Genomic DNA, 141,858 nt, shown 5'->3' on the forward strand with positions numbered 1-141,858 from the left:
GTCGGAGGAAAAGGGGAGGCGGGAGGCGCTGGCGGGACACGCGCGTTCAGACGTTCTCCCCGCACGCGTGTCGGGCGGGAGGCGGCCCCGCCCGCTCCTCGCGTGTCTCCCGCCCTGGCCGAGAGAAAGAGAGAGAGAGGCTGCGGCGGCACCTCCGCCCGACACGCGTGTCCCCGCGAGCGTGTGAAGGGAGGCCGAGCGGGCGCCCACCTTGTGCGCCGCCTGCTCCTGCAGGAAGCGGACGATCTCCTTCTTGGGCAGGGCGTCTCCGCGGAGCTCCTCGGGGCTCCAGGGCCGCGCGGGGGCCGCCATGGCCTCGCCTCCTCACACGAGTCAGCGCTCCCTCACGACGCCGGGACTACATTTCCCAGCGCGCCCGCGGGAGCCTTACACCGCCCCTTCGCCCGCTCGGCATGCTGGGAAATGTAGTCCGCGGGGGGGGGGGTAGCGGAGACTGGCCGGCCAATGGCGGAGCTTCTTAAGGGGGCCCCCGATGCATGCTGGGTAGGGCTCACGGCTGCAGCTGCTGCTGTTAGTGCCGCTCTGCTCTCTCCGCAGAGGTCCGTAGATATATAATAGATAGAGGGGGCTGCGAGGGAGAGGGACGGGATGCGACAAAAGGAAAATAAATAAGCTTTCTATCCATGTAACGTTTTCTTTGAGTAGCTGTGCATTGTTGTGATATTTCCTTTAAGTTGTCCGTTGTTCCTTCAGTTTTTTGTAAACCGCTTAAGTGATATTTTTAATAGGATATATATATCTATTTATATATATATATATATAAATAAATAATTGACCGGTGTGGACAATTAATAATGCACAATCAGTAACTGATATTTGTTTTTTCAAATTTCAACTGTTTTTATTTTATGGTTTTGCTTTCATTGGTGTAAGCCACTCTGCTGTATTTTTTATGAGACAGCGGTATGCAAATATATATATAAATATATTATAGTGTAAACCATCCTGTGATCCTCGGCTAAATGACGGTATATAAATTTAAATTATAAAAATAGCAGGATGTGGGTAGGTAAATAGATACTTCAAGGGGACTTTGTATCCCTCTTTCATTTAGTTTTGCTTTGACAGGTGATAACAGAAACTCCTCTGAAATTTATTGAAATGGGTAACAGTAACAGCACTCCCACCAGAGCAGTAAAAAACATTCTAGTGCTGACCCTTCGCTGTACAGTTATTTCAGATATGCATCACATCTCTCGCAAATGCAACAAGGCTGCTGGTTTTCTCTTTTGCTGGAGAAGCTGAAGGGAGAGAAAAAGAATCCTCTTGGGTTATGTTGTGGGACCTCTGATCTTGCAAAGTTTCCGGCCAAACCAAAACAATGACAGCACCACCAGTCTGTCCCTTTTATTATTCAAGATATTTTACTTGGCTCCCCCTTTAGGCTTGATAATCTGGTCTTTTCCCTGGCACTTCCCACTTCCTTCCCCTCCTCTTACATTCCTCCTGGAGACTCTGATGAAGAGACAAAGCTGCTCTTATACAAAGAACAAAGAAGAACTATATAAAAAATAAATAAAATTGTCCAGTAGCACCTTAGAGACCAGCTAAGTTTGTTCTGGGTATAAGCTTCCGTGTGCATGAACACTTCTTCAGATACTTCAGAATAATTTGTTCTTGCTCTCTCCACCAGAATAAGCATGCATACCAAAGGAGAGAGTATGACAGCCTGTCTGTCTGCCCTTGAAGAAAGGAGTTGTGGCAGCTGTGGACTGAGGAGGAATTCCCACGTCTGCTTTCCTGACTGGAGGACTAATTGTCCTTTTGTTCTGTTGGATAGATATGAAAGATCTCCCCTGACCAAGAGAGAGGGTCATAACTTTTAAATAACTAACTTTCCAGGTTGCTGGTGTAATAAACATAAATCTGCCCCTATTCCCTTATGGGGGACACAGGAGCCCTTATAGAGTCCTTTGTAGGTTCTCCATCGGTTGGAGAAAATAACAGAGGCCAGCCAGAGAATACTGAGAAGCAAAGCAGCTAGGAAGCCTGATTTTTATTGAACTGTTTCAACAGGGTGCTCCCCTCACACGCAGGAGAGGAGGACCCAGAACAAAGGTGTGTCCATCCTTATATAGACATTTTTAATTGCCCGCCCTGGAGTCCAAGACCACCCCCAGAAACATCATACATACATCACGGAAAGGGCGGTCTACAACAGAAATCCGAGTGCGTTGTTTACCTCCTGTCTGGCAGGTTACCTGTTAATGCTTACTTGATTGGATACCCTGGGGAGCCTGGCCAGTCTTTTGTAATGATAAATACTTAGTTCCTGAGCCAGGTCACAGGCTCACCCTATTCACACGCAGACATACCCTTAAGACAGGATTTGTGAATGAAAAGACAACGGGGAGGCTTTTCCATTTTCCTTGACCTTGCAGAAAAATCATTTGGTCAGTTTGGGAGTCAAAATGGTTCCAGGGCTGTTTTCCTGTGCTGTTTCAGACATGTTGTTTATATATTTATGTACTGTATGTGTTTGCTTGGTACATTTATTAAATACTGTATATAAGACCTTAGATTTTTTATTTCACTGGTTAGCTGCACCTTTCGGTACCCACGTGGGAAACAAAATTCTGTGATGATTTGTAAAAACTCGATAGTTCAGTCTGGCAGGTAGCACCTACACTCTGGAACTCCCTGCCTATTAATGTCAAGCAGGTGCATCCACTGTCCTCTTTTCGGTGTCTGCCAGGTACATAGAATCAAAGAATTGGTGGAGATGGAAGGGACCCCAGGGCCATCTAGTCCAGCCCCATGCACTTCTGGGATTTCCCCCCTTGGTCACCCATCCAATTCGAAACCATGCTGGCCCCTGCTTATCTGGCAAGGCAAAAACAAAAACAGGATAAAACATAAATTACTGATAGATAGTAAGGAAAGAGGGGGATTTTCCTTGCCAGACTTGGTTTATTCGGAAATTTGTTTTTTTGTGTGTGTTTTAATTGCAATGTGTAATTTTTGTCGTGTTGGAAAATCAATAAAAAGCCATTAAAAAAACAACAACTATTGCAGATTTTTTTTAAAGAAGTGAGTGAAAGTTCATATGATTTTGACTTTGTTTCAGCCTACTCTCTTGCCGCTTCAAACTCCCGTGCGTTTCAACTTACGGCTGTCCATTACCTTCCTGATACCGCTCTCTCTTTCTTGCAAACGAGGCTGTGGACGGGGCGAACTTCATTGAAATCAAACTTGGGTCGGGAAACAGGCGGCGTCACCATGCGCTCGGCGCATGCGCTGCCGGGCTCCCCTTCACCACGTGAGCCTCTGGGGAAACCCCGCCCAGGCGGCCGTCCGGCCAATCACGGCGCGCAGCCGACCGGGGCGGGGATGGCGCGGCTTTTTGAGGGCGGCCGAGCGGCCGTTTCAAGATGGCGGCTGCTCCGCCCGGCGCCGCTGCCTGAGGGGAGCTGCTCGTGAGGGGAAGGGGGCGGCGGCGGCATGAGGGGCCGCGGCCGGGGCGACCGGCAAGCGACGCTCTTCCAGGTGTGGGGGACGCCGCCTGCCGCGGCCGAGGCCCCCGAAGAAGCAGCCGAGGAGGAGGAGCCGGGCCCTCCCTCCCCGGTGGGCTTCGCGGGCGGCGCGGCGGGCGGCGTGTGGCTGTTCCCGGCGGGCGCGGGCGCGGAGGAGCGCGGCTACCAGGCGCGGGCGGCGCGGGCGGCGCTCTTCCAGAACACGCTGCTGTGCCTGCCCACCGGGCTGGGCAAGACCCTGGTGGCGGCCGTGGTGCTGGGCAACTTCTACCGCTGGTTCCCCGGAGGGAAGGCGCTCTTCCTGGCGCCCACCAAGCCCCTCGTCGCCCAGCAGAGGGACGCCTGCGCCGCCCTCATGGCCATCCCCGCCCGGCACATGGCCGCCCTCACCGGTGAGGGGGCGCTCCTCCTTATTACTGTTATTATCTATTATAAAGAGGCGGGGGGGGAGCCCAAGGATGGCCCTCCTCACGGGTCACAGGAATTACTATTATTATTATTATTATTACTCTTGTTACTGTTATTATTGATTTAGTAAAGCTCTGACCAATTTAATTACGCAATAACGTGGCAGTGGCCCAGAGAGCCACAATAAATGTGACAATGTGTAGCCCTGGAAATCCCTGAGTGTGCTTCTAATGGAGAAGTTATGGCAACCCGTTGCTTTATGAAACCGATGATTTTGTAAGTTGCCTCCCCCCAAAATTGGGGCAGAAATATAACTAATATGTGAATCACAAAGATACAGCTGTAAGCTAGAACATAAATTGCTACATGGTGCAAATGGCTGCACGTAACACAGGTTTCCAACATGCACACTAACACATTGTAACAGCACATGGTGGGAATCAGAACTTAATCAGCAGAAATTGTGTGTGTGTGTGTGTTAAACATGAAATGAGGTAATGATGTGTATGATTGGTGAAAAATGAAATACTTCATTTGAAATTTTATAAATACCACTGCCTGGACCACTGGGCAGGGTTGCAGTTTTGCGGAACAATCTGACTGTAACCTATTGCTTTGCAGTAAACAACATTGGACCCTTAACTCCTCGTGTTTCTGAGTTTTATTGGAATAAACTCAGGAGATAAGCTATTTTCTGGCTTACAACAATAATAGTAATAATGAACAGTGGGGGTTAGGAGCCTAATAATAAAACTAAATAAATAAATAAAATTTATTCCCCTTACAGGGGCTCAAGGCAGTTTACGGATAAAATTAAGAACAGCTAAAAACTTAGGGAGACAGTGGAGGAATAAAAACAAGTGGTTGGAGAGTTGCAGCACCTGTCATGGCTTCAGAGGTTGATGAGTTAGAGACACGCTTGGGGCAGAGGAAGGCGTACAGTTGCGCTCCTGCAGGTGCACCAGGGCGTTTCTTCTCCGCACTCCTCCCAGCATCACTCCTCCTCTGGTCACTGCTGCGGATGCAGGACCTGATGGTTTTCAGGCACTGCAGAGGTAGGCAAGGGAATCTCAGCTAAAAAATAATAATCAAAGAATTATAGAGCTAGAAGGAATTTCCCTTGGCCAGATTTAGTTCTAGGGCAGTTCACAATAAGCATCTGGACCAAAGTCTTCTTTTCACATGTGAAAATATGTGCCATTTTTGCCTTTTGCGCCAAGATGCTCTAACATGGAAAACTGGCCTTTGTTTTAAGTGTAAGAATGGATTTGTTGGCAGCAAACACTGCTGAAGCGTGGCCTTAGAATCATAGAGTTGGAAGAGACCACAAGGGCCATCGAGTCCAACCCCCTGCCAGTGTGAATCGCCACTGAAACCATTGTGGGGTTTTAGACGCCTTTCTAAATGCTTGCTTGTGTTGTTTCAGGAGGTACCCAAGTGGCTGATCGGAAAGAAATCTGGCAAAATAAGAGAGTTTTCTTTCTTACGCCTCAGATAATGGCAAATGACCTTTCCCGTGGAGTGTGTCCTGCAGTGAAAATTAAATGTCTGGTTATTGATGAAGCCCACAGAGCTCTTGGAAATCATGCTTATTGTCAGGTAGGGTGACTGCTTGCAACTTGAAACATAAGTGTTTAACTATAAATTTAAATATGTGGTAAGGTGTTTGATTATGACTTTCTGAGGATTTATGTATGTCACATCCTTACTTTAAAAGTGATATTAAAAATGCCATGATGCAAGGGGTTCAAGAAAACTGTTAATTTTGTTAAAACTAACCAGTTCCCAGCCTAGTTGGTTCCTAACTGAATAAGGTTTTGGAGACCAAGTATTCCATTCTGAACAAGTGGAAGAGTAGTGGGAAAATGAGGTTTGTGTCCTGAAAGGTTGTTTTTAACTTGAAGTCTTTCATATGCTGTATTATGCAGAAAAAAGCACTGTACTTTTGGGTTTTCTTATTGCAATATTTATAAGAAGTTTAGCGGCAGAAGTATCAGAGGGATGCCTGTCTTGTGCCTCTAGATGGCTCTGAGGTCCTGTGATTTAACTGGGAAGCAAAAGCTAGCTGTCTCAATCCCCAGTTCACAGGTCACCGTAAACAAGTAGAGCATTGCAATCAACATGGCTTTCTGTGCTGCTGGTCTCTTTCTCTTAGCATATAGAAGAAACCAACCATGGACCCTGGATTAGCATTGCATCCAAGCCAGGAGATATTGTTTGTTCTCTCCAACACGCCCCCCCCATATGTCAGAAACAGCAAGCCAATGAAAAATAAATAAAATGCTGCTCTGATGAGCTTTAGGTGTGAACTAGGAGGGCTTTTGCATGTCATTTGGGAGCCTGTCTTGCAGAAATTTGTTTTTCGGATACAGTAGCATAACAGTGGCGATGAAAGCTATTTCTTTCTTCAGGTTGTGAAAGAATTATGCAAATATACGCGGCATTTCCGTATTTTGGCTCTAAGTGCTACTCCTGGCAGTGACACAAAGGTAATTCAAGTCCTGTTAATCCAAGGACCTGGGGATGAAGGGGCTTGCTTTGGCATCCTATGCCTGTTTAAAATGTGGCTCTTTTTAGGAGGAGGGCGTTATTGGGTTGTTTTTATTTTGATTATATATTTTGTGGTTTTTATGTTGATCTTTTCTGTGAACTGCCCTGAGACATCTGGGTATAGGGCGGTATATAAATTCAATAAATAAATAATAATAATTTATTATTTGTACCCCGCCCATCTGGCTGGGTTTCCCCAGCCACTCTGGGCGGCTTCCATAGAAACCAAAAAACACTAAAATATCACACATTAAAAACATCCCTGAACAGGGCTGCCTTAAGATGTCTTCTGAATGTCAGGTAGTTGTTTATTGCTTTGACATCTGATGGGTCGGCGTTCCACAGGGCGGGCGCCACTACCGAGAAGGCCCTCTGCCTAGTTCCCTGTAGCTTTGCTTCTCGCAATGAGGGAACCGCCAGAAGGCCCTCGGCGCTGGACCTCAGCGTCCGGGCAGAATGATGGGGATGGAGATGCTCCTTCAGGTATACTGGGCCGAGGCCGTTTAGGGCTTTAAAGGTCAACACCAGCACTTTGAATTGTGCTCGGAAACGTACTGGGAGCCAATGCAGGTCTTTCAAGACCGGCGTTATATGGTCTCGGCGGCTGCTCCCAGTCACCAGTCTGGCTGCCGCATTCTGGATTAGTTGTAGTTTCCGAGTCACCTTCAAAGGTAGCCCCATGGAGGGCGCATTGCAGTAGTCCAAGTGGGAGATAACTAGAGCATGCACCACTCTGGCGATGCAGTCCGCGGGCAGGTAGGGTCTCAGCCTGCGTACCAGGTGGAGTTGGTAGACAGCTGCCCTGGATACAAAATTGACCTGCGCCTCCATGGACAGCTGTGAGTCCAAAATGACTCCCAGGCTGCGCACCTGGTCCTTCAGGGGCACAGTTACCCCATTGAGGACCAGGGAGTCCTCCACACCAGCCCGCTCCCTGTCCCCCAAAAACAGTACTTCTGTCTTGTCAGGATTCAACTTCAATCCATTAGACGCCATCCATCCTCCAACCGCCTCCAGGCACTCACACAGGACCTTCACCGCCTTCACTGGTTCTGATTTGAAAAAGAGGTAGAGCTGGCTATCATCTGCATATTGATGGACACCCATCTCGCTGAAGCCCCCAGTCAGCTGGTGTTCCACTTGCACCATCTGTGGCACCTCTGAATGCCAGCTGCTGGCAATTGCGAGTTGGGAGAGTGCTTCTGTCCTGCTTCTGTCCTGCTCAAGGCCTTTGGGACAACTGGTTGGCGGGTGTGAGAACAGGGTGCTGGACTTGCGTCCTTGTGATAATATTATTAATCTAACCTAGGGATGTAAATGTTACAAGACATAGTGCAGGCCTGTCCAATAGCTCAACAACTTTGGTCCTTCTTTCCCAAAAAATCTCAACTCTGGTCATTCCAATGGGTACATCACTGCCTGTTTATTTATAGTGGGAGCAGATCTCAGTCTCTTGGAAGTTGGACACCCCTGATACAGTGTAATATATAATAACATATAGTATCTACATTAAACGACAGTGCTACCTCCGGTTGCGAACGGGATCCGTTCCGGAGGTTCGGCTGGATCCCGAGGTTTTCGCAACCTGAGGATCACTGTTACACGCATGCGCGTGGCGGTAGAGCACTTCTGCGCATGCGCGGGGGGACGGACACTTCCGGGTTTACCTGAAGTTTGCATTACCCGAGGGCAAGGTAACCCGAGACGCTACTGTATGCCCGATTTTTACTGTGCTAACATGATGCTAAGTAAAATACAGGCAGATGGTGACTTTTTACCATTTCTTTGCAGGCTGTGCAACAAGTTATTTCCAACCTGCTGATTTCACACATAGAACTATGTACTGAAGATTCTCCTGATATCCAGCCTTACACTCACCAGCGGCAGGTTGAAAAATGTGTTGTTCCACTTGGGAAGGAGCTGGCTGAAGTTCGTAATGCTTACATCAAGGTGAGTCAGAAACTTCGTATTGTGTGGGTAAGAATGGCAGCAGGCAGGACTTCAGAGCAGAAATGGTGGTGAAACATTTGTTGAAAGCAGCTTGTTTTTATTCTTCTGAAGAGGTGTCTTCATTTGTTCTGTGAAACTGGATTTGTTTTTGGATTTGTTTCCCAAGTGCTGCTTTAATCTTTCAAAAATGTCACTGGTACCTGATTGTGACAGTTGTTTTTAGTCTCTCACTAAATGACATCTGAGTGGACGATTCTAGTGTTGGCTTCCTTGTAAGAATGCAGTGAAGGAACCTCAGGAAACTGTCACCCTGTTTTCCTTAAGTGGGTCCTGTCCCTAGGAGAAAGTGGCCTTTGGAGCTCCAATCTGACCAGTGTATATTACATAGCCATGAACTGGGGTTGGGATCTTCTGCTGGCAGGGATTATGGGCATTGTCCTGGTTTTTCTTAGGTGCTGAAAAAAGGCAAGTGGCATTGTTGCTTTGTGTGTGCGAGTGGCTTCCCAGAGGTGTCACAATGCTTTCAATTCAGTCTCAGATGAGCCTGTCTTGAAATGAGGCCAGCATTGTCGAAAAAAGCCACACAAAACATAAAAGTGCATTGAGCAAGTCATAGTGTGATGCAGAGGTATTTCAGGCCACTTTTACTGTCCTCTACAGAGGTTTTGTTTGATTTCTGTGTGCGTTTTAGCGGAGTCTACCTTGAGGCTCTGTGTCTGTGTAGGGTTAAAGACGGGTGTGCTGTGACAGATGGGAGAACAGCTGCAGAAGGAGCAGTTCCTTTCAGAGAACTTGTAGAGGCCAGTTGTTCAACTTTTTTTGTACTTGTGGGTGCTAAATGGAATTGGTATGATACCTCCCCAGGTTGGTAGTTTACAAGCACATAGTGGCAGCTGCTCTGTAAGCCCGGGGCATGTGGGCTATTGAAAATAGTTTCTGAGGATTGCTCCATAACCCGAGCTCCTTAATAATAGAATTGTAGAGTCGAAAGGGACCCTGAGGGTCATCTAGTCGAACCCCCTGCAATGCAGGAAACTTTTGCAATGCTCCCACCTGACTGGGGAGGAGGGCCAGGTGACCCTAGACAACTATATTGCCAGGTTCCATGCCCATTTCCTATCTAATATGACTTGCTGAAATTAAAGTCTCCGTTCCATGTTATCCAGGTTGTACAATGCGTTCCTCTTCCAATACAAGTAATTTTACTGATTATTTTTATAAAATTCTGTCTGTGGTGTTGAAATAGAGGAAGGTATCCAATACAAGTGGGGAAACTGAGAGCAACAAAAGTTCACCTGGACGCTTTGCTAACATTTTTTAGAAAAAGATGCCGGTGACTTAACTAATATATCAAAATTGCTTTTAGGTTGCAATCAAATAGTGTGTAAATTTACGAAATAATAATAAACTTGGGATAACACAGAGCAATAAAGTTTTTATTCATGGCAACTTCCAACAGTAAACAAAATATGACGTATATCTTTCACAGGTAAATTAGCAATTAGGATTCCAGCTTTATTATTTCTAGACTTTAATTAGTTTTTTTAAATACGACTTACAAAAGATTTCATTTTGTATCCTAGCTGGCTAAGTGGATAATTTCAAAATGAGTAAAAACATGGTATTCTCAGAATATGAAATTTCCTTCTGATAATCCTTCAAATTAAATACCAGTCAATCATTTTATTTGCTTCTGGGCTAGCAAAGTTTAAACTGTGCTGAAGGTGGCTTACAACATGTAAAAAATACATAGCTACAAACATCACAAAAGTAGTCATAAACAAAACATCAAAAAGTACACAACCAAACTGAACAATTGCCATACAAACTCTATGAACCAAAATAAAGATACAAAAAATTTACAGCAACACCCCACCTCCAACAAAACCCTCTAGAGTCTGTTCAGCAGCCTCAGCTTTTGTAGCTGGAGTCAGTCCGGGCCTTGCCCTACCAGGGCAGGTGGGAAAAGGCCTGCAGGGCAGGGAACAAGTCTTCCAGGACTCACAGCCAAGATATCAACAATGTATACAGTCATACCTCATGTTACGTTTGCTTCAGGTTGCGCGTTTTCAGGTTGCGTCCCGCGGCAACCTGGAAGTACCAGAAAGGGTTACTTCTGGGTTTCGCTGCTCGCGCATGTGCAGATGTGCAAAATGACGTTATGCGCAGAAGCGGCGAATCGTGACCCACACAGACACGGGTTGCGTTCTTTTCAGGTTGCGAACGGGCCTCCGGAACGGATCCCGTTTGCATCCAGAGGTACCACTGTACAATAAAACACTATTTCTGTTGATAAAGGAGGTAGCAATTTCTGTTCACCTATAGTAGATATTCAGAAGAAAATAGTCAATAGCATTGTATCTATAAAAATAAACTTGTGTAATAATGAGGAACTTGTGTAATAATGAGGACTGTTAGCATCTGCTAGGGTATTATTTGCTCACAGACAATGCAGTTCATTTTGGTGGAGCTACCTCTGTAGCCTCTCTCAAATGAATGGCGATTGTGTAGCATCAGATAAAATGTTCAGAAATTGTGCAGTTTTACCTACAACTTCAACATCCATTGAGTTAGTGAAGCACTCTTGCATGTCAGAATAAATACTGGGAAGAATCACAGATGTGTAGAGTTGGGAGGGATGCCAAGGGAACAGAACACTTTATTTCTCTTAATACAGAATATCTCCTGTGTCTTAATTTTGGTGAAAGTGCTTGAAATCTTAGTGACTATACATAACTGAAGCAACAACTAGGAAAAACCCTTCAAAACTGGCAACAGACACTCCAAGTTTGCCTTCTTAATAGCTGAGGAAGGAAGCTGGTTTGTCTGTCAGGCTATGCTGGTGGAATGTGATATTCGTGTTTTCTTAGGAAATAGGCTTTATAAAGTTAATGGCTACATATCATTCTTGATCATTCCAGCTAGCTGACTAGAGTTCACCTGCGTGTTTCATGGGTGATCCGTCAATGGAACTTGGCTGTCTTGTAGCTCAAAAATAGCCAGCTATGGTCTTTCAAGAAACCATATTTCGTTCTGTCGATTTGTAGCAGCTGGATTTGTGTATCCTGCAACTATGAAGGTATCTTGCAAACACAGCTCAGGACTCTCCAGAAGTTCAGCCAACATATTAATTTCTCTTGCAATGGACGTTTCGTTGGTGACTCCTCTGAAGGCCCTGTGAACAAGCCATTTTAAAATAATACTTTATTCGTTTTAGACTTACAGCAATCCCTTGATTGTAGATTGAAAGACATCAACAAGATCCCTGAAGTTACAAACACTAGAAACTACCCATTTCTCTGTTTATATTATATATGTGCGTGCGCGCACACACACACATATAAAAAGTGGGCTGGGGAGAGTGTTGAGATTGTTCGAGGCTGAATTCTGCATGCCATGTATCATTCTCAGTGCTTGTTGATTTTTGTGTTTGTTTCCACACAACTATTTGATACAGATATTCTGCAGTTGTAATCTGGTGTCCTTCCTCCCATGGGAACCCAGAATAGCAAACATTTCAGTAATGAAAATAGAATTTTAAATACATTTAGGGTGAGTAGAAGGCAGCTCGCATAACCAATCTTCCCCTTCCCCTCCAGCGGGTCTGGGCAACCACCTTTGACCCTCTGGAGAGGCTTTTGAGTGGGGCTGGGGGGGGGGTGTAGCAAGGGGCTGCAGGGAAGAAGAGGGAGAAAGAATTAGTTGAGTGAGTTGGATACAATCCAGTGATTTCAAGACCGAGATTTTAGTTGGTGTGTATCTTGGTATCTATAGTTAAGCTGCTTTAGAAGCCCAATACCAGGATACAAATGTGCTTAAACAAACATATCCTGCTTTTTCATCAACTTAAAAAAAATATCCAGAAGGCACTGTGTAGCTGGAGCCAAGATACCTGACAAGGTCTTAACACTTGCTTGGTTTTGTCTCAGACTGCTCCTTGCTTAATTAAAATTAAATAGCTATCTATAATCACACATTTGCCTGGTTTGTCACACTAAGCCAAACTAGGCTCACTGGGAGTGTGAGGGTTCTCAGAGGGTGAGGTCAAAGGGGCTTAGCTCCTTTCCAGGTGCATGAAAAAACCATGGTTACAGCTCATGGTTAGTGAGGAGAGTTTCACCATGTGCACCAGTTCAGACAACATGCAAAGCCTTGGTTTGGCATGATGTGCAAACCTTCATGGTCATTTTATTTCTAACAGCAATAACCTCCCACCCCAGTGACCCCTAAACAACACTCCAGCTCAAGATTCTGTTCAGCAGCCTCAGCTGCAGTTGGAGTCAGTCCAGGCCCTGCCCTCTCATGCCAGGTGGGAAAAGACCAGCAAGGCAGGGAGCAGCTATTGCAGGACTCACAGCCAAGGTTAAGTAGCACAAAGGAACCATATCACTTTGTATATTTCAAGCTGCAGTTAGGTTTGTAGGACAGTGGGAGCATGAAGGCTTTGCTCAGTCTAATTCCAGCTTGTGTTTGTAGTCTTAAACTGTAAGTACTGTAACTACATGCAAACCAGCTCAGTACATTCTTTGCCTAATAAACCATGAATTTATTCAGCCAAGATTGTTAAGTCTGAACTGGGCTTCACAACTGTAATGACAGAACTCTAAGCAAAAGTAAACATGAAATGCTGAGTATTTGGATGAAAGGATTTTGGTTTTGAATTGTTCAGTGTTTGGAATGAATCCATGGAAAACAATGTGTCATGATGGTGAGATTTTCAGCTAATCAACCCTGGCACTCAGATAGGCAACTTTTGATTCTTACCTGGCATAAATAATGGTTGGAGGCCACTCTTCAATGACAACATCCGGATCATTGGGTGCAGGTGGCTGTTCTTGCAGCCCACTGGGGAGGTAATATGCTACAGTCACAAATCTCGTGATGCCTGGAGTGCTCTCACTGGTGCGAACTATGGTTGCAATGGGAACAGTCATCCCCAAGTATAGGCCTGAGGAAAGCATATCGTCATTAGTAATTTCCTGACATTACCCGTCAGCTAGTTGTGAAGTTAAATCATACATGCGGAATCAAATTTTGCAGCCTTGGGAAATTTTGCATTTGGGAATTCTCCTTGCAGGATCAAATGGCGCATTTATAAGTAATGTGGTGCAGTCAGAACAAAATATGTGTCTAACAATTATTTACCTGATGAATTCTGCTGACAAATGTATCTCATAATCTTCATGAATCCTAGGCATATGCTCTGTTCATACTGCTTTTCTTGCACTTTGACGCAAGCCCATTTCGCCTTTTCATAGTGGCGTTTTTCATAAAGAAGATTCCCAAGCTGTAAAGTTTCAAAAGTTGCTGTTATTATTATAATTTATTACCCACATACCACCACCCTAAGGCAAGTTAAAGAGTTAACTTCCATGAGGAAGCGGCAGGGGGGGAATATTAGCATTAGCTGACCATTACTTCATGCCTTTGAGGCCATTTGTGCATCAATTGACAAAATACATTTTTAGACCTCTGCAGTAGGGTTAGAACATGTTAGGTAGGGAACAATTTTTTTTCTTTTAGAGCACAATTAAAATTGGGAAGGAACAAAGAGAGCTTTTAAAAACTAGTTTTAAGACCACTTTCCATTCACTAAAATCTGACTGCTTGTTAGATATACAAAAGTAGAAGCCATGCCTGTTTCTCTGCCCGCTCTTGTTATAATGCATGAAGGTGTATTTTAATGAAGAGATGATACCTGTTCTTTACGGGCTATCACAACAAATGGAACACTCTCTCTCTCCTGAGGATGGTTATTTCTGGTCAGCTGTTGGATTGGCTCTGCCATATCTGTAAAAATGTGATTAAATTGTTTATAGAAGTCAATATGCCTGATTCACATATGAAAATTCTTATGTGGGTGAGAATAGAACACAGGTAGTAAGAATAGAACACAGTTTGGAAAAGGCTTGTTTCCAAGATACACTGATATTTATTGGACTTGAGAACAACCAACTAATTTTCTTTTGAAGAAAAATTAATTGCAATATTTGCATAACTTATTTTGACTGGACTATGTGACTTTTAGTTCAATGTAATGCATTAGCAAGGGACACAGGTGGCGCTGTGGGTTAAAGCCTCAGCACCTAGGACTTGCCGATCGAAAGGTCGGCGGTTCGAATCCCTGCGGCGGGGTACGCTCCCGCTGCTCGGTCCCAGCGCCTGCCAACCTAGCAGTTCGAAAGCACCTCCGGGTGCAAGTAGATAAATAGGGACCGCTTACCAGCGGGAAGGTAAACGGCGTTTCCGTGTGCAGCTCTGGCTCGCCAGATGCAGCTTTGTCACGCTGGCCACGTGACCCGGAAGTGTCTTCGGACAGCGCTGGCCCCTGGCCTCTTAAGTGAGATGGGCGCACAACCCCAGAGTCTGTCAAGACTGGCCCGTACGGGCAGGGGTACCTTTACCTTTACCTTTAATGCATTAGCACAGCAAATATGTACAAGACATAGACATTACAGACTGGTGTGGATGACATCTCTGCACATTTCAGATCTCTGCTCCATTAACTAACCTTTAATTACTATAACACAATTGTGTTGCTAACCAAGCCAACTTCAAACCACTTCTCCATTGGGGAGAAGCAGTGGTTGGTGCCATGTTTGGTTCACATGGCTCTGATTTTTGCTGTGCCATCGAATGCTTAAGAGGTGGGCTATGTTACAACCATCACTGAAGCAGTTTGTTGTCACCTTATGACCTTTCATTGGTGTTTTAATAATTCGGCATGGCTTGGAGGGAGACTTCTCTGACACACACACACACCCCATCAGAGGGCTACTGATCGTCCATTAAACCTTTCATTGTAGGACGACACTTATGTCATAGGTGTGTTGAGTTACGATAGAATATATTCATCTCTTGAGGCCAAGTGGCTGAACAGTCTTTGCCTTGTGGAAGGTAGTAAACACCTCCCACCCCAAAGTAGCTTGGATGCTTATGTCCCCTTGCAGTGTGGTAAGCAGGATTTTGCCATTATGTGCTAGAGCATTTGTCTGCTATTTCCCTGTAGATAATAGTTCTAGTTTCTCTTCAGCACTACTTTCTGTGGTCTTAAGTTCTGGTAGGCAGAGTATCCTGCTCCATTGCCATAATTTGATGCGCTTCCGCCACCCCAGACTCCCCTCAAAACTACTAATGCCCCATGCTGGGTTTCCTTGCAGAGCATTTTTGAAACCTTTGGCCAGCTTCAGCCTTCACTGTAGTTCTGTGATGTCAAACCAATAATCGCATTAAGTGTCAGCCGGGGTGTGTGTACTAAGATGGTTTTCAAAAAGGATTAAACAATTAGTGGGAGATGTATCTGTCAGTGGATATTAATCGTAATAGCCAAGGATGGAGCATCCAATTTTGGGAGCACCAAAGATCACATTTGCAGGTGCTGGGGGCAATGATCATCTCTGGGGAGGGGCTTAGAGCATCTCTTTTGTGTGCAGAAAGTTCAATCCCTGGTGGCATCTGAAAGGATCCGGACGGAAGGCGATGTGAAAGACCTTTCTTTACCCTAAGACCATGCTAGCTGCTGCCAGCCACAGTAGATCATATTAGCTTGGGCAACTAGTATGAGGTGTTCCTTCTACAGAGCTGGGCAGGGCATCACCCGTTGTAGGCAGATTACTGGGCTAAACTGGGTGGTTCTCTTACTCAGCAAGGCAATTCCTACTGCAGACTTGCAGGGCAACACTGGCCAGTGCACAGTCCTACACAAAACCACTTTGGCACACCGTCTCTCCTCGCCCTTCCATCGAATGAACTCTCTGGAAACTCCATGGTGGGAGGAACTAATTTCATGGCTTGGAAACACGCTGCGTGACAAACATAAACAAGCAGGTGGCAAAAGGTTTTTGGTAGAAAGTATGGTGTCCATGCTCCGCTTTGGGGAAGCAGGTGCCCATCCTGTTGTAATTGTAAGAAGAGCCTGCTGAATTAGGCGTTTGGACCATCTAGTCCAGCATCTCACAGAGGCCTGTGGGGAACACACAAGCTGGATTTGAGCACATGAGCATCACTCTCCCCTCCTGTGGCCTCCACCAGCTGACATTCAGAACTGCTGCTGCCTCACTGTGGCTAGCAGCCAGGGTAGCCCTCTCCTCTTCCATGAATTTGTCTAATCCTCACTTCATTCCATCCAAGTTGGTGGCCCACCCTCCCTGTGTCCTATGGGAGGGAGTTCCACGCTGCAACTCTGCACTGTGTGCTCTTTTATCGGAACTGAACCTTCCAACATTCAGCCTCATTGGATGCCCATGAATTATATTGTACGGGGAGGGGGAGAAAAACTTTCCTCTCTGTCCACTCCTTGCCATGCCTAGTTTTGCAGGCTTCTCTCCTGTCGCCTCTCACTTGCCTTTTCTCTAAACTAAAAACAAACCCAATGCTGCCGCCCTTCTTCAGGGCACCGGCTCCATCCCCTTGCTTAGATTCCCTCTACCAGCCTAAAGTTCCTCCTGATCGTGAATGGGAAACAGCTGGCGAAGACGGCAGCCTGCCAGGGAAGGGATCCCTTCCTATCGCTCCTGCTCCGCGGAGCCCGTTCCTTGCAAGCGCTCCCTGTCCCTCGGGTGGCGAGCGCCTTTGGAAGCCCGGAGCAGGCGCTCGCCGGCCAGCAGCCCCCCCGCCTTCCCTTCCCAAGCTAATCCTTGTAAAACCGAAAGCCCCTTAAGGCGCTGGCGAGAGGCTTAGCCGGCCGGGGCGCGAGTGAGGTCCGCGCCTTTTGCGCGAAGGCGAGAGCGCGGCTGGCTGCCCCTGGCTTACCCCTGGGCACGTCCACGCGGTGCCCGCGGCCCACGCTCTGCCAGTAGCTCAGCAGCCGCTCCTGCTCCTGCTCGTCGCCGGCGTTGTCCTCCAGGCTGCTGCCGTACGCCGAGTCCGGGCAGCCGGCCGCCCCCAGCGCCGCCGCCTCCGCCTCGTCCCCGCCGGCCGCCCCGCCGCTCTCCAGCTCCTCCAGCGTGATGGCGCCCGGGGGGGCCGGGTCGCCGCCGCCGCCGCTCAGGCGGCAAGTGCGCGCTTGGCTCTCCATGGCCGGCTGGATCGCGCGGAGGCGGCGCTGGCAAGTGCCCGCGCCCGGGGCGGCGCTTGCTTTCTTAAGCTGCCCTGCCCAGCGGAGGGGAGGGGGCCCGGGCAGCCGCGGCGACGCCCTCCAGGCACGTCGGAGTCGGGAGGGAAAGGGGACGGAGCCTGCAGGTGCCCGGCTAGGGGCGAGCCTGTGCCCCCCAGCCCCGCTGCCCAGGGAACCGGGTGATGGGCACTCCCTGCCCCGGTACCAAGGGGCTCCCAGCAGGCCCCCCACCCCACCCCCAGGAATGGACGGGTGGTCTCCTTCCTCCGCCGCCGCCACCAGCCTACCTCGCAGGGCCCTTGTGGTGAGGGAATGGAGAAGGGGAAGAAGTGCGTGCACCGCCTCCGAGGAAAATGCCATAAATGAAGCACCCCCTTCCAATGTGCATTTCAGTCGGCTGCTTCTGGGCAGATCGGACTGTGAGCCTTTGTTCTTGCTTGTCCCGTGAAAGGGAGGCAGAGGCAGCAGGGTCAGCCGCCCAGGGCTCTGCCCGGCCCCTGGGCTTCAGTCAGCAGACTCGAGTATGGCACCTTGAGCTCCTTGGAGGAAAAAGCGAGATATAAATGAAATAAATATAAACAAATAATAAAGGCAATGAAAGTGTGTGTGTGCTCAGAGTACTTCTTATTCCCCATTTCCTGTTGGCTACCTTGCTTTCTGCTTTGCTTTGCTTTTCCATAGGTGAGGTAGAGGACATTCCTTTGACAGAAGGAAGCTCCTCTGTTATTTTTGAAAACCTTCCTTTGTTTGTGGGGTCATAGGAGGCAATGGACTGACTGGCGGGAGCCTCTTGCCCTGTCCCTGTCCCTGACCATGCACCCTATCCAGGATTAAAGAAGGGGGTTGGTGATGGTCCTTCGCAAAATTGCCCTTTAAATGCAAATAATTTGAGGCAGAGTGGTGTAGTGATTAGAGTGGTTAGGCCTAGGGCAGGGGTCAGCAACCCGCGGCTCCGGAGCCGCATGTGGCTCTTTTACACCTTTGCCGCAGCTCCGGGGCAGATACTAGCAAGGGGAGGAGGCGCATTGTGTGCCCTGACACTCCCCACCGTTTTAAATGTCGCAATGGTTTTGCGGCTCCCAGTTTTTTTTCCCTTCGGTCCAAGTGGCTCTTTTTGTCTTAAAGGTTGCAGACCCCTGGCCTAGGAGATCAGGGTTCACATCCCCACTCAGCCAAGATATGCATTTTTCTAGGGAAGTGGATTTGACAGTTCCTTCATTTCCCTCCAAAGCAGAGATGCCTCTTTCTAATGTTGTTGTTAGAATTTATATACCGTCCTATACCCAGAGGTCTCAGGGCCATTCACCTATGTGGGGTACCTGAACAGAATATTGGGTTTCTGAGTGTGATGCTGTATAGGAAAGTGGTACTTAGCAGCTCTTCCCTCTTGGTTCTCCTCTGCACAAACTCTGGAAAGAGAAAGCCAGGCAAGTTGGAGGAAGCAGAAACAAAAATAGTCCATGTTGCCATATCAGACTGACAAGTAGATCCTCAGTCTGTTTTGCAATGTGTCAACATGTGTGTGCTGCTCTGAAATTGACATGGCATCCTGCCATCTTGACTCATCAACGTAGTGGAGGAGGCTGCTGGCATTTGGAAGCTGCCAAGCTGAACTTGATCACACAGGGAGCTGACTCAGTTATCTGCGCTGTGCAACTGGACTTCTTCTCAGCCTCAGCTTCCAGGGAGGAAAAAAAGGAGGATGCTTCACAGTTTGAAGGTGGAAAAGGATGTAACCAGTGTTGACTTGCCCTGTTTTTCCTTGTGTGGCTGCCATGGAAGAAAGGACATCCTTTAGCCTGAGGGCACCATCATTCATTTGTTACTGTGACTGCAAATTGGAGTCATACTCATAATTCCCCCAGTTCTATGTGCTCAACCTTTTCAGTCAACAACCATCAACTGGTTGGTTGTAAATTAACAAATATATTCATAGCTGGTACAGTGGTACCTCGGGTTACAGACGCTTCAGGTTACAGACTCCACTAACCCAGAAATAGTACCTTGGGTTAAGAACTTTACCTCAGGATGGGAACAGAAATCGTGCACCAGCGGTGCGGCGGTAGCGGGAGGCCCCATTAGCTAAAGTGGTACCTCAGGTTAAGAAAAGTTTCAGGTTAAGAACGGACCTCCAGAACGAATTAAGTTCTTAACCTGAGGTACCACTGTACCTGAATAGCTGTTTTTAGAATAGTAATTCAATAGTACAGGGTACTTGGCCTTGAATAAGTCCTGCACAAAGCCCATTTTTAATCATGAGTCTCCTGTATCAGTTACATGCAATTTTGTGAAGAAGGTGGTGCTGGGCAAGCATGCTGTGTCCATTTCCCGGCCTCCATTCCATAAAAAGGGTTTGTAAAATGCAGGGAGAATCCTGTTCTTAGTCGTGTCCTTAGACTGATTTTATGGTACTCTGGGGGCCTGATGCAAGTTGTAACCCAGAACATTTGAAGATGGCTGTCATATCTCCTCTCAGTCTCCCCTCTTCCAGACTAACTCCTTCAAGCGCTCCTCGTAAGGCTTGGTTTCCCGACCCTTGATCAGCTTGGCTGCCCTCCTCTGCACACCTTCCAGCTTGGCAACATCCTCCTTAAATTGTGACGCTCAGAATTGGACACAGGACTCCAGGTGTGGTCTGACCAAGGCAGAATAGAGCGGGACTATGACTTGCCTTCATCTGGACACTAGACTTCTGTTGATGCAGCCTAGAATAGCATTAGCTTTTTCCTATTGCTGCTGCATCACACGGTTGACTCATGTTCAGCTTGTGGTCCACCAAGACCCCTAGATCCTTTTCACACGTATTGCTAGTAAGCCAAGTGTCCCCCGTCCTATATTTGTGCATCTGGATCTTCCTGCCTTAGTGCAGAACCTGACATTTGTCCCTATGGAAATTCATTTTGTTGGCTTGCGCCCTGTTCTCCAATCTGTTAAGGCCATTTTGGATTCTGAGTCTGTCTTCTGCAGCATTAGCTACCCTTCCCAGTTTGGTGTCATCTGCAAATTTGATGAGCATCCTCTCAATTCCTTCATCCAAGTCATTTATAAAGACGTTGAACAACAACAAGCCCAGGACAGAGAACCCTCCGACACCCCACTTGCCACCTTTCCCTAGGATGACAAGGAACCATTAATGAGTCCTCTTTGGGTTCGGTCAGTCAACCAGCTACAAATCCACCTAACAGTTACCTCCTTCAACCCACATTCTACCAGCTTCCTCACGAGAATATCATGGGGGACTTTGTCAAAAGCCTTACTGAAATCAAGATACACTGTGTGTACAGCATTTCCCTGATTCACCAAGTTTGTAATTCCATTTAAAAAAGGAAATAAGAAATCGATTGGTCTGGCATGATTTATTTTTGAGAAACCCATGCTGGGTCTTAGTAATCCGTTCTGTGTTTTTCCTTCCCTCCCCACTTAAAATGTGATTTAAAAGCATGGATCCACATGGATCCTCAGGATCTTTGCATTGGGTCACCCCAAATTCACCAACAGATCACATAGCATGTCCATGGCTACAGCCTGCCCCCCAAAAATCACACACCCACTGTTGCCTGGGGCTGCAATGGTGCAAAAATGTGGTTACAAAACATGGATCCACAGGGATCCTCAGGATCTTTGCATTGGGTCAGCCCAAATTCACCATCAGAGCACATAGCATGTCCATGGCTACAGCCTGCCCCCCAAAAATCACACACCCACTGTTGCCTGGGGCTGCAATGGTGCAAAAACGTGGTTACAAAGCATGGATCCACAGGGATTCTCAGGATTTTTGCATTGGGTCAGCCCAAATTCACCATCAGATCACATGTCTGTGGCCACAGCATGAAGCACAAAAATGATACATCATTAATATTCACCGCCCACGGCGGCGGCCAATCGGCTGCCGCAAAGGGCGGGCCCTCACAGGTTCACTTAAGGTCGGGGCAGCCCGGGGCTCGCCCCTTTCGTTCCCCCAGCAGCAGCGGTTTGAGGTCTTGGCCCCCCCCTATATTTTTTATAAGTCGGCGCCCCTGCATTTGCCCACCTCCAGTCTGTAGGGACCTCCTCTGTTCTCCAAGAATTCTCAAAGAGCATAAAACAGAGGCTCTGAGATTACACCCGCAAGCTTTTTTGGTACCCTTGGATGCAGTTCATCAGGCCCTGGAGATTTGAATTCATTTAAAGTGGCTAGGCGTTCCCTTACTACCTCTCTTCCTATCTTGGGCTGCAGCTCCCTCCTTACATCATTTAGTCTTTCTGTAAAAATAATGAGGAGATTGCCAAAGATAGCAGAGTGAAGATGGCCACTGTGTTGTTTCTAAGTAGGTTATGTTTGTTGAACTCATTAGTTCCAGTCTGAAGCTCCAGGTGACTGGCTCCTGCTGTTTGTTTTAATAATCTGTTTTAGCTTGTTTTGTGAAAGATGACTTGAGCAGACAGTGTTACACGCAGGGTGAATTCTGGCCATATCAATATCTTTTACGTAAAACCAGGTCAAGAGATTGAACACGAGAAAATGAAAAGGGTCACCTCAGCATAACACCTTAGAATCAGAGTTTCTTCCTAAGCCATCACAGTGTGATTGCATCAATAACCTTATTTAACTGGAATAATAATTGCCTCCCAAAGAAAACATCTTACAGTCTTACGTTTCATCTAACGTATGCCATTTATGTAAGCTTTTTACATAAGTACGCAGCAACGTATTTCTGAGGAATGAATCAAGTTTTATTTAAATGGGGCAGAAATAGGGTGGCTTTCCTCTTCTGTACGGGTCCCAGTGTGGCTGTGATTGTGACCTGCATCCAATTTCTTTTGTGTCCTTTGTTTTACTTTTAGGTCCTGGAAACATTTGCCGGCCGACTGATTAGGCTCCAGGTTTTGTCTAAACGTGAAATTCCTGCTCTTACTAAGTATCAGATCATTCTAGCACGGGATCAGTTTAGGAAAAATCCTTCACGCACTGTGGTAAATATTACTCTGCAGTATGATATTCTTATCAGAGAATGTTTGGTTCAAGGTAAAAGCAATGAAGCAGCATCTATCTGAGCACATGGGTTTCTTTCTGTTTAATGCACATCTTGAGTGTTCAAAGGGCTTCCTGTGCATTTTCTCATAAATTAGGCAACCACCTTTCCCAGACAGGTCATCAGCACCCCCACATTATTGGACTGAAAGCAAGCGGCTGAGCTAAAAGAACCTCCCAGTGGGTTGACTAGACAGACAAGGTTTAAGCCTGGGTATGGTTGGTATGTTCTGTTCTGAACCGCCCTGTGACCTTTAGATGAAGGGTGATATACAAATTTAATAAATAATAAAAAGAAGATATGATTAATCTGAATGCACAGCTCAGTTGCTTAGCCACTACCCTGTGCCAGCTGGTTTGTACTTCTTACCAATGAATATCCACATTAATTTCCATGCATCCCTGTAAAAATAAGGCACTGGAGTGATATACCGCACCATTCTCAGAATTATTCTTAGGGGTCTGTCTAGGAAAGAGGGAGGAAAACGGTGAGGTCTAGAACTCCTTGCTCTCGCTTTTAGAATATGTTTACAGCATGCAATAATTAATTCTGAAAACTGGCTTGAGGATCCAAATGATCCACATACTACGTGGATTAAGAGTTGTCTGGGCCATGGGTTTTCTCAGAAGTGATTCAGATGCAGGACATTCAGCCGGGCCACTGGTGCAGGGAGGCAGTTTGAAAGGTGTGACTCACACATGTGTCTTTGGGGGACTTGGCTCCATGGAAGGGCGAAGGGCAGTTGCTCAGTGGCAGTACGCACTGTGTGTCAAAGGCCCCAGCTTCAACCCCTGGCACCTACAGTTAAAGGTGGTTATTCATATATCCCACCTTTGGAGAAGGGAAAACTGGTCCTAAATCTCTGCTGCCTTGTGGGACATCTTTGGGAGAAGGAAAGGCTCAGGAGTAAACCTTACACAAATCCAGGGTGGAGTCCCTAAGCCGGTTGGGTGGCGCCTTGTACGCCTCCTTGTGACAACTCCTGCAGCCCAGCTGGTGCCAAGTGCATTGCTCTGCTTTCCTTTGGCGCCAAGAAGGGGTCTTGTTGTCTGAGCAGCCCAGGACTTCCAGACACGGTGCCTGGTCAAGTGCCCCAGAGACGCTGCGAATGCAGCAGTTTGTCATCACCCCCAGAGGCCTCTTGAGACAGAAGGATGTCAACATACAGATCCCACCTTTCCTCCAAGATGTTAAAGGTGGCGTACATAGTTCTCCCTTCTCTCCATTTAATCCCCACAACAACCCTGTGAGGTAGGTTATGCTGAGAGCTGGTGAATGGCCCAAAGTAACCCAGTGAGCTTCGTGGCTGAGTGGGGTTTGAACCCTGGTCTCCCAGGTCCATCACCCTTAACAACACAGCACACTAGCATGGCTAGGAAGAGACTCTTGTTCCTCCACCATATCGTTTGCCTACATTTGGTAGGAAGGATGATGGTACAAGTCCTTTTGGGTGCAAATCTTTCTCACTGGAACTGATGTCTCCACAGGGAATGCAGCAAGGCGCAATAGAAGGAGATTTTGCTCTTTGTATTAGTTTGTATCATGGTTATGAGCTACTGCTGCAAATGGGAATGCGATCCTTATATATCTTCTTATGCGGAATTATGGATGGATCAAAAGGTAAGGAATTCCTTTGCACGTGGAACACCTTCTGTTATCTTCCCAGATCAGCTGAGGGCATTTAGAGAGATGCTCTGACTCATCCCCCCCCCATCAGAAAACTGGAAATTATGTATTTAACATAACCTCTAGAAAAATCTTAAAAGGCATGGGAAACAGAGCTTAGTTGCTTTCAGACTCTTAAATCTTCAGTCATTGCGGCTCTATATATGTCATGATAATAAATGTGCATATATCCACACACCTGCCGGGATAGCTCAGTTGGCAGAGCATGAGACTCTTAACCTTGGGGTCATGGGATTGAGCCCCACATTGGACAAAAGATTCCTGCATGCAGGGGGTTGGACTAGATGACCCTTGGCGTCCCTTCCAACTCTACAGTTCTGTGATTCTATCTTAATGACAAAAGCATTCCTTTAGGGCCCTCTAAAATGATTTACTGTTGAAGTTTTATTTCTTCAGTGTGAGAGAATTTCCATTTAGACAAATACGGTAATACTTTGTTAGATATCAAGGCTGTAATATCTGCTATGTGGAATAAGCATCTCGGAATCAAAATGGCTTTAAAAATAAATTGGTTTGACAGTAACATGGAAGATCCTAGATTTTAAAATGCACATTCATAATGATTTCAGCTGAGCATAACAGTTCTTATTGTCGGAAGGGGTTTAGCACTTCCACCCTGACAGGCAAATTTCCAGCTGGCTTTGGATACAGATGGGGCAGACAAGAGAGTAAGTTCCCTCGTTTAGCTGCGGAGGAGTATGGATGCTAATAATTGGTTGAGGTTTAGCTGACTCATCATAAGCATGCAACAATTAATGAAAGTTTCCAATTCTTGTGGAAAGGATTTATTCATTAGATTTATACCCTGTCCCATCACCCAAAGGAGCCCAGGGCAGCAAAGGATAATACAATTTAACTTATAGGTAAAGGTAAAGGATCCCTGGACGGTTAGGTCCAGTCAAATTTGACTATGGGGTGCCACGTTCATCTCTGCTTTCAAGCCGAGGGAGCTGGCCTTTGCCCACAGACAGGGTTGGGGTCATTTTGTCATCAGTAGAGGTAAGAGAGCTGTAAAGTATGGCCAGAACATGGAAGGAAAGAACACAGATGTGTCAGGGCTGGGCTGGTTGGAGAGGAGCCAAGAAAGTCCTTTGGCAGAGTCAAACCAGGTTGCATCTAATTTCTCCTAATTGCTGGCTTGTCTGAGGCAGGGGAGCTCCTGTGTTAACTTTTGCCCAGTTCCAATAACCCAGGTTCTTTTGAAGTTCTTTTGCAACTTGTATGAAAAGTAATAGACACTTTGAGGTAGTGTAAAACCCATTGCAGTTACAATGCATTATTGCTTATTGACTCGCTTGTTGCAGATCATGGAAGCAGTTCTAAAAGGGTAGTTCCTGTCTCCGATTTATGTAAGTCACGTGTCAATTCCCCCCACCCCCAAGATCTTTAAATTGGTTTACCTCTCTCTCGAAAGGTATGACTCGTACCAAAAATGAACTTGGGCGTAATGAAGACTTCATGATGTTGTATAGCCAGCTTGAAAACATGTTTGCAGACACAAATGTGACTTCCGCAAATGGTAAGAAAGCAAAGCTAGACTGGCATTTTTCTTCTTAGTAATAAAACACAACACTGTGCCTTGCTCATTTTTGCCAATCAACACTTTGTTGCTGGCATCCTTATGTCCCAGGAGAGTGGAGTGTACCTTCAGGGGTGAAGTCAAACCTCTACACCAAAGTGACCTCTCCGGGTTCAAGCCTGGGCAGTGGGTGGGAAGGTCCTGGGCTGCCCAGAAAACAAGACCCCCCTCTTGGCTTTGCTGATGTAGGCTAAAGGAAAACAGAGCAAGACGTTTGGCACCAGCTTGGCTGCAGGAGTTATCGGAAGGAGGCGGGCAAAGCGCCATCCAGCCGGCTTAGGGGCTCCACTCTTATTTTGTGTAGGATTCACTCCTTAGCCTTTTCTTCTCCCAAATATGTGCCACAAAGCAGCAGAGGTTTAGGATCTTCCTTCTTGACCATTGGACCCCCTCTTGGTCTTGTCCGCCCAGTCCCCCACAGCCCGTCTTCACAAGCAGGGGAAGTTCCTAACTGACCGAGGGCTGAGTGCAGGGTGGGCAACCAAAGGTAGACAGGCTACCCCAGAAGGAGCATGACTTGTCTGCCACCAGAGTTACTGCCCCTCCTCTAAGATCTTGTACACCCCGACTGACACTACCGAGGTATAAAGACTATTAAATTCAAAAGGAAGCTCTCTTGCATGTGCAAACAGTAACATTGAGTTGGCAGGAGAATGGTGAATTACCTTCATGTTTTAAAAGGTGTTTTGCTTCTGCTAGGATTTGAAGCCTCTGTGATGATTTAGTTTTAGACAAATTTATTCATTTTATCTGTTATAAATGTTCTTTGCTTTTGACCTTTTTGAAGTTGAATAAAAATGAATCCCTAAATATATGGCTTAACTTGAACAATTTCATTGTTTCTTAACAGTGTGTTAGATCATAGTAATAGTCATAGCAACAGTCTGATTGTAATTGTTTCAAAGGGTTCCTAATAAAGATAAAGCTGCCTAGAAATTACAGATTTAAAACAAAAACCTTTGGCCTTACAGGAGATGGAAACAGGAAGCCATTCATCTACAGTCACCCAAAGTTAAAGAAATTAGAAGATGTTGTAGTAGAACATTTCAGATCCTGGAAGGAGCGTGGAGGTACATTTTGGATGTAATTAAAATGCTAATCCATAGTATGCATCGATTTACACCCTAACTTTTTCTGCTTCTGACGTGTAGGAAATGTGTATTCTGTGCTTTTGTCACTACCAATTATTCGTTGAGTTTTCTCCTCGACTTTCTTCGGTGTAAATTTACATTCTGATTGCCAGAGTTTATGGCCTTTTCCCAAAACAACAGCAACTGTTCTTCTCTTAACAAAGCTTCATTCCCTAGCCTTTATAATCACTTGACTTCATTAGCCCCTTACGAAATGTGGTTACCCAACTGACCATCACTGCACCCACTGATAATGCCTGCTTTTGTTTTAAAAAATGCGGAGTTGAATTTGAGGAGGAAATATTGTGGCCTCCTATTCTGCTGAAAGGAGATGCATGGATAACGCACTCAATGAACTGGATAAATTTCAGGGTGTATAATATAGTAAAGAGGCTGCTAAAAGCCTTCCCAGTTTAAGCCACTATCTCCTTGGTAACGCTGCCCATCTAAAAAAACTGGTTGGAGCCGGGACTATGCATTTGCTGATATGGGGGTCTCCCTCTCTTTCTCCTGCATCAAACAGATCCAAGTGCACCTGAAGGCCAGCCTGGGGAGACCAGAGTCATGATCTTCTCCTCCTTCCGTGACAGTGTGCAGGAAATTGCAGAAATGCTGAGCCAGCACCACCCGGAGGTGAGGGTCATGACCTTTGTGGGCCACTCCACCGGCAAGAGCACCAAGGGCTTTACGCAGAAGGAGCAGCTTGAGGTAAGGAGGGGCTGGGGGCTGGCGGGGAGCCCAGCGTGGCAAAGTCATGCTGTGCACGTCTTGCTTGTTGTCATCAGCGAGCTGTTGTTGCAGGGAGAGCTCCGGTGCCAAGAAAGCGCTCTTTGCAAGACAGTGGTGCCCATTTAGAACTTGGCTGCTATGTGCCGATGCTCTGAACTCATGATGCTCCATACCTTCTGCTCGTTTAGCATGTGCTTAGGTCTCTTGATATTTATAGAATTAATGGGCGTGTAACCCTACTGCTCACAGTTGCAAGCGCATGATCACGGTCCGGCTGCAGAACTGCCACTGTTGCACAAGCCCAGAGTAATCCTGCCTCTTTCAAATGATGCAGTGTGATTCCCATAAGGCTCTTAGGCGCAGTACCTAAATTTGGATGAACCAAGTGGCAGAAGTTTATAGAAACAAAATTACTGTTTGGTATCCAGGTACATTTGGATTGTGTCGGCTGCTGCTGCTGCTACCACTACTATTTGGTAGTGACTTGCCCATAAAAATTATGCAGTGGCTTACAAAAACATAGGTCAGGGGTCCGCAAGGTTTACCTTACCTGGGCTGGTTCACTACAGCAGAGATCCCTCCGTGGGAGAACACGCCCTGCGATTTCCGGCGTCTGTGTCTGCACAGATGCGATTTTTGGCATCACAAAAGTAAGTCCCCATGCTGCACCAGTTTAGCGCAGTGCATGGGGACTTGCTGAGTGGACGGCTTGGTTCGTGGGCGGCTCGTGGGCCAGTTAATGACCCCCGTGGGCCGCTTGTGGCCCATGTGTGTTAGGTTGCTGACCTCTGACATATGGTGTAGCTATTGATCATAGAATCCTAGAATTGTAGAGTTGGAAGGGACCTTGCAAGCTTCTCTCCACACACACACACACACACACACACACACACACACACCCTACCAAAGAGCCAGAGCTACTTACCAGCCAAAGCTGATAAAGAAATAAATCATTTTGCAGTTAATCTTTTCCAGAACTGCAAGCGTCTCTCCACACACAGAAACACACACCCTGCCGCCTTTACATATCCTGCTTTTCCTCTGTTGTAGAACTCAAGGAACTCAATATGTGATTCCTAGGGGAGTCACTCCTTTAGGCACCAGCCAGACTCAGGCCTTCTTAGCTCCAGTAAGATGTAGCCGCAGGAAGCCAGAGGTGATTGACAGGTTCTCTCCAAAGCAAATGCTCAAGTGTTTCCATCCTCCTTTAGGTCGTGAAACGTTTCCGTGAGGGTGGCTACAACACTTTAGTCTCCACGTGTGTGGGCGAAGAAGGCTTGGATATTGGAGAAGTTGACCTCATTGTTTGCTTCGATGCTCAGAAAAGTCCAATTCGGCTTGTGCAACGAATGGGCCGAACCGGGCGCAAGCGGCAAGGGCGGATTGTGGTCATCCTTTCTGAAGGACGGGAAGAGCGAGTAAGACATAGAGCCAATAGGAGCCCATTCTGCAGCCAACTCATTGCATTCCTCAACATAACTCACCTTTTTTTGTTAATACTTTTCCAAATTTCCTAAAGACGGGAACCCAAATCCTAAGACTTACTGTGCATGAAAGTAAGCCCTTTGAGTAAGATAAACCAATGGGCCCAGCGCTGCATGGCTTGGCAGGACAGGTCTGCTGTGGCAAACATTTAGGATCCTCGTGCCCAGATGTTCTGTGTATCCATCTCCCACAAAGACAGCAACAAGGAGGATATAGCTTTATCTGATAACATTTGTGTTTGTAATATCAAACCATGGTTTAGTGTTCCATGGATGAGCCTCAGTAGCCCCAAGCAAAGCTCTGGGCTTGCAGGCTCCCCTTTCCTCCTCTCTTCCTTCTGTTGGCCATGGTAGGAGTAGACCGTCTGCCAAGGATTCTTGGTTTACTGTTGCATGTGAACTAGGAATCCTGGTTTTAAACATACAAGGGTTAGTTAAACAATCCAGCAGCTGTGGGCTGTAGAAACAGTGCTTATTTTTGCTTTCTCTTTCCTGTCTCCTCTGGTTTACTGGATCCAGGGTATGTCCTCCTGGTGAGTGGGCAGGCTGAGTTAGCTGGAAGAAATAATGAGAGCCTCCAGGGACACCTCACAGAGGGGTTCCGAGGAGGTTACCAAATTACCTGATCTCATGGGTAGGCAAACTAAGGCCTGGGGGCCGGATCCAGCCCAATCGCCTTCTCAATCTGTCGCACGGATGGTCCAGGAATCAGCATATTTTTACATGAGTAGAATGTGTCCTTTGATTTAAAATGCATCTCTGGGTTATTTGTGGGGCATAGGAATTCGTTCATTTTTATTATTTTTTTTCAAAATATAGTCCAGCCCACCACGTGGTCTGAGGGACAGTGGACCAGCCCCCTGCTGAAAATGTTTGCTGACCCCTGGTCCAGAGTGCTGCTGGCCCAGAAAGTACTGGCACTTGACCCAAGTGTACAAAAGTCTGCAAGCCTAAGAACATAAGAAGAGCTTTGCTGGATCAGGCCAATGGCCCATCTACTCAAGCATCCTGTTCTCACAGTGGCCAACCAGATGCCCATTATGGGAAACCCACCAGCAGCATTTGAGCGCAGGAGAATCACCTTCCCCTCCTGTGTTTTCAGCAACTTGTTTTCAAGCTTGCTTTAGCTGCAGGTCTGTCCATCCTTCCTTGGGAGTCTGTCCTGCTGAATGCAGTGGGGTGTACTTTCAGGCAAACATGCATAAGATTGAAAATTGCACCACCCCCAAACAAAAAACCACCGAAATTCTTCTTTGTTTTGCAGACATACAATCAAAGCCAGTTAAACAGAAGAAGCCTCCTCAAAGCTATTTCTGAAAACAAAGGGCTCCACTTATACCAGCACAGCCCACGGATGATTCCGGAAGGCATCGACCCGAAGATGCACAGGATGCCAATTACGCCTGCGGAGCGTGAGCCAAGCCCCTCCAAGCCCACCTCAAAAGGGAGGAGAGACCACACTCTGTTGTTGCAAAAGTGGCTTCCCTATCCCACTGGGGCAGGTAAGATGTGCAGAATGTTTTTTCTCCTCCTCTTGGGGCGTTGCTGTTATTTAAAGGCTGCTTTTTAGGGCCATGCACTCACAAGCTGGCATGCAGGAAAAGGGATGGCAAAATAGATACAACCGATTCAGTACACACCTTAAGGGTCAGCAGCTTAATGCAAGGAAGCTGCTCCGAGTCCCAACAAGCAGCACAAAAGAGAAAAGTTTCAAGGTTTCCTTGAGTGCTTCTACTGTAGTGATGAGGCACCAACCAACCAGAAGGGAGTTCAGGGCTCTGGGCCTCCACTGAGGAAGCCCTGCACAAAGATCTCACTGGCACGTCCCCCAAGGCAGACCTTAACGGCATGGGGAGGGTCATAGGCATGGAAGTGGCCCTGCTCCACTAACTATATATGGATATGTGAGGGCTTTGGAAAAGGATTAGTTGTCGGAGGGATATCAGTAGCGACTAAATCCAGGCCTGTTCCAGGTGAGAGGCACTTTTGCTGCTTTCCCATGTGTGTTGTCCGGCATCTAGATTAGGAGAAGGAAACAGACATACCACTTGTTTGAACGCAAAATTCCTCATTCACCTTCCTTCATGAGGTCATTCCATGTGCAGATGTGTTTCACCAGATGTTTTATTGTCTCCTTCGTGCCACACGGTGCAACATCATCTCATTCCTGCCCCATGCCATGGGGGTGTGTGGATTTCCTAAAGTCTGTCTTATCCCTCTTGGCTTTCCTGCTTTCAGAACTGGTCTGCTTCTATCACAGGATTGTAGAGTTGGAAGGGACCCCAAGGGACATCTAGTCCAACCCCCTGCAAAGCAGGAATCTTTTGCCCAATGTGGGGCTCAAATCCACGAAGGGAGGGCAATCTTGTGCTGAGCTCCAGGAGTTTAGAGGAATCTTCTGTTTGACAAGCTATGTGTCTGGTGCCTATTTGAGAGATTTTTCTTCTAAATATCAACCTTCTCTCCCTCCCTGCCTCCAAACACTTTCCAGATGCAAAGCAAACCCGTACGTCCGAAGCTTGGTGCCTTACAGCTGAAGAATTTGAAAGATGGGATAGATTGTATAAAATCAAAGCTGGTGATGGGATAAGAAACCCAGTTATGCCTCGAAGTCACTTTGAAACATTAGAAGATGAGGAGACGAGAGTAAGTTGGGGCCTGAATGTGCTTGTTGGGTGTTCTCTGGCCTGGAGCAGGAACTCCAAGCTCTGTCTTGCTGGATGTGCCTCAGCCAGGAGGAAAGCGGACTGATCCCTTGTCAAGCATAACAAAGGGCTGCTTTTGCCATGAACTTCAGACACCAGCCAGGGGATGGCTGTAGCTCAAGTCTCAGAGGACCGGCTTTGCATTGTTCAATCCTCACATCTCCAGGGCTGGGAAAGACTCCTGCCAGCAACCCTGGCCGTTGAATAGAAGACAGTGTGTGTCACAGTCCATGCACAGTACTTGGGTGCTCTCCGTCTCTTAGCTAACAAACGAGTGAAAAATAAAGAGTATTTTAAGAGAGAGTCGTCTTCTTGCAATAACTGTTAATGTTTTGTTTATGCATCAAGCCCTGTAACTGGAATTACTATTTTTGTACAATCTGGATCATGAGATGCTTTGCATCTTGCCAGCCAGTACTTGGAATGAGCTCTGTGTTGCTCTCTGTTTTGAAACCCAGGACTCGCAAGCCAAGGAGGTCCATGTGCTGTCTCTGACAGAGTGGAGGCTGTGGCAGAACCGCCCTTTCCCTACCCACCTGGTGGACCACTCGGATCGCTGCCACCACTTCATTAGCACGATGGAGATGATCGAGCAGATGAGGCACGAAGAGGTTGGTAAGCTCACAGCCTCACCGAACAAACATTATCTCCCTATAAGAGTCATGTCAGACTTTATAGTTTTCATGAGATGGTGTTGTGCCTTTGTTGAAGGAAGCTGAGCAGGCTGAGGGGCCAGGCAGTGCAATTCGTAGGAGTGGGTTTTGGACTCGGGGGGGGGGGGAGGGGGCAGTCTATGGTCAGCCATAAACCTCACTAGGTGGCTTTGGAAAAAGCACCTCTCAGCTTGAGCCTGCCATTCAGAACATTTATAAGGTAATGGGCTGCAAAGCACGTTCAAAAAGACCTTTGCCAGTAAGCAAGCATCTTCAGACCCTTTGCAGGCCCAAGTGGAGTTAGGAGAAAAGGCCCTGGGGTGCCTGCAGCCCCCATTCTTCTGGATGTACTCTGGTGAGCGGAGCTCTGGAAAAGGCATCCCTTTCTTCTCCAGGGCGCTCCCAGCGACCTATACCAGCTGGTGTAAGCACACTATCCTTCTGGCTTAACACAGCAAGACGTTAGAGACATTGTAGTTCTAAACTAGTAATTTATTTACAGAATATACAGACAAGCAATCATGGTGCTCTCTCTCAGCTCCGAGAGCGGAAGAATCCATAGCGTAAAATTGAAAGTACAGTTTTACAGTCTCATACCAGAAGAAAGATAAGCCTGTCTTCCCTTCTCACGCTCCTCACAGACAGGCGTGTGAATCACACAAATCATACAATTCCGCTTCGGAGGTCTGATTTGCTAATGGGGTTGGGGCAATGTCATGCTTCATGTATCTTAGGTGAGTTCATTGCATTCAGGTTTGAGGACCTGTTGATCTCAGTAACTTAGTTTAATGTAAAAACACTTGTTTGCTGTAAATTCTGAGCAAATACGTGCATGAGATTCTAACTTGGAAAATTATAGGTGTGGATTTTTTGGGCTTTTCTCTGTGCACCTTTTATTCCAAGCACAAAAAAGCTACGGAGACAGTTGTGTCCTGCTGCAGAAAAGTGGGAAACAACCCTCTGTTTCATGCAGATGCACACATCAGCACACAGATGAACCATAAAAGAAGCTTTTTATTAATGCCTTCCTGGCTTCATTGCTAAGGCAACGGAGGCTTGGCCAAGTGGATTGGATTTCCCCCTAGCTAGAGTTTGCAGGTTCTACAGTGCTGCCTTCAGCGCTTTGAGAGCAGGCAGTGGGCTTATCTCCCATCACAGTGCTGTGGTGCTTAGCACTAAGACTGGAGATAAAAGATCCCTCATCGCCCTAAAGATCGGACTCGGAGCCTTATCTCCCAGTCCACTTGTAAAGAAAGATGAGGCCTGGCAGGCTGGATCTGGCCTGCAGGCCATGGGTGACCACCTCTCCTCTGTTAGGGAGAAGCAGCCAGTTGCTCTGCTCTGCTCTGGAATCCTCTGGAGCACAGCTGCTCCAGAAGAGCCCAGCAGATGACTTTCTGTTCAGTGAGAGTGTGCTTGCTGGGCACAGCTCATTAGAAGGAGCGCAGCTTTTGCACAATACCCCTTTCAAGGCTTTTCTGCTGTGCTTGTGCTTTGGGAGCTGTAGCCTCAACAACAGGAGCCTCCATAGATGTTGACACCAATAAGAGATTGTGAATTCAGATTTCAGAAACTAGTTGGTGCCAAATTTGGTGGCCAGGCTGCTCACCGGGGCAAGGCGGCCTGAGCACACAACTGTAATCCTGGCCCAGCTGTGCTGGCTATCAGTTAGCTTCTGGGCCCAGTTCAAAACACTTGTTTTGACCTATAAAACCTCATGCAACTCTGCACCCCAATGCTTCTTGGACTGCTTCCCCCCATATGAACCGACCTGGACCCTTTGATCATCCTCTGAGGCCCTTCTTCCTCTGCCTCCTCCATGAGAGGTCTGGAGGGTGGCAACATGAGAACAGGCCTTTGCAGTGGTGGGTCCCCATTTGAGGAATGCTCTCTCCAGGGAGGCTTGCCTGGTGCCATGATTACATATCTTTAGGCAATAGGCAAAAACATTTCTTTTCTGCCCAGCCTTTGATTTTAAATTATCCATGGCCTCCTTGAGGGGTTGAGATGTTTTAATCCTGCCTTTTAAGAATATGATTGTCTATTAGATTCTTATTTTATTTTGTTTTATGCTGTTTTTAATGTTTTGTTTGTTTGTTTGTTGTAAGTCGCTTTGAGCTGCTGTTGGAAGAAAAGTAATTAATAAATAATAATAATAATAATAAAATGGTGAATGGTTGAACTTTGAGGACAATGTTTACCCAGTGTTAGAAACTGAGATATGAAAGCTAGGAGCACCTTAAGCTTCTAAGTTATGGATGCAACAACGGAACGTCTAGGTGTGTTTTTTTAATAACAAGAATGCAAAGCTGAAAATGAATGAATTGCAGCTAAAATATGATGTTCATTTTTCACATGGTCCAGTCCTTCCCCTGCCCATCCCCCTAATATTCTTAAGAGGGTCTTTTTCCCAGTCTTCAGTCTTCCAGTAGCTGGAAGTGGGGAGGCAGAAAAAGGTCATCCTTTCCTTCATTCTGCAGTTTTAATCTGAAATCTTAGGCTCAGTACTGCGCCCAGAGCTCAGAAACTGCTCACGCTAATGAAATTCCCTGTTGCAAAACGCGCCTAGAACAATGGGATTTTCGAACACTGTGTTTACTACCATGCAGAGCGCAGTAAATTAAAGGATTGCATTGTCGGTCTACTTCTGTGGATTCTTTAATAAAAAGTGTACCCTGGGTGGATTTCAACCCCCTTTTGTAGGACCTCCTTGCAGGCGCTTCTGCTTTAGCTAGGGATGCAAATGTGCTTCCAGTGAACAGGTGATGCCGTGTGTTGGCACACTTAGGCAGGTTTTAAGCAGCAAACTCACTTTGGGTTCAGGAGCTTGAGTCACGCGCAGTAACTATGCAGTTCTTGGCCTGCAATAACGTCAGAGTGTTAAATTTAACACTTGTCGGTTTTTCTCTCCTACTTCAACTCACACTCCTACGCCAACAAAATGGCTCAAGGCTATAATTGCCCACATGCGCGACTCCTACTTATGGCTGCTGGGATTCCATGGGCGGGAAACTGCGGCTGGAAGTCTGCAGAGAATCCAGAGGAGGGAGTCAAGTCCCACACGGGCAGGAGCAGTGCAAATGCTCTGTTGGTGTTGCAGCTTCAGCACTTGGGATCAAATGTCTGGAGGATGGGAACTGTCCATGCAAGACAACCTCAATCTGTGCTTGGATAATTTTGTTTATTTATGTCTGTTTTGCCTCTTTGGAATACTTCCAACAGTGTTGAAAATGCATCTCATTTTCATAGCGGAAGCCCGCAGAAGAACTTCCACTCAGGATCACGGTTACAGTTGTGGAGAATTCTTGTGCCTCAAAAGGCAAGCGTCCTCTTCTCACTGTGGCCACCCAGATAAACCCAAAAGCACAATTTCAACACAAGAGCTCTCTCCCCTCCTGTGGCTTCCAGCAACTGGCATTCAGGAGAGCATCGCTGCCTCCGTGATGGTGTTTCCTCCTTGGCAGGGGGTTGGACTCGATGGCCCTTGTGGTCTCTTCCAACTCTATGATTCTATGTGAAGGCAGAGCAGAGCTATCCTGGCCTAGAAGCCATGAATAGCCTCCTCCATGAATCTGCCTAATTCCCCTTTAAAGCTATCCAAGTTTGTGGCCACAGCCACATCTCATGGGAGTGAATGCAATAGTTTAACCATGCATGGTGAAGTTCTTCCTTTTGTATGTTCTGAATTGACCAACGCTCAGCTTCGTTGGTTGGCCCTATATTGAGAAGGGGCAGGATGACTGCAAAGGTATCTTGCCAGGCATCTGAGTTAGCAAGGATTGTTGGAGGCCCCATGGGAGCCTGAGTGCGGTGAAGGTGAGCAAGTTAGCTTGAAGCATTGCTGTAGCCCCAGACAGAAACCCATTGGAGGTTGGAATGCTCCAGTCAGGTGGTCATACAGTTCAAGGCACACTTGAGCCATGCACATGAGTCTCCTGGCACACCTGCTGTCACCCCTGGGACTGTGGCAATGAGGGCAAGATCACAGGAGTTGAGAGAACTTCTACGGAGGAGTTTTTAGCACAGAACATTGACAAGAAAGGCACAGGTTCGTGGGGGAGGTTGCAGAAGCTGTGCTTGGAGGAGGGATGGTTCTGCACAATTCTGTTTGCATGGTTTGCTTTTCAACCCACATCTGAAAAGCTAAGCTTGGTGTGCTGAGAGCTTCCACTAATACCCATGCACACACACACTCTGTTGCTAATCAGGTCCTGCACTACTTTGCCCTGGAGCATTAAAGGGTCATATGGGCATTTAAGAGGATAAAGCTGCACTCAGCAATCGGAAAGGCTTGCCAGCTTTCCCTGCTTGCTTCTCCAGCTTGTTACAGAAAACACATTGCCCCTAATGACAGCAGGGAAACTGAAGTTCATTCCAAAATTATGCTGTGTTGGCTTTGCCCTTCCTTCCTTCCTACTGTCTTGTGTTCCCTTTGGAGGCTTATTCTTCATGCGCCCCAGCCATTGGGTTCTTTTGCATTGCAAGGAGTCAACTCTTGGAGCCCAAGAGTTGTCAGAATTGTTATTATGACTCCTGTACTCCCAAAGCCAGAGTTGCCTTGTGACTCTGCGGGTGGGATGTTTGTGTAATGAGCTATATGGATTCTCCCATTTATTGATGCCCTGCTCCCCTGGGAGAGAGAGAGAGGGAGAGAGAGAACTGTTGTTCGTTTTTTTGCAGGCCAGAAGCCCATTTAATTGTTAGACACCACCTTTTCTGTCACCTTTCCAAGTTGTGAATATTGTTAATCTGGCAGGATTCTATAATTCTTAATGAAAGCCGTTGCGCTAATGCAATCGTATTGGGAAAGGAGTGGTTTTGTCCCATGACCTATTTTGCTGAGCAGCTGGTTTCAAATCTCAAGTTTTGTTAGTTCCTTCAAATGGTTTTTTGATGCTTTACTCTACTTAAGCAAAGTGTGAAGGTGTGAGAGTGTTTTTGCTTCCCACCTGCGGTTTAGAACCTGCCTGGGGTCAAGTGTCCTTTTCCATAGGGAAGGAGAGCATTTATGTAAGACCTTGTGAGTCTGAAATGAGGACACACACTATGATCCTAGCTGCCAGACTTAGGTACCCCTGGAGGAGAGTTGCTTTATGTAACTTATATATCAGGTCATTTTTAATGTTATTTCTTTTTTTGTAGGCCAAATTGGCAGGTAAATGAACTAGCTGCATCGTTCTGTTTTGATTTAAATGACTCCATGATCCTGTGAACTTAGGGAAGGCTGAACCAATACACACAGGCATTGTTTTCCAGAATATAGTCAGTCCAGGATTTGGAAGCAGTAGAGGAAAACTGATGGAAAGTATTGTTAAAAGATAAAATAACCAAACCTATAGAAGCACAAGCCTTCCTGAAACAGAACCAGCATGGCTTCTGCAACGTCAAGTCTTACATTATGAACATATTTGAGTTCTTTGAGAGTATCAACAAGCATAGCATACTTAGGAATTTCAAAAGGCTTTTGACAAAGTACCTCACCGAAGACTCCTGCTGAGTAAGCTTAGCAGTCATGGAAGAGGTCCTCTTGTGGACTGGGGATTGAGAACCAGCGAGTAGGAATAAAGGGACAGATCTTTGGATGGAGAGATGTAGAACGTGGAGTCAGAGGCCGTATTGCTTCTGAATGCCAGTTGCTGGAGGTCGCACAAAGCGAGAGGACTCTTGTGCTTGAATCTTGTTTGCTGGTTTCCCACAGGCATCTGGGGAGGAGCCATTGTGAGAACAGGAAGCTGGGCTAGATGGGCTGTTGGCCTGATCCAGCAGCCTCTTTTGATTTTCTCCTTGAGCCCTCATGAGCAAATGTTGGTCTCCTGGTCCATTTCCCTTCTGCAAGACTGAAGCCATGTCAGTCTAGTAAACACAGTTGATGGGAGGATAAGGAGTGTGATGAACTTTGAGTCAAGCAGATATCTGAAATAGTGTCTTTTCTTTTTTTCAACTAGGGAGAATGCCACTATGAGCTGGATACCCGTCCTTATTTTCACTGGGAGGCATCGGAGGAGGCTCAGCAGGGCAAGAGGTGTCGTGATGCTGCAGCTGCTCAAAAGGCGCCTTTCTCTAGAAAAACCCTGGCAGAGGCTCCAAAAGCAGCAACACACCGCTCATCTTCCTCCGTGGAGCTTGATGCAGAATGTGTATCTCTCTTTAAAGCAACGAGCTTCAAATCTGTGAATAGGCCTCAGGCTCTGTCGGTAGACTCTGAAAGCCGTGCTACAGAGGAGCCCAGCCCTGCAGATGGTTTTCCAGTGAGCACTTTGCCGTTGGTTGATGGTGCTGGATGTAAAAAAATGTCAGATAAGGATGAGGAAAACCTGGAGGAATCTGCCAGCATAAGCATTGCCCAGAGAAGTGTTGCTGATCGTGAAAACGCAGCAGAAACAAAATTTCAGCCCATCTCAAAAGTGTGCGGCTCATGGAATGGACACGGTGCAGACTCAGGCTACGGCTGCTTTGCAGAAGAAAATTCTCCCCTTTCTTCCTTGTTTTATGCACCACCACCAGCAGCAGTGGTGGATTTGTTTGTGCTTCCTGGTGCAAGTGCCGAAGAGGATGCTTTTTGGGGAAAATGCATCCCAACAAATGCAGCAAGGCTTCTGTCACAGTCTCCCCCTTCTCTGAATGAATTATTTGATTCTGAAGAAGAGACAGAGGATGTAGCCCAGCAGTTAAGCTCAGTGCAAAAATGTGTTTCCGGTGTGTTTGCAGGCAAACGTCCTTCAGGAGAAAAACTGACTCCTTTCAAACCACCTTCCATGTCACCTCGGACCATGTCTGAACTCACCGATGCTCAGGAACAGTGTTCCTTGGATAACCCTTTGGAAAAAAGCTGCATTCCTGAAGCTTCCTTTAGCAAGATAAATGATTTTGATTGGGACGAAATATTTGAGTGTGACGATGAAAAGCAGATGGGCATTCAAGGGAGAACTCCAGCAGTGGCAAATCATGATCCAGGAGCAAACCATTCAGGAAAGGAGGCGGCTTGCAGCCGTTATCAAGGATCCCAGAAGCTGGCTGAGAGGAATGCAAGCCCTACTGAAGTGCCTGGGTGTTTCTTTATAGGAGAGGATTTTGCAGAGAGTGGCCCTCATCCAGACACAAAAGGAGGGGAGCTTTCAGAGCCATCATTGCGGGGTACTCAAGCCAGTACCCCGAGACAGGAAGAGGGGACCTCTGAAAGGCAGCCCTTAGGGGAGGAGCTTCATGAGGTCAGGCAAGGAAACCCCACAAAGTCACTGACAATCACAAGAGATGGAGGTTTGGAAGCATCTGTTGATCCTGTCGGTGCAGGCAAAGGAGAAGCCCAGCGTCCTGGAGAGTTCTACAATGTTTCTCAGGAGTTGTTCTCTGTTAACTTTGATCTGGGTTTCCTGACTCAAGAATCGGAGGACGAGTGCCCAGAGCAAGTGGACACCGTGAAAGATGGGGGAATTAATGCGGCAATTAGCTCCTCTAGCGCTGAAGTAGCACTCTCAAACAGCAACATGTCAAGGAAGTCTCCACTGACCTGGGGCAATGAATGCTTTAATGGAACCAAGTTTTCTACACCTTTACACCTACAAAATCGGGACTCTTGTCTTGCGGCAGTTGAAAATGTTATTCCCTTGGTCTCTCCTTTGACACCAGCGAGAGGGAAACTGTGCCAGTCACCAGGTTCTGATCACGCTGCATGTTCCACACCGACAGGTAGGCAGGTGAGCCATGCTGGCGTCCCCAGAAGAACCTGCACGAGCTCTTTCTCCGGGAATAGGCAGGAAAGTCCACAGGCACCAGTTCCAAGGAGAGGGAATGCCAGTACAGTGAAAAGGGACTTGGCTAACTCCATTTTCAGCACAGAGGGGCTTGCACTGCGGGAAACCGCGAAGGTGGAAAATGGAAGCCTAAATGGCCCTCACGTGCTTCCCATTGAAGGTAAGATTTTTTAAAAATTAAAATAGCGTAAGGCATTATGCAGAGAGGACTTAGTTTGCCTACAGTCTTCAGAAGGCAGATGGGAACTGGATACTGAGATCCTGCCTTTTAAGCAATGAAGGGATGTTCTCTCGCTGGGTTTATGGCAAGGCTAAGCATCAGGTTGCAGAAGGCAACATCCTAGAGTTGGAAAGGGCCTCATGGGGAGTCAGCCCAACCCCCCCCATCCCCCCAGCTGATGCAGGAAACCCCCCACCCTCTGGAGCCCCAATAGGTGAGGCCATCTTGCCTCTGCTTAAGAACCTCAAGTGGAAAGAGAGTCAGTCCGACATTCTCTCTTGAATGGTTTATGCTGTTGGGAATGTTTAAATCATTTTTCTTGCAATGCATTTAAAATATTCTTTAGCCTTCCTCTCCACACAAGAGGGTACCAAAGTGGGGTACAGTGGAATAAATTAAAAGCAACCCCCTCTCCCTCAGTTACAGATCAACAGTCAGATAAAAACAGGAACAGATAAAACCATGGCAGAGTCAGTAGTCACAATAAAGGGTAAAGGGACCCCTGATCACTAGGTCCAGTCATGACCGACTCTGGGGTTGCGGTGCTCATCTCGCTTTACAGGCCGAGGGAGCCGGCGTACAGCTTCCGGGTCATGTGGCCAGCATGACCAAGCCACTTCTGGCGAGCCATAGCAGCGCACAGAAATGCCGTTTACCTTTCCGCCGGAGCGGTACCTATTTATCTACTTGCACTTTGACCTGCTTTCAAACTGCTAGGTTGGCAGGAGCAGGGACGAGCAACGAGAGCTCACCCCATTGCGGGGATTCGAACCGCCAACTTCTGATCGGCAAGTCCTAGGCTCTGTGGTTTAACCCACAGCGCCACCCGTGTGGGTAAAAATACTGCTGTGGCATTGATACCCCTAAAGGCCTGCTGAAATGGGTTCATTTATGCCCTGCCCTACTCGGCCCATCCTCAATGCCAGTAGAGATCCTGGCTCGCCTCTTAGCTCCTCATTGTCTCATCTCCAATCTAAGCCTGCCTCCCTGCAGCCTCTCCTCCTAGCGAGGGGCCTCCCGGTCCCCCTGCATCTAGGTCACACTTCTTCGTATGCAGTTTACTTTGTCAGTATCCTTTTTAAACGGTTAGAGGCAGCAGCTAGAACTCTCTGTGTTGGGAAGTGGAGACCGGAGGCTGTACCAACCTTTAAAGAAAGGGTTAAACTCTGGGAGGTTAGTGGCTAAAATAGCACACTTTTAGGTTCATGGAATAAGAGCGCAGGCAAGGCCACTTTCTGAAATACACTTGTTTACTTATTTGTTTTAAAAAAGGAAGATAACTTTATTAATTTGGGATAATATGTCTGAATAAACCTCAACTTTTTCTGTTCCTCATCCAGTAAGCTTTTTTCCAATCAGATGTAAGCAATTTCGCCATAAGAGTGGTATTATATAAGATGCAATGTGATTTAGACAGAGCGATACTGCAATTTATTACAAAATCAAATTAAAAAATTGAAATGTAAATGAACTGTGGAGCTTGGAACTGGACACGGTAAGCCAGATGGGGCCTGGCCAAAGTAGAATAAAGCAGCACCACTGCATCTGGAGGCTCAGCTTCTGTGGATGCAACGCCTTTGCTCACTCCTGCCCTGGCGGTTTCCCCGCCGGAGGCCTGGGCTTCTGAATGGCAGTTGCTGTGAAGCGTGGGAGGGGAGAGCACGGCTGTGCTCAGGTGCCCCTCGTGGGCGCCCAGTCGGCCACCGTGAGAACCGGGTGCTGGCTCAGAGAAGCCCCAGGCTTCATCCAGCTGCAGGATCAGCATAAGTTTCTACATCCTTAGCTTACATCTTTTACCTTTTTATATTCTTAGCTTAAATGTAAAAGTCCTACTCCCGCTCCTTCCTCATTCTGTGTAAAAGCACGGGGGGGGGGACTGTTGGATTCCTATTAAAAACAAACCAACACAACCTTGAGGAATATGTGCAGGGAAGAGTTAGAAAATGGGGCAAAAGTGGCAGGGAGGGGAGAAATGGAGTCAGCTGGAGATACCTTGTTCCAGAGGTGCCTCTCTGGCTACCTGTAGGAGGAGCAACAGCTCTTGTACGTGGGCTGACAACATGTCCAAGAACAGATAAGTGGAGTTGGTTTAGTGTTTTCCCCTTCTCTTTCCCCTCATCCCTATCACTCGGTAGCACTCTTAATTTCCAGCCTAGCAAGGCAGTGCAGCCGGCTGTTTTCCTCTGCTGGGGAATACTGTTTAAGTTGCCCCAAGTGAACCCTGAATGGATGAGGAATCACAGGCCGACAATAGCAACCTCCCAAGCCAATTCAGAATTGCCTTATTTAAAGAAAAAAGGGAGAAAGCATTTTCCTCTCGGACTTACAAATATATTGTATGGTGAAAAACACACACACACTTTCTTATTATTGTTACCCACATACTCCTTCGCAGTTGGGGCCGGCAGTGAAAGCGAAGAAGAAATTGTTTTTCTCAGAAAAAGTAAGAAGAAAGTGAACGTTTTCACATCTCAAAACGTGAGTCAGCTCAGTTAAAATTAAAGGCCACCAAGCTCCAAACAAAACTCCTCTCTGTGCAGTTTCTAAATGTGTTTTGACGTCTTCCTTCCTTCTCCCAAGATTGATGATGACTGTGACTTGGAATCGCCAGTATTTGCTGTCAAGAAACGGAGACGTCTGCTCGTCACAGTGAGTAAATACCCCCGTCAGGGCAGGAAAAACACATAAAACACATTTTGCTCCGGTTGGCTTAAACATCCCTCTTTATTGTTAGGAAATGTTTATTACCATTTTTATCTAAAATGGCTTTAACCTGCAATAGGACAGGAGCTGATTAGTTTTGAGATATCTAGCAGAAGTAAAATAGTTTTTTTTAAATAGTCAATTCATTTATATACGTTTCCCACCATGACACCTGTGCTCAAAGCAGTTCCTGTAAAATGTGGTAAAGTTTATTCTTCAGATGGAGAGATATTTGGGCAGCATTCTCAGTTGAATGTACTCAGAAAACCAGTAGGCTGCTTTTACCCTGAGTCGTCCTCTTGGCCATCTGCCCAAATGCTGCCCCTGCAGGGGGTCTCCACGAGAAACGGCTGAACAGGCCACCTCCTCCCTCTCCTCCACTCTTCCTCCAGAATTCTTTAACCACCCCTTAAGTGTAATTTCACCATCAACATTAATCATAAGGAACATGAACCAGGCTGCCTATAGCATCCCAGATTTGAAGCCAAAGGCTGCAAGTTTTGGTTAAGCCAGACTCATAAAGTCCCTGCCAGGGTAGCATGGAACAGCAGTTAAGGCCAGAGGAATCTGGCTCTGATGCCACTGTTGACTGGTGTCTGTGCTCTGTTTCAGTCAGATTTGTCTAGCGACACAAGCCCAGATTGCCCTGAGAAGAGCTGGAGCAAGAAGCCAGGTGTGAAGAGGCGGAAAAGGGCAGACGCTGCTGCCAGGAAGGTGCGCATATGACACACAGTGATGCTTCTTTGAGGCTTGGGGTACTACTGTGCTTTTCGTTTCCCCCTCTGGAACCTTAGACAGGAAGGAAATACGGGGCAGTGTGCGTGAGGGGAACATGCTTGGAAACAGAGTCTCCTCTGTTAGGCAAAATTTCAGTTTTGGAGCAGGGCCATGCAGCTCAGCTGAGCAGGACGACACATACTGGGGTGTGTCATTCAGCCCCTCCCATCCCCAGTTAAAGAAGAGGATCTGGTTTCAGGTAAGGAGGAGAGGCCTCTCTCTGCCTGAGAAGTCATTATAAAACTGGAAGCTGCCTTATATGGGCTTTGATCCATCTAGCTGAGCATTGTCCACAGACTGGCAGCAGTGGCTCTCCAGGGTTTTAGGCTGGAGTCATTCCTAGGCCTACTTGCAGATGCTGTCAGGGATTGAATCCCAAATGCAGGAAACTAATACCAAACCAAGGAATTCGGGGAGAGGTACTTTTGGCCTTGTGTTTTGTAATTGAGGATGGACAAATGGGGTCCTTCTTCTTTCCGAGTGAGGCTGTGGCCTCAGATCACTTGATCTGCACGGCTGGTGGTGGTGGGGCTTCGTGGGCTGGCTGGCAACCTGGGATTGTGTCCTTGCCCGTGGCCAGTTCCTAAAGGAAGCCCAGTTCTGATCAGCCCTGGGGTGGGGCTTGGCCAGTCCCCGGCCACCTGGCATGGCTGGTTCTACAGCAGAGTCTGCAGGAACTCTCTTGCTTCATGTAGAACGCAGCCAAATACTTCCTGGACCAGGAGGCGGAACTTTCTGAGGAAGGAGCCATGGAGGTTTCATCCGACGAGAGCGTCGGCTCGGAAAACGTGCAGAGTTCTTCCCTCGTCGAGTTTTTAAATGATGAGACACAGATTATGCAAGATCTCAATGGTAAGTGAAGGAAAACCCTGCCCTTTTCCTGTTAGCTGACACTTCCTTTGGTCTAATTGTCCTTTTTCACTGGCACCAGTCCTCCCAGTAGCTTTCCTACAAGGCTGTGATTGCAGTCAGCATGTCAGGTTTGGGAAATCAGGTAGCAGCAATAAGTCAGGACTGTGTCGCTTCGGTCCATGCTGCAGTATCATCAACAAAGTGGAAAGGTGAGGAACAAAGGCACAAACTGCAGGAGAGCTTGAATAGCCGGCACTTGGACCGAGGCCTGGAAGTGGATAGAGAATGAACGGCATGTTGAGATGGATGCTTGGAGGCCACTGAACTGCTTCTGTGCAGCAATTGCCACATGTGGAACCTGTCCCCCCGGTGCCGTTGTGGGAAGGGTTTCTCTGCTACTAACAGGCCCCTGATTGGTGCGGAGTCTGTGTGGTGGGAATTGTAACGGGATCCGCAAAACAACACAACTTTCCCCCACCCTACAGAGACCTTTTTTGGAATAAATTTTTATTAATTTTTCCACCGTAATAACACAAACCACAAAGCAAAATGATACACAAAAATAGAAAAGGAAAAAGAGAAGGGGGGGAAAGGGAAGGGGGGAAAGGGGGGAACAATAAACAAATAGACACTAATAACAAACTTAATTCTTCACAAATCCAACTTTTTAAACATCTTACTTGACTTCCTCAAATCCCTCCCTTCTGCGTTTCCGTGTAATTTAAAAGTAACAGCTTTCCAATATCATTATTAAACTAAAACAATTTCCAATTATAGTCATCTTATTCACTTTTCTTAACATTCTGAATCCCATTTATTTAATTATAACTTAATTTGTCCTAGGCCTATTTGTTTCTTTCAAGTAATTTCTAATTTTTTTATATTAGAATATTTAGTCCTTAAATTTCCTCCAGTCCTCTTGAAACTCCTCTTCTTTCTGGTCGCGGATTCTTCCAGTCAGGGCAGCTAGCTCCGAAAAGTCCATCATCTTCATCTGCCAATCTTCCACTGTTGGTACTTCTTGTGTTTTCCAATTTTTAGCAAGTAATATTCGAATATTACGAATACAGAGACTCTTTCTGCCTGCGAAGCCTGCCCAAACGGGTACTGACTGTGGCTTCAGTTCCTCTTCTGCCTGCCTGACTGCTGTTCTTTTTTCTCTCTGCTCAGAATCTGAGATGCATGCAGTCTACCTGAAATCTGTACGAAGCCCAGCTGTTGGCAACAGGTATAAGATGCAGAAAGGATGCAACTCGGTGGCTGTTTTCTCACAGGTAGGAAGGCAGACAGGGAGGGTTGTGTCCAAAGCACAAACTGGGGCTGGTCTTGATCCAGAAATGCTGCTTGTTGGTTTCTCACAGCCTTATCGGAGCAAATGGTCGCTTTTCACAAGTGTCGTCTTAAAGGACAAGGCCGAAAGGATTGTTTCAAGGTGGGGCTGACTTCTTAGCAAGGCAGAACCTGCTGCCTCAACACAGTCGGGGTTTGTTTAATACCACCCTTCGATAAAAATCCCCAGTGCGGTTCACATGAATCAAAAGATAAAAACAATGCAAAATACAAATATCGCAAATCAGAGCTATTGTAAGGCAGAAGAAAGAAAAGGCAGCGTGATTTGGGGGGGGGGCACAACCTAAGAACAGGATTCTGATTCCACCTGAATGACCTGGGGAAAGTCTGTGTCAGGCAGAGTTCTCTCAGGAATGTGGTCCCTAGTTGGGATGCTGAGCTTGAGAAGTCCCCCCTCCCTCATAGCCACAAGCAGAAGGACCTTATCATATAGGTAGCTTGATAGGGAGCTTGGCCTTCCTTTCGGCACTGGGGAGTCAAGCAAGTTTGGCCTCAAAGGACAGTAATGCCACCATGAATTGGGCTGGGGAAAACACTGGTAGCCAGTGAAGGTCCTTTAACTGGGCCAAGTGGCTGTGAACAAATCTTGCCACTATTAAAAGTCAATACCAGCTGCAGCTTCCAGGGCAGCCCCACATGCCAAAAGGTCCCCAAAGCACGGCTGCTCTTGGCCAGCCTGCCTCTCTCTCGGTGAAGCCACAGTTTATGTGCCAGCATCAGCTGGGGGAGGGAACTCCCTTGGTGTCACTGAGAACACTTGGGAGTCCAGGGACAGGACTGGATCCTCCGCCCCAAACCAAAAAACAGATCCTTCAGGGGAGTGCAAACGCATCTAGAACACATTGACCTTCTCCCTAAACCCAGGCAGCCTCCAGGCACAGAACTACTGCTTTCTAACACTTCTTCAGCTTGTGACGTGAGTCCAGGCAGCAGCTCAGGGAGAGATGTGAACAGTCCAGGAACTGGGGGGGGGGTGTTTTTGCAGTGTGCAGGGGCCTGGGAAAACCTGGCTCAGGTGTTAAAATGAAAGAGCTTGGTTCCTCAGCATATCGACGCCACTTTATCCCAGGTTTTTACTGTATTTTTCAATAGAAAGGGTGGGGTAGACGTGCCAAAATAAACTGGCTCCTGCAAATTAAGGCATTGCCTTCTGGATTTCTGCCATATTCCATACATACCTGTGAACCTGAGAACCAAGTGACACATCAACGTCATTGTGTCATTAGAAACTGCGCCAGCCTCATGCGCTGAAAGCTCCTCCAGGCTTGACTGGAAAGGTCACCTGCATTTCATCTGCTGGAGCTGGCCAGGCCTGCAGCTACGGCCCACGTGAGGCTCAAGACGTTCTGTGGCCCTGCCTTGGAGATACGCAAATCGTGGCGTGGGCTCTCCTCAGCGGTTTCATTTCCTTCCAGGTTCCAGAGCAGGACGAAAGCTACTTGGCAGACAGTTTCTGTGTGGAGGAGGTGGAGGACTCCCAAAGCTGCTCCAGTGAAGATGAGGAAGTTTGTGTTGACTTCAACCTGCTGCAGGAGAGCTTTGGGCACGGGAGAAAGCAGTATTGCACCCGACGCAGGAGGAAGCTGAAAGAGGCAGGGGCTGCTCCCCCGCCGCTCAAGAAACGCTCCCGGATCCAGATTCTCAGCAGCTCTAGTGACGATGAAGGAGGGGTCAGAAGGGAACCGCCTCCCGTCGCGAAAGCGGACCAGGGCTCACATGCGTCCTCATCGCTGGCTTTAGACCACCGTCTGGACTGCAGAACATCTGCTCCAAAGGCTGAGATCCGTCCGCCCCAAGAGAGCAGGACCCAAGGGCTCGTGGGACTGAAATCTTCCTTGTCAGAAGAACTGGACTTCCAGGCAACGTCAAAGGTATGGGTTGTGTTCAAGCTGTTCCTTCCTTTGCTGGTTTATCTGTGGCCAGGGTTAGAATAACAGACCAAAGCCCTGAAAGCGATCTGGTCAAAGCTCTCGCCAGGAGGCAAGATATCCCACAGCACCAGGGATGCTTCTTCAGGCTTTCCTTGAGAACCTTCAGCAAAAGGTCCTCCTGCCCCCTTGGTTGCCTCCTCCACTGTGAAAATGTAGTAATAATAAAAATAATAACAATAAATTTTATTTATACCCCTCCCTCCCCAGCTAAGACCGGGCTCAGGGCGGCTAACACCAAGTATAAAAACAATTGATTAAAATACAACTTAACAACAAGATCAAAATACAACATTAAAATGCAGCACCCCGGTTCCCCTTGGTCATGCTCAGAGGCCTTTTATAGCCATTCTGCCTAATGGCCTTCAGACCAGAAATGTTGGGGGTTGTACAAATCACCCTCTGCATGTAAATTGAATAAATGTGCATGAGCTATTTTTGCAATGGCATTTATGTTTTATCGAGCGCCTAGAGGACTACAGAGGGCTTGAGGTCAATGAAAGATTGGTGGGGAGGGCAGCACCTCCTCGTCCCCAGAAGGTGTCCCGTTGGAATAATTTGCAGGTGACTAATCCATGCGTATGCAATTGTTCTACTATGAGGCTAGAAGCATGTCTAAACAAAAGTGGGGTTTAGGTTCTGTACCACTTGCCCACCTAGCAGTTCGAAAGCACTTCGTTTACCTTTGAAGGTGGGAAGGTAAACGGTGTTTCCGTGCGCTGCTCTGGTTCGCCAGAAGCGGCTTAGTCATGCTGGCCACATGACCCAGAAGCTGTACGCCGGCTCCCTTGGCCTATAGAGCGAGATGAGCGTGCAACCCAAGTCATCCACAACTGGACCTAACGGTCAGGGGTACCTTTACCTTTACCACTTGTCAAATACTGCCATTTTCTATGCAATATTTGGACTGCCAGGCAAACTACCAGCCGTTACTTATCTTTCCCTGCTGTTTTTCCTGGTGGTCTATTTTAGGGCCTCTCCAGGCCCTAAACAAGTCATTGATGTGTTGATAGTGCCTTAATGGTTCCTTTATACTGAGCCATCCACACATTTCACTTTAGGAGCTTTTCTGTGATGCTTCCTCAGCGCCACCTGCAGGGACACTCATGCATTGCGGTGCAACAAAAGCCACACACACAAACACAACCTGGAACTTTTGAGGTACAGAATTTCTGCAGGACGTAACAAGGCGTTCCCTGGTTGGAAATGAAGCAGCAGGACTGCCCCCCAAAACCTTCACAGGCGCAAGCAGTGTTGAAAGCGGGATTGTGTGTAACTGCCCCAATAGCTTCTTGAGAACAAATCACTATTATTGCTCGATGAAAAGGATGTCTGGAGGGGGCCCTCAGATGGTAGAATCATAGAAGGGTAGAATCCTGCGATGCAGGAGTCACAGCTGAAGAATCCCTGACAAATGGTCAACATCCAACCTCTGCCTAAATGAATGTTCCACTCTCCACCTCCCTGTTTTTAGCTGCTATGGGGAAAAGGCTGGGTATAAATAAATACATAATCGTAGTAGTAGTAGTAGGAGGAGGAGGAGTAAACCAACATCTTCCAAGAGTCTGGAAGCTCTTTGGAGGCAGGGACTGTGGTCTTGTGTCACCTGGGAAGCCCTGCAAGGCTCTGGGGTGATGATAACGAAAGCTCAGCCTTCGCTTTCTCCTGCTCTGGCTGCTTTGCAGATGATGAGTGATGATTTCTCCTGTGATGTTTTCAGCCAGAAAGCTCTTTGGGGCACCTTACGGCGCTCTGCTCCCGGAAGAACCCGCCACTGCCTCTCTGCGTTCTGGTTGACAGCCGTGAGATCTCCTCTGGGCCGGACATCATTTCCACCCTGAAAGCTGTTCACGGAGTCAAGGTCCACGTTTGCTCACTGGGCAGCTGCGATTACGTTGTCAGCAGCCGGCTGGCCGTGGAGAGGAGATGCCAGGCGGAGCTGCTGAACCCGGCACACAGGAGCAGAGTGGTCCAGCGAGTGCAGCAGCTGAAGAGCAAGTTTGACAGGATCTGTGTGATTGTGGAGGAGAGAGTGAAAGCAGGTGGGTCTCCTGGCTTTGGCGGCTTTTCTCCTTGGGCATTAAGCATTTCAGCTTCCAGCTCTTCTGGTTGTGCTGTTTAGCGTTAAACAGAAAATGCAGCAGGTGCAGCACTGCAAATATGGGTGAGCAGAGATGGCCATTTAGGAGGTAGAAACATAACATGGTTGCACACAGGACCTTACAGGGAAGCTGGTAAACTGTGTTGTCCCACCAAGTGCTGAGTAGAATCTATCCCAGCTGCTTCTGATCATGCACTGAAAGGCAATAAGGTTCTTCACTCCACTTTGAAGAATGAAGAGGTAACTAGGAACTGCACCTTTTTTGGTAGTGTAGGAATGATCAGGAACTTGTATCTGCCTACAGTGGTGCCTCGCAAGACGAAATTAATTCATTCCGCAATTTTTTTCGTCTTGCGAAGCACGGTTTCCCATAGGAATGCATTGAAAATCAATCAATGCGAACCTATGGAAACCGCCTTCAGACCAGGTCCGGGGACAGTCTGTCCCCCGACCTCTTCTGAAGGCTGGGGGGGGGGACAAGGGCTTTTCTTCCCACCCCCAGCATTTAAAAAAACCCCGGGACAGCGGAGGACTTCTCCGCTGTCCGGGGCGATCTTAAAATGCTGGCGGGCGGCAGCGAAGGATTCGCTGCCGCCTGCCAGCATTTTAAAAAAACCTGGGACCTCTTCTGAAGGCCGGCAGGGGGCGAAAGTCTTTGCTCCCCCCGCCTGCCTTCCCGGGAGAGCGGAGAAACGCAGCATGTTTCTCCACTATCCCGGACGGCTTTTGAGGTCCAGGACCTCTTCTGAAGGCTGTCGGGGGGCAAAAGTCTTTGTCCCCCCTGCCTGCCTTCCCGGGGGCTTTTAAATTGCCCCGGGACAGCGGAGAAGTCCTCTGCTGTCCTGGGGTTTTTTAAAATGCTGGTGGGCGGCAGCCCTGCCTTCAAAAGCCGTCCGGGATAGCGGGAAGCGCTTCCCTGCTATCCCGGACTGCTTTTAAAATGCTGGCGGTGGGGAGCAAAGCCTTTCGGCCCCCGCCGGCCTTCCTGGACCTCTTTTGAAGGCCGGAGGGGGGAAAGGCTTTGCTCCCCACCGCCAGCTTTTAAAAGAGGTCCCCGGAGATTTCCCTATGGGCTTTCTTCTTGCGAAGCAAGCCCATAGGGAAATTCGTCTTGCGAAGCAACTCGCAAACGGAAAACCCTTTCGTCTTGCGGGTTTTTCGTCTTGCGAGGCATTCGTCTTGCGGGGCACCACTGTACTTGTTTTCCACTCAACTCTCTTTCTGGGTGAAAGAGAAGGGAAAGATGGGTCCTGATTTTAAGGGTCTTCCTTTGCCCCCCTAGGCTGTGAAATGCTGTAACAGCTGACAACTTGCAGCAGCTGCTAAGGAGCTGAGAACACAACTGGCCCTTCTGCTAGAGATGGGATGGAGAGCCTGTGCTCATCCTCCAGGCTTTGCTGGACCAGGCCAACATCAGGGGTGAGGTTGAGGGGAGCCCAAGAACACCCAGAGCGCCACAACTTCCCCACATCTCTGTGCTTAGCACATTGAAGCTGATCTCTTGCCACTTGGGGCATCAAGGAATGAAAGGCCACCGATAGTGAGAAATCTGGAAGGCTCTCCCAGGTGGCAGCACAGGAGAAATGCCAACACCAAACTCTTGTTCTGTCAACTTCCAGGAGAAGCACGGAGAGTGTTCCACAGAAGCCGGCACTATGACAGCCTCCTGTTGGCCTTCGTCCAGGCAGGAATCCGGGTGCTCTTCAGCTCCTGCCAAGAGGAGACGGCTGACTTGCTGAAGGAGCTGGCTTCGCTGGAGCAGCGGAAGAACGCGGCCATCCAAGTGCCCACAGAGGTGCCGGGGCACAGGCAAGATGCCCTCCGCTTCTACCTGAGCATTCCCTGCGTCAGCTACCCAGAGGCCCTGGCCTTGTGCCACTGCTTTCGCTCGGTGAAGGAGGCAGCCAACAGGTAGGGCTTGAGCAGGGCCTCGTCCTGTTTCCCAAACCTGATGGGCTGCATGCTCCCTCCTCAACTTGTGATGGCCGATATCTGTTCAGGGACTCTGACCTCAGATAGCAGCCCCTGCCACATTCTTTGGTAGCAAATTCCTCAAGGCGACTTGGTGTTGTGTGAAACCAGAGCCATCCACTTCTCTGTCCTGAGCAGGCTGCCGGTCACTTGGCTCTTCCTCCTCCCCTTTCCCCCTTCAGGCACATTGAAAGAAGCATCCTGCGGCCCAGACGGACGCCGTGTTTCTCCTGCTTGCTGCAGCAACTGCCTGTTGGCTTGCGATGGAGCTCAGCCTTCCTTTCTTCTTGCTCTTTTCCAGTTCCCCGGGCGAGATGGCAGCCCGCACCCGGATGAGCCAGCAGAAGGCAGAGAAGGTCTACCATTACATGCACTACGCCTTTGACGCTCAGATGCTGCCTGAGAAGATCACGTGACCAACTGTAAATCACAAAGGGCACCCCTTTTTTAAAAGACGCACTTTATTGTTACATCTCCTCGTTGTAAGATATGTAAATAAACTTCCGAACTCAGTGAGTTCCAGGCCACCATTTTCCTCTGGAGAAACCAGGCAGCTGCAAATGCAGCTTTTCCACAGGGGTTATTCTGAAACAGTGTTGCTGGAGCTCTTCTTCCTACCTCCTTACAAAACCAGATAGGCTTTGTTCTCCCTTCCCCTGGAGAAAGTGTTAAGAGTAAAGCTTAGTTCGTTTTTAGCTGTTATGTAGAAAGCACATTCTTAAAAGCAGGGAGCCTGAGACCATCCACTTGGGTGAGGTTGATGGAAGTTGAAGTCCATCAACATGTGAGGGCTGTGCCTTCATCACTGATCAAGCTAGAGATTTGGGGGGGGGGGGCTGGAAAAGAGGGGTTGCAAGAATTTGCTTAGTGTATGGACTGCCCAGTGTCTGCCTTTGTCGGAAATCTATCCTATGCAAAAAAGTGGTCTCTTCTTTGCTCAATCATGGTATACGCCAGGTGGGGAAAACCTTTGCCCCCCTGCCGCCGGGTGAATTACATCAGCCCCAGAGGTTAGGGGCTAGGGATTCTGGGAGCTGTAATTCAGCACCATCTGGAGGGCTCAAAGGTTCCCCGTGTGTGGTATAAGGGGCAGGGGCTTCAGCAATTCTGTTTGGTGCTGACAGGCAGGTGGAAAGCAGGTAAGTTTCTAGGACTAACTGAACATGAGGCTCCTGTAGGGGAATAGTGGAATAAGAAAAGGAATTGTAAACAAGGCGATTAGGAGCATGCAAGTTGTTGCCTCGAAGAAAAAGGAACAAAAGTTGGGATTATGCATGCATAAATAGTCAAATTTTACACAGGTTGTAAAAACTTCAACGTAGTTCAGCCTTCTGATTTGTGTAACTCGGGTGATGATTTGCTGCCATCTTGTGGCATCCTATACTTTGGTGCTTTTGACAAATTTGCCTGGGCCTTGCTTGTGGGAAATCTGTCTAAGCGTGGAGGTGGAATGGCTGAAAGCTGACTATTGACACCAACAGTAAAAGTTTGCTTCCCATCTAAATAATAATAATAATAATAATAATAATAATAATAATAATAATAATAAAAAATTATTAATACCCCACCCATCTGGCTGGGTTTCCCCAGCCACTCTGGGTGGCTTCCAACTGAATATTAAAAAGCCTGCAGATAGAAAGAATCTGGTCCAGAAATAAAGGTAAAGGACCCCTGGACAGTTAAGTCCAGTCAAAGGCGACTATTGGATTGTGGCGCTCATCTCACTTTTAGAGAGCCAGCATTTGTCCACAGACAGCTTTCCAGGTCATGTGGCCAGCAGGACTAAACCACTTCTGGTGCAACGGTATACCATGACGGAAACCAGAGTGTACGAAAACACTGTTTACCTTCCCGCCAGAGTGGTCCCTATTTATCTACTTGTACCGACGTGCTTTTGAACTGCTAGGCGGGCAGGAGCTGAGAAAGAGTGGCGGGAGCTCACTCCGTTGCGGGGATTTGAACCGCCAACCTTCCGATTAGCAAGCCCAAGAGGCTCAGTGGTTTAGACCACAGTGCCCCCTGTGGAAATACACCAAATAAATAAACTGACCCATGAGATGGTAAAAGCTTGCAGCTCCATTTGTAATTTTAAAAATAATTCAATTGAGTAAACAGTACTTTTAATATACCAGACATGATTCTACATTAAACTAAGTTACACACAGCAACTTTGCATATGTAGAATGCCATTTCCCACCCCCCATTTTTTTCCAATTCTTTCAAAAATCTCCACTCCTCACAATGACTTTACCTCTCTCAATTGATGGGGTTCATGACACCCCACTTTCCATCACCATTGGGTCTCCACCCACCCACCCTTAGAGAAGACAATGTCCTTTTACTTCCCAGAAAAGGCTGCTTGGCCTATTTCATTCTTAAATTTTAAGCTGCCAATTAAGATCTGCAACAGACACGCTGCGTACACACAGACAGTACAAAGGGTACACTCAACATTTCCAAAACACTTAAAAGCCACAGAGGAAACAGGTTTAGTACAAAAATATATAACCGCTATTCTTTGCTCTGTAAAGGAAACGTAAGCATCCTTTTGATATTAAATGCCACGTTTGGAAGTTTATTGTACAGTAACTTTTAAAAACATTATTTTGCTTCTTAAAGCCAAATAGTTCCCTGCAGCTGATGCCTCTCTGCATGAGACCCCTCCACCAGGAAAACAGAGCAACCACAAACAGCAGCAGTAGACATCTTTGTATTCTGAACACCTGAGCAGCACCTTAACACAGCTCCAGAAAGATGGAATGCAATACTCTAAAGCCATTTCGTAAGTCATAGAAATAAAGGCTTGAGAAACACTTTTGGCTTTGTGAAGGTGATTTGAGACCTGTTAGCAAACTGCCCTTTGCAAATGCAGGCAGGCGGCTGCCTACGTGGAAAAATACAAGTCCTCCTCTTCATCAGATAGCATCTCTTCATCCTCTTGGAAGAGCTGCCCCACCCCAGCTGGAGCCAAGGTGTCTAGAGGAGGAGAGAAAACCTGAGTTACCAGAAGGATCCCATTGGAGCAGGAGTGGCTAATCAATAGTATCCCTCCCCAGCTGCCCCTGATGACAGATCGTAGCCTAAAACATCTGGAGGATCCAAGGTTAGCCACGCCTGTGTTAGAGGCAGGATGGGCTCCAACGAGATTCTCTTTCAAGGTGGAACCTTTCCGCCAGCTCATGAAGAGACTGACTGATATTGGACGGAGAAGAAGTGCCAGGCAGTGAAAGGAGAGACTACTCCAAATCAACTGACATGGAAGGTGCCTTTTCAAGGCTGTGAATCCACAAGAATAGGAGCCTCTAATTTTGCTGCAGGCAATATTCATATAAATGTATCCAAGGGCAAGTTACAGACTTCAGCATCTAAATGTGTTCTTTGTTTACAATTGGGAATTTACTTGGTCTAAGGCAATGCACCCAGAAATAGGACAGCAGCAGGAAATTGGTGCCATGGTACAGTATTTAGGCACTGGCAGGTTCAGCGAGAGACTCATAGGCCCTGCTTCCTGCCCCTTCTCTCCACTTCCCTATTGGTACCTCTCAAATGGGAAAACCTTTCCACACGACGCCAGTGCAACTCCCTTCCTACAGCTGATAATGAAAATGGGACAAAGGCCTTGCGATCCACAGAGCAGCATAATCCACTTCCCCCAACAGGATGGAGACACCCGTCCGCCATGGGCTTCTCTGGTTGCTCCCTTAGTGCCAGCACACAGATAGCCAAGGGACCCCCAAACGCCAGACTCCTCTTTCTAGAGACCTGCCCCAAACAGTCCAGAGCAAGCAACAGTTATGCTCACCTTTGATATGCTCATCAAAGGCAAAGACGGTCGTTCTTCGAGAGTTGGGAGTGGTGAACACGGTCCCAGCCTGTGGAAACAGAGTAAACATTACGTCCTGTAGACTGAGGCTTCACAGAGAGGCTCGGAAACACCCAGAGTGGTCAGAGCAGGGGCCAGCAAACTTTTTCAGCAGGGGGCTGGTCCACAGTCCCTCAGACCTTGGGGGGGGGGACTATATTTTTTGGGGGGAAATGAATTAATTCCTATGCCCCACAAATAACCCAGAGATGCATTCTAAATAAAAGGACACATTCTACTCATGTAAAAACAAGCCGATTCCCAAACCGTCCGCAGGCCAGATTCAGAGGGCGATTGGGCCGGATCCAGCCCCCGGGCCTTAGTTTGCCTACCCATGGCTCAGAGCCAGCACTAGGACAGAGCAGGGCAGCCTTTGACATGTTCACTCCTTTTCTGTGCTTGTTATTGGCAAAAAATTGATGGAGCTTAAAGACAGGAAGTGGTGAGTTCTCCCCACACCAGGAGTTCACCAGATCTGTCAAGCAAGACCACAAGAGTGCCCAGTGAACAGGGCAGAGGAGCACTTCCATGGAGTTCCCTCTCTTTATCCCATTATTGTAATAAGGGAAGTGTTGACATCATATCAGGATGACGGGCAGTATATAAACGTAATCAATACATAAAATAAGACAGCAAGGGCTTGCTCTGGTGAGTTTTGGGAACATTGCCTTTTCCTTTTGCTCTTAATGGAGCTTGGCGTGTGCTGCTCAAGTGGAATCGTACCTGTTTCTTCTTCACGTTGTGCCAGGTGCGCTCCTTGCCTTTGATGTTCCTTTGCAGATGGAACACGCGCTTTTCGTAGTTCCTAGAACACAAAACGATTTGTCCAGTGAGTTTCTAACCTGCCCTTCGCCACAAGATCTCAGGGCAGGATACAAAATAAACCCTAAAACAATAGCAACATAAATCAGTTTACAAAAGAAAGTAGTGGGGGGCGGAAATCCAAAATACAGTGTGAATCTTTGAAAGGCGGATTGCTTCAACACTGCCCTGCAAAGGACCGAACAACCAAATGGGTTTTTACCCGGCACCCGAAGGAGAAAAGCACCAGTGCTTCCAGAAGGACAGCTTTCTCCAAGACACGACTCTGCCAACACAAAGAACGCCCTTTCCCACATCATGGCCTAACAGACACCTCCCAGTGGTGGAACAGCGAAGAGTCCCATCATCACCACCTCAAGACATGGGCAGCCTGATGAAGGGAGTTGCTCCTTCAGTTATTTGGTCTTATAAGCCTTTATAGGTCAACACCAGCACCCTGAATTCAGCTCCAAAGCATATAGGCAGGCAATGTAAAAAGCCTTTTGGAATCCGTCTCACTGAGTTTTAATAACCACCCTAGAGTGCTTAGGCAGCTAGAACCTGCCCTAGTCTCCCTCCAGAAGGGAAAGAAAGCCTAAGAAGCAGCCGCAGGTCAGCAAGTGTTCATTTTTGCTACTTAAGACGAGGCCTGGCTAGAAAGAGAAGGCAGGGCCATGGGGGCAGCTGTGCTCTCTTGCTGCCTTAAGACACTCCTCATCCCAAACCTCGCTTTGGGTTTAAAACTATGCGAGGGTTAGGTTCTGGGGTTTCACACACAAAGGCAAAATCATGGAATGGAAGACCCCAGTAACTGCCAAATGCCTTACCGGGCTCTGGGAAATTTGTGTAAGGTGTCTGGGAGATCTCACAAGAGCCTCTCTCATCTTTCCTTGCATGGTAGAGGACCTAAAAGCTCGCTCTGCAGCAGGAAAACCCAGTGCAGAAAGATTTCAGAGCCCCCTGCCTTGCTTGATGGGCTGTGGGAAGGTTGGGTGAGACCTCAGGGAGCCCTTCCTATTGTTCCCCCTCCGCAAAGCTGCAATTGCGTAAGTAAACCATGTATAAGTTGTGGGTTTACTATGCTCCCGTCTAGCAGCCACTTCTTAAAACCCCTTGCTCACCATCCCATGAGCCCCTCACTCACTGCCAACAGCACTTTCCAGCACAGCGGAAATCTCTTCTTGCTTGCCTTTCCCCCACCCCCTGCCACACGCCCAGTTCAATTCCAATTTATATGTCCATCTGGTCAAACTCTGCTATACGAGCGGCACATGCATGCTTGGATGTTAGACCCCTGGCTAGGAATCTTGAGGAAACTGGAATCTTGGAGTTGGGTGGGGTGCTCTTCCAAGCTGGCCGTAGCAGGGAATTGCTTCACGCCCTTATCTTATGAGAAGCCACCTGTAGTACACACCTGTCCAGGGATTCCAGCATGCCAGGGCTGATGTGCTCACACTGAGGGGTCTTCACCAACGGAAAGATGGCCGAAGAGGGTGTGATGGGGTGGCTGTCTTTCAACTGGAAGACATCTTCCTCTGGGACGGTACGAAACTGTGGTAACTACAGATCACATCTTTGTTACGGCCCCCCATAAGACAAGGCCTGGCGGGCGCTGGAAGACTCTTCCTAACCCAACTCAGCTCCTCATTTGTCACCTACGGTGCTCTCTACTGACCACAAATGTTTTGGCGGTGGCTGACAGTTAAGCTCTGGGAGAGGAGGCTGGCGTTACAACCTCACACAAGCCATGCTGACAGCAATAGTGGCACAGGCAGACTGATGACCAGAGAACTACGAAAGAGAGTCCAGACTGATGCTAAAACCCCAAGGGGACAATGCAGGTACACCGTGGAGTGAGGGGAAAGGAGAGGAAGGGCTCAAAAGGCCCGAGGAAAAGAGGAACACATAAGTGTGCTTCCTTTGATACCCAGAAGTCCCTTGGGAGAATCTATAGCCTTTGCAGAACTCCACAAAACTTGGATTGATTTCAGAAGCCAACCAAAATTTGTAGTCATAATCAAAGCTGGCCTGGAGAGACAATGTCTATCCAGACATCACACTGAGGTCTGGAGCATCTCTGAAGCCCAGCAGGAGCCCAGGGATGGATCCTTTCCCAGCTCCTGAGCATGGAAAGAGAGCAGGGAGCCTTCAACATGATGAGGGGGTGGGCATGTTATGGACCTGCCTAACAGATTGCACCCAGGAGCACTTTTTATTGTTTGGGATAAAAGGTGCAAGAGTTACCTTTGTGTTCCTGTTCTGAAAAGGGGTTGTAGCGAAGATGTCGTCGTGGTTGTCCTTCGGCATCTGTTCCAGGAAGTCCCGCATCTGCTGCTTTCTTTTCAGCGTCCCCACTTTTGCAACAACGGCCACTGGCTGCTTCGCCCCCTCCTCTGCCAACAAGGGCGATACACAAAGAGAGCCGTCAGCTGGGCAGGGGGAAGGACCCACCTCAGAACATTCCCGCCACCCTTCTGAACCTCAGGTTCCCACTGTGGAGTTATGTCCCCACTCCACTTGAACTGCAGCCTAAAACATAGCTATGAGTTATGTATTGAGCTGGAGTTCTGCCCCTTTGCCCAGAATGTGGGTTTTACATACCACTTTAAAGGTAGAATTCACAGACAGATAGAATTCTCTCTCTCTCTCAACAGGTATAAACAGGCAAACACTCTCACCTACCCCTGCCCCTTCCTGATGTGTTTGGAGCGCACCTCCGTTCTCTCAAGGTCAGACTCAAAAATTAGTCCTTTCTCCTATTAAGCCACTTCCGGTGCCCCTCCTACATCCCCACAAGAACAAGCAAGCGGGAGAGGGGAGCAGACAATTGCTGGCTCTTGCAGGGGCTTCTGCTGGCCTCTGCATCTGCTCCCGGAACCCGGGAGACAGGCACAAGGCCCGTCCTGTACCTCTTTCTTCCTTTCTCCGCTTGGTGGTCCTCTTTGGGGCCCGCTTGTGGTTTTCCTGCTCTTCCATGTACCTTTGCTGGCATTCTTCAACAGATCGTGTCCCCACAGCCGTTGACACAAGCAGCCAGAAGTCGCTCTTGTGTTTGGGCAAAGAAGCCAAAGCTCTGCAAAACACAGAAGACCCAGTGAAGCTCAAGCCCACCATTGCTCTTTGACTCCTGTTTCAATTCCTAAAGGAGGCCTTGCAAGCCGACATCAGACAGGAGAAAAGGTAGGAATTTCCAGAGAGAGGCGAGGAGGGAGAGGCAGCAGGAGTGAAGTGAGCACAGCACACGATGAGCACCGAGAGGATGAGTGCAGGAAGGTTTGGCAATTAGAGATCTGCAGGCTTCACTATTCTTGCACTGGAGGAGCAGCCGAAACTGGAACTGGGAGGAGCTTTCATTGCATAGCTCTGGGGGTGGGGGAGCTTAATTCCTAACAAACACCACCACTTACCTGTGTAGTTTCTGCAGTTCCTTTTCAGTCCAGTCTTCGTTAACATCTGGGAAAGAATCCCCACCCTTCCCTAACAGCTTCTTCCCAGGCGTCTTTCGGGGAAATGCCAAGGACTTGGCAGTATTAGAAATTTCACTGTTGGCTCTTTGGGCCCTCAAGTTTTCCCTTTTCACTTGAAACTCTTGAACACTCGTTTCACTTTCGGACTCGGATTCAGGGCTGTACTTCCTGAACTTTGCAGTCCTTCTGAGTGACCCCTGAGCACTGCTAGCCAAGTCTGGAGAAGTTGGCTCTTCCAACTTGTTTTGCTTCCCAGAGGGCTGAGCAACCCTCAGCTTTCTGCTTTGAGAATGGGCTGGAGGAGACTCTGACCCTCTTGGCAGCTGCTTCCTCGTCTCACTTTGCTGTCTGTTGGATGGCCCTCTTTTGACAGTGGGCTGGACCTTCCTCCGGATACACTGCATTTCTTCGCTAGATTCATCTTCGCTTGGCATGGAGCTTTCAGCTAAACATCTTTGGTAGCAATTTGCTTTCGCTCCCTGCGCCAGCACGTTTTGTTTCCTCCTGGGCTGGCTGCTTTTTCTGGAGGCCTTTTCATGCAGCTTTTTATAGTTCAGTGGCGTCAGGGTAACAACAGCCTTCTTCTTGCGAGCGTCAGCGATCGTGGCTTCATAGTCACTTTCTTCAGAGTCAGAAATAAAGCGCCAGGCATTTTGCTTCTTGGCAGGCTCAGTTTGTCTGGTGGTTTCAGGTCTTGTTCTTCCTAGGGAAAGCAAAACAAAACAAAGATTCTCAATAGACTCATAGAATCTCTGATTTGGAAATGGTGCTCAAATCTTAATCCAAACTTTTACACAGTGAAGCTAAATGAGACACCCATAATGCAACAGAATTTCTCTCCATGGGCAAGACAGAAGTGCCATGGAGGCAACACCGATAAAGCTGAAGCAGTAACCGGATGGATGGAAACCATTTTGTAAATAAAACTGGAAGTCTGACAGTCCAACTGTCTTCCCATCAGAGAATAACAGAGATCAAAAGCAGAATGCCTTGGCACAACCCCTGCATTGGGAGATAAACAAAATGCTTTCAGGTCCAGCCCACCCACATCAACACCGCAATTAAAGGCAGATTGTGGAGATGTCACACCGGACAGCACAAGAGCTCAGCCTCCTACAAACAGCTTGAGGCAATCCAGATTTTACAAGGAAGACAAACACAAACGCGCACACATTTCCCACCCCAAGCACTAGCCAATCTGACCTGAGCAAAAAACCTTCCTAACCCCCTAGGAAGTTATTTGGCCCTCAGCACGAGCAGAATTCTTCCTCCGGGGACATTTTGCCAAGCTTGAAGCAACTCACACTGTTGGCCTTCTGTGGCTCAAGGTCTTAGTAGACCCCAAGCAAAGTACAGTGGTACCTCTGGATGCGAATGGGATCCGTTCCGGAGGCCCGTTCGCAACATGAAAAGAGTTTAACCACGCATGCGTGGGTTGCGATTCGCCGCTTCTGCGCATGCGGCAAAACCCGGAAGTAACCCTTTCCGGTAATTCCGGGTCGCCGCGGGACGTAACCTGAAAGAACGTAACATGAGGTATGACTGTATAAGTCAACAGTGTGATGAAGCAGCAAAAAAGGCTATTCTAAGCTGCATCTTCAGACGTCTAATGTCCTGATCAAGGGAAGTCATAGCTCTATTTTGCCTTGGTCAGGCCACAACTGCAGTCCTGTGTCCAGTTGTGGGAGCCACAATTTAAGAAGGATGTTGACAAGCTGGAGGTTTGTAAGCAGATGTTCGATAGCCACCTGTCATGGATGCTTGAGGTTCCTGCATTGCAGGGGGTTGGACTAGATGACTCTCAAGGTCCCTTCCAATTCCACAGTTCTATGATTCAAGGACAGGGTGCACTCTTTTTACCTTTTGCTTGGCTTGGAGGTACTTCTTCACAAGCCTTCAAGCTATCCTCTCTGTTTTCCACGTGGGATGTGATGTTGCGCCTGTCCTGATGTCGTGCGCTGCTCACTGTCTTGAGAAACAAGGCAATGAACGTAAGCAAAGGGAGACAGGAATCTTCACACAAAGACTCCACATGCAACAGACGCTTTATCTGGGTTAGGTTAGGAAGGCATTAAGGCTGTCTTCCATGAACAGCTAGTTACACAATTACAAACGTTTTAATCAGGGAAAGAGACAGAGAGTGACCTTTGACCTTACATATACAGCCGGAATCCCACTAAGAATATATATATTCCCCTGGAGCTGTAGGATCTCAAACTGACCTTGGGAGCCAGTCAAAGTTTGTGGTCATTACCAAATTTATTTTGAAGCAAGAGGATCTTATCTCATTTTTAATATAGTTCTTCATGTTACAAAAGAGAAATACATACATAAGAATATCAGAAGGTGTTACTACCACCCTGAGATATATGGGTATAGGGTGGAATACAAATTTAACAAATAATAATAATAATAATAATAAACAACTACCAAAAACTTTCTCCTTTACAGAGCAAACATAACCCAGGCCCCACATTGCAAGGTGAAATACAAAATGTGACAATACAATTAATATAAACATAATAAGCTGTCAAAAGCAGCATCTCATCCATTGCCCTGAGCTTCAGAGATCTCTGAAACTCTGTCTGAGGTCAGGGATTTAAGCCTGATGAGCCCTCAGGAGAATGCAAGATCAGGCAGATCTGCTCTCCCAGTGGATTTGTGTCTTGCACTAAAGGGCCCTTGCCATAGCTGTCAACGTTTCCCTTTATTAAAGGGAAATTCCCTTATTCCAAATAGGATTCCTCGCAAGAAAAGGTTGACAGCTATGGCCCTTGCACCCACCACCAAACCCAGACACATTCAACTTCCCAGTATTTTATTTGTGAAAGTCTTTCTGGATCATAAACCATCAGGTTAAAACACTAAAAAGCATTAGTAGTAGTAGTAAAGTTGAGCATAGAGAGGCCATTTTAATCTGTTTTAATATCTTAATTTTTGTATGTTTTGAAGCAGGGTTGTAAATTTTTCTTGATTTTGCTGTTTTATCTTTCATAAACCGCTCTGAGACTTTTTAAAACCAAGCAGTGTATGCAATGACTGCCGCACAGATGTTACTAGCCCAGAGATGGAAAGAAGACAAAGTCCCTACCAGAGAAGAATGGCAAACTAAGCTGTTGGTCTCTGCCGAGATGGCAAAACTGACCGGAAGGCTCAGGAACCAAGAAGACAAAAACTTCAAGAAAGATTGGGTGGAAATTATAATTTATTTAGGAGACCACTGTAAGCAGATGAAAACATGAGTAGGATTCTAATAACCCTTGTAATGCAACAAATATTATGGACAATATGGAGAGATATAAAATATGGATGAAATAATATGCAGTGGAAAATGTTGACAATAGAAGGGATGGTGGGAAGATTGGAGAGATTCCGAGAAATCTCTAAGTATGGATATCTATTTGGTATTGTTATAACTTTAACGCTTGTAAAATCAAACAAAAAATATTATTTGAAAAAACAAGCAGTGTATGAAGTTTATGAAATAATAATAAAAGACAAGCTAGGAAATTCCCTTCTATAGTCTTTTAAATGTGTTTGTGGGAGGGGGCTTATTGGTTTCTCTTTATTATGTACTGTACAGTGGTACCTCGGGTTACAGATGCTTCAGGTTACAGACACCGCTAACCCGGAAATAGTACCTCGGGTTAAGTGTGTATTTTCATGCTGTGACCCACCCTGCGCTATTCGGACAAAGGGTGGTACACAAATGTAATTAATAATAATCCAAAGCTTATCACTCTCCATCTCCCGAGAGTCCAGAACCCACAGAATTACCCTACTGCATGAAAACCGTTAAAGTCTCCAGTCATTCCAGAACAGGGTTAACTGTGAGGAGAGTGGAATCTTACAGGAGTCAAATAGTTGGTGCCCGTTTTGGTCACAGTGACATTCAGCGCCTGATCGACAAGCATCCGTTCCCCACACCAGAACTGCATAGGGGGCTTAACCTGCCGGCCGCTGCGGGTGCAACTTCTGTCAGTTCTGCCGTTCTGCAGAGATGTTTGTGGCTGCACACCTGTCAAGACACAAAAAGGCTCCCTTGAGTCGGAGGAGCTGCAGAACTGGATCCAGCTCCAAACCGACCACCCTGTTTGCTTAAGGCAGCTTCTGTGTCAAGCAGCCAACTCCGTCAGCATCCATGGGGAAAGCGAAGAAGCTACCCTGGGCTTATTTAGAAAGGATAATATAAAAAGAGGGTTTTCTGCATTTTTAGCAACACCATCTGAACAATCTGTGTGCTCTGCTTGGCTTAAGAAGCGCTCTCCCGGGCATTTCTCTCTCCTTCAAAGACCCATGGAATGTACACTCCTGACCAGGGGCAACCTCCTTGAAAGAACAACTCCATAGCCAGTTATGTCAATAGGCAAAGATGCCCTATGGAACAGTCAAATGGTTGCATGTCTCCTATCCCTTAGTGGGCCCTGGGACAACAATCCAGCAAGAAAGAAGGCAGAGGCTGAAGGAAGGCCATCCCTGACCCAGCTATGATAATACATGCTCGAAAACAAGTGAATATTATTATTGATCCATCAATCAATAAAAATATTGGGCTCTTAATGCCCTCTGAGGCCTAACAAAAGAATAACACCTACCGAGCTTGCTATTACTTTGCAGTGTTGCCACGTAAGTGGTGTTTTTCGTTCTAGATTTTCTCCCAACTTTTCTGGGCATGTCTTCGAAGCCCTCCATCTCCACAGGGTCCTCCCTTTCATTGCTATCCATGCTTGCAGCGAAGGCTCTCTGTTCTTTCCTAGCATCGAGAGGTTTTGTTGAAAAGAAGGATTAATTCACTGAATCTCTTAAGAAGGACCTTTCGTGGATACAAAACCTCTATGAAACATTTAAAAAACCACTGGCATCGTCAATTAACCTGCAGCGGCTGCTTTCTGAAGCCGTTTGCCTCAGGCCTTAGAGCAGCAGACTTGGCTGCCCACAAAATGCCCAGAGCTTGTTGTTCCCCTTTCGCACAGAGCAAAGGCACAACCCACACCCTACCCCAGACCCATGGAAGCGTCCTAGGCAACTGGCAGCAGAATCACTCTGTAAAGAAACTGGATCAGAGAAGAGGGATTGAATAGGTTGTCGGAAGCAACATGCAAAATACGTATTGGCAGAGTGTCTGCTGTGCCAATGACATCCCCAGGGAGGGCCCTTTCTTGAAACCCAGGAGAGGCATGGCCAGCCAGCAGACACAACACTGAGCTAGAGAAACCAGGGTCTGACTTGGAACAAAGCAGCTTTCTATGGCACAAATATTATTTTCAGTGGCATTTACCTCCTCAGAAAACGAAGAAGATCCTCAACATACATTTTCCAGTTTTGTGGAATTCCAGATTCAAACCTCTTTATGAATTTAGCTGGCATTCCTGTTTGAGGTAAGGTATGTATTCGAGTAAAAAGAAAACCTTAAGTGTCAGTTGTCAGAAACATTTGGCAGAACCAAACACAGATGGCATTCCATTTTCTAAAATGCCTCAAGAAAATCCTTAAAATTAAAAGCATCCAGTACTGGGAGCAGGATACACGTAAAGGTCAGCAAAGGACGCAGGTTAAATGTGACGAGCATGAAGGTCTGGGCAGATTCTTATAAACTAGAATTTATAAGAATTCTTAATTTTCCACACACCCAGTTTTGGGAGTGGAGTAAGTTTAAGCTGTCGTGAAACTCAGATTAGAATTTTGTGGTACAGCATCATTAGAGGTGTGTACCTTTCAATGTCATTGGCTTATGCACACCACATGAGACCCCCTGTGGCCCAGGACAAGAGGGGAATTGGCATTCTGCTGGCTTCCCACTAGTGTAACAGCCCAGCTCCTACCACCCTCAAGGGAGGAAGGCAAAGTCACATTGTGCGTCACCCAAGACCTGAAAGCCTGGCAGACTGCAGCAATTTGGCAGATTTGGCATCAAAACAGGCCAGCTGAACCAGTGGCAGCAGAGACTGGAGGTCCAGTCCACATGCTGAAGAAAGCTCAGCATCCCTGGAGAGAGCAGAGGGTGAAGTCCCCGCCCCCCCCCCCGCCCACTGAGGAAGCCTATCTGAATCCCAGCCTGTCCTCTTCTTTCTCAGTCAAGTTATCATACCTTCTTTCTTCATGGTGCTTGCGTCAATGCACCCTTCTAACTTGTAGACGTTTCCAGATGAGGTTTTAACTTTGTTGGGTGCCATTCGTTCCACAATGGCATTGCTATGCCAGTAAATGCCGTTCATATCCCTGAAACCAAAGGGAGAGGACATAACAAACAAGTGCTCCGTGGTTAGCTAACAGAGAACCTAAGGAAAAACTGAAAACCACCCCAAGTCACAAGTAACAAAAGTGAATCAAGGCCTTCATTAGCTACTGGGCTTTTTATCTAATTGGCATGCAAGACTGTAGGCAGAATTCAGGTTAGATAGACTGGGAAGCCAGAGTTGGTAAATTCTAGTGAACAGATGTACAGGAGAGAGATACCATATTCTCTTAGAAGGGAATTCAGCTTGTATGCATAGCCAGTCTGCAATGCTGCAATAATTCAGTCTGGATTATTTTTCGTTTGCTTCAAGGTTGCTGAGCTCATATGGTTTATTCCGTTTTTAAGGACGGTGGCCAAGTCATCTCTCTCCAAAAGGGGCCCCCTAGCTGTCAAACCATCCAGAACTAGAAACAGGTACAGTGGTGCCTCGCAAGACGAAATTAATTCGTTCCGCAAGTTTTTTCGACTTGCGAAGCACGGTTTCCCATAGGAATGCATTAAAAATCAATTAATGCGTTCCTATGGAGACCGCTTGCCAGGCTGGCGGTGCGGAGAAGGGCTTTTCCCCCCACCGCAAGCCTTCAGCACAGGTACGGGAACAGAGGGGAAGGCGCGCAGCGCTTCTCCTCTGTTCCCGGGGCTTGCGGTGGGAGGAGGGTTTTTCCTCCCCACCGCCAACATTCAGAACAGCATTCTGAATGTTGGCGGTGGGAAGGAAAACCCTCCTCCCACCGCAAGTCTTCAGGACAGCCTTCCGTAGACTGCCGGTGGGGGGGGAGAGACCTCCTCCCGCCGCCAGCCTTTGGAGCAGCCTTCCGAAGGCTGCCGGTGGGGCGGAGAGACCTCCCGCCGCCAGCCTTCGGAGGAGCCTTCCGAAGCCTGGCGGGGGGAGGAGGTCTCTCCGCCCCACCGCCAGCCTCGGACAGGTACCGGAACAGAGGGGAAGGCGCACAGCGCTTCTCCTCTGTTCCCGGGGCTTGCGGTGGGAGGAGGGTTTTTCCTCCCCACCGCCAACATTCAGAACAGCATTCTGAATGTTGGCGGTGGGGAGGAAAGCCCTCCTCCCACCGCAAGCCTTCAGGACAGGTCCGGGAACAGAGGGGAAGGCGCGCAGCACTTCTCCTCTGTTCCCGGGACTTGCGGTGGGAGGAGGGTTTTTCCTCCCCACCGCCAACATTCAGAACAGCATTCTGAATGTTGGCGGTGGGAAGGAAAACCCTCCTCCCGCCGCCAGCCTTCGGAGCAGCCTTCTGTAGGCTGCTGGTGGGGCGGAGAGACCTCCTCCCGCTGCCAGCCTTCGGAGGAGCCTTCCGAAGCCTGGCGGGGGAAGGAGGGCTCTCCGCCCCATTGCCAGCCTTCGGAAAAGCCCTCCGAAGCCTGGCGGGGGGAGGAGGGCTCTCCGCCCCATTGCCAGCCTTCGGAAAAGCCCTCCGAAGCCTGGAGGGGGGAGGAGGGCTCTCCGGCCCATCGCCAGCCTTCGGAAAAGCCCTCCGAAGCCTGGCGGGGGGAGGAGGGCTCTCCGCCCCATCGCCAGGCTTCGGAGAAGCCCTCCGAAGCCTGGCGGGGGGAGGAGGGCTCTCCGCCCCACCGCCAGCCTTCGGAGGAGGTCCGAGGACAGTGGGGAAGACGCGCTGCACTTCCCCGCTGTCCCTGGAGATTTCCCTATGGGCTTTCGTCTTGCGAAGGAAACCCATAGGGAAATTCGTTTTCCGAAGCGCCTCCAAAACGGAAAACCCTTTCGTCTAGCGGGTTTTTCGTCTTGCGAGGCGTTCGTCTTGCGGGGCACCACTGTACTCCCAGCCGAGCCTTCAGAGCCAATGCTGCATCTAGCAGGAGCCCCCTTCCCATCTGCAACCAGAACTCAGCTGCTGGCTCTGACATTACAAACAAAAGCAGCAACCACTCACACCCTCTTCCTTCTTCCTAATATTAGTCCTTGGGGCCACCCAATGCAATCGAGAAGCAGATTCTAGCGCTACACAAACAAAATACATCTGAACATAGCTGAGAACTGAAGTTGCTTGCCTTCGTTTTCCTTCCAGGCACACAGCGGTATTGTTATTGATCACCTTGATTCTCCATCCACTGAGGCAGACCATCTGTTGTTCCTTTACAAATTTAGGGAAACCGTTAAGGGCCACAATTATTTCTACAGAGTTCGATAAAGCAAAAGCTGGAATTTAAGCACACCATTGGGAAAACAGTAGCGGCCTAGTCACATGCTCCCTTCATGCCCTGGTATTTAAATACGACATTGGCATTTCAGTGCCAACAAGGCTTGGCCTCAGATACAAAGGACTGTATCCCATGTTAGCTCAAAGACCTCCACTTGTGCAAGGGAACTTCTTCTCCCTTCCTTGTCCAGGGGTTACCCCAGCCCTCCAGAGCAAAAAGAGGGGCACAGGAAGAGGTGAGGGAGGGAAAGTTCCACTGCACAAGCAAAAGTTGTTACCCTAATGGGATGAATTCATTGATTATAACCCTCTGGCTTTGTAGAGTCAAGAGCACACAGTTTGGGCCAGTATGTCGCATTTAGAGGCCAGAGTGCATGAGCACCTGCATCATTCTACATCTCATGTGCATGCAAAAGTGTTTGGCTTCTGGTACTAGAATGAACCTGGGAGCAGCAGCCTTCACCCGTGAGCTCCCTTGATAAAAGTAGCACTGAAATGAACAGGGAATCTATTACTGTACAGCAAGCCTGCAAAATACACAGAGGTTACATCCCAGGGACCACTGCTAAAGTCAAAATCACATGTAGTCTAAACCCATTGGGTTTTTTGGAGGTTGAGACTGCCAGAGTAATTTTTCCTGGAAACCCACCCCCTTCCCACCCCTTTTAATGAGGTTTTTTTTATTGCCACACACATGTAAGTTGTGAGCTTCCTGTATTACAGAAATTTATAAACCATCACTGAACAAGTCATTCACAGAAAAACAGATCTATTCAAAATAAATTTCCCAGAGATTCACCAACGCCCTTTTAGAATGTGGCTCTTTGGGGGGTTTTTTGAGTTGAGTTATCGTTTTTGGTTTGATTTTATATATTGTGGTCTTGATTGTGAGCCGCCCTGAGACCTCCGGGTATAAGGCGGTGTATTATTGAATAAATAATAACAATAAATTATGCTACTTGTTTATCAATTTCACATTTAAATGTGAAAGTGTCTACAGAGCTATAGTTTCGTTTTATAGAAAACATTATGCATTTCATGTACACTCAATCTGGCAGCTTTGCTGTCATCACTGATTAACCATGCACATAATCTCAATCAAGCAGGGTGCTTACTGAGCCATTCAGACCTCCCCCTTCTCATTAAGAGGACCTGAACTTAAACCACCACCCAAAATGCTTTTGATTGTGAATAAGAGACAACCTCCTACCTCCTCGTTTGTGTCATCACTGCTTGAATTTGCCCCCACTTGTTTTTGTTTCCTTGGTATTTGGACTTTTGGAGTAGCAAAAATAATATCACACAAACGTTGGGGAAGCGTCAGAGGCCCAGCCTTCAACTCCTGCTGCCCTCTTGGGGCAGGTTTCTGATTGGACTGATGTGATGTTCTTCCTTCTTCAGGAAGTCTTCCAGGTTCCATTTCTTCCAAGGTTTCCCCAGGCTTAACAAGATCAAAGCTCATGTCTATAACATTCACTCCCATGCTAAAAGTTTCATTGTCCAATTCAACCGGTTCCACAATAAATTCATCATCCTCACTGGCAGGAGTGTTTAGACAATCTTCATTAAGATTATTTAGTTTTTTGGGTGAACTGGATACAGTTAAATGTTGCTTCACTGCTGGTGAAGGAGGGACATTTTGCTTGGTTTGGTAAGATGAAGCATCTACTACACAGAACACAAGAACAACTCAATTGTTATCTGACATTTCAGTGTTCATTAGCACATTCACACAGCCACAATTTTGTCTGCTATCGTTATGCTATTTGCTTTAATCAGTACAAGTCTCTCTCTCTCCAAATGGACCACACTGTAGGCATTCACAGGCTTCTCTTGAACATCTCATCATAAAAGGGACAAAACCCACTGGTAGAGGACACACTTTACAAGTTCCAGATTCAATCCCCAGCACCTCAAGGAATTTACTACTTAAACTTTTAAAAAATCCAACCTCTTTCAGAGCATTCAGAGCTCCAGCAGCTTCCAACAATATCTTTTTATACCTTTTATAAAAAGTACACACTAAAAATGGCAACATTATCTTCCCCACGTAAAACTAGAAAACACGCCTCTATTCCATCAGAATTAGGGGCTGTGGAGGTGTCAAGACAGGTGAATGGAAGCAGTGATGGAATTAAAGCACGACCCCCAACCACTTGGCATTTCGTTATTTGTGATGTCAGCTGGCTTAGATAACTGTCAAACCTTTTGCTCCACCAATGAGTCATGCAATCAGGTTAGGAAGCTTTGATTATTGCCATTTTAAATATCAGAGACCTTAAACAACTGCCAAATCATATTCGAGTGCTGACTACATGGTACCTTTTGAAGCTTGATGGGAGGATAACTAGAGCAATCTTTCATGTAATGCTTCACAAACTGAATCTTAAAGGCATCAAAGAATGACTCTGGTCAGTAGTTCTCATGCAACTGCAAAGTGCTTCCTTCCTTCAGTGTACCCCAGATGTTTCTGTTGCAGACTGAAAGAGTAAGCATTCCCGGGACAAACATACAGCCTGTTGTGGTTTCTGTGGAGAAGTACCTTTTTCCAATGGTTTCTGCTGCAGCTTCTGCTTTACACGTGAGAAAAATTTGTGAGGGGATTCCAAAACTGGAGGGCTCATTACTGCAGAACAAACATTTTTGTTCTTTGCAATATGGCTGGGCACTGAAATGGGAAAGACAAGAGAAGGATTTTAACAAAGGTATATCAGCAGCCTCTGGATTATGGGTTAGAAATAATGTGCATTCCACAAGGCTCTCTGATTAAATTTGCACAACATATAACCTCAAGCAGTGGGAAACTACTCTCACTGAGGAAACTTTTCTGAGGGATCCCAGAGCTACTTAGAACCTAGCTGAAAAACGCTGGTTTACAACTTCTATTTATTTTGAGTTAGCTGACCAAGCTACTCCCCCCAGCACCCACAGAGAAAAGTCAGTTGTACTGTTGGCAAGCTGTCTTTGCTTGAATAGTTGCCAATAGCCTCCATAGGTGCCTTAAAGGAAGTCAGACTTTCCGCCACTGAGCTACAGCCCTTCCCCAAGGGCAGACCTTTCTGCAGAGTTGGTGGTGGGAGATAAAATTATTCAAGCCTGTGTTACAGCAGATGATTGCATGCACAACAGGACTGTGACTGAAGTGAAGAACATAATGAGCAAGAAGTATAGTACAGTAGGGCGAAAGGAGCCAAAGGTTAAAGGTAACCAACGAAATGGAAACAGGAGGTTTGCCCATTGGTAAGAGGTGAAGGGCCATGTTTGCAACTACACCCCAAACATCTAAACATGAAGCTTCTGTTAAGCAACATTTTCTAAGAAGAAATGATAAAGCAAACCTTGTTCTTCCCTGGCCTTTCCAAGGGGCTCCTCAGCCAGCCTCTCCTTTGGCTTATCATCTTCAGCCGTGGATTTTTTGCCTTGTCTTCCCAAAGGGGCAAGATGCCTTTCAGGAGTGAGGATATAATCTGTGGTAATGTCTACATTTAACAATTTCTTTTCTTGTGACAACTTCTGTTTAGCAAGAGCTGCCCTGGTCTTCATTCTTGCGAAGGCTTTTGCTGGAGACTCCAGGGATAATTGCCCGCAAGCTTTACGTTTCAGGGTCGCATTCCCTGTCGGTGGCACAGCTTCCAGTTTCGGACAAGAGGCAAGCGGATTCAGCTCTCCTTCAGAAACTGGCTTTATCTCGCTGAGGTCAAGCAATTCTTTAGCATGAGTACCACCAGCTATTAAAGTGGACTGGAAAACGTTTCCTCTTTTGCCACCTTTTTCCAAGCAAAGGTTTTGGCCGGCAGGAACCCCTGAAGGCCAAGTAGCTTTCTTCATTGCTGAAGCAGGAACGCAATCCCCTTGAAATTTCCCAAAATCCTTTAACGGCGTACCTCCAGGGATGTTGCTTAGGAGAACACCTTTCAAAGACATTTCTCTTCTTCTAGGAGAAGGAAGTGGGGACATGGCTGTACCTTTAAAAGATCAAGGGATTCCAATCATCTCAATAAAACAGGCATTGCGTCAAAAGTAAATGCATTAAGGCCTGTTTATGTAGGTGTCTTTTTTAATCACGTAAAAAAGAGGATTTGAGTGTGTCTACTTTTTCTTCGCATCCTACCTGCAAAAGAAGCATAATTGTTTTCGTTTTTATTGATGGTCACACAAGAAAGAGTAACATTGTTTCTATCATAGCTATCAGGCAACATGGGCTTGGTGACAATGAAAAACCAATGGCTACTGTCAGTTATATTTCAAAATATCATGCAATTGTTTTAAAGTCCCTCACATTCAGTGCAAAGAAATTGTATCAAAATTTGTAGGCTACATCAAACATTACACACTTGTTTTGGTCCTAATGAAAATGACTGTCCCATCATAATAGGCTGTTCCCACCCCCCCCCCAGTATGTCCACTATCGAAGTGCTTCTGAAGGCAGCACCAAGAGAATCAAGTCTTTTTGTCTTAAGACAGTCTTTCCCCCATTTTTTTTTAAAATAATAATTCCAGTAGCACCTTAAAGACCAACAAAGTACGTATAAGCTTTCTAGGTATGAGCTTTCGTGTGTATACACACTTCTTCAGATACTCTGAAGCAGAGGTCACTAAAACTTTGCTGGCCCTAGTAGGACCAACTTGGCCAGTTGACCCTGATGATCAGTTGATGTCTACTGACTGGATTTTTGTTTCTTCCTCTCCCCAAAATGACCACTGAATTTTTGAATTTGATTGATATTGATGCTGCATTTTATGCTGTTTTTAAGTCGCATTTTAATCAATGTTTTGTATTAGCTGTTAGCAGCCCTGAGCCTGGTTTTTAAACCGGGAAAGGCGGGGTATAAATAAAAATTTATTATTACAGTGGTAGCTCGGGTTAAGTACTTAATTCGGTCCGGAGGTCCATCCTTAACCGGAAACTGTTCTTAACCTGAAGCACCACTTTAGCTAATGGGGGGCTGCCGCTGCTGCTGCGCGATTTCTGTTCTCATCCTGAAGCGAAGTTCTTGACCTGAAGCACTATTTCTGGGTTAGCGGAGTCTGTAACCTGAAGCGTATGTAAGCCGAGGTACCACTGTATTTATTCTTATTATAACTGTTGATGACTGCTAAGGATGGCAGTTTATTCCACAGGGAAGGAACTAACAACAACAACAACAATAACAATAATAATATACTAATGATGATGATGTTATTATTTATACCAAGAGGCCTGTCAGTTTTCTTTCATTCCCCCTCCCGTCCGCTCCTGCCAGGTAGGCAGGCAGGCGGGCGGGCCTTTCTTCCTTCCTTCCCGCGACCCCCTCTTCCCTCTGCGGCCTTGGGCTCGGGAGCAGCTCGGCGGGACTCGAGGGGTCTACTCTGAGGAGGAGCTTCCCTCAGGCCGCCTTCGCCCTCCCGCCTGTCCGCCCCTGAGGCGCCGCCTGAAGGGGAGGCCCCAACTCACTCACCCCCCGACCGCGCGGCCCCGACTCCCGCCGCGTCTCCCCTCAGCCGACGACCGTTGTCCGCGGCCAGCTTCGAATCCGGCGCCCACGACGCCGATTGGCTCCCCTGGCGCGAGGCGGCGGAACCGGAAGTCCCCCGGCGGCCATGTTGGAACCTGGCGCTCCGGACGCCGAGGGGAGGCGCGGGACCGGGCGCGCATGCGTGGGCGGGGCTGAGCGGGTGCCTCGTCATTCGCTCTCTGGCTCTCCTCCTCCCCCCGTGGAACGTTGGGGTGGTTCAGGCGGAGAGGCGGCCTGGGAGCGCCCTGTCCCCCCCGCGCGTTGCTGGGCGATGGTCCCGCCCGGAGGAGGCGCCGCGTGAGCCTTGCAAGGAGCGCCTCGCCCGCTCGCATTGGAGACCAGCCAGCTGGATCGGGCCCAGGGGGGGGGGGCGCTGCCAGGGCAGCAGAGCAGAGTCAGCATGTCTGGGACCCACCCAGAACCCTCTCCTCCTGAATTCGCCCTAGCCTCAGATATATATATGTGTGTGTGTGTGTGTGTTTATATATACACACACACACATTTTTATTAGCAAGAATGTCTCTCTCTCTCTCTCTCTCTCTGTATGTATATATATATATATATATTTGCTTTCGTAGATTTTCACGGGTACAGGAATGCAGGTTTTGGTGTCCTCGGGTGTCTTCCCGTGTAAAAGTTGGGGTGTCTAGGCGACGTTTCGACGAGGTCTCACTCGTCATCTTCAGGCTGGTGCTTTCGGCTTCTTGTTACTGGAACAGAGCAGGATCTCAGTGTTTGAGTTCCTATAAATACTGTTGAGGGGGTGTGGTGTATAGCCTCCAATGTTCTGGGCAGAGAGGAAGTTCCCAGGCTAGTGTGCCTTTTCTTCTTTTGTTCCTTAATTACTTGAGGGATATCTTGAGTGATTTCTTGAGTGATATCCTGAGTACCACTTAGGTGGGTCATTAGGTGTGGATTAGTTGCTAAAGTCTTTGTGTCTTGACCTCTTGAACTTTGTGAAGAGTTTTTCTGAGAAGATGGCTGTACTGCACTTAGTTGTGCTCTGGCTTGGCTTCGTGTATAGGGGCGAGCTGTGGTTTTGTGGCCTGTGTCAGCCAGATCTGTGTAGGGATTGCAGGGGGGTGCAGCATCCGGAGGTGCCACCATGGTTTGGCTACTGGATGGTGTCTGTAATTTATCTGTGGAGAGGGTCTGGGTTTGGGTCTGGTGTGGTTGATTGGTGATGGCGTTCTGTGTGCCTCTGGATCTGGTGTCAGTTTTTGTGGGGAGGGCTAATTTTGCTGGATACCAGCAAAACAGAGTTACGAAGCTAATCCAAAAAGAAACACCCCCCAAAAACCAAGACACAGAAGAAAACAATGGCATGGCCCTCCTTCCTTATATCAAGGGCACTACAGATAAAATTAGCAAAATCCTCCATAAACACAATATCAAAACAGCCTTTTGCACCAACCAAAAAATAGCCAATATCCTCAGAAACCCCAAGGATAAAATCCAGTTGGAAAACCAAGGGGTCTATGAAATACCCTGCAAAGTCTGCCCAGCCACGTACATTGGACAAACAAACAGACGAATAAATGCACGTATCGCAGAACACAAGAATGCCGTCAAAAAAGAAGAAAAAACTTCCTCTCTTTTCCAACACATGAAAGAAACAGGACACGAAATTAATTTTGCAGATTCCAAATTGCTCTTTAACATGGAACATCACCACAAGAGAATAATCATGGAAGCCATCGAGATAGAGAAACACCCTCACAACATGAACAAGCGTGACGACACATCCCGCTTGCCAGACATCTGGAAATTAGCCCTCCCCACAAAAACTGACACCAGATCCAGAGGCACACAGAACGCCATCACCAATCAACCACACCAGACCCAAACCCAGACCCTCTCCACAGATAAATTACAGACACCATCCAGTAGCCAAACCATGGTGGCACCTCCGGATGCTGCACCCCCCTGCAATCCCTACACAGATCTGGCTGACACAGGCCACAAAACCACAGCTCGCCCCTATACACGAAGCCAAGCCAGAGCACAACTAAGTGCAGTACAGCCATCTTCTCAGAAAAACTCTTCACAAAGTTCAAGAGGTCAAGACACAAAGACTTTAGCAACTAATCCACACCTAATGACCCACCTAAGTGGTACTCAGGATATCACTCAAGAAATCACTCAAGATATCCCTCAAGTAATTAAGGAACAAAAGAAGAAAAGGCACACTAGCCTGGGAACTTCCTCTCTGCCCAGAACATTGGAGGCTATACACCACACCCCCTCAACAGTATTTATAGGAACTCAAACACTGAGATCCTGCTCTGTTCCAGTAACAAGAAGCCGAAAGCACCAGCCTGAAGATGACGAGTGAGACCTCGTCGAAACGTCGCCTAGACACCCCAACTTTTACACGGGAAGACACCCGAGGACACCAAAACCTGCATTCCTGTACCCGTGAAAATCTACGAAAGCATATATATATATATATATATATATATATATATATATATATATATACACCGTATTTTTCGCACCATAGGGCACACCGGACCATAGGGCGCACCCAGTTTTTAGGGGGGGAAATCAAGAAAAAAAATCCCCCCCAGCCCCAAAGAGCAGCGTACAGGCTGCACACAACCTCTCCCTGCCGGAGGGGTTGCGCGCGGCTATGGCACAAGCCAAGGCAGCAAGCAGGATGGATCCCGCTGGCTGCTTTGGCTTCCTCTTTAGCCCCGTGCAGCCTCTCCTTGCCGGGAGACGCTGCGCAGGGCTTTCCTGGCTTTACTGGGAGGTGGGGGGATTCACCCACCTCCCGCAAAACCGGCAGAAGCCGCGCAACTCCTTTAAAGAGATCGCGGCGTCTCCTGGCTTTTCTGGGAGGTGGGAGAAGGGACTGATGCGGCCAGTCAGTCCCTTCTCCCACCTGTGGAAAAGCCCGCAAGAGCGCACAGAGCTTGTGTGCAGCTCTTTGGGGCTTTTCCTGCCTGCCTCCCCCCTGCATTCGCTCCATAGGACGCACACACTCTCCCTTGCTTTTTAGGAGGGGAAAAGTGCGTCCTATGGTGCGAAAAATACGGTATACATAAAACACACATATAAGTAAAGGTAAAGGTACCCCTGCCCATACGGGCCAGTCTTGTCCGACTCTAGGGTTGTACGCCCATCTCACTTAAGAGGCCGAGGGCCAGCGCTGTCCAGAGACACTTCCGGGTCACGTGGCCAGCGTGACATCGCTGCTCTGGCGAGCCAGCACCAGCGCAGCACACGGAAACGCCATTTACCTTCCTGCTATAAAGCGGTACCTATTTATCTACTTGCATTTAAGGGTGCTTTCGAACTGCTAGGTGGGCAGGAGCTGGAACCGAACGATGGGAGCTCACCCTGCCGCGGGCATTTGAATCGCCGACCATGCGATCGGCAAGCCCTAGGTGCTGAGGTTTTACCCACAGCGCCACCCGCTTCCCACACACACACATACACACACACACACACACACACACACACACACACATATATATACACACATACACACATATACATAAGGTAAAGGGACCCCTGACCATTAGGTCCAGTCATGGCCAACTCTGGGGTTGCAGCGCTCATCTCGCTTTACTGGCCGAGGGAGCCGGCATACAGCTTCCGGGTCATGTGGCCAGCAGGACTAAGCCGCTTCTGGCGAACCAGAGCAGCACACAGAAATGCCGTTTGCCTTCCCGCCAGAGGAAGGCAAAATATCATTTTAAATACAAAGAAGTAGAAAATACACAGCCCAGGCATGCAGTTGCTGCAGGACTAAAAAAATACCTGTGAAGCTGTGCTTTTCCAGCACATTCCTGTGCAGGTATACTCAGAAGAAAGTCCTTTGGACCTATGGGCATAGCCAGGATTTTTGTTGGGGAGGGGGCAGAACCTTAGTTAGCTATGTATTTTTATTGATTGCAGAGGGCAGCTGCCCCAAAGGCTACACCTCTGTTTGGACCCCTTCCCTTTCCTGTTGGTTCTAGCCCAGGTGGCACGGCCAGGGGGGTTCAGGAAGTTGTGGATGCCTCATGGAGGGAGGCAGAGGTGCCATCACCCGTGGAGAGGGAGCGGTGTGGCCGCACCTTAAAAAGCCCACCCTGGACCCTGCGATAATAACAACCATAATAGCAACAACAATAATTTTATTATTTGTACCCTGCCAATCTGAACGGGTTGCCACAGAACCTCTAGGTGGCTTCCAACACATATTAAAACATTCTAAATTCAGGTAGGTAGCCATGTTGGTCTCACACAGTCGAAATAAATAAAAAAAATTAAAAATAGCCTTGTAGCACCTTAGAGACCAACTAAGTTTGTTCTGGGTATGAGCTTTCGTGTGCACGCACACTTCTTCAGATACTCTGAAAGAGAAATCACCAGACCCTTATATACAGTGGGAGGGTGGGGCAGACTTTGGCTGGGGAGGGTGGGATATAAATAAAATTTTATTATTTTATTATTTATTATAGGTAACCTCGGCCGGCTGAGGTTGCCTATGCCTAGGGTGGGGTATTTCTCAGAGGGTAGTAGGAGATGGGTGATTGACTCAGTGGGTATGGTATACCTGCTGACGACTGTTAACAACTGCTTATTATTAAAAAATAAACCTTAAAAAAAATCTTCCCTCTACAGGGCTGCCTTCAGATGTCTTCTAAATAGTTACATATCTCCTTGGCTCCGGGGTCTCATAACTCCATCCCTTCCAACATTTCTCTGATGAAAATAGGGGCATCTTTAGGAAAAGTGGGACGTTCTGGGATCAATTCAGAAACCAGGACGGCTTCTGTAATCCAGGACTGTCCCTGGAAAATAAGGACACCGGGAGGGTCTGCAGGGCCCCATGGGGGGGGTGCAGTGGAAAAGTCCAGGCTGGAGTTCCCCAATGGGGCAGGCGTCCCTTCACTGGCTGCAAGGAGGAGGAGGAATCACCCCAGCCCTGAAGGATAGCCCCGCAGCTCCAAAAGGCAGTAGCCCCATAGCCTTGGGGAGAAAGCCTGTCCTGGGGGTACAGGGTTGCTCCCCACAGAAGATATCTACATGGTGCCTAGGGAACAACTTGCACCTTAATATCAGCAAGCAAAGGAGATGGTGTTGGACTTTCGGAGGAAGAGAGAACTAGCCCTGCTGTGTGGAGAGAGACTCTTTCTTTGAATTCCTAGGGGTTTATCTCAGTGAAGACCTTACTTGGAAAATCAATACACCCAGGTGGTTAAGAAAGCCCAACAGAGACTCCATCTTCTCAGAGTCTTGCGGAAGAAGGATGTCAATCAACATCTGATGATCTTCTACCGGTCCATAATAGAAAGTGTCCTTTCCTACTGCATCACGGTGTGGGACGTTTGACATCATCTGATAGGAAGTGCCTACAGAGGGTGGTGAATACAGCACAAGATATTATGGGCTGTCCCGTGAATCTGCTGGATGAAATAGCGGAAGAACGTTGCCTCAGGAGAGTGAGGAAAATTCTCAGGGATGATTCACACCCTGGCCGGCACTTTCTTGATCTCCTGCCCTCGGGCAGAAGATAGAGAAGGAGGATTAGTCGCACCAACAGGGTAAAGAACAGCTTCTATCCTGGGCTGTTAGGCTGCTGAATGAAAAGATAACAACAGGGCAACTGACTTTCGGGTTTGGTGGGTGTGCGTCAGTAAACGAGGGGAATTAAGACTAAGAGAGCTGAGTGGGGGGTGCTGGTGTAACCTCACTGTATACAAGTTGTACAAGTGACCATAAAGTATTTCTAGAACCGATCTCATAGTGCGGGTGCGGAACTCAAAGACAGATCAGCAAGGCAAGGGGGCCCTGCTCCGGCTGCCGGCAGCTCACGGGAAGGGCCCTTGTCCGGTCCGGGACACGAGGCATTTTCTTTACCTAAGGCCTAGCGGCCCTGGTCCGCTTCTGATACATGCGGACGGATCCCGCCTTACTAGACACCAATTCACTAGGGTTATGCGGTCAGCATTGTTGGCTTGCGGTTTCCCGGCATCCGAATTCGCTGCTCACTCCTTCCGTATTGGCGCAGCCACCACTGCAGTACATATGGGGCTCCCCACTGAGAGGATAAAAGACTTGGGGAGGTGGAAATCTAACGCGTACAAGGCCTACGTGAGAAGCAATTTGTGACTGCGTGTTACACCCCTGACCTCCGCCCACTTTTCTATTTGCTTTCCAGAACCCACGAGACTGCGCATTTGGTTGGTGGGCCACAGCATCGTGCACTGGGCCAAGTTTCATGCCTTGAGAACTGGACTGGGCGGCAACCTGAGTTTACATCCCAGGGTGGAGCTGGTTTGGATAGCGCGTAGAGGGATGCGCTGGAGTGAATTCAAACCAGTCGTGATGGCCAGGGCTGCGGCTGAGGGTCCGCCTGACGCCCTAGTGATTCAGTTGGGAGAAAATGATCTCGCATATCGCAAGGCGATCGATCTGAGGTGGCACATTTTTGACGATCTGACCGAGCTGATAATTGCATACCCACATGTCACAATAATTTGGTCCTCGTTGCTTGAGAGGAGGACATGGAGAGATTGCGTGAGCCCAGTAGGAGTCAACAAGGCGAGAAAGGTTTTAGAACGAGCGGTGGAACTAGAGTGGCAGCTCTGGGCGGGTTCGTCATCAGACACCCGAGCATCCAGTTCAGCAACGAGGCCCTCTATAGAAGGGATGGCGTGCATCTGTCTGATGCAGGGAACGATTTATGGTTGGGTGATATCATCGCAGGGATTAGGTCCTGGGTTCAGGGGTTTCCATAGCAGGGCATAGGAGTTGGTTACAGGTTTGAAGGTATTGGCGGCGAGCTTTGCTCGAGTGGCGGTTAGGCATTGGCTGGGGTTCTATTGTTATGCAAATGGATGGGGGGGAAGGAACGCCATCACCTTCCCCCAGGAAATTGGGTAGTCCGGTACAGGACTCCGAGGGGCGTTGTCTTGTCCGAAACCTAGCTAGGTAAGGGCCCCCGGCACGCCCCAAGCGGTGACACCCGTGGGATCCTAGTTGGCGTACTTCAACAGGGGCCTCCCACGGTTTGTGTTAACCCTTCCCGGACATCATGCCGGGTAGTGGATAGGAGCCAATGCCTAGGGCCAATACCTTCAATTCTCTAATCAATAAAGTTGTGGCCATTTCATGCCCATTAAACTTAAACATCGTGTCCTGTGTCTTTCTTTCTGGTGGGAGGGGTTTTGACACGCAAAGCCATTTCCGACTATGGGGAGGAGAGGGGGTTGCGGTCTAGCCCCTCCCCCCCAAGCGCGGGGGCTGACCTTAGCCCCCGCGAGAGTTGGGGGGAATCCCTGGGCATGCTCGCAACCCTGGCCGCCTATCGGCGGGCCGGGGGGAGGCGTGGCTTAAGGTATTTTAAGCCGGGCACGCCCAGGGTCCGCCCTCTTCACTCCCGAACAGCTGAGAGGTTTTCCCATCCCACCCACCCTTAGACCCTTAGGCAGCCGTAGGTCGTCATGACCTTGCTATGGACTTCGGTTGGTCGCCGCAAGGGGCCTGGTAGGAATTTTTCCAAGTTGGCGATCTTCGGCCAGTTGGTTTTTTCGCCTACCTCATAGCAAACGTCACAACTTTCCCTGTATTGGCGGTTAGGCATTGGCTGGGGTTCTATTGTTATGCAAATGGATGGGGGGGAAGGAACGCCATCACCTTCCCCCAGGAAATTGGGTAGTCCGGTACAGGACTCCGAGGGGCGTTGTCTTGTCCAAAACCTAACTAGGTAAGGGCCCCCGGCACGCCCCAAGCGGTGACACCCGTGGGATCCTAGTTGGCGTACTTCAACAGGGGCCTCCCACGGTTTGTGTTAACCCTTCCCGGACATCATGCCGGGTAGTGGATAGGAGCCAATGCCTAGGGCCAATACCTTCAATTCTCTAATCAATAAAGTTGTGGCCATTTCATGCCCATTAAACTTAAACATCGTGTCCTGTGTCTTTCTTTCTGGTGGGAGGGGTTTTGACACGCAACTGACTTTCGGGTTTGGTGGGTGTGCGTCAGTAAACGAGGGGAATTAAGACTAAGAGAGCTGAGTGGGGGGTGCTGGTGTAACCTCACTGTATACAAGTTGTACAAGTGACCATAAAGTATTTCAATTTCAATTCTGTGCCTGGGGCCATCACCCCCCACTCTACACCACTGGGCATTGGTGACCTCAAAACTGGATCACTGAAGTGTGCTGTACGTCGAGCTCATCTCAGACCTTCCAAGTGTCCCTATTTTCCGGAGACAGTCCTGAAGCTGTCTCGGTTTCTGATTTGATCCTGGAATGTCCCGCTTCTCCTTAGGATGTCCCTCTTTTCATCAGAGAACTGTTGGAGGGTATGGTAGGATGTTCCTATTTTCATTGGAAAAGCTGTTATGGGACCCCCAAGCCTAGGAAATATAACCTTTAGAAAACATGTGAAGGCAGCCCTGTAGAGGGAAGCTTCTTAAGGTTTAATGTTTTATTATATTTTTATATCTGTTGGAAGCTTCCCAGAGTGGCTGAGGAAACCCAGTCAGATGGGCGGGGTAAAATGATGATGATGATGATGATGATGATGGAATAGGCCATCCCTATTTTCATTGGAGAAATGTTGGAAGGTATGTGGTCTTGGGTTGCCCCAGAAGCTCCAGGTGGTGCAGAAGGAGATATTTGCACTGCTGACGGGAGCAAACGGTTGACGGAACTTGACGTTCTTGTTAAACCATCTATACTGGCTGCCCATCTGCTCCTGGACCAGGCACAAGGCTCTTGTGTTTATATACTAAGCTCTGAATAACTTTAATCTGCTGGAAGGCAACAGTTCCATGCAAATAGTTGCAGCGCAGAAAAGGGCTCTGCAAAGAGAAATTGCAAAATGTCCGGTGCTGCAAAATGCATTTTCTTAGCAGCAAGCTGGCTGGCTCAGTGGAGGCCGGAAGGAGCCTCCTTGTTCCACTAGGTGGGGATCTTCTCCTTTCCTATTGGCCTCCTCTGCTCATTCATCTCTCAGAACTACAAATACATCTCAGCACCGTCGCCCACGACCCCCACGTTCTGGAATGGTGGTTATTTTTATAACTAATTTCAATACTTGTGATGTCCAGGGGTAGAAGCAACAACAGTCCTCTCATTCCGATAGCAGCAGAGGAATGTGGCAGGTAAAAAGACAGCGAATAATTTTTTTTTTATTTCTGGTGGAAAGTTCAAATTTCATTCGTGCTTTCGGCTCAGTTTGGAGGGACTTGAAAAGAAACAGGTAGCTCTCTGCATCACATTTGCTTTGTCTTTGGCCTAATGCTGTTTGTCCCCGTTGTTTGGGTACTTCTGGCAAGACACATAAGAACAGCTTGCTGGATCAGGCCAATGTCTACTACCCTGCTCTGATAACCAGGTGACCATGGGAAGCCAGCAGACAGGATTCGAGCACAAGAGCAAGTCTCCCCTCCTGTGTTTTCCAGCAACTGGGATTCAGAAGCATGGCTGCCTCCAGCTGTGAAGTGAGTTCTGTTATATTTACGCTACAGAGTAAATATAAATCAGATTAGCTGTTTATTCTCTACCCAGTCGCCTTCTGCTTCCCCAGCACCTCCACCACTTGTCATTCAGCCACGTCCTTGAAAGCACTTACTCAACCTATTTTTTTTACTGTGTGTATTAGAACCCGCCTTGCACCTTATCGAGAGTTGTTTTATACCCTGGCATTTAGCCATTAGGTTCCTCCTAGGGACATGGGTGACGCTGTGGTCTAAACCACTGAGCCTCTTGGGCTTGCTGATTGGAAGGTCGGCGGTTCGAATCCGCCCAATGGGGTGAGCTCCTGTTGCTCTGTCCCAGCTCCTGCCAACCTAGAAGTTCGAAAGCACGCCAGTGCAAGTAGATAACTAGGTACCGCTGTGGCAGGAAGGTAAATGGTGTTTCCGTGCGCTCTGGCACTCATCACGGTCCTCCATGCGCCAGTAGTGGTTTAGTCCTGCTGGCCACATGACCTGGAAAGCTGTCCGTGGACAAACCCCAGCTCCCTCGGCCTGAAAGCAAGATGAGCGCCACAACCCCATAGTCACCTTTGACTGGACTTAACCATCCAGGGGTCCTTCACCTTTACCTTTACCTAGGTTCCTCCTAAACCAGCGGTTCTCAACCAGTGGGTCCCCAGATGTTGTTGGACTACAACTCCCATCATCCCTGAGCTCTGGCCTTGTTAGCTAGGGGTGATGGGAGTTGTAGTTCAACAACATCTGGGGACCCACAGTTGAGAAAGGCTGTACCTAAACTGTTCTTACCAGTTTTGTGGTCAGGCACCGACCTCATCAATAAGGGGCCTAAGAAAAATCCCATGTCAGGCGGCAGTGGAGACGGGTGCAAGTGTGTGCCCACCTGCGCTTGCCATCAACGCAGTGCTTCCCCTGCCCAGCTCAATCCTGGCTCCAGCCAAGACAGCAGGGCAACGGCATTGCCCCACCTCATGTGCCACAACTGCAAGAGCTGCTACTTTCTGAATGGTCTGGAACAAATAGAATAATACAATTTCAAGGCTTTTTCAGAGGGCAAGATGGAGATCCAGTAGTGAAATTGTTCCTCGGGCCTTATTAGCATCTCGGTGGAGATGCTTTTGTGACGAGAAGGGCAGCCGTTGAAAAACAGGAGGTTGGCAAGTAGGGAGGGGACTCAGATGACCGTGGTGTGGGTTGCCATAGCTACCTTGGCACATCTGTTCTGTGGCGTCCGTCCGCTTGAATTCCTTCCGCATCAGGATTTCGCCTGTGCTGGGCTGTGTCTCTGCTCCCTAGCCAGACTCTGCGGAAATGTTAAGTCATGCAAATAACACTGCTTCATGGCCGCGGAGAAGGGAGATGGCTGCAAAGGCAGCAGGTGAGTTGCGGAAGGGGAGAGGCAGACGTTGCGCAGAGTGGGCAGGTCTCCACTGCAAACTTCCATCTTCCTTTCAACTACCACAGCTTCCCCTAAGGAATCCTGGGAGTTTGCCGAGGGAAGCAAGAATTACTTTCTCCTCCAACATTTCGCCAATGAAAATAGGGACGTCCTAAGGAAAAGCCAGACATTCTGGATTCAGATCAGAAACGTGGACGGCTTCTGTAAATCTAGGACTGTCCCTGGAAAACAGGGAAACTTGGAGGGTCTGTAATTACGCATTGCAGACCCCCACTTCCATTCATAGACATCTTCTTCTTTCTTCTTCTTCAACGATCCCTTGTAGCAGAGTAAGATTGTCTTCCATGAACATGGTTTTAACAGTGAGTCCGTAAGTGACTGTGGAGGCCAATTCTGGATACACACGTCCTTCCACAGTGGGGACATAGGTGTCCAGGTGGGAGTTGATCACGGTGTGGATTTGCCAAGCATGCCTTCCTCTTAGCACATTTCTCCCTTGCGTCCTGAGTTTGAGTGTCTTCAAAGCCCATTACACCTTTGGTAAAGGCTGTTCTCGCAGGCCAGTGTTTCCCAATTGTTGGTGTTTATACTACTTTTTTTTTAAGATTTGCCTTGAGACAGTTTTAAACCTCTTTTGTTGACCACCAGCATTACACTTTCCATTTTTAAGTTTGGAACAGAGTGGTTGCTTTGGAAGATGATCATCAGGCATCCGCACAACATGACCAGTCCAACACGACCAGTCCATCTTTGGATGCTAAACAGGGTGGTGGGGTGATTGAGCATGGCTAAACTGTGGCGCAGCACATAGTTCCACAGGAGGAAGTGACGGCCACAACCTTGGAGGGTCTGAAAGAGGATTAGACAAATTCATGGAGGAGGAGAAGGCTGTGTTCTGCCTCTGCTTTCAGTCGTTCTCCTGAATCCCGTTGCTGGGATCTTCTGGTGGGCAGGAGGCTGTTGAGATCATGCCCAGCTTGCAGGCTTGATGAAGGCATCCCCCAGGAGGCAGGGATGGCCCCTATTAAGGTTTCCCCAGGGGCTTGCCGCTTTGCGTAGAAGGCATTTCGACGAGCCACCACCGAGGGCTGTGGCGAAAAGTGCCCCTTCAGCTGTTCCATTATTGTTTTGTATGGAACAGTAGCAACTTCTTCAGGCGCAAGGAGAGCCCGGGTGATTTCAAACGTCTCCTCTCCGCAGACGCTGAAGAATATTGCCCTCTTCTTGGCGTCTTCTGCATCGGTGACCCCTTTGGAGGAAGGTGAAATGGGAGGCGTACACTTCCCAGTCTCCGGATGCTGGGCTGAACGGTGAGAAGCTGCTGTCGGTTGCCATTCTGAGTTCCTTGGGTCCCGGAGCTGAAGCCTGGATACATGGTGTGAGGCAGCAGTGTGGCAGGTGGCGATGCTGTGGTGCTGTGTGTGGCAGTCAGCTCAGCGGGATCCCACCTTCGTTGACTCGGAGTTGAGAGTGGATTTCATGCTCTTTATTCAGCTCATAGTGGTGAGGAGGAATGGAAGTTCCCCCAGAATGTCTGCCTTATATACATTATTTACACAATGGGCCCCAGGTGATAGGCTAATTCCGGGATTCACTTGTAGGCCAATCAGGTTGCGGATTCACTTCCACCTGGAGCTGGATTGGGTGGCTCCTGTGGACCAATGAGACTGCTGCATTCTGAATCCTTTTGTTCTGGGACCAATCAGACTGCTGCCTTTTGGATCCTATTAAACTCAGTACATAACAGCCCTCAACTTGCATGGCTTTAAAAGAGGATTAGAGGAGGAAAGGGCTTTCGATGGCTCCTGGAGAAACCACAGGAGGGGAGAGTTGCTCTTGTGCTCAAATCCTGCTTGCTGGTTTCCCCTTGAGGAATCTGGTTGGCCACTGTGTGAGCAGGACTCTGGACTAGATGGGCCATGGGCCTCATCCAGCAGCCTCTTCCTCTGTTCTCTCCAGCTTCAAGTCTTGTGCAGATTAGAGATGCACACTGTTGTTCTGGGGTTTCCTCTTGGAATACAAACCGGCTGCACAGTGGTGATTATGGGGAAACAAATGAGCGAGGTAAAGAGATAAGACTCTCAGCCCAACAATACAGATTTGTACTCGCTTCACATTATTACCGGGGGCGGGGGGGCGGGGGGGGGGGCTTGAAGGGGTCTGTTGGGAACTGGGGGAATCGGACCTTGTGAATTATTCATCGGGAGCCGGTTGGCACCCTCATTATTTCTGGCACTCCAGGTTAGACTGCATTGCCAACTTGCCAGCTTAATGATGACAAGAATAACGACTTGGCGGTATATCTCTTTGCATTAGCCCGGGCTATTACTCACTCAAACAAACCTCAAGGTGTTTGCAAGAAGAGAAGAGCCCACACTCCATAAATATAGGGGAGGGGGGCATTCTGCTGGGGGAAAAAATGGTACCTTTTATAAATTTGCAGGGGGAGGATTGGGAAAGCTGCGCAGTTGCGGAGAGATTCTGCCCCACGTGATTTGGATTGATACGGATTCATCTCTTTATGGCTTTCTTTGTTTACCTTGCAGAAATGAGCTTCTGGGATATTTGGGTCGCTCCCTTTTTATTGCATATACGAAAGAGGGAGTGTGTGGAGAGAAATAACTTTTATTTGCAGAATGTTGGCAACTTATACTGCAGGCTTCCTTATGGCCCTTCTGCTTCATTACTGCTGTTTTGCTTTTAATGAAGTCCCTTCGCCCCCCCCCCAGCCCCCATGTTGCTGGTCCGTAGGCATAAAACCAACCGGACTGATGCAGGACTGGCTCTGTCCTCCACCTGGATGGGAGCACACCTGAGAACCCAAAGTCTACTGTCCTAAGAACCACTCAGTGGATCAGGCCATTTGCCCATCTAGGCCAGCATCCTGTTCTCACAGATGCCTGTGAAGAATCCTGGAAGCAGGATTCAAGCACAAGAACCTCCTCCCCTTCTGTGACATTGCTGACTCTGACTGTGGAGGCAGAGTGGAGCCAGCTGATCTTCGGATTCACTTTAACTGGTTTTATTTTTATTGTCTGTCTTTAATTCTCAATGCAAACCTAGACAGCATATTAAAAAGCAGAGAAATCACCTTTCCGACAAAGGGCTGTATAGTTAAAGCCATGGTTTTCCCAGTAGTGATGTATGGAAGTGAGAGCTGGACCATAAAGAAGGCTGATCGCCGAAGAATGGATGCTTTGGAATTCTGGTGCTGGAGGAGACTCTTGAGAGTCCCATGGACTGCAAGAAGATCAAACCTCTCCATTCTGAAGGAAATCAGCCCTGAGTGCTCACTGGAAGGACAGATCCTGAAGCTGAGGCTGCAAGACTTTGGCCACCTCATGAGAAGACTCCCTGGAAAAGATCCTGATGTTGGGAAAGATGGAGGGCACAAGAAGAAGGGGACGACAGAGGACGAGATGGTTGGGCAGTGTTCTTGAAGCTACTAGCATGAGTTTGACCAAACTGCGGGAGGCAGTGGAAGAAAGGAGTGCCTGGTGTGCTCTGGTCCAGGGGGTCATGAAGAGGCGGACACGACTAAATGACTAAACAACAACAAAATCTCAATGCACACTGGTCTGAGACTAAGAGGAACGGCCAGGGCTCAGTGGCAGAGAATCTGTTTTGCATGCAAAAAGTCCCATGTTCAATCCCCAGGTATGGCTGGGAGAGACCCCCCTGCCTGAGACCCTGGAGAGCCCTTGCTGCCAGTCAGTGTCCAGAGTACAGAGCTAGGTGGACCAATGTCTTGACTCGGTATAAGGCAACTTCCTGTGTAAGGGGTTAAGTAGTGAACATTGGTTGAAATAAAATATAATGAAATACATAATGATAAACCAATGTGGTGGTGTCTGTGGGGGAGCAAACTACTGAGGATATAAATATTGTGCAGCTTGAAGTGGCTGGATGCATAAAAACTGAATTCCTCTTGGAATGAAAAATTAGATTTTATGCAAAACTTTACTTGCAGCACTTTCTTCAAAACAGAACCAAAACATCAAAGATACACGCAAATAATTCCATGCAATATCTTGTGCGCGTCCAGCACAGCTTCGGCATCTTGAAAATATACGATAACTCCAAACAGACCTATAAGCACAGATCTCCCTCCCTCCTTACTGCCTCTATTTTTCTCCTGCTTCAGGAGAGGCTCATTTGCACATCCTTACTTCTACAGAGCCTGGGAACAAAGACCAAAGGCAACTCCCTTTCAAAATGGAGATTTGCAACCAAGTACCTTTGCCACCTGATCTAAGGTTAAACACTCACATGTTGGCTAGCAGAAAATAACAACACTTAATCATCAACCCACACAGCTGCTTAGAGAGCTTAATATAGCCACATGGAAAATCCCCATGTGAAACCCTTCATTAATACACATTCAGACATTCTCCATTTCAGTGTCAATTAAACAATTACACTGAACACTAACAACCCCAAGTCATTGAATATCAGCTCAGGATTACTCTCCTTATTTCATGTGCTCAAGGTCTGTGTCCCAGAGAATTTAGATGCTGGGGTGGCTATAGAAGTTCTGTAAATAAATAAATAATATTCCCCCAAGCTCAGCATCTTTTTATATTTCTTTCTTTCATTGCAATTTGCTGCCTTGGCTTCTGGGCCTCAAGTACAAAGGGAAAGGGTGCCTTTGATATACCATGTTTGCACGAGATGGTGTTTTCACTCCTCACCTTTTATTAACCGGGGCATCAACACCGCAAGATTTTCATCCATCACAAAACCTGTGCTGCATAAAACACCATGACTTTTAACTGGTGTGTGTGTGTGTGTGTGCATGCGCGCGCGCGCGCACACACACACACCATTTTAACCTCCGACAGGTGATTAATGGCCCAGAATTCAGGGTTTCATGAAAGCATCTGTAGGGCGTCTGTTTGTGGCTCCTTTGTATTCTCTCAATGTATTTAAAGGTTTGCAAAGAGAGAGAGAAAGAGAGAGGGGAATATCAAAACAGTTATCCCATTAGAAGAAAATTCACTAATGCTGAAATTAGGACCAATCAATATCCATAATGTGGTGTGCCAGCTTTGGAATTACATAGAAAACTTGAGGCAGGGTGTTTTTTTTTAAAAAAAATAAATAAATGAAAAAATGAAAGAAGAAATGTTTCTGGCAGAGGGCCTGTGATCTGCATCTTCTTTCAGTCATAGGGTGGTGTTGTTGCACCTGTCCTGCAGGCAGAAGGCAACAGGTGCAGCCCCTGAGATCTCCTATTAACAGACTTTCAGGTAGCTGGTAACAGGGAAATGTTTCTGTCTGCCAGAGAGTTTGGAGAGCAACTGCGAGACAGACTGAACCAGCCTCCCTCAACCAGGTGCCCCCCTGACAGACGTTGGATTGTGGCTCCCATCACCCTTTGTCACTGGCCAAGTTGGCTGGGGCTGATGGGAAATGTGATGCAATCACAGCGAGAGGGTGTCAGGGTGGGGAGGCCAGAGTGGACAATCCTAGGTGGGGTGAACAAATAGCCTGAGCTGCTATAAGCCACTAAGCTTCCATCGCGATCCTGTTGTTGTTTAGTCGTTTAGTCGTGTCCGCCTCTTCATGACCCCCTGGACTAGAGCATGCCAGGCACTCCTGTCTTCCACTGCCTCCCGCAGTTTGGTCAAACTCATGCTGGTAGCTTCAAGAACAGTGTCCCACCATCCCGTCCTCTGTCATCCCCTTCTTCTTGTGCCCTCCATCTTTCCCAACATCAGGGTCCTTTCCAGGGAGTCTTCTCTTCTCATGAGGTGGCCAAAGTATTGGAGCAGGCATCTTCCACTGCCTCCCGCAGTTTGGTCAAACTCATGCTGGTAGCTTCGAGAACACTGTCCAACCATCTCATCTTCTGTCGTCCCCTTCTCCTTGTGCCCTCCATCTTTCCCAACATCAGGGTCTTTTCCAGGGAGTCTTCTCTTCTCATGAGGTGGCCAAAGTCTTGGAGCCTCAGTGTCAGGATCTGTCCTTCCAGTGAGCACTCAGGGCTGATTTCCTTAAGGATGGAGAGGTTTGATCTTCTTGCAGTCCATGGGACTCTCAATGGTCTCCTCCAGCACCATAATTCAAAAGAATCAATTCTTCGGCAATCAGCATTCTTTATGGTGCAGTTCTCACTTCCATACATCACTACTGGGAAAACCATAGCTTTAAGTATACGGAGCTTTGTCGACAAGGTGATGTCTCTGCTTTTTAAGATGCTGTCTAGGTTTGTCATTGCTTTTCTCCCAAGAAGCAGGCATCTTTTAATTTCGTGACTGCTGTCTCCATCTGCAGTTATCATGGAGCCCAAGAAAGTAAACTCTCTCACTGCCTCCATTTCTTCCCCTTCTATTTGCCAGGAGGTGATGGGACCAGTGGCCATGATCTTAGTTTTTTTGGTGTTGACCTTCAGACCATATTTTGCACTCTCCTCTTTCACCCTCATTAAAAGGTTCTTTAATTCCTCCTCACTTTCTGCCATCAATGTTGTGTCATCTGCATATCTGAGGTTGTTGATATTTCTTCCGGCAATCTTAATTCCAGCTTGGGATTCATCCAGCCCAGCCTTTCGCATGATGAATTCTGCATATAAGTTAAATAAGCAGGGAGACAAAATACAGCCTTGTCGTACTCCTTTCCCAATTTTGAACCAGTCAGTTGTTCCATATCCAGTTCTAACTGTAGCTTCTTGTCCCATATAGAGATTTCTCAGGAGACAGATGAGGTGATCAGGCACTCCCATTTCTTTAAGAACTTGCCATAGTTTGCCGTGGTCAAGGCTTTTGCATAGTCAATGAAGCAGAAGTAGATGTCTTTCTACTTTCTCTAGCTTTATCCATAAGAATTGTAGAGCTGGAAGGGACCCCGAGGTCATTTCATCTGTCCCATGCAATGCAGGAATCTCAGCTCAAGCATCCCTGACAGATGGCCTGAGGTGGTTTTGCTGGAGACCACAGAGGGGAGAGTTGCTCTCGTGACTGGATCCTGCCTGCTGGTTTCCCACTGGGGCATCCGGTTGGCCACTGGTCTACTGGATGCTGGTCTACGTAAGAATATCAGAAGAGCCTGCTGGATCAGGCCCATGGCCCACCTAGTCCAGCATCCTGTTCTCAGAGTGGCCGACCAGATGCCCCAAGGGGAAACCAGCAAGCAGGATTCGAACACAAGAGCAACTCAGGTAGTATTCAGAAGCATTGCTGCCTCCAACTGTGGAGCCAGAGCTGTTATGCACTAAGCTTGGATCCTAGAACAATAGGCAAGTAGGATCCTAGAATGCAACAACTGATTGGCTTGCAGGAAAAGACCAGTTAGGCTCCAGGAAGAAGAAGAGAAGAAGAAGAGTTTGGATTTGATATCCCTCTTTATCATTACCCGAAGGAGTCTCAAAGCGGCTCACAATCTCCTTTCCCTTCCTCCCTCTGTGAGGTGAATGGGGCTGAGAGACTTCAAGAAGTGTGACTGGCCCAAGGTCACCCAGCAGCTGCATGTGGAGGAGCGGGGAAGCAAACTCGGTTCACCAGATTACGAGTCCACCACTCTTAACCACTACACCACACTGGCTCTCAGGACGGAAGCAGAACTAGCCAATCAGATGTGACTCATTGTAATGTGTATAAAAGCCTGAAGTTTGGGGGGCAATTCAATCACTGTTTTACAAGTTGCAATAAAGATCATGAAATCACTACAGGACCCCGAGTATATTTCAATAGCCATCCTGGCTAGTAGCCATCAATAGCCCTCTCCTCCTCCATGAATTTGTCTTATCCTCTTTTAAAGCCATCCAGGTTGGTGGCCTTTCCTGCTTCCAGCACGGACTAGATGGGCCATTGGCCTGATCCAGGAACCCACTTCTTATGTTCTTATGATGAGACCCCATGAAGCCTGCCTCCTCTGCAGGTACTCAAAGAGTCTAACTTGGCTTTGCGTCGCGGAGAGAGGCGCTTATTGTCCTTTTCTTGGTATTATGGGTTTTGTGTTTTTATGTTGTAAGCCACCCTCTGATCTTTGGGCGAAGGGCAGAATATAAACCTAATAAAAGAACGACTGCAATAATTTTTTGGATTCCTGCTTGTGAAACTAAAGCTGCCTGCTGTCCACCTGTAGGCTTCTTCTGGCTTTCTTTGGAACTGGAGTTCACCGTAGCATGTAAGAAAACTCGGAGCCCACCCCCCACCCCCGAGATTTGAAAACTATTAATCACGGCTAAATTAAGACAGTTAATCAACCCCCCAGAAACTGACAAAAGATTGTCCCTCGGGCATTTTACCTTGAACATCTTTAGAAAACGATAGTTCCAGCTTTCCACTTGGCTACTCCCATAAGCTAATTCATTTTCTTCCAAAGCAGCTCAAGGTCAGCTTTTATGACAGTGTCAGCCTTAAATGATGCCTCGCCTCCGTCCCGCTCAGCTGTTGTGACCGACACTGATAGCTGAGTTGTCAAGGAGATGCCACCGGCCACTCAGGCAGGAGGTTAACTAAGGAGAAGGAGCTTACTGCCACAGACCTTCATCTATCTTCATTTGGGGAGCGAAAAGATTCCCGCTGCAGCCGCCGCCGCCGAAAGGTGATTGGGAGTATTTGCAGGGAAGGTGGAGAAACAAGAGGAGAGGGCCGTTCCTTCGCTGGTGCCCCAACGCACGTGTTTGATCTCTGCTGCCATTCCCCACTCCCATCTCATAAGAAGAGTCTGCATCAATTCTCCATCAATCAATGAGAAAAGAAACTGCAACTAAAACTTCAGCAAAATTTCAGTGAAATTCTCATGGATGTCGATCAAGGTTTTGGGTGTGGAGCTGTGGGTTAAACCACAGAGCCTAGGACTTGCCGATCAGAAGGTCGGTGGTTCGAATCCCTGCGACGGGATGAGCTCCCGTTCTTCGGTCCCTGCTCCTGCCAACCTAGCAGTTCGAAAGCATGGCAAAGTGCAAGTAGATAAACTGGTACCGCTCCGGCGGGAAGATAAATGGCATTTTTGTGCGCTGCTCTGGTTCGCCAGAAGCGGCTTAGTCATGCTGGACACATGACCTGGAAGCTGTACACTGGCTCCCTGTGCCAATAAAGCAAGATGAGCGCCGCAACCCCAGAGTCGGTCACGACTGAACCTAATCGTCAGGGGTCCCTTTACCTTTACCTTTGTTGTTGTTGTTGTTTAGTCATTTAGTCATGTCCGACTCTTTGTGACCCCCTGGACCAGAGCACACCAGGCACTCCTGTCTTCCACTGCCTCCCGCTGTTTGGTCAAATTCATGCTGGTAGCTTCGAGAACACTATCCAACCATCTCGTCCTCTGTCGTCCCCTTCTCCTTGTGCCCTCCATCTTTCCCAACGTCAGGGTCTTTTCCTTTACCTTTCCTTGACTTTAAAGTACAGTGGACCCTCGGGTTGCGAACATGATCTGTGTGGGAAGAATATTTGCAACTTGCAGTGTCCGCAACCTGCAGTGCCGTGTCTGCACATGCGCGGGTTGCGATTCGGCACTTCTGCGCATGTGCAAAGCGTGATTTAGCGCTTCTGCGCAAGTGCCAAAACCCGGAAGTAACCCGTTCCGTTACTTCTGGGTTCAGCACAGTGTGCAACCCGAAATCGCGTAACCCGAAGCGCCTGTAACCCGAGGTATGACTATATGTATAAGAAAACAATAAGAGCCTGCAAGATCAAGCCAATGGGCCATCTAGTCCTCTAGTTCCCACAGTGGCTGACTGGATGCCTTTGGGAAACCAGCAAGCAGGATTCGAGCACAGCAGCAACTGTGGAGTTGAGAAGCATCTCTCCCTCTGACCATGGAGGCAGAACATTGGAATCTTGGCCAGCAGCCGTCAAAAGCCTGCTCCTCCTCCATGAATTTGTCCAACTCTCATTTCAAGCCATCCAAGTTGGTGGCCATCTGCCTCTGCATATTTTAACCATCCTCCCTGTGAAGAAGTAAGCTCAGTCCCCAATGGCATCTCCAGACAGATGGGGAGCTCCTCTTCCGCATCTCATCTCTGCCTCGGCTTCTTCATTGGCCTGTAGAACTGAAGACTGCTATTGCTGAAAGGCCAGAGTGAAGCCCACCTCAGTGAAGCAGGTAGCGCTGACCCAGGGCACCAGCATAGCTCAGTCTAGGGTGAACACCTGGATAAGCGGAAAGCCAGGAACAGGCTATATCTGCCACCCAAATGCCCCCCTGGACTCAGGCACGGGCACAACCCCCTCTCAGGGGTTGACCAAACCATCGAGTCCCTGGATTCCTTTAACGGAATACCCTTCACATAGGGATGGCGAGAGCGTTCCTCCATCCCTATCACCTGAACCAGAGCCTATCCGCAACCTTACAAGTTGTGACGATTTGCTATGCAACAGGCGAAACCCAAATGGCACCAGCCAATCAGCCAAGTGGGGAAATTCCTGCCGTGCCCCAGTCCCAATGACAGATGACACACGATGGCATAGCAAGGTCAAGCGCGAAGCCCTAAAAGTAGGGAGAGGTGGGTCACGTGCATGGGCATAAATAGGTCCTTTGATCCGTTTAGACTGCGTCCCATTGGCCAGATTGCACCCAGCTACGAGGGACCTACTAATCGGGTGTTGTGGCTGACCGATCGTACCCACCCACAACACAGGGTGTTGGTTTCCAGGTCTCACTGCAATACGTGCCCTCTTTAAGGGAGGACCCAATTTCTCACATCTCATCATGTGCAAAAGGTCCAGAAATAAAGATTTAGGTGCATCTCTTCAAAAGGATGCAGAGAATAATTGTGGCAGCATTTGAGAGTTGAGTTTTGTTTTTCAAAGAGGCACACGGACCAGTAATTGAACGTAACAACCTGAGATGAGCCTTCTGACTCAGGCCAGTGGTCCATCGCATCCAGCATCCTGTTCTCACAGTGGCTGACCAGATGCGCATTGTGGGAAACCTGCAAGCAGGATCGGAGCACAAGAGCACTGGCTTCCAGCCACAGGTGTTCAGAAGCATGGCTGCCACTGACCACGGGGGCAGAGCAGAGCCATGGAGGCATGGATATGGAACATGAAGAGAAGAAGTGTGTGCAGGGGGAGAAAGTAATTGGAAAGCCTCTGCGTAGAGCAGCTGGATGCAGATTCTGTTGCTGAGCACCTAAAGAACTGAGCCCACTCATATTTATTATTGAAACTGATCTTAATGATTTGTTGTTGTTGTCGTTTAGTCCTGTCCGACTCTTCGTGACCCCATGGACCAGAGCACACCAGGCACTCCTATCTTCCACTGCCTCCCAGTTTGGTCAAACTCATGCTGGTAGCTTCGAGAACACTGTCCAACCATCTCGTCCTTTGTCGTCCCCTTCTCCTTGTGCCCTCCATCTTTCCCAACATCAGGGTCTTTCCCAGGGAGTCTTCTCTTCTCATGAGGTGGCCAGAGTCTTGGAGCCTCAGCTTCAGGATCTGTCCTTCCAGTGACCACTCAGGGCTGATTTCCTTCAGAATGGAGAGGTTGGATCTTCTTGCAGTCCATGGGACTCTCAATGGTCTCCTCCAGCACCATAATTCAAAAGCATCAATTCTTCAGCGATCAGCCTTCTTTATGGTCCAGCTCTCACTTCCATACATCACTACTGGGAAAACCAGAGCTTGAACTATACAGACCTAATCTTAATGATTACTCCCTATATAAGGCCATCTGGTTGATTTGGTCTGCTAGATGCCACTGTTACATATTCTGTGAAACCAAAGGACACCGAATAGAGATGGCAAAAGATGGCTTTTGGGTTGTTTTTAGTATGTCACCACTAGGATCACCATTATTTCAAACAGGGAAAACCCAGGCTGAAAAGTTGTTAAGCTTTTTTGGCATATTAGCAGCAATGAAGTTTGGGGTCGGATTTTAAGGGAGACCAGCAATTTCCCGGACTTTCTAAGCAATTTTTTGCCTGGACACTGCTTCCGACTGCAGTATTCCAGCAGATATGTCCGGGAAATTGCGAATTTATGCCAACCTTGGTCACTACCCGCTCTGAGCATTGTTTCCACAATGGAAGGGATAGAATTATTCTGCGTAGTTGTAATACTAGCGATCGGTTGCACATGCACTGGTCTGTTAACAGTGCACAAAGCACATTTCCCTATAGGTACCCAAAGAGGCCTAGTCCATATTTAGCAGCTGAACATATCCTTATATTGTCTACATATATTGGCTGGGAGAATCATAGAACGGTAGAGCTGCAGGGGTCCCCTAGGGATCATCTAGACCAACCCCCTGCAATGCAGGAATATGCAGCTGTCGCATACAGGGATCAAACCTGCAACCTTGCTGCTATCCGCACCATGTCTAACCAACCGAGCTCTTGTATTCCTGTCATTTTTATGAAGAACCAGATAATAAGGAAGCAGTTGGAATTTGAGAAATGAGAAACACAAAGGTTTTGTCACCCATCGCAACCAAGATCCCTCCACTGCCAGGCAGGGCGACAGGGAACATTTACAGATCGAAAGTCCTTGGGGATGAAGACTATATGACAAATTAATACAGAAAAGAATAGCACATTTATTGTTGATGCGTCTCTATCCCGTGGCCGGTTGATACAACAGCTTCACTGCACTGCTTGGGCAGATTATGCTCAGCAGGCAGCGATATGAAAGGCTGCGTCAGCTCAGTTTTGAAATGTGAATGCCGATCGCAGGGAAGCACATCAGTTGCCGGGGGCTTATCTCAGCAGCGCAGCCGAGTTAGACGCAGCAGGAAGGGAGGAGGGCAGGAGCAGATTCGGGAAGGGGCAAGAGGAGGGCAGAAGGTCTTGGGTGGATGTCACACGAGGGCAGGCTGGGGGAGAAAGGAAGGAAAAAGGGAGTTTACACCCGGGCAGTTTTCAACTCTTCAGGTGGAATCCAGCAAGAAAGTTCCCTTTCCAGGTTTAAGTATGGAGACTCAAGCCAGATTCCCCATAAGTCAGACTTTTACATCAGTTTTGCATTACAGTGGTATCTCGGGTTAAGTACTTAATTCGTTCTGGAGGTCTGTTCTTAACCTGAAACTGTTCTTAACCTGAAGCACCATTTTAGCTAATGAGGCCTCCCGCTGCCGCTGCACAAACGGAGCACAATTTCGGTTCTTATCCTGAAGCAAAGTTCTTAATCTGAGGTAATATTTCTTGGTTAGAGGAGTCTGTAACCTGAAGCGTATGTAACCCGAGGTATCACTGTACAGGACAAAAGTGTCTGTGAGACCATATCTATTAGCATACCACCTATAAAACAAAACAAAACAAAACACATCATTTTGGCTTCTTATTCTTTGCCCAGCCACCTTCGGTCATCATCTGCTACCCAACCACAGTCCTTGAAAACACTTACTCAACCCAGGTTTTTGTGTTTTTGTTTGGTTGCGCATGTAGAGCCCTCCTTGCGCCTTATCTGTCAGTTGTTCTCCATTCTAGCATTGAGCACGTAAAGGGACCCCTGACTATTAGGTCCATAGCTGTCAATGTTTTCCTTTTTCTAAGGGAAATTCCCTTAATCCGAATCGGATTCCTCACAAGAAAAGGGAAAAGTTGACAGCTATGATTAGGTCCAGTCGTGGCCGACTCTGGGGTTGTGGCGCTTATCTCACTTTCAGGCCGAGGGAGCCGGCGTACAGCTTCCGGGTCATGTGGCCAGCATGACTAAGCCGCTTCCGGCGAACCAGAGCAGCGCACCGAAACTCTGTTTACCTTCCCGCCAGAGTGGTACCTATTGATCTACTTGCAGTTTGATGTGCTTTTGAACTGCTAGGTGGGCAGGAGCAGGGACTGAGCAACAGGAGCTCACCCCATTGCGGGGATTCAACTCGCCGACCTTCTGATCGGCAAGCCCTAGGCTCTGTGGTTTAACCCACAGCACCATCCGCATCCCTGCATTGAGCATGAGGCTCCTCCTAAAACTGGTTCTTACCAGTTTTGTGGTTGGGCCAGACCCCCGTGTACCTGAAACTGGCCTCACTGGTTTCTCAGAATTTCTCCCTCACATTCCTGCTCAGAAGTAAGGACCAAGGCTCACCGTAAAGCGGAAGAGTATTGCTCACAACTACATGCCTTTGTGGGGATTGCACAAATGTTCCATGCTTTTAATTTTAAAAAGTTGGATTCTCTGCAGCCTGAGAAGCGATGGAAGGAACCTGGGGAAAGCAAGGCTTAGATGACCAAGTCATGAAGACTTGTGGCATTTCTACAATGAATGACTTGTGCGGAAGCATTCCCGGGGCTGGGAAACATTCCTGGGCAGAACAGGTAGGTTTCCGGTGCCACCACTGAGAAGACCCTTTCTCTGTTTGTCCCTTGCTTGGCCTCTGAAGGGAGCGGCATCTGGAGAAGAGAACTAACTTTCAAAAGAAGCCCTTGCTTATTTATTTATTTTATTTCATAAAACTTGAGACACCGCTTGATTGTTGAAAGAGAGAGAGAGCGCGCCCTCAGAGTGGTTAAAGAAAAAGATTAAAAAATAAAACTACTAATAAAAAAACAAACAATAATTTGAGACCAGTGCACACAGGAAATCATTGCCTACTTCCACAGTAATTGAATCACAAATCTGAAATACGGTGTTTTGAGGTTCTTTCAGGATTTAACACAACGTCTATCGAGAATCATGACCTGGTGGGATGGGCGTGCAAGAAGCAGACATGGAACAGAGTGCTACAGGTTGTAGAGGTTCCTTTGAGCCCAATATGGAAAAAATACAATTCAGCGATGCTTCCAGGACTACAGTTCCCAGAGTCATCTGAGTTTCTTCTAAACCAGTTTAAGGCTGAAGAGTGACGCATATGCCCACCAAATTCAGTGCCAGCCTCCAGCCACTGCACTTGTCAATGTGCCAACGAGCCAAAGGTCCAGGAATATTTATTTCGACTGCTGGGGTTGAGCCAATACCTCATCACTCCTAATAGATCACTCTGCATTACTGCAACTAATACTTTTCAAACATTAATTACCTGGTTACTCTAATATGTGGGTGCTTGGTTTTTTTTTAAGCAGTTAATGAAAGTCAGCTGTAGTGGCTCAGAATAAAGATTAAGTAGCTGTCGAGTTTGTCTCCTTAGAATGGGCTTTTGCTTTTTTTTCTCTTTCAGCAAGCGAATCCAGCTGCCCTCGAAATGATTGACAGCCCTGTGATGTAATTAGCTGCATCTACAGTTTGCAAAACTCATTAAGAAGGGAGCGGGGTGTGGGTGTAAAGTTCAGAAACATTCATATCAGAGCCATAGGTCAGTGACAGAACATTTGCTTTGCATGCAGAAGGTCTCAAGTTTAACGCGGGTGGCACTGTGGGTTAAACCACAGAGCCCAGGACTTGCCGATCAGAAGGTCGGCGGTTCGAATCCCCACGACAGGGTGAGCTCCTGTTCCTCGGTCCCTGCTCCTGCCAACCTAGCAGTTGGAAAGCACACCAGTGCAAGTAGATAAATAGGTACCGCTCCGGCAGGAAGGTAAACGGCGTTTCCGTGCGCTGCTCTGGTTCGCCAGAAGCGGCTTAGTCCTGTTGGCCACATGACCCGGAAGCTGTATGCCGGCTCCCTCAGCCAATAAAGCGAGATGAGCGCTGCAACCCCAGAGTCGGCCACAACTGGACCTAACGGTCAGGGGTCCCTTTACCTTTACCTTTGGGAAAGACTCCCTGCCCCAAATTCTGGAAAGCAGAAACCAAGAAATGTTTAAATCTCTCTGTTCTGCAGTCTCTGAATCATGTTAACAGGGAAATCAAAATGGTCTGAAACCATATGATCTATATAGGTGCTAAACACATAAACCCAGATACTGCACAGCTATAGACTTCCATCTACCTCCAAACATCGTTTGGCTTGTATTCTTAGCATAGTCTTCTAAGCACCCACCCCAATAAATTCATTTTTAGGTCCAATTATTTCACCTCCTATAGGATCAGAGTAGCATAAAAAATACGATGTGATCCACAGCATGATCTTACTTTCTGGGGAATGGAATCTTACCCTGATTATTTAAAATGGCCAAGGCCAAACACTTGAGTAAAAATAAGAAATAATGCAGATTAAAGGGGGACCCTTGATGCAGAGCCCCTTTCTAAATGACAATATTCCATTTTAGAAAATTTAAGGTTTTGTACTATCCTGCTCTCACTTTTTTCTGCCCCAAATTTACCTCTGGAAGTTCTCTTTCAACCCTATTATGAGCCTTTTGCATACGCAAAAATATAAAAATAGCAGACCCTTTAAGCTTATTACTCTTACAAATTAACTTTATTGTACTCCTTATATGATTTTACAAAATCGCTTTCGCAGAACAGTCTTGATCCTCCTTAATCTATTAGCCAATAATTAAATTGATCCTCTTTGCAATTGTTGTTGCTGCCACAGCCTTGTAATCCTGGTTAAGAATTGCTGTTGGATAGTCTGATTTCACATTAGTGAGTTCTTTCCTTTCTTTCAATATCAAAACAATTTCTGCCGGTGGCCAGGATTCTGGTAGGTACTTATCATTTACTGTACTATTTATTATTACAGTCCAGTGGTGGAGGAACCGTTTCCAGCACCCGGGGTGGCGTAGCCCATACGGACTGCGCATGTGCGGCATCATGCGCATGCACACTCCATACGGAATGCCACACATGCGCAGTCTGTACAGGCTGCCACTCGCAAGCAGCATCCCATACGGACTGCGCATGTGCGGTGATCATATGGGATGCCGCACATGCACAGTCCATACGGGATTCTGCACATGCACAGTCCGTACGGGATGCCGCACATGCACAGTCCATACGGGATGCTGCACATGCGCAGTCCCTATGGGCTGCCTCTTGCACAGCGACCGTACAGACTGCCACATATCGGGATCTCCGCTCAGCCAGGCTGATAAAGCCTCATCTTTCAGCCGAGCCTTCGGAATCGCCTCCCGACGAATAATTAACAACCTGAGCCTTTGATGAGGCTCCAAGGCACGTTCCCATCCATTAAGCAGAGTTTCCAGCACAGGAAAGAGATGAGAGGTTTGGGCTACTGTACATTGCAAAGAGTTGTATTTCTAAGCTACACAGACAGAAAAGACATCCTCTCTCAATGAAAGCAGAGAGCAACTGAACAAAGGAAACAAAGGAACAGGAAACCATTAATGTCACATCCCGTCTCCTTTCCCATGAGACTTCCAACAGCCTGGAAGGTCTCTGGAATGTACCGCATTTTTTGCCCCATAGGACGCACCGGCCCATAGGACGCACCAAGTTTTTTTGGGGGGAAATAAAGAAAAAAATTTTCATTTCCCCCCCAGGCGCTTGTGGGTCCGGCAGCGGGGAAAAGCGCTCTTCTCCCCGCCGCCGGCCTGCAGACCAGGTCTGGGGACAGCGGGAAGACGCGCTGCACCTCCCAGGTGCCCCCGGAGCTTGCGGGTCAGGCAGTGGGGAGAAGCGCTCTTCTCCCCGCCGCCCGCCTGCAGACCAGGTTCGGGGACAGCGGGAAGACGCGCTGTGCCTCCCAGGTGCCCCCGGAGCTTGCGGGGCTGGTGGCGGGGAGAAGCAAGCATCTCCCTGCCATCAGCCTCCAAACCACATCGGGAGACAGCGGGATGGCGGCATTCCGCCTCCCCGCTGTCCCCCGACCTTGTGGGGCTGGCGCTGCGGCTCTCCTGAAGCCTGGAGAGCGAGAGGGGTTGGTGCGCACCGACCCCTCTCGCTCTCCAGGCTTCAGCGAAAGCCTGCATTCGCACCATAGGATGCACACACATTTCCCCTTCATTTTTGGAGGGGGAAAAGTGTGTCCTATAGGGCAAAAAATACGGTAAACAGAGTCCTGTGACTCTAAGCAGCTGCTCAGTGGCAAACAGAAACTAACACCGCATGAGCGGCATCCCGTATGGATTGCACGGCAGCCTGTATGGTCACCGTGCGAGAGGCAGCCCGTACGGACGGTGCACGCATGGACGGCCATCTTGTCACCCCTCCCAGAGTGGCACCTGGGGTGACCCGCCCCTTCTGCCCCCCTTCCTACGCCACTGCTATAGTCAATCTAAGAACTATCTTCATTTTGAAAAGGCTATAGGAATTATATTTGCCAGACCCTCCCCCTGTCCCAGTTGTGCTCATTTATTTCTGATGGTTCCAGCCTTTCTTCCAATTCTCCTCCCTTCCACTAAACTTATCCTTCAATTCCAGATTCTTAATTTTAAAAATGATTTCCTCCCACGTACCCTCCTGTTTTCGCTTACAATAGATCATTTCTCTTATTAATAAATCCTTCGTGTAAGCTTTACCAGCTTCCCAAATTATAAATGTATGCATCCCTGGGGTAAAATTGAGTACAAAAATTGTTTTATTTCTCTTTTAAATTAATTCACAAATAAATCCTGAACCACCTCCGATCTGTGTGTTCCCCATCTTCTCTACCATGTAAACTGCAGGTTTCCAGGCTGTGTAGTCAGATATTATTCTGGCCAAAATCTCACATCGTGTCATGTTTTTAAAACAGTTCTGGAGTTGCCAAGTAGAAAGATCTACACTTGCTCGGTGACTAACCTATTTTTCTCTAACCAAAAGCCCCATTTTCTCTTTTTCTCTTCGTTCCTGAGTTAAGACCTCAAGAATTTACCGGGCCAAAATCAAGTTCTAGATTCATTAGTCAACTGAAAAAATAAACAATCACATGTTTAACTAGGGCTTATTTTCTCACTTGTTATATAACAGCTGCATTTGCCCTGCTTATGAAGTCCCTTTCTCAGCCTCTGCCACAAACTCCTTAGCGCCTTTTTCCAAATTAGTCACTGTCCGTTTGCAAAACATTTGACAGTCCAACCACCTTGTTCCATTTATATTTAATGCTTTGCTCCTCATAATATCCATTAAGAATTTATCATCTTTGTCCTGTTCAAAGTCACCAAAAGAAGGTCGGCTGATGCCAAGGGCAGGATCCAAGGTAGCGCTGAGTGGAAGGATTTCTGGTTGTGCAATGGAATGGTCCCCTCTGTGCCTCCCACATCATCATCATCATCATCATCATCCCCTTGGAGCAGATTTGGGGAAGGTGGGGTGTGGGAGCAGAGGGGCTAAAGTCCCAGTACATCAGCAGAAATCCTTGCACTGACAGGATGAGATAACTGAATACTATCCTAAAATTTCCAAACAATTTACTGTTAATTGGTTCCCTCATCCGAAAATTTCGCCCATTATTTGTTCCCAGTAGACACGTTCTAAAGCCAAACAGAAGTGAGAGCTGGACCATAAAGAAGGCTGATCGCCGAAGATTTGATGCTTTTGAATTATGGTGCTGGAGGAGACTCTGGAGTGTCCCATGGACTGCAAGAAGATCCAACCTCTCCATTCTGAAGGAAATCAGCCCTGAGTGCTCACTGGAAGGACAGATCCTGAAGCTGAGGCTCCAAGACTTTGGCCGCCTCAGGAGAAGAGAAGACTCCCTGGAAAAGACCCTGATGTTGGGAAAGATGGAGGGCCCAAGGAGAAGGGGACGACAGAGGACGAGATGGTTGGACAGTGTTCTCGAAGCTACCAGCATGAGTCTGACCAAACTGCGGGAGGCAGTGGAAGACAGGAGTGCCTGGCTGCTCTGGTCCAGGGGGTCACGAAGTCAGACACGACCAAACGACTAAACAACAATAACAAAGCCGAACTAAAAGCGCCAAAACTAAGCTATTTCTTTTCTTGTGCATACTGTATCTATTTCACAGAATAATAGACTTATAGGGCTGGAAGGGACCCAAAGGGCAGAGTGCCCGGCCTCAGTTCCAGATTTGTCATTGTCACCTGTGGTCATCGAACATGGATTGCTGCACAAAGCCAATCATTTCTATTGTGGGTGTTTTTTGTGGTTCTCAAAAGAGAGAATCCTTTGGTTATGGAGATGTATGGCATACGGTGGGCCAAAGCTTATTTCGGATGCAGTATTATAACATACCCTTCAACAATTCTCTGATGAAAATAGGGACATCCTATTCTATTGCAGTAGTAGTAAATTTATTATTTAGCAGTAGTAAATTTATTATTTATATCCTGCCCACATGGCTGGGCTGCCCCGACGAAAATACGGTTCTCCTAAGGAAAGCGGGACATTTTGGGATCAAATCAGAAACTGGGATGGCTTCTGTAAATCTGGGACTGTCCTTGGAAAAGAGGAACACTTGGAGGGCCTATTGTAATAATAATAATAATAATAATAATAATAATAATAATAATAATAATAATAATAATTTATACCCCGCCCTCCCTGGCCAGAGCCGGGCTCAGGGTGACTAACACCAATAAAATCACAGTAAAAACATAATAGGGGGGACCAATTTAAAATACAGGTTAAAATGCAATTTAAAATGCAGCCTCATTTTAAAAGTAGCCGATAGATCAAGACCATAAGGGAAGGCAAACATAAGGATGAGACTGAGCTCCAAACCAAAGGCCAGGCGGAACAGCTCCGTCTTGCAGGCCCTGCAGAAAGACAGGGCCCTAGTCTCTTGCAACAGAGTGTTCCACCAAGTCGGGGCCAGTACTGAAAAGGCCCTGGTCCTAGTTGAGACCAATCTAACCACCTTGCGACTTGGGACCTCCAAAGTGTTTTTATTTGTGGACCTCTCCATGGGGCATACCAGGAAAGGCAGTCCTGTAGGTACAAGGGTCCTGGGCCACATAGGTCAAAACCAGACCAGCGCCTTAAACCTGACCCTGTACTCCACCGGGAGTCAGTGCAGCTGGTAAAGCACTGGATGAATGTGGTCCTGCGGCGAGGACCCCGTAAGGAGCCTCGCCACGGCATTCTGCACCCGCTGGAGTTTCTAGGTCAGCTTCAAGGGCAGCCCTGTACAGAGCGTGTTACAATAATCAAGAACCTCGGTTGCTTATTACTGAATTTCTTGTTTTTGAAATTTTCACCAGGAAACCTTGCAAGATTTCAACCAGCCGCTCTTCAACCCCATAAGGTCAAAACTGCATGAGTTAAATGTGCCCATGATGCGGTTGTGCTGCATTTCTTCCTCAGCTGAAAGCCCCTGCCTCTTAAGAGCTTCCTGGGTATGTTGAAAAATTAACCGAAAGGACAAGAATTTTGCATACGTTGAAAGACAAAGGAAGGTACACGTTTCCCATTTTTGTTTTTTATTCTGCTTCTTTCAGCCTAAGGCTTTGCTTTTCTGACAAAAGAGGCCCACCATGCTCCCAGGATCTTCACTTCCCCTTGCTAGCCACTGTGCCTTCTGTTCGGAAAACAGGACATGGTGACTCCTGGGGATATCTCTTGGGGATACAGGTGGCTCTGCCACTCAGGTCTCTACAATTCCAGGAACAGCTCATTACTCACAGGGTAAGCTGGGCCTTAGCCATCGACTAACTGTCTGCTCATATAAGGACCTTCTTCTCTTTCCCGCTGTTGCACCTGCTATTCCCCCGGGTTCTCAGGTTCACTCGGCTCAGGATTTTCAACCTGGTCTTCTTCAGGTACTTGGTCACCGTCCTGGGGTTCTTCCACTGCTTTTCCAGTGTTATGAAATGAAGACTCTTCAGTCTGCAGTTGCTGAGATACCAGCGACCTGCCGGTTCTTTTGTTGACAAAGGATCCTTTCGCTAGAGAAATGGAACTGTAAGTCCGCTGAGATACGTTGTCCTCTCTGTCCGCGGCTGCTGCTGCTGCTATGCTCTCCAGGGCTGCTTCGCTCAAGCGATGGCTCAGCTCTCCCTCAGCATCCTCCGCTTCCTGGAGGCCCTCTTCCTTCTGGTCATCAGAAGCTGGCTGATTGGCAGGACTGGGTTCTTGCTCCAAAGGAATCTGGCTGCCACGGCGGGATCCTTGGCTGTGCCTCGACTGCTGACTAGCACGGCGGGATTCCTGGCTTAAAGGGGGCGGCTGGTCCTCTTCAGGCTTTGCTTCAGCTGTAGCACTGTCCTGATGCACTTCCAAGGCCTTGGCCACCACTCCCTCGCCACCAGCGCCAAGTCCAGATGGCTTTGAAGCAATTGCTGCCTCTTCCAACGCTATTTGATTCAAGGCTGAAAGTGAAGTGACTGTTGTCTGTTGACCGTGGCTTACCAAAAACTTGCCTGTCTTCCTGTTCAGCCAAATTCCGTCCGGGAGAGAAACTATGCTGTACGTCTGCAGAGCTACATCCTCCCCTTCGGTAAATGACACAATGCTCCCTAGCGTTCCTTGGCTTTCGGAGGGACCTGGTTGTTCAGTTATTTCACCCACAGATAGGTGGGTATGTAGTGGAGATTCATGCTGTGCAAATAGCTGGCTCTCTTTGCGGGACCCTGGCATCTCCACCTGTTGGCTCTCTTTGCGGGACCCTGGCACCTCCACCTGTTGGCTCTCTTTGCGGGACCCTGGCACCTCCACCTGTTGGCTCTCTTTGCGGGACCCTGGCATCTCCACCTGTTGGCTCTCTTTGCGGGACCCTGGCATCTCCTCATCTTGGTTATCTTTTGGGGACCCTGGCACCTCTGCCTGTTGGCTCTCTCTCCGGGACCCTGGCACCTCTGCCTGTTGGCTCTCTCTCCGGGACCCGGGACCATCTGCCTGTTGGCTCTCTATCCGGGACCCGGGACCCTCTGCCTGTTGCCCACCTGTTTGCAACTCTGTATCTTGGGGCTCTTGGGCCTCTGGTTGGGGAGGCTGCTGTACTTCTGCCTCTGCTTCATCACCCCCACCAGGGACTGGTTCTTGTTTTTCTTCCTCCTCTACCTTAACTTCCCCCTGGATTTCATCACTCTCTGGGGGCTGATCCTCTTTAGCCTTTGGTTGATCACCTACTGGAAGAGGAGCCTCACCATATCGAGGGCCATATATTTTTGTTAGGTAGTCTATGAACAAACTCTCGCTGGTCTGTTGACTTGCAGATCTGACTTCTACGCCAGTTTTTCTGTCCAGGTAGAATGTTTCCTCTTCAGGAAGTTTCTGATGGTCCTCTGGCTGCACTTGCTCCTTTTCAAGTTGTGCTGGCTTGTTCTCATCTGGCTGTTGTGGCTGTTGGCTGCTTCTCCGAGATTCCTGTCCAGTTAGCTGTTGGCTTCCATGTTGAGATCCTTGAGCATCTGGTTGCTGGCTTTCAGCCGTCAATTCCTGCCCTTCTGGTTGTTGACTCTCCTGCTGTGACTTCTTGCCTTCTACCTGTTGACTACCACGTCTTGATCCCTGTCCTTCTGCTTGTTGATTACTATGCCAGGATTCATGCTGGTTTTTGAGAGAGGTTCTACTGCTGGGTAAAGTGTCAGGAGGAAAGTCTGTCTGTTCATTTTTATGCACCAGTTCTTTATGTCTAAAAACACTTATTTTGCTATCGGTCTGCAGTGTTTTGTCTACAGACATTTTAGTAGAAGCTTTTCTCTTTCCTTCCACCTGTGATTCCTTTCCTTCCACCTCTTGATCACCTTGCTGGGATTCCTGAACTTCATGGCTGCTGAGGCGAGCCTCTGCCACTTCTCCTGGTTTAGCTTCCGAATCTTTGGGAGCAACAATCACTTCTTCGGCAGTTTTCACTTTTTCTCCAGCATCACTATCGGCATCTGGTTGGCGAGAAAGACGAAGAACTTCTGCCAGAGGCTTTCGCTCCCAGATTTTACTTGTCTGCTGACCTGTGGATTTCAATAACTTCCCTGTTTTTTTGCTGATCCAAGACCCATCCTCTGTTGGTTGTTGTTGCTTTGACTCTTGGCTGCTGACACGAGCTACTGCAGGTGGTTTTCCTGCTGCTTTCTCTACACTTTTCGGGTAACCAAGAGGTTGCAGAATTTCAGAGAGTGGCTTGTGCTCCCAAATTCTACTGGTCTGCTGGCTTTCACATTTCATAACTTTCCCTGTCCTTTGGCTAATCCATGTCATGTCCTCCTTGGTTTCAACTTCATTTATAGGTTGTGTTGTGGAAGGTCTATGGCTTTGTAGGACCTGGTGGCTAATGGATTGATGACTGCCTCGGCGGGATTCATGTCCTGGAAGCTGTTGGCTATGCCGGGATTCCTGGCCTGTGAGTTGTTGACTTCCACGGTGGGATTCATGTCCCGGGAGCTTCTGGCTATGCCGGGATTCCTGGCCTGTGAGCTGTTGACTTCCGCGGTGGGATTCATGTCCTGGGAGCTTCTGGCTATGCCGGGATTCCTGGCCTGTGAGCTGTTGACTTCCGCGGTGGGATTCATGTCCCGGAAGCTTCTGGCTATGCCGGGATTCCTGGCCTGTGAGCTGTTGACTTCCGCGGTGGGATTCATGTCCCGGGAGCTTCTGGCTATGCCGGGATTCCTGGCCTGTGAGCTGTTGACTTCCGCGGTGGGATTCTTGTCCTGGAAGCTTCTGGCTATGCCGGGATTCCTGGCCTCCAGGTGGTTGACTACCTCGGCGAGATTCGTGTCCTGGTTGCGGCTGGCTATGCCTGGATTCCTGGCCTATTAAAGGTTGACTCTGACTGCCTCGGCGGGATTCATGGCCCGGGAGGTGCTGGCTATGCTGGCTATGCTGGCTGCCACGACGGGAGTCATGACCAAGTTCCTTTTTGAGAGATGACATGCTAGCACTTACACTGCCAGGAAGCAAGTCAGGCTGCTGGTTTTCCTCTATCAGTTCCTTATGCTGAATAATGCTGATTTTGCTCTCAGGTCGCTCCACCTCACCTTTATCAGAACTTGTTGTCTTTGGGACATCTTGGTCCATTGCTAGGCCATTATCTCCACTTTCCTGGTGTGGTGTCAACTCTTCGATTTCATCATTATGTTTCTCCTCCTCACTATCTTTGATTTCATCACTTTGTTTCTTTTCCTCATTGATTTCATGTGCATCTTCTTCATTAATTTCAACTATTTCCTCCTTGATTTCCTCCTTGATTCCATCATTATCTCCCTGTTCTTCAGTATCTAGCCCACCTTCATTTGCGTCACTGCTCTCAAGAGTTTCCTCAGGCTCATCCATTCTTCTTCCATCTGCATATGGCTATGCTAGGTTGTTCAGTCTCCAGAGCAGGACTTCTGGAGTTTCCCGAGGTGTCTGTTAACTACTCCAGTCGGATGCTCTTTTCCTTCCTGCTTCTGTTCTTTATTCAGGGCTGCTCTTTACAAAAACTATTCTGAGGCCCAGGTGGATTCATGGCTCTTATATTTAAAAGCCCTGCGACTTAGTGCTTCATTCTGGGTGTGGCCGCCTTCCTCCAATGTATTCCTTCCTTTCCGTTGCTAATAACTACCATGTTGTTCTAGAAGCTTCAGAACTTGGTTTCCATATATCTATGACATCAGTTATTATTCTGCTCCATCTGTCCTTTTATTTAACAACAGGCAGGACCCGAAGAGGGCTTCAGATAGAACCATACACTTGGAAAGTTTGTAAATGGCATTGGAGCCATCATCCTGAGGTGACAACAAGTGCAATTTAACGAGAAACCTCTTGTATTTTAATCCTGAAGACCTTAGCTTCTAGATCCTTAGATCACGGTCAGTTTTCTCATTTGTAAAAATGGGAATAGTAGTTTATCATTGTTGTCTGAATTGATTTTATATGTGATTTTTTAAATCACTAAATCACTTGGAGTTGTTCTATATCGTTACCTCATTTCATGATTAATACACATGCGTAATAAGCACTAGCAATTTCTGCTGATTCCCACCATATTCTGTTACATTGTGTTAGTATGCATGTTGGGAACCTGTGCTACGTACAGTAGAACCTCTACTTATGGCCGCCTCTACTTGGGCCTGATCCAAGTTGCGACCGCGGCAAACCAGGAAGTAAATACAAGGTTTGCCCTGATTAATGCACACATAGAAGCGGCTTCTGCCATTTGTGTATGCGCAGAAATGGCTGCCGCCCTCTGCACATGCGCAGAAGCACACTGCTGCCGAATGTGCCTTCGCACAACGGCGCTTCTACCAGCAACCTGGATCAATTTACGGACGGACATCTGGAACTGTTTATGTCCGTAAGTAGAGGTTCCACTTTATAGCCATTTGCACCATGTAGCAACTTATGTTCGAGCTTTGAGCTGAATCTTTGTGGTTCACATATTAGCTGTATTTCTGCACCAATGCGGGGGGGGGGGGGGGTTGCAACTTGCAAAATCATCAGTTTCATAAAGCAACAGGTTACCATAGCTTCTCTATTAGAAGTGCACTCAAGGATTTCCAGGGCTACACATTATCACATTTATTGTGGCCCTTTGGGCCACTACCACAACATCACTTACTAGTGTGAGTGAAGGAAGGATAGTACTTATGCAATACAATCATACCTCTTATTACATTTGCTTCCGGTTAAATCTTTTCAGGTTGCGTCCCGCGGCGACCTGGAAGTACCAGAAAGGGTTACTTCTGGGTTTCGCCGCCTGTGCATGCGCAGTAGCTCAAAATGATGTCATGCGCATGTGCAGAAGCAACAAATCACGACCCGCGCATGTGCAGAAATGCAGACGCGGGTTGTGTTCTGCTCATGTTGAGAAACACGGCTCCGGAATGGATCCTGTTTGCAACCAGAGGTACCACTGTATATCCTTCCCTACTGTCTTTAACATTCCAACAGTTGGGCCATGGGCCAGATCCAGAAGGCTCTTCTTCCATTCTTATGTTAAGAGGACGGGTGCCAAAGAAAATAAAGATGGCACCTGCCCAATATTCAAGGGGAGGAGTTCCAAAGGGTAGGGGTCATGACACTAGACGCCCCAACACTACACTGCGGGGCACAGAGCTCCTGATAAATCTGCAGGAGTCTGTCACCTGCAGACTGCAAACCCATTAACAGGGGCAAGACGTTAGGATTTCTCTTGCCCAGTGTCCATCACTTGACACTTCCTTATGTGGTGGTGGCCCAGAGGGCCACAATAAATGTGATAATGTGTACCCCTGGAAATCCTTGATGCCACCTGGAGCTCCTTGGCGCAAAAGGTGGCATATAAATGTAGTAAATAAATTAATAGCAATGACTCACTGACGCCAGCCATCGACCAGCTCCCCTAATCCTTCACCCCGGCTAAATTTCACTCAACTACTGGGTACGATCTGCCTCCAACCCCCCAAATCTCCTCAGGATTGTGCTTGAAGAGTTTAGTGGATAAATGAATAATTATTAGAAAGTTGAGGTGATTTTAATCTGTTTAGCGGACAAATGAGTAAACATTAGAAAGCTGAGGGGATTTTGACTCATTTTGGTATTTTAACTGTCGTATGTTTTTAAAGTATAGTTGTGAATTTTTATTTTACTGTTTTATCGTAAACTACTTCTGAGGTTTTGTTTTAAAAAAACCGCAATCAAGCGGCGACTAAATTTTATGAAACACACACACACGAAACTTTCTTCTGGCAAGGCCTTCTCCTCAAGGCCTTCACCCCCCAAAATCCTTAATGCGCTGAGGGATGAAGAGCTGACTATTTTCCCCTCAGCCGCCCATTTCCCCCTCAGATATCTCTGACTTTTGCCTCAGGCGAACTTCCCCTCAGCAACTGACTTTCCCGCCTAACTGTTAGCTGCCTTTCTTCACCCAGGAGGCAGCCCTCCGGCCAATCAAATCCTGTGCTTTCCCCAGACCCAATCAGAACATATCTTACCTCAATGCAGGTGCCGCCCCCTGGCTATTAAAAGTGCCTGTCTCTCCCCAGCACAAGGCCTCAGGCGGTCGCAGTTATGGCTGCCTGACATCAACAGAGGCCACAGAAATCAATAATAATAATAATAATAATAATAATAATAATAATAATAATAAATTATTTATACCCTGCCCATCTGGGCAGCTTCCAACAAAAGCCAGTCTGGGCAGCTTCCAACAAAAGATAAAAAATATTTTAAAACATCAGTCATTAAAAACCTCTCTAAACAGGGCTGCCTTCAGATGTCTTCTAAATGTCAGATAGTGGTTTATTTCTTTGACATCTGATGGGATGTCGTTCCACAGGCTGGGTACCACCACCGAGAAGGCCCTCTGCCTGGTTTCTTTTAAAAAGGTCCATAGGCTGCCTCAGCTCTCCCCACAGAGGAGGGCATTGCCTGTGTAGGGAATCTGGACCCCAACCGCTCTAGGGAGCGATAAAAAGCCAGGCATCGTTGCACTGGCAAGGCAACGGTTCCTTCTCCTTTGTTTCTGATTCTTAATGGGTGGATAAATCACAGAGGGTGTCAGAGGCTGACCTGATACTCCATAATGATAGTTATTATATTGCAAGTGTCCCTCAGAGAGCCCGAACAACTGAAGTGGGCAATTGCTTTCTTTTTAGATTTAATTAGAAAAAGAAAAGATCTGCAGATGAAAAATGTCCAGGCGAGAGCAAAGTTCCATTAAAACAAGGACCTCTGGAAGAGCCGTGTTTTTGGTGCCTCTTGCTCCGGGACTTTAAACTCTCTCAGGCAGAGCCTGCAAAGTCGAGGGGTTTGTCGCAGGGAAAGAAGTGGCCACAAGCCAGGCGGGACCCAGGCGATTTGGGAAATTCAGAGTGGCATGGCTGTTTGCACATGCACAAGGGATGAGAACGCAGCAGGGAGCAGGAACCTACGGCCCTTCAGATCTTGCTGGACTGCAGCTCCATGACCACTGGCCTTGCCAGCTGGGGCTAATAGGAGCTCTCCAGCTCTGCCCTACAGCATCCTTGTAGAGTCTTCTTCGGCGATCCCTCGTAGCCAAGTAAAATTGCCTTCCATAAACACGGTTTTAACAGTGAGTCCGTAAGTGACTGTGGAGGCCAATTCTGGATCCACACGTCCTTCCACAGTGGGGACATTGGTTTCTGGGTGAAAGTTGATCACGGTGTGGATTTGCCAAGCGTGCCTTCCTCTTGTGTCCTGAGTTCAAGTGTCTTCAAAGCCCATGACACCTTTGGCAAAGGCTGTTCTCCAATTATAATTAAATACACAATAGATTTAATATATTCAATTATTAAGCAGATTTAATACACAAACAGATCTATACACATTCATTAGAAACACATGACACAAAAAATAAAGCTTTAACACTTTAAGATTTTTTTTTCTTGAATGTTGCCGAGGCCCACAGCCTGCAAGCTGTGGATTAGACCACTCTGAGACAGACAATTTCCAGCACACACAGGACAACACAGGAACTGCCTTAAATCTGAGTTAGGCCATTTGTCCACCTAGTTTAGGACTGCCTACACGCCGATCTCGAGGGTTTCAGGCAAGTGAGATTACCATCCCTACCTGGATATGCCATCGGGGATCAAACCTGTGACCTTTTGTGTGCAAAGCAGATGCTCAATGCCTGAGCTATGGCCCTTCTCATTCCAGTGGCCCTCCATTTATCTGGGTGAATTACAAACTTGTAGAACCAGCCCTCCCTCATAGCCCCTGGTCCTTATGTTCGTTTCGTGGGAATGGAGAATTGATTGTTATCCTTTACTTCCCTTCGTTTAAGCAACTTATGTTTCTGGTTGATTGATTTGTATTTATAGCCAGACCTGACAGGACGGCATAGCACAGCACAGCATGCATGTACGGCAATTATTCACAAGTGACAAATGCCCTTCAGGCTCTGTCTTCTGTCACCAGAATCTCATATTGTTACATTCTGCAGAACAGGAGCCCTATGTGGATAGTGCCATTATACAGTTTAGTCACTGGGTGTCACCAGAGTTCCTTCTTCCTGTCTCATTTAGCAAGGAGGTGAGACAATTGTCCTCTCTTTTTCTGAGTGGCCAATGAGAGGCCTGAATCTCTGTTGTCCCCATGTATTCTGGGGCCCATAAATCCTATCAGCAGCACCGGTTCTCTCCTACTCTCCCTGGGACCTCAATGGCCCTGGCTGTTATTGCTTTTGCACTGCCTCCTGCCTGCAGGTCGCAAGGAACTGTGGGACTTGTACTTCTCTAGAGAGAGCATCGCATATATCTGTATACAGTGGTACCTCTGGATGCGAACGGGATCCGTTCTGGAGCCATGTTCTCATCCTGAAGCGAATGCACCCCGCGTATGCGCATGCACGTGACATCATTTTGAGCATCTGCGCATGCGCAAGTGGTGAAACCCGGAAGTAACATGTTCCGTTACTTCCGGGTCGCCGTGGAGCGCAACCCAAAAACGCTCAGCCTGAAGCTACTTCAACCCAAGGTATGACTGCATTTCATAAAATCTATATGTTGCTTGATTGTGGAAAACCTCAAAGTGATTGACAAAACAAATAAAACAATAAGATCCATAATAAAAACAAGTTAAAAAATTAAAAGCAGCAATAAATAAAAAAACACAACAGCCTTCTAAATATTTGGGTAGGCTTGCCTAAACAAAAATGTTTTTAGCAGACGCCCCAAAAGAGTACAGTGAAGGTGCCTGCCTGTTGTCAAAAGGGAGGGAGTTCCGAAGGTAGAAGATTGATTCCTTCCAAATCCAAAACGGGTATTGCGTGACATCAAGAACCATGTTAGTTCCGCAGATTGAAGTAGTCGAATGGGCACGTATGGGATGAGGCGATCTCACAGGTCGACTGGTCCCAAGTTGTTAAGGGCTTTGTATATTAACACTTTGAACCTGGCCCAGGAGCAAATTGTCAACCACTGAGCACTGGTGTCATAACCTGAAAAGGTCTTTGTGTAACACTGTGTAACTGTTTAATATCCAACACAGAAAAAGCTTGCTCCGTGCAAAAATCACCAGGAACAGTTCCTGGTAAAGGAGAAGCAAAATCTTCCCAAAGTAGTAACAATCACTGCTGTAAAGGTAAAGGGACCCCTGACCATTAGGTCCAGTCGTGGCCAACTCTGGGGTTGCGGCACTCATCTCACTTTATTGGCCAAGGGAGCTGGCGTACAGCTTCTGGGTCATGTGGCCAGCATGACTAAGCCACTTTTGGCAAACCGGAGCAGTGCACGGAAACACAGTTTACTTTCCCGCCGGAGTGGTATCTATTTATCTACTTGCACTTTGACGTGCTTTCGAACTGCTAGGTGGGCAGGAGCAGGGACCGAGCAACGGGAGCTCACCCCGTCATAGAATTCCGGTCGCGGTGATTTGAACTGCCGACCTTCTGAATGGCAAGTCCTAGGCTCTGTGGTTTAACCCACAGCGCCACCCATGTCCCAATCACTGCTGTGGAAAGCTCTATAAAGAAGATCTAATCCAGTGTGCTTTAATCCTGCTCATGAGGTTCCCCCAGGAATCTGGTTGGTCACAGTGAGAACAGGATGCTGGACTAGATGGCCCCCCTTTGGCTGGATCCATCAGGGCTCTTCTGACATCAATATCATTTCGTCAAACGGAAGCAGCACTACTTTAAAAAAATCAAAGCCTTTTGTGGAACACAAGCTAAAAACCCATAAAAATGTAATAACGAACTGGGAGCTTAAATTGCCAGGCAAAAAATGTCCTGTAGGCTGAAGCCAAGCTGTAGGCATGCAATGCAGTCCAAGCCTTCAGGCCCTGGAGCTCGGGAGCTTCATGTACATAACAAAAGACAGAGAGGATTCTAAAACCCTCCAGTGACATTTGCTGGTAGCTGGCAGGCTGCCCATCCCTGCTGAGACAGGGCCAGCGAGCAGGGGCGTCTTACCCATAGAGGCTAGTGGCGCTGGGTGCCTGGGCGCCAGGTTTTGGAGGGTGCCAGGGAAGAGGCGGAGGCTGGACATGGCGCCTCCCGGCATCAGCTCGCCACCCTCACCCGCCTCAGCCATGCCGTGCCGAAGCAGCGATGCGCCAGGAGCCTCCGTCTGCTGTGGCCACCGTGGCACGAAGTGGCCGGCTGAGCCGGGAGGTGCCGCGTCCAGTCTCCGCTTTTTCCCTGCAGGAGGAGCTGCCCTGAATCCACCGCCCGCCTCCTCCAGCCCCGCCGGCAGCGCCGTCCTCCCTAAAAAGGGTCAACAACTCTGGGAAATGGGGTGGCTGGGTGGTGCCGCCGCCACCGCCGGAGGGAGCTTTGCAACACGGCGCCAGATATGTTTAAGACCGCCCTGCCAGCGAGGCAGTGAAGGAATTTGTCAGACCTTACATTCTTGGCAGAGTTTGACTTCCATCAGATATTGGGGTACTTGAAGTCTCCCATGACTGCTTGTTGTTGTTTAGTCGTTTAGTTGTGTCCGACTCTTCATGACCCCCTGGACCAGAGCACGCCAGGCACTCCTGTCTTCCACTGCCTCCCGCAGTTTGGTCAAACTCATGCTGGTAGCTTCGAGAACACTGTCCCACCATCTCGTCCTCTGTCATCCCCTTCTCCTTGTGCCCTCCATCTTTCCCAACATCAGGGTCTTTTCCAGGGAGTCTTCTCTTCTCATGAGGTGGCCAAAGTCTTGGAGCCTCAGTGTCAGGATCTGTCCTTCCAGTGAGCACTCAGGGCTGATTTCCTTCAGAATGGAGAGGTTTGATCTTCTTAGAATGGATAGGTTTGATCTTCTTTGTTCATGGAGTTTTCTTGGCAGGGATACTGGAGTGGCTTGCCAGTAGCAGAAGGTCACTGTTGTTTCTCTCCTGTTCAGAGAGAGGATTGGTCTTCCCCAAATCCGCCAGTGCATTTGGACGCTGCCCTTTCAGCCGAGCCCCTGTGCTGTGGGAGTCAGAAGGGCGCGATAGCGAAGTCCCCTCCCCTGCCAGCATACATTACAGCCTGGGTTGCGTTTCGCACGCAGGTGGAGTGAATCAGGGTAATAAACTTCAACCGGCACTTTGTTAAAAGAGGGTAATTTAATTTTAATGCTTTTGCAGAGAGCCTCCTTTTCTTCAAAAAAATAGAGGCCTGCAGCTACTCCTGCCTTATTGGACAAGTGCGTCAAAGTTGTTAACATTAAACGGGAGCTATTTTAACGGCATTATCCGCCCCCACAGACCGGCTCTCGCTTATCACATTCTCCTGGATGCAGCTAAGGTTATTGTGCTCGGGCTTCCAGCCATGTGAAGGACTTGTCAAATTATCATGTTTAGGAAAAAATGGGGAACTACTAGGCAGAGGAGAAGAAAGACGGGGAGGTGAAAAGAGCTTTCTGGCTGCAGCTTGCTTGTGTCATTTGAATGGCCAGAGCCATTAAGCCAAAGTCACGATATGCCTATCATTTTAATGCGGGCTCCATTGAGGCACCTCAAAGCGCACACAAAGGGAGCTAATTCCCAGGACTTAATTCATGTTATTACACAGAACCGTACGGGAGAGGTAGGGGCTGGAGGGATGTTTGACAAAGCAAGCCCTCCTTAACTCGGCCGGTGAAGTGTAGGTGGGTTCAGGCATGACCTGAGACCAAGATTCAGCTAAAAAAAGGATTTATTGGAACACCAGGAACAAGAAGAACAAGAATGACAAGCAAGCAAATGGTGGGGGGAGCACAGAGAAATGCTATTGGGTGGCAGAGAAAAGGCGGAACTTCTCAATACCTACTTTGCCTCTGCCTTCACCCAAAAGGAAAGCAATGCTGAACCTGGTAATAACAGATTAAATGGTGTAAGGCAGGGGTAGGCAACCTAAGGCCCGGGGGCCAATCACCTCCCCATCCGGCCCGTGGACAGTCTGGGAATCAGTGTGTTTTTACATGAGTAGAATGTGCCCTTTTTATAGACAGAAAAATACGGTATGTTGGCACTATCAGTATCAAAGAAAAAGAAAGCAGTTTCTCAGTCTAGTGGCGAGCCTGACAGAAAATGTGATTTAGGGCAGTGCTCATGAACCCTACAGAAAGGGTTCCACACAGAAAGGGACATGATGCTTGAACCAATTGTGGCACCTGTAATTTTAAAAAAATATTTTTAAAATTATATATAAAATTATATATTTTTTAAAATTAATTTTTCACTTTATGCATCTCAAAATAAACATTTTATGTAATACCATGTAACAATTGACTTCCCTCCTTCCCCTTTCATGGTTCATTTTACTTATCTATCATTCCTGCATATAGTGGCACCTCGGGTTACATGCGCTTCAGGTTACATACACTTCAGGTTACAGACTCCGCTAACCCAGAAATAGTACCTTGGGTTAAGAACTTTGCTTCAGGATGAGAACAGAAATTGTGCTCTGGCGGCGCAGCAGCAGCGGGAGGCCCCATTAGCTAAAGTGGTGCTTCAGGTTAAGAACAGTTTAAGAACAGGTAAGAACAGGTTAAGTACAGACCTCCGGAACAAATTAAGTACTTAACCCGAGGTACCACTGTATTTTACTATAGCCAATCTAATCGTTTCTCTATCTTACATCCTTCAAATATTACCATACTGTTGAACTGGTATCTAAATGCTGCCGGTGTTTTCAATTGTACACAATTATTTTCTGAATATTCAGCAAAAAAATGCCACTCCTCTTTGAATAAAGATTCTTCTTGCTCTCTTATTCTATAAGTTAAACCTGCTGCTTCCACCAATTCTATCATCTCAAGTTGCCAATCTTTCTCAATAGAGATTTCACTCACTTTCCATCTTTGGGCTAGCAAAATTCAAGCCACTGTGGTTTTGTACATAAATAATTCTTTTCTGAAAACTGGGAACTTCAGATTGAAGTATTCCTAATGAAAAGGCCTCAGGTTTTTTGGGGGGAATGTTGTCTTAAACATTTTTTGAAACTCATCGTAGATCATTTCCCAATAGCCTTTAACCTTTTTGCATGTTCACCACATGTGAAAACATGTTCCTTCCGTTCCTCTGCATTTCCAACACAGATCTGACCCAAATTGTGGCACCTGTATTTTTAAACTTCTTCATATAAGCATTCTAGAAGTAGGGGTGAGCAGTGAGGTGGCCAGGTTCTCTGGTGGTACAAAATTGTCTGGGGTTGCTACATTCCTGTCCTTAATCTCCTTCTCCAACTGATTCAGAGCACGTTCAGAGATCCCAGAACTGACATTCTAAGCAGCAGGGCTGGGGCCAAACGAGGAATCAGGATGGACAAAAACACACACACAACCCCTTCTGCATTCTGCATCTCTTTTCCTCTCTTGACTTCTTCCTCCTGCATTTCCAATTTACTAATAAATTGCACAAACAGTAGTGTAGGGAGCTGCCATCTGGACAAACCCCAAGGATTTTCCGTGTAGGAAAACAAGTCTGATCTTGCACGGCATGCGGGAGAGTCTCCTGAGCCCATTTCTTCCTGTGGCGCTCAACTGCTGGAGCATTTTAGCCACAGGGCGAATCCCATGATGTGGATTTTGGAACATTGCTAATGTGCCAAAACATCTGGGGCTGTTTTGTTTAGGAAAAAAGTGAACAAGGGTTTATGAAATTATTCACAATGTGGAAAAGCAGAAAGAGAGATGTTTCCCCTCTTCTGTCTCTTATAAACACTAGAATTCAAGCTCATCCAATGAAACTGTGGGGTCCAAAAATGGTGAGGTTGGAAGAGACCCAAGTTCTGCAGGAGATTTAGGATAGATAAAAGGAAGTACCAATGTTAAACAAAATAATTAACTTCTGGAACTCAGTGCCACAAGACCTTGTATCAATGGCTTAGGAACACAGGAAGTTGCCTTCCACTATCTACAAAAGATGATCTACAGATGGTACTTCACCCCGACTAAATTGGTCAAAGTGCATAAAAGGGGGTCTAAGATATGTTGGAAATGCAAAGAAACAGAGGGGACAGTTATACATTTATACAGTCCTTGACCATGATCCAGCAGGATCTTATGTTTAGGCAAATCCCACTGCTGGAAACAGGACGTAGGACTGGCCTGGCCCTTGGTGTGATCCCTTGCGCTTTGATGGACTTAAACAAAAGGGAGGAAAGTTCTCATTCCCCACACCTTCTTAGAATAGCCCTGCTGTAGAAATCAGAGACTCAATTTATCCCAGCACGGCATTCTAGCGTAGAAATTTCCTTCCTGCAAGGCCTTTCACAACCAGTCACTTTCTCGGTGCAGAATGTCACCCCCACACTTCATCTTCAAGGTTAGAGACACTTTCATGATTAATCGCTCTGTCTTCTAAGACCTTTGCCATCACTGGCTTGGTCAAGTGCTAATTAACCCAAGTCTACAGTTCTGGAAGATGCTTCTGACCTTGATAATGACTCTCCCTCACAGCCAGCTGTGTCGTGGCGGCGAGTGAATGTCTTGTGTGTCCTCTGGGTGCCAAGGGCAGTGAGCAGAAGGTCATCCAGGGTCTCTGACTGTAGGAACATGAACATCGATAATAACTTTGGACTGAGCGCTGGTGGTTTGTGGGTAGCAGTGGATCTTTGGCTTTCTTCCTTCAGATTTTGTAGCAGCAAAACCCAACAGAAGACTCTAACTTGAGGAGCTGCAAGCCTACAGTTGGTACACCATGCAGATAATGGGTGACAATATGCCCAAACCGAGTACAATGGATTTATTATATGTCCCATGATTTTGCTTATAGCTTTGTCAGTTCCAGAACATAAAGGGGTGAAATCATTTTGTAAGATAAGATTAGCACAAAAGAGGACTCTGCTCTCTTGTGGTTTCCAACAACTGCTGTTCAGAAGCATTGCTGTCCCTAACTGTGAAACCATTGTGGCCAGTAGCCATTCAAATACATCTCTATGAATTTGTCTAATCCTCCTTTAAAGCTACCTAGCTTGGTGGCTATCCGGTGGCAGAGAGTTCCATCACTTAACTATGTGCATGGCAGGAGTCTGTGCATGCCAACATGGACTTTACTACGAACTGGGAAACGAATGCTATTGAGGCAATACTGCTCAGATGTTCAAAGGCACGCAAACAGCTGGAGTTTAAGAATCTTTGAGTCACTGCAGGCATTAATGGAGTTATTGGAAATACTCTGAAAAGCATGTTTCATCTCTGCATCAAAAGACAGATTCCTGTTGGGCAGGTGAAGGTCTCCCTGCTCCCCCCCCTTGCAAAATGCTATTATCAGCATGAATGCAGCTGATGGGATGGCCTGACTGCCAGTTGGAGGGAAATTATCACAACTGTGGGAGAAGAAGGACTGCCTTGGATCAATGCATCAAGTTTTCTTTGCATACCTGCAGGCTAGTCTGTCTGTGGGCAGCAGGTTATAAGGCACTGGGGTGGTGGGGACATATAAGGACACAAGAAGAGCCTGCAGGATCAGGCCAATGGCTCATTGAGTTCAGCATCCTGGACTCGTGGTGGCCAACCTGATGCCCATGGCAACCAGGGAGCAGAACATGGGCACAAGAGCAATCTCCATTTCTGGGGTTTCAGCCTGTGGAATCCAACAAACCATGCCAGGTTCTCCCTCAGTCACACTGAGCGATGGGATCCTTTCACTGCGAAGGGACAAGGTGCAGGCAAAACTTTACCTGGGCAAGGACCACCCATGTTGAACATGGGCAAATTTGCTTGTGAATCGGCCCCCAGTGAGCTCACAGTTGATCAGAGGTTTGAATGAAAAGTCCAACATTGCAGTTGATTGTTCATGTGAAAGCATCTACACACCTTGGATTCTTCTTGAGTACACAGCACATAGTTAAACTATGGTGGTGAAGTCTCCTTCCATGGAGGTTTTTAAGCAGAGTGTTATGTGCTGAGTTGAATAGGATCCAAAATTAGGCAGTCTGATTGGTCCTAGAACAATAGGATCCAGAAGGCAGCAGTCTGTTTGATCCACGGGAGCCACCCAATCCAGCTCCAGGTGGAAGTGAATCTGCAACCTGATTGGCCTACAGGAGCAGGGACCAAGCAACGGGAGCATCATGGGGATTCGAACCGCTGACCAGCAAGCCCAAGAGGCTCTGTGGTTTAGACCACAGTGCCACCCGCGTCCCTTAGATGAGCCCAAGTCCTACCTAAAAAAGGACTTTCTTTTCTCTGTCCTGAACCTTCCAACTTTCAGGTTCATTGGATGTCCCTGAGTTCTTGCGTGAGAACAACTTTTCTCTATCTGCTCTCTTCATGGCAGGAATCATTTTCCAGCACTCCCAGACCCTCCAGGTGTCCCTATTTTCCAGGGACAGTCCCAGATTTACAGAGGCTGTCATGGTTTTGATCCCAGAATGTCCCGCTTTTCCTTCGGACATCCCTATTTTCATCAGAGAAATGTTGGAAGGTATTCAGTCCTGCTTTGAAGGGTTTAGGGTAAGTGGTTCTGCTCCAGCTTATTGCAAAAGAAAGTATCGTATGGAGACAGGATTGCAGCCTGAGCTCCAACAACCAATGTCACGTCAAGAAGAATTAAAATAGGTAAATAAATAAAAACCCGTCACACAACTTTGTCTCTTTTTCTCTCTGCTCCGAACACACACACACATTTTGCATCACTTCAGCTGGGTGCAGGTATAGCTTATCTTCTACTGAAAGGTGGGAGCAACAGTCGCCGTGTCTGAAGGGTTCTACCCCTCAAATGTGGTGCGTTTTCTGGGACCACAGAGTGTGTGCTTATTGTAGGCACTTCCATCTGTGAAACTGGATGCGCAAGTCAATGGAGGCAAAGGCCTCTGCTTTGGGCAGGATCTTGGGCCTCCTTCTCATCTCCTTAGCAGCTTGTCGTCAGTCCTTCTCGCCAGGCATTAACAGAGCCGGTTTATTACCAGTCATTAATCATCGCGGCTGGAATGCTATTATAACTGTGTGACCTCCGTGTGGCCCAGCAGCACTTGATGTGGACACTTTGTGATCTGTGTTAAGAAGTTAGTCCTGGATAAAGAGCAACTCCACAATTGTAGGATTGTAGAGTTAGAAGGGACCCAAAGGTCACCCGGCCCAATCTCCTGCAAAGCAGGAATCACAGCTGAAGGACCTCCTTCCTTGGAGGTTGTAAAGCAGGGGTTGGATGGTCCTCTGCCGTGGAGGCGGGCAGGTGTGGAGGACTCCCTGGTCCTGAATGGGGCAACTGTGCCCCTGAAGGACCAGGTGTGCAGCCTGGGAGTCATTCTGGACTCACAGCTGTCCATGGAGGTGCAGGTCAATTCTGTGTCCAGGGCAGCTGTTTACCCACTCCATCTGGTACGTAGGCTGAGACCCTATCTGCCCACAGACTGTCTGGCCAGAGTGGTGCATGCTCTAGTTATCTCCCACTTGGACTACTGCAATGCGCTCTACGTGGGGCTACTTTTGAAGGTGACCCAGAAACTACAACTAATCCACTGGTGACTGGGGGCAGCCACTGAGACCACATAACACCGGTCTTGAAAGACCTACATTTGCTCCCAGTACATTTCCAAGTACAGTTCAAAGTGTTGGTGCTGACCTTTAAAGCCCTAAATGGCCTCAGTCCAGTATACCTGAAGGAGTGTCTCCACCCCCCATCGTTCAACCCAGACACTGAGGTCCAGCGCCGAGGGCCTTCTGGCAGTTCCCTCATTGCGAGAAGTGAGCTTACAGGGAACCAGGCAGAGGGCCTTCTCGGTAGTGGCGCCCGCCCTGTGGAACGCCCTCCCACCAGATGTCAAAGAGATAAACAACTACCAGACTTTTAGAAGACGTCTGAAGGCAGCCCTGTTCAGGGAAGCTTTTAATGTTTGATGCATTACAGTATTTTAATATTTTGTTGGAAGCCGCCCAGAGTGGCTGGGGAAGCCCAACCAGATGCGCAGGGTATAAATAATAAATTATTATTATTAGTAGTAGTATTTAGTTGAGAGCCCTGCAATGCAGAGGGTTGGACTAGATGACTCTTGGGGTCCCTTGCAACTCTATGATCCCTGACTGATGGCCACCCAATCTCTGATAAAAAGCCTCCACTGAAGGGGAGCCCACCATCTTCCGAGGGATACCTTTCCACTTAAGGTAGCGAAGTTCTTGGGCAGAACTTCCTTGTCTGGACAGGAGGCTGCTGACAGTTTTCTCAGCTCCTCAAACTCCTTGGCTAAGTGGGACCCTTTCATACGCCAGCAGTTCCCAGGAAACCACCACGATCTGCCCAGCAAAGAAAATGAAAACAACTCCCTCTCCAGGAGCTTCTGTCTACCTGCTCCATTGTTTCAGAGCATCGAGGTGAAATATGCTTAAATGATCTGCAGCTAATTAGCAGTCGCTGGCCAAAATGCAAAGCTGATTACGTCTTCCACCGCAAGGGGACCCCCGACTGGTTAACCGGCCAAAAGCGGTTACCTTAATGTACTCATTATCCTTGTCTTTTCAGTTCAAATTAAGCTGCTTGGCAGAATGAGATCTCTTGCAGGCTGTGGGGGCGGGGGATGAATTGTATGAATCAAGGATGATTTGTTATGAATTAGGAAGAATCAAGATCATTTCTGCAGAAAAGAGTAATTTATTTATTTATTTGTTTATTCATTCATTCATTCGTTTATCAGGGTGATTTCTACCCTGCCTTTCCCATGTCAGAAAGGAAATGCTGGGTGGACCAGTGGTCTGACTCAGTATACGGGAGCTTCCTGTCTTCCTCTTCCCAAGGCAGTGGAATGGATCAGAGAGGTATCTGACTAAAAGCAGCAGTGGAGACTTCAACCTTCCTTCTTTTGGGGTTGTTAAAAGAGTTGACCAGCACAGCTGTGGATGGGACTTCCCTGCCTGGAGACTAGATTTTTCCTGGCCAGGGAGCTACAACGGAAAAGCAGATTCTGCAGGAGTTTGCACTGCTTCAAAACTCTTCACCGCTGGCTTGACCCAAGGGGGCCGTGGGGCCAAAGAAACAAGGCTACTACCCAGGATGGCTCTACTCTGCCTCCGCAGTTGGAGGCAGCAATGCTTCTGAACATCAGTTGCTGGAAGCCAGAGGAGGGGAGAGAGGGTCTTGTGCTTGAATCCTGCTTGCGGGCTTCCCTTTGGGGTATCTGGTCGGCCACTGTGAGGAGAGGGTGCTGGGCCAGATGGGCCCCCTTTGGCCTGATCCAGCAGGAACTTCTTATGTTAAGTCAGTGCCATAACTACAGGGGAGATAGCCGGGTATTTCCCCCCTGGGATGAAGCTTCCATAGCAGTGCCATTGAGGCTCTCAGCCTGTGTGTGTGCACGCAAATGCACATGGGGTGTGTGTGCCAAACTGGGCCTTTGACCCGGGTGAAATAAAGCCTAGTTCTGCCCCTCGTTAAGCAAAGGTCTTTATAGTCAAAGCTATGGTTTTCCCAATAGTGATGTATGGAAGTGAGAGCTGGACCATAAAGTAGGCTGATCGCCGAAGAATGGATGCTTTTGAATTCTGGTGCTGGAGGAAATCAGCCCTGAGTGCTCACTGGAAGGACAGATCCTGAAGCTGAGGCTCCAAGACTTTGGCCACCTCATGAGAAGAGAAGACTCCCTGGAAAAGACCCTGATGTTGGGAAAGATGGAGGGCACAAGGAGAAGGGGAAGGCAGAGGACGAGATGGTGGGACAGTGTTCTCGAAGCTACCAGCATGAGTTTGACCAAACTGCAGGAGGCAGTGGAAGACAGGAGGGCCTGGCGTGCTCTGGTCCAGGGGGTCACGAAGAGTCGGACATGACCAAATGACTAAACAACACAACAACAACATCTTTAAGCGACAGCAGGGTCCATCCTACCACCACTCCTGAAACCATTCTTGCTTCCAGCGTCTATCTTCCAAACGATGAGGGAGGAGACCCTTAGATCCGCTCCAGAATATTTTATTCCCCTTTCATCTTCAGATGAACTCTGCAGACAGGCTTGCTGGAGAATATTCCTGGTTTCATCCTTTGTGACAGCTGAACTCTTCTGGAAACACAGAACATTTTGCACTATCCGTGTCGGCGCCATAAATACACTCGGTGCTCCTGCTTCCGAGCATTTAAGGCTAGCTTTGCTCCGTAGCCTTTCGGAACCTCGGTATTATGAAACAACTTCACAGCGAGGTGCCTCTGGGAGGAGCCATCCATCACTCCCAACCCAAGTAGCAGCCGGCTTCAGCTACTTGCGGTCACACCGACTGCAATCTTTTAAACTCCCCGACGTTGTTTCCTGCTGACTGCACCCTAACCTTGGAACCATCCAGCCAGCAAAGTGGACCTTGATAGTCCAATGGCAGAAGGGAGGGCCCATCTATCAAGCCTGGGAAGTTCAGATCTCTGCTAAGACAGGCTCGACCTTGACGGGCTGCCCTATCTGGAAGAAAAGGGGGAGAAGCAACTTTGTTGGCCGGGCTCCAGGATTCTGTCGATATTGGCCATATCAGGAGGAGGAGAGGCGTTTGGAGGAGAGGGACGAGGACAAGAAGCCATGAAGGGCAAAGGGGAGGAGGCAATATCAGTGTTTCGTTCCCAACCAGGGGATCACAGAAGCTGAAGAAGACAAAGCAGATGGCTCGCGAGCTGTGCTGTGGCTCCCCTTAAAAATGTCCAGCTGCTGTTTGTGCCTTCCAACAAAAGCCAAAAGTTAAGATAATAATGTCACAGGCGTTGGCTTGTTACCAGACTGTCAGCGTTCTGCAGAGGGGATTCAGTCACACACCCAGCAAATTGAATTACAAAGGAGTTGATGCTTAGGGGGAATTTGTGTGGGTTCAGTGCTCTGGCACAGCAAAGCCACTTCTCCCCCAATCCGACTCGCCAAATCAGAGTTTTCGCAATGGGCAAGGTGCACTGGGATAGCAGTTCCTCTGGGACAGTTTCCTTTCACAAACACATCAGAACTGATGCTCAAGAAGCAGGTCATCTGGAGGTGACCTTAGGGACATAAGACGAGGCTTCTGGATCAGGCCAATGGCCCATCTAGTCCAGCATCCTGTTCTCATGGGTGACCAAGTAGATGCCTCTTCTGGGAAACCAGCAAGCAGGATGTGCGCACACAGGGGCACCTCCCCTCCTGTGGTCTCCAGCAACTGGCCTTCAGAAGCATTGCTGCCTCCAAAAAAACTCTAAGCAGCGTAGAGAAAACTAAAGGAAGAACAGACAACAAATTTTACAACAAAAACACAGCTAAATATAAAAATGTTACATTAATTTTTAAAAATGCTAATGCACATAAACCAATATCAGTTCCTACTGATGCAATTCCCTTCTCAGCCTCCTGGCTCTCACCCAGGGCCCAAACAAACTGGAGAAGGAAGGAAGGAAGAAGGAAGGAAGGGCGAGAGCGCCATACCAAATCAGATTAATAAGGACTGAGGAAGTGCTCAGTGGCCACAAAATGCTGGCTGGTGTAGGGGAAGAAGGGGAAAGAGAAAGCCCAGGGATTCATGAGGAATGGAGTGGAGCAGCTGGAAACCTGAAGGGGAGAACGTCAGGCTGCAACACTTTGTTGCAGATGCCTCTGGCCTTCACTAATGACAAAAAGCAGAGAGGATCAGCTGCTCCTGCTGAGCATCTCTGCCACAAACCTTTCTTCTGCCTGGCTCTTTGTGTTTGGCACAGGCCTTTCCTTTGAAGGGGACACGGGTGGCGCTGTGGGTTAAACCACAGAGCCTAGGGCTTGCCGATCAGAAGGTCGGCGGTTCGAATCCCCACAAAGCAGTGGGCTCCCGTTGCATGGTCCCTGCTCCTGCCCACCTAGCAGTTTGAAAGTACATCAAAGTGCAAGTAGATAAATAGGTACCACTCCGGTGGGAAGGTAAACGGCATTTCCATGCGTTGCTCTGGTTCGCCAGAACGGCTTAGTCCTGCTGGCCACATGACCCGGAAGCTGGACGCCGGCTCCCTCGGCCAATAAAATGAGATGAGCGCCGCAACCCCAGAGTCGGTCATGACTGGACCTAATGGTCAGGGGTCCCTTTACCTTTACCTTTGCTTTGATGGGAACTAATAAACCTGCCATGACTTATCTCGCTTAAAGCTCCTCTGCCCAAGACTTTGGCCACTCTGTCTTTCAGAAGGATGTTGACAAGCTGGAAGGTGGACAGAGGAGGGCGGCCAAGAGGACCCAGGGTCTGGAAACCAAGCCTGATGAGGAACGGTTGAAGGAGCTGAGTATGTTTAGCCTGGAGAAGAGGAGACTGTGAGGAGATAGGAGAGCCATCTTCAAATATTTCAAGGGCTGCCACATGGAAGACGGACCCGAACCACTGAATTCAAATTGCAAGAAAAGAGATTCTAACTAAACTTTACAAAGAACTTTCTGGTGGCAAGAGCTGTTTGCCAGTGGAACATTCTCCCTCGGGAGATGGAGGACTCTCCTTCCATGGAGGTTTTTATGCGGATGTTGGGTGGCCACCTGTCATGGATGCTTTAGCTGAGATTCCTGAATTGCAGAGGGTTGGACTAGATGGTCCTTGGAGGTCCCTTCCAACTCCACAATTCTATTATTCTTTAGGGAAATAGAGATGTTTGGGGTTCAGGCAGCACAGGGAATGGCTGTTGCAGATTTTTGGAACGGGCAGCTCAAGGTTTGTCCTGAAGGTGGCAATATTGCCACTCGGATGGAGAGGCTTTTATGCCTCCCTGTCATTTAGGAGGTTGCCCTGGATCCCCTCACCCACCCGCTGGACGAGCGGAAACTAAGCATTTTCTGGCACCGAGTAGCCACTTGCCTGAGCATGACGGATCCCCAGACCAGGATCAGCCCCTCCTTTGGAGACCACCTTTATTGAGGAACACCTGTGAAGACACGTCACCAGGAGAAAACCATTTGTTTTCCTTGGATGTTTTAGAAACACACACTCTTACCAATTGTAACGCGTTCCTCCTTTGAACAGATCTGGCTCCCTGGGGGGCTGGCTGCCCATCTGGGGGGGGGCTTGGTTGCCTCTTGTGAGCTCAGGAGCCAAAACAACCCCCCCCCACACACAGGTGTGCTGTTCACAAAACCCAAAGCTGGAGAAATCTCTGCAGCAGCACCTTGGATGCATAAATGAAAACGAGACCGTGTACAGTGCTACCTCGAGTTACAGATGCTTCAGGTTACAGGTGCTTCAGGTTACAGACTCCGCTAACCCAGAAATAGTACCTCAGGTTAAGAACTTTGCTTCAGGATGAGAACAGAAATCATGCTCTGGCAGCGCGGCAGCAGCAGGAGGCCCCATTAGCTGAAGTGGTGCTTCAGGTTAAGAATGGTTTCAGGTTAAGAATGGACTTCTGGAACGAATTAAGTACTTAACCCAAGGTACCACTGTACAGTATTTATTTAGCTTTCTCTCTTAAAATTCTCCCCCCTCCCTGTTTTATCCTCACAACACCCTGGCAGGGTAGGTTTGGCTGAGAGATGGTGAGCAGCCCAATGACACTATGGGTTCTCATGGCTCCGTGGTGAAGATTATTATTTATGATTTGTTTATTACTCTTTCAGCCCCTCTCCTCTGCCCCCAGGAGCTCAAGGGGGTGTACATGGTTCCCCCTCCTCCACATTGAATTACTATATTTTAATATTTGGTTGGATGCTGCCCAGAGTGGCTGGGGAAGCCCAGCCAGATGGGCGGGGTATAAATAAATTATTATTATTATTATTATTATTATTATTATTATTATTATTATTGAATCCCCGCAACAGCACTGTGAGGTAGGTTAGGTTGAGAGAGGCAGTGACTGGCCCAAGCGACAGCTTAATAGTCAAGTGGAGATTTGAACCCTGGTCTTTCCCGGGTCCTAGTCCTGCACTCTAACCACTATGCTACACTGCCTAACTGAAGCCATTTGAACAGAGGTCTTTCCCATTTCAGCCATCACGTTACACTTGCTCTTGGCGAATTCAGGCAGCAGGGGAGTTCAGGAAAGGCCGTCGCTCATTGGAAGAGCATCTTCGGATAGAGTTGGTAGAAAGTCCCTGTCCGAAATCCTGGAGAGACATTGACAGTCACTGTAGACAACAATGAGCTCGAGGGACCACAATGGTCTAACTCTGCGTAATGAAGCTTCCTGCAAAGATGACATGAACCCCACTGTGTGGGAATCCCTTGCAGACGACCACAGTTCCTGGAGACAGTCAGGTTGTGAATCCACAGCAGGGACCCGGAGGAGGAGGAATGACCGCTGGGAGGAGTGCAGAGAGAAGCAACGCCCTGGTGCATCTTCAGCAGCACAACTGGACGCCTTTACCTACCCCAGCTGCAACAACACATGTCTCTCCCCTATCGGGTCTCTACAGCCACAGCAGGCGCTGTGACTCTCTGATGGTTTGACCTAACCTCCAAAGGTAGACTCCTCCATTGTCTCCCGAGGCAGACGGATGCCAACAATTTTCCTAAACAACCATCTTGTGAAGCCCAACAACTGGCGTCCACAGGCAAACTGCGCTCATGGCCATTGATGGCCTTTCCATCTGTGGATCTGCCTGGCTCCCTTTTAGAGCTGTCCAAGTAGCTGTCGCTGCATCTAGTTTAACTATGGCTGCCTACACAGCATACACTGAAAGAACATTGGAAGCACAATTGCTAATAATAATAATAATAATAATAATAATAATAATAATAATAATAATATATTATTCATACCCCGCCCATCTGGCTGGGTTTCTCCAGCCACTCTGGGCGGCTTCCAACAAAGCACTAAAATACAATAACCTATCAAACATTAAAAGCTTCCCTAAACAGGGCTGCCTTCAGATGTCTTCTAAAAGTTTGGTAGTTATTTTTCTTTTGACATTTGCTAGGAGGGCGTTCCACAGGGCGGGAGCCACTACCAAGAAGGCCCTCTGCCTGAGTCCCTGTAACCTCACAGGGAGGAAACCGCCAGAAGGCGCTCAGCGCTGGACCTCAGTGTCCGGGTAGAATGATGGGGGTGGAGACGCTCCTTCAGGTATACTGGACCGAGGCCGTTGAGGGCTTTCAAGGTCAGCACCAACACTTTGAATTGTGCTCAGAAATGTACTGGGAGCCAGTGTGGGTCTTTTAAGACCAGTGTTACATGGTCCCAGCAGCCGCTCCCAGTCTAGCTGCCGCATTCTGGATTAGTTGTGGATTCCGGGTCACCTTCACAGGTAGCCCCACGTAGAGCGCATGGCAGTAGTCCAAGTGGGAGATAACCAGAGAACCTCCAAAGAACCCGGGGAACTGTAGCTTACCCCTCCACATTAGAATCAGTGCTAAAAAAATAAATCGAAAAGACAATTCTACTCTAAGTTGGCCAAAGATTGTAAAACCAGCTCTTCCTTCATTTCGCTTTTCTTCCTTTCTTTTTAAAAGGCATAGCTAACGGAATTTGAGAACTTTCATCTCACTTCAAGGTGTTTTCTCCCTGCCTTTGTCTCACCAGGCTTCACCCTGAGCTGAGGTTGCAGGTGCCTTTAGCGCCTTTCATCTTTCTGGTTCTTGCTGCCGATGGCCAGCTGGACTCTCACCTTTTATGATGAAACAAAAGTATTTTGGATCCCAGCTCACAGTATGTGTGCATGCCTGACCTCCCTGTTTCAGAGGTGACTGTGTCATTGTCCGGGATGCTTCTGAACATCGTAGGCGAAGTTCCAAGACATTGCGGATTGCCAGCTGAGATGAGGTTGTCTTCACTTGGGACCATCAGGAGAACTGCTTCATCTCTCCTGTGACACTTGTGTCCTGCTGTATTGCATTAAAAAAAAATCAGTTTCAAATGGGGGCATGCTCCAGAAGTATGATAGTCTTCCTGAAAGGACACCAAGAAGTTACACAACACCATAATGACCAGCAAGTGTATCGTTATACACTATGTGTTATATATCTCAGAGCCACAAGTGGCTTCATAGGTCCCAGCACACACCCTGGGTGGATTCAGAGAACCTTCACCCCCATCGTCCAGCCCAGACACTGAGGTCCAGCTCCGAGGGCCTTCTGGCGGTTCCCTCACTGTGAGAAGTGAGGTTACAGGGAACCAGGCAGAGGGCCTTCTCGGTGGTGGCGCCCGCCCTGTGGAACACCCTCCCATCAGATGTCAAGGCAATAAACAACTCTTTTACTTTTAAAAGACAACTGAAGGCGGCCCTGTTTAGGGAAGTTTTTAATGTTTGATGCTGTATTGTTTTTAATATTCGGTTGGAAGCCACCCAGAGTGGCTGGGGAAATCCAGCCAGTTGGGCGGGGTATAAATAATGAATTATTATTATTATTATTATTATTATTATTATTATTATTATAGAGTTAGAAGGGACCCCCATGGTCATCCTTGACAGATGGCCATCCAACCTCTGCTTCAAAACCTCCAAGGAAGGAGAGATTTTGAATGAGGTCACTGGAGACTTCTGTGATATGAGATTTATTTGCACACATGGAAACATAAGAAGCGCCTGATGGCCCATTTTATCCTCCATCCTGATCTCGCAGTGGCCAACCAGTTGCCTGTGGGAAATCTGCAAGCAGAAAATGAGCACAAGAGACCTCTGATGTTGTTTTGTGTTTTTACTATTTTTTGTTGGGCTAGCACATAAATGCTAGCATTATTCTTCTTCCTCTTCCTCTTCTTCTTCAGCATTGCTGCCTCCAACTGTGGAAGCAGAACAAAGCTATCCTGGCTAAAGGGATCCCTGACCATTAGGTCCAGTTGTGACCAACTCTGGGGTTGCGGCGCTCATCTTGCTTTACTGGCCGAGGGAGCCAGCATACAGCTTCCAGGTCATGTAGCCAACATGACTAAGCCGCTTCTGGCGAACCAGAGCAGCGCACGGAAACACCATTTACCTCCCCGCCGGAGCGGTACCTATTTATCTACTTGTACTTTGACGTGCTTTCGAACTGCTTGGTTGGCAGGAGCAGGGACCGAGCAACGGGAGCTCACCCTGTCGCGGGGATTGAACTGCCGACCTTCTGATCGGCAAGTCCTTGGCTCTGTGGTTTAACCCACAGCGCCACCCTTGTCCCTAGCCGTAAGTTAGTGGCCCTTATTCTGATTGCTCATTTTGATCAGATAGAAGGAAGGACATTGTGGGTAGAGAAGCTAGTAGGCTACCTTGAGCTCCTTGGAGAAAAAAGTAGGATGACGACGACAACAACAACAACAACAACAACAGGAAACCAGAACTACCATATTTTTCGCTCTATAATACGCACCCGACCATAACACGCACATAGTTTTTAGAGGAGGAAAACAAGAAAAAAAATATTCTAAACGAAACAGTGGATGTATGGATTTTTGTGGATCCATGTTTTGTAACCACGTTTTTGCACCACTGTAGCCCCAGGCAACAGTGGGTGCGTGATTTTTTGGGTGCAAGCTGTAGCCATGGACATGCTATGTGATCTGATGGTGAATTTGGGGTGACCCAGTGCAAAAATCCTGAGGATCCATGTGGATCCGTGCTTTGTAACCACGTTTTAATTGGGGAGGGAAGGAAAAGCACTCAAGGGACAATGAATACACGGGGGTGGGTGGAGAAGGATGCTGTTAATAATGCAGAAGAGGGGTATAAGAGGAGAAGGCTCCTCTCCTGCTTTGCTCCTTTAAAGGCTCTGCTTCTCTCCCTCCTCCCCGGCGGCTCGCTGAAAAACTTTGCTGCTATTAAGCCAGCCAAGTGGGGAGGAGAGAGGGACAGAGAGCCTGCTTGCGAAAAACTTTGCTGCTATTTAGCGAGCTGTTCTCTCCCTCCTCCCCGGCTCGCTGAAAAAAACAGCTCCGGACTCGTATAAGCGGCTCCTCTCCTCTCCCGCTTTGCTCCTTTAAAGCAAGCAGGCTCTCTGTCCCTCTCTCCTCCCCACTCAGCAGCTCTTCTCCCGCTTTGCTGTTTCAAAGCGAGCCACGGAGGAGGGAAGGAAGGGGAACCATGGATCCTCTGCTCACGACTGCAGCAGATCCCCCCGCCATCCGTAGGCATTCGCTCCATAACACGCACAGACATTTCCCCTTACTTTCTAGGAGGAAAAAAGTGAGTGTTATGGTGCAAAAAAATACAGTACTTTGTATCAGAGCAGAGCTTTCCAAACTGTGTGTCGCAACACATTCCTGTGTCGGCTGCAGTGTGTAGGTGTGTTGTACAAAAGCTCCCTGCACTCCTCCTGGGGCTGGAAAGTGGTTAGTATAACCTCCAGTTTGCTAGTAAAACTGAATTACTGTGTTGCAAAATGATGCATGTCTAAAAAGTGTGTCACCGACACAAAAAGTTTGGAGAGCTCTGTATTAGAGAGTTGAACTAAGTTCCTTCCCTGACAATTCATTTCCTTTTCTGTCCTTGGAAAACAAGAAATAAAACCTATAAATCCAGGAACAATCACACACATGCCAAGTTATTACATTAGTACTTGGAGAAATTATTGAATTAATGTGTTTTGCATTCCAGAAATGCATTATGGATTTATGCAAATGGCATTAGTATTTCTTATTTGAAATTCTTCCCAGTTACAGCATTTATATTTCCTATTTGCATTACTGAAATGTATGTATTTCATCCAGCTCTGGAGACAGAGATATAACTTTTTCCACCCTTTTCCTACCTTGGCTTGCTGCCTCACTCTGACTACTGTGCCACTTTAAGGAGCTTTCCCATAAGCCATTCTTCTCATGCAACACACTGACTCCTGTGAAGGACGGGGTCCAGGGACTGGGGAGCCCCTTCTCCCAGTGGGGGGAATCTTAAGAAGAAGGAGAGGAAAAAAGCAATTCCTTTCAACAAGCAGAACATGAAGGCAGCAGGCTTGACTTATCCTTTCCAAGATGGCGGCACTTCCTCTGTTGACGCCCATCTACAACAACAAAGAGCAGAGGCATGGTCAAATCCTGATGCCTGGGCTGTGGGTGACTGGACAGCTGGCTTGACAGCAGGACAGGGGTCTAGGGGTCTTAGTAGACCTCAAGCTTGACATGTCAGTGTGATGCAGCAGCAAAAAACCTTAACATTATTCTAGGCAGGATGAACAGAAGTCTAGTGTCTGGATCAAGGGAAGTCATAGTCCCACTCTCTTCTGCCTTGGTCATGTGCTGGGCCCAGGGGTAACCCGTGAAACATGGTCCAGGACTGGTCCAGAATCTGAAGGTTCAACTGGGAGTCAGTCCGACAGGGCCAAGTTCTTCCTGATGTTGAGTTAGGATCTCATTTTTTGTAAACTGAATCCATTGATTTGGGTCCTCCTTGCGCTGGGCCCAGGGATAACCCATGAAACGTCGTCCAGGACCGGTCCAGAATCCGGAGGTTCCGCTGGGAGTCAGTCTGATAGGGCCAAGGCAGGACATGAGGCAGGAAACCAGGCAAGGACAAGTACAGGATCTCAGGCAGGGTCTGGCATACAGCAATGTTGCTCCCACAACGTGGGGTGGGGTCCAACAGCCTTTTATCTCTGATGGCGTAACGGCTGGTCCTGATCCCCCGGCGACTCACTTCCCTGTCTTGCCAGAAGGCGAGCACTCCTGCGAGTACTCAGGTCTCTCCTTCTCTCAGACCTCAGTCTCTGCAGCTCGGGAGACGTCGGTGGGTGACTAGACCCAGGGGCTGCCTCAGTCTCCCCTGACCCAACCAGTAGTGGAGCAGCTGTAAGTGATGGCCCAGCTGGAGGCAACGAGGTCATCCCTGCATCTGGAGCCAGGGCAGGATCAGGCCCCTGACTCGGCCCAGCTGGTGCTTGTTGCAGGGGAACCTGTGCAGACTGGGACTCCTCAGGATCAGGCCCCAGACTTGGTTCAGATGATGTCTGAGGCAAAGGATCTGGTGCAGACTGAGTCTCCTCTGGTTCCGAGTCCGAGGCCATCACAGGTCAGACCACACCTGGAATACTGTGTCCAGTTCTGGGCATTTCAGTTTAAAGGGGATATTGACAAGCTGGGAGGTGTGCAGAGGAGGGCAACCAAGATGATCAAGGGTCCGGAAACCCAGTTGAGGGAACTGGGGTGTTCAGCCCATAGAAAAGAAGACCGAGAGGTGATGTGAAAGACACCTTCAAATATCCAAAGGGCTGTCACAAGCTTGCTTTCTCTTGCTCTGGACGGGAGGACTCGAACCCAGGGCTTCAAGTTACAAGAGAGAAGATTGTGATTCAACAGCAGGAAGAACTTTTATGACAGCAGGAGCTGTTTGATATTAGAACAGACTACCTCAGGAGGTGATGGACTCTCTAACCTTGGAGGTTTTTAAACAGATTGGATGGTTTTCCATGATGTACAAACCCTGAGCTGATCCTGCAAAATCTGAGAGCAGTTTTGTGCATCCATGAGGCCAAGCTTAGAGCAGAACCAAAGATCATCTTCTGAGGTCCTCCTTCACGTGCCTCCTCCTCAAGAGGTCCAGAGGGTGGCAACACGAGAACAGGGCCTTCTCTGCAGTGGCTCCCTGTCTGTTTAATGCTCTCCCCAGGGAAGTTCACCTGGCGCCTTCACTATACACCTTTAGGTGCCAGGCAAAAATGTTCCTTTTTAACCAGGCCTTTGTTTGATCCGATTGAAACCCTATTGTCAGAGCTGCCTCCAGGTCCCAGCTCACAGAGGACCAACGCTAGCCGGTAGTAATGTACAAAAGTCTTTATTGAGGTTCAGTTTCCATTTACAAGCCGCAGCGTGCAGCCCTACGTCTAGACACTAGATCGGCGAAGCCCTGTCTGAGTCTCCACCCCCTGTACACCAGTTTAAGACCCTAGCCTTACTCCACCTTTTCCGTTGCTCCTTTCTCCTCCGGGTCCTTCTGCCCCCCGGTGTCTCCTCCTTCCTGGACTCTTCTGACGCTGATCCCCCGGACTCCTGTCCCTCCTTTCGGCGGGCTTTAGGACCTGGCTCCCTACCCGGGCTACCCACTGTGCCGCTCGCCTGTACATTTGAACTTGGCGCGCGCGCCCAGCTTCCAACCTTCCTCTCGACCGTTTCCCCGCTCTCCGATGGAGGCGTGGTCAATCCTGACTCATCTCCTCCCGCTGGCGGTGAGCAGCCTGATCCCGATACCTGGGACTCCTCCCCCCTACTGCTCTCTGGTGGGGAAGCTGGTCCTGATTTCCAACTGCTGCTCTCTGAGTCCCCTCTGGCCCCTTCTTCCTGGAGTGTCCCCCTTGCTCTGACCCTGGGAGCCCCTTTCTGTGAGTCTTCCGATTCGCTGGAAAGACTCAGAGACCTCGGACCACTGTCATCGCTTACGTTTCCTTCGGATTCCTCCCCCTCGCTCTCCGTTTCCTCCCTTTCCTGTGCCTCTGCTCCTGAACCCCTGACACCTATGCCCTTTTAAAATGTGGGGTTTTTTTGGAGGGGTGTTATTAGGTTGTTTTATATTTTGATTATGTATTTTGCGGTTTTATATTTTGATTTTATTCTGTGAATTGCCCTGAGACCTCCGGGTATAGGGCGGTATAGAAATTCAATAATCAATCAATCAATCAATCAATCAATCGAACTCCAAGATAAGTCTCCCTCTTGCAGTGCTCTCTGTCTGCAGTCCCTCCACCCTCTGAAGCCCCTGCAAACTCAGGGTCTCTGTGTGGTCAGGATCCACAGAACAGATGCCGCCATGCCCCCACCTCTGGCTTCCGATCTCTCCCCGCATTCTGGATAAATCGTGTCTTGGCGACGCCACCGTCACAAGCCGAGGGAGGATGGTAATGAGTTGTGTCTCTCATTTGCATTAATTCTGACAAGATTTACCGGCGCCCGCTGATCTGTACATTGCAAAATGGCAGGAGCGGCAAAGGTCAGCCCGGCGGCGATATTAACAGCTGTGGAAAAGGCTGACACCCTCCAAGCTCTGGCTGGGGTGGGAGGGAAGCCCGGCTGGTGGTCCTCTTAAGCCTCCCCCTCACACTTAATGAAGTGCTTTGGGGGGGGCATAGTGGGCACCAGGTGGGTGTGTTGGCAAGTGACACCAGATAATGAGGCTGTGGGAATCTTTGCCAACTGGAGAAGAATAGCAAAGAGAGAAAGAGAGAGAGAGAGAAAAGGTAGCTATCCACCATCGAGAGAGATGGCTTGTGGGCGACCCACTTGGTTTAAGAACACAAAATGGGTCTCAGGATCAGGCCAGTGGCCTATCCAGTCCAGCATCCTGTTCTCACATTGGCCAACCAGATGACCGTGATGGGTGACCCGCAAGCGGGATCTGGGTACCAGAGCCCTCTCTCCTCCGGTGGTTTCCATCAACTGGTACAGTGATACCTTGGTTCTCAAACTTAATCTGTTCCAGAAGTCCGTTCCAAAACCAAAGCGTTCCCAAACCAAGGCGCGCTTTCCCATAGAAAGTAATGCAAAATGGATTACAGTCATACCTCGGGTTACAGATGCTTCAGGTTGCATTTTTTTCAGGTTATGGACCCGTTGAAACCCGGAAGTACCAGAACGGGTTACTTCCGGGTTTCGGCGGTTGCGCATGTGCAGAAGTGCCGAATCACAACCCGCGCATGTGCAGAAGCGACGCTGCGGGTTTTGAATGTGCTTCCTGCACGGATCACGTTTGCAACCGGAGCGTCCGCTGTAATCTGTTCCAGACTTTTAAAAACAACCCCTAAAACATGGATTTTACTATCTAATGAGACCATTGATCCATAAATGAAAGCAATCATCACTGTACTGTACTATAAAATAAATAAGACAGTATTGTAGATGATTAAAAAAAAATCTTACTTGCACTGATGACAGTCATTGTTTGGATGGGGGGCTTTTATCCATTTCTGCAATCACACAATCAATCAATCAGTAGCTGAACACAGTCACAAAAAACAAATTAACTGAAAAAGCTCAAAAACAAAACCACAAAATAAATGGCAAAACCAAAAGCACCAAACTTAATCTGTTCTGGAAGTCTATTTGACTTCCAAAATGTTCAAAAACCAAAGCGTGGCTTATGGTTACCTTTAAAACCATTGTAAACAGTTAAAATCGGATTGGAATAACACTTGCAGTTTAATGGTGAATTTTGGATATAACGGAGATGTAAAAGATTTGGATTATTATAAAAGATGCAGGAGGAAATGATTAACAAAGGGGAGGAAGGAAGTTCAGGAGATTCCCTGGAATCTTGTTTTTATGTTGTTTGTTGGATATGTGATTGTAAAACTCTAATTTGAAAATCAAATAAATAATAATAATTATTTTTTTAAAAAATAGCCCACAGGGCTAGTAGCCAACAGTTGGCCTCTCTTCCATGAATTTGGCTTCTCCTTTAAAGTCACCGAGGGTGTTGGGCTGCATGAAGAAGTAGTTGCGTTTCAGGATGGGTGTGGAGTTAGTTGGTACTAGGGATCAAGGAGAAATTTGATTTTGTTTACCATTGAATGAGACTCTCCAATTTGTACTTTTCCAACCAATAGGCAAGCCGAAAGGTAAGCACCGCCCCACATAAGAGATCACAAGATGCACACATACTATTTGAATGGCAATGCCCATCAACTTTGGGGGGGCCACCTCCCAAAATGGGGGTGCCAAAGGGACATCGGCCCCTAGGAGTTGGCTCCTATGCGAAAGACAGTTATCTTTCCAAACCTGCACACCTCTGAATTTTGCATTTTAGTTCTCCAGCAACCAGTGTGTTCAGAAATGCAAATATTTTGGAGAGGGTGTGTCTGGAAATGAGCACATGGATGAAAATAACATACAAAAATGCACTGCATTAGGGAAACCAGCTTGCAGAAGAGGAAATGTGTCTGTTAGGAGGGATTTGCACAGGAATGCGGATGAATTTCTATCAGTACTGTTAGATTTCTGTTATGCCACTGTGCAGATTTTGGAGTCACAAGACTCTGTTCACATTCCAGACTGTTGGAAGTCTCACTGGAGATGGGAGACGGATGTTGATGTTACTGGTTTCCTGTTTCTTTGTTCCAGTTGTTCACTGACTCTCACAGAGAGCAGATGCATATTCTTTTCTGTCCTGCATAGTTAGTAATAAACATAGTGATGTAGCACATTTCTCGGCTCCTTTTGTTGCTGTTTGGATACTCTGCGTAATGGAGGAATGTGCCTGAAGCCTCACCAAAGGCTTAGGTCCTTAATCACTGATGGATTCCGAAGATACGTCCGAGGAGGAGAGCCATTTCAGGTTGGTCGTACGGAACCTCCGACAAGTACTAGGTGGCCCATTGGCTTTATCCAGAAGCAGTGGCGGAACTTCATGCTCCGGCACCAGGGTGTGGAGAGCAGGCAGAGACGGGGCTGGCACGCGTCCTGGGGGCATGGCGTGGTGCCCATAGGGGGGTGGTGCACGTTCTGGGGATGTGGCATGCCGCCTGCATGAAGGTACCCCACTGGGATCGCGCTGCCAGGAGCAGTACGCTCCCCTTGCACTCCTCTTCCTCTGCCAGTGTCCAGAAGGGGTCATCTTATGTTCACATGCACGTGCATGCACATACTTGAGCAAACACAGACACACAGGGGAATGTGGAGTCTCCAGTTTCCTTGAGCCACTGTGTCACCATGGATGATCCTTAAGTTCAGGGCCTAGAGATGCCACCAACCATCTGCACAGAAGAACATAGGAAGAGCTTGCTATAAAGGTAAAGGGACCCCTGACCATTAGGTCCAGTCGTGACCGACTCTGGGGTTGCGGCGCTCTTCTCGCTTTATTGGCTGAGGGAGCCGGCGTACAGCTTCTGGGTCATGTGGCCAGCATGACTAAGCCACTTCTGGCAAACCAGAGCAGCACACGGAAAAGGCATTTACCTTCCCTCCAGAGTGGTACCTATTTATCTACTTGCACTTTGACGTGCTTTGGAACTGCTAGGTTGGCAGGAGCAGGGACCAAGCAATGGGAGCTCACCCCTGTTGGAATTCTGCCAGAGGAGGAATGTGCCAGAGGAATGTGCCATCGCTGCAGGCACCGGCTGAATTCCTTGTTGACCTCCCCGCTGCGACTCCCGGTCGAAAAACAGGCGAGGTCTGTAATCGGCGATCCTTCCCAGATGTGAGAAGAACACACCATTCCTTCTCTCTCACCTTTGGTATCCCCAGGGAGGGGAAAGAAACAGAGAGAAATGTATCTACATGCTTTTATTTCTGTCTCTTACAGCAGTACAGAGAAACATGTCTGCACCCAACAGCAGAGAGAATAAACTCCACCCATGTACTTCCAGTACGGGTCACATGACACACACTGAGCTAACATCCGGTGCTCAGTACAGAATGGACTGCCCCTTTGTTCCCATGGCAACAGTCACAAACATCCTGTCTGGCTTTCCAGCCACCTGCAGCTGACGAAGCTGCTAAAGCCTTTGCTTGCTGCCGCACTGGTCCTTTTTGGTAACAACCGCGTCATGGGGATTCGAACCACCAACCTTCTGATAGGCAAGTCCTAGGCTCAGTGGTTTAACCCACAGCGCCACCCGCATCCCTCAAGAGCTTGCTAGATCAGGCCAAAAGGAACCCATCAAGTCCAGCAACCTGTTCTCACTGTGGCCAACCAGATGTCCCAACAGGAAATCTGCAAGTAGGATCTAAGCACAAGAGCCCTCTCCCCTCCTGCAGATTCCAGAAACTGGCATTCAGAAATATCGTCCCCTCTAGTCATGGAGGCAAAGCACAGCCATCATGCCTAGTGGTC

The 141,858-nt window shown here is 48.0% G+C and overlaps 4 protein-coding genes and 1 long non-coding RNA gene across 6 annotated transcripts in view; 1 reads left to right on the forward strand and 4 right to left on the reverse strand.

The window, feature by feature from the left end:
- FKBP3 (FKBP prolyl isomerase 3) overlaps positions 1-378 on the reverse strand; it is a 12,835-nt gene extending 12,457 nt beyond the window's left edge. The window contains exon 1 of one of the 2 annotated variants that reach the window (XM_081915635.1): positions 211-378. In XM_081915635.1, coding sequence (XP_081771761.1) covers positions 211-312 — 102 coding nt within the window. In that variant the 5' untranslated portion in view covers positions 313-378. The remainder of the gene's footprint in view (positions 1-210) is intronic. The other variant, XM_081915634.1, reaches the window with a different exon arrangement.
- A 3,063-nt stretch (positions 379-3,441) lies between these two features.
- Positions 3,442-52,600, forward strand: FANCM (FA complementation group M). The gene is made up of 23 exons (XM_081908542.1): positions 3,442-3,886; positions 5,329-5,501; positions 6,314-6,391; positions 8,244-8,402; positions 22,282-22,410; positions 23,957-24,089; positions 25,570-25,674; positions 26,706-26,804; positions 27,388-27,572; positions 28,805-29,011; positions 30,342-30,579; positions 31,569-31,723; positions 32,241-32,393; positions 38,381-40,346; positions 42,802-42,884; positions 42,987-43,055; positions 43,722-43,823; positions 44,582-44,738; positions 45,909-46,012; positions 47,504-47,959; positions 49,737-50,058; positions 51,737-52,028; positions 52,390-52,600. The coding sequence occupies exons 1-23, from the start codon at positions 3,463-3,465 to the stop codon at positions 52,502-52,504; spliced, it is 5,904 nt and encodes a 1,967-aa protein (XP_081764668.1). The 5' UTR covers positions 3,442-3,462; the 3' UTR covers positions 52,505-52,600.
- On the reverse strand, positions 9,818-17,444 carry LOC309371940 (heme-binding protein 1-like). The gene is made up of 5 exons (XM_081915074.1): positions 17,154-17,444; positions 14,101-14,192; positions 13,548-13,689; positions 13,167-13,350; positions 9,818-11,577 (listed from the first exon to the last, which is right to left on the reverse strand). The coding sequence occupies exons 1-5, from the start codon at positions 17,416-17,418 to the stop codon at positions 11,406-11,408; spliced, it is 855 nt and encodes a 284-aa protein (XP_081771200.1). The 5' UTR covers positions 17,419-17,444; the 3' UTR covers positions 9,818-11,405.
- Positions 52,601-54,634: 2,034 nt separating the features above from the next.
- On the reverse strand, positions 54,635-74,164 carry MIS18BP1 (MIS18 binding protein 1). Its single transcript, XM_081916445.1, has 17 exons — positions 74,069-74,164; positions 71,969-72,741; positions 71,173-71,298; positions 69,841-70,298; positions 68,482-68,564; positions 66,307-66,437; positions 65,497-65,587; positions 64,814-64,971; positions 64,070-64,236; positions 62,079-62,187; positions 60,159-60,921; positions 59,661-59,824; positions 58,996-59,144; positions 58,166-58,311; positions 56,674-56,755; positions 55,891-55,960; positions 54,635-55,064 (listed from the first exon to the last, which is right to left on the reverse strand). The coding sequence occupies exons 2-17, from the start codon at positions 72,585-72,587 to the stop codon at positions 54,973-54,975; spliced, it is 3,408 nt and encodes a 1,135-aa protein (XP_081772571.1). The 5' UTR covers positions 72,588-72,741; positions 74,069-74,164; the 3' UTR covers positions 54,635-54,972.
- LOC309373393 lies at positions 62,459-63,522 on the reverse strand. The gene is made up of 2 exons (XR_014170013.1): positions 62,982-63,522; positions 62,459-62,889 (listed from the first exon to the last, which is right to left on the reverse strand). It is a non-coding gene; the product is annotated as an uncharacterized lncRNA (long non-coding RNA).
- Positions 74,165-141,858: the final 67,694 nt, after the last annotated feature.

This window comes from Podarcis melisellensis, assembly GCF_964234715.1.
Source record: "Podarcis melisellensis genome assembly, chromosome: 1".
NCBI lineage: Eukaryota > Metazoa > Chordata > Lepidosauria > Squamata > Lacertidae > Podarcis > Podarcis melisellensis.

Excerpts from the sequence above, each read along its gene's own strand:
- FANCM (XM_081908542.1), top strand. The coding sequence starts at position 3,463 with ATGAGGGGCCGCGGCCGGGGCGACCGGCAAGCGACGCTCTTCCAGGTG. Across the intron at positions 5,502-6,313 it reads GAAATCATGCTTATTGTCAG|GTTGTGAAAGAATTATGCAA; the intron begins GTAGGGTGACTG and ends TTCTTTCTTCAG. Across the intron at positions 26,805-27,387 it reads ATCCTGGAAGGAGCGTGGAG|ATCCAAGTGCACCTGAAGGC; the intron begins GTACATTTTGGA and ends TGCATCAAACAG.
- LOC309371940 (XM_081915074.1), bottom strand. The coding sequence starts at position 17,418 with ATGGAGAGCCAAGCGCGCACTTGCCGCCTGAGCGGCGGCGGCGGCGAC. Across the intron at positions 14,193-17,153 it reads CCGCGTGGACGTGCCCAGGG|ATATGGCAGAGCCAATCCAA; the intron begins GTAAGCCAGGGG and ends ACATTTTTACAG. Across the intron at positions 11,578-13,166 it reads CCAACCATTATTTATGCCAG|GGCCTTCAGAGGAGTCACCA; the intron begins GTAAGAATCAAA and ends GCTTGTTCACAG.
- MIS18BP1 (XM_081916445.1), bottom strand. The coding sequence starts at position 72,587 with ATGTCCCCACTTCCTTCTCCTAGAAGAAGAGAAATGTCTTTGAAAGGT. Across the intron at positions 66,438-68,481 it reads TGCCTGGAAGGAAAACGAAG|GGATATGAACGGCATTTACT; the intron begins GCAAGCAACTTC and ends CTTTGGTTTCAG. Across the intron at positions 62,188-64,069 it reads GCACCAACTATTTGACTCCT|ACAGTGAGCAGCGCACGACA; the intron begins GTAAGATTCCAC and ends TTGTTTCTCAAG.